Source organism: Ptychodera flava, chromosome 8 (genome assembly GCF_041260155.1).
Source record: "Ptychodera flava strain L36383 chromosome 8, AS_Pfla_20210202, whole genome shotgun sequence".
NCBI lineage: Eukaryota > Metazoa > Hemichordata > Enteropneusta > Ptychoderidae > Ptychodera > Ptychodera flava.
This window is the reverse complement of record NC_091935.1, coordinates 23,784,134-23,922,091: the sequence shown is the minus strand read 5'-3', so window position 1 is coordinate 23,922,091 and position 137,958 is coordinate 23,784,134. Positions and strand designations below refer to the sequence as shown.

General features: G+C 37.7%; 3 protein-coding genes across 3 annotated transcripts; all 3 read left to right on the top strand.

Moving 5' to 3' along the window:
- Positions 1 to 32,942: 32,942 nt before the first annotated feature.
- On the top strand, positions 32,943 to 34,010 carry LOC139138833 (uncharacterized). Its single transcript, XM_070707381.1, has 2 exons — positions 32,943 to 33,480; positions 33,678 to 34,010. The coding sequence occupies exons 1-2, from the start codon at positions 33,177 to 33,179 to the stop codon at positions 33,755 to 33,757; spliced, it is 384 nt and encodes a 127-aa protein (XP_070563482.1). The 5' UTR covers positions 32,943 to 33,176; the 3' UTR covers positions 33,758 to 34,010.
- A 10,191-nt stretch (positions 34,011 to 44,201) lies between these two features.
- LOC139138834 (atrial natriuretic peptide receptor 2-like) lies at positions 44,202 to 132,954 on the top strand. Its single transcript, XM_070707382.1, has 21 exons — positions 44,202 to 44,777; positions 44,947 to 45,049; positions 46,705 to 46,861; positions 52,892 to 53,009; positions 77,604 to 77,814; positions 116,776 to 116,927; positions 118,806 to 118,878; positions 119,361 to 119,499; positions 121,306 to 121,392; positions 121,524 to 121,667; positions 123,182 to 123,303; positions 124,047 to 124,193; positions 124,637 to 124,805; positions 125,439 to 125,652; positions 125,878 to 125,965; positions 126,462 to 126,601; positions 126,897 to 127,049; positions 127,374 to 127,472; positions 127,826 to 127,917; positions 128,394 to 128,631; positions 131,604 to 132,954. Exons 11-21 carry the CDS (start codon positions 123,284 to 123,286, stop codon positions 132,236 to 132,238), a joined length of 1,995 nt encoding a protein of 664 aa, XP_070563483.1. The 5' UTR covers positions 44,202 to 44,777; positions 44,947 to 45,049; positions 46,705 to 46,861; positions 52,892 to 53,009; positions 77,604 to 77,814; positions 116,776 to 116,927; positions 118,806 to 118,878; positions 119,361 to 119,499; positions 121,306 to 121,392; positions 121,524 to 121,667; positions 123,182 to 123,283; the 3' UTR covers positions 132,239 to 132,954.
- Positions 44,718 to 123,089, top strand: LOC139138029 (uncharacterized). Its single transcript, XM_070706250.1, has 10 exons — positions 44,718 to 44,777; positions 44,947 to 45,049; positions 46,705 to 46,847; positions 77,604 to 77,814; positions 116,776 to 116,927; positions 118,806 to 118,878; positions 119,361 to 119,499; positions 121,306 to 121,392; positions 121,524 to 121,667; positions 123,086 to 123,089. The coding sequence occupies exons 1-10, from the start codon at positions 44,718 to 44,720 to the stop codon at positions 123,087 to 123,089; spliced, it is 1,116 nt and encodes a 371-aa protein (XP_070562351.1).
- Positions 132,955 to 137,958: the final 5,004 nt, after the last annotated feature.

The window sequence follows — 137,958 nt, the reverse complement described above, 5'->3', positions numbered from 1 at the left end:
TAATTATCGTCTTTTTTTTGTATCGATGTCTAATGGGGTGGTCTATCCGAAGCAATTGTCTGTTTTTCAGGTTCTGTGCGGATGAATTCTCTCTATTGTTCATTATTTATCTATTTACCAACTCCTTCACTACGAGACCGTCTCTGCCGACCTCCTCTGTCTCGCTAACAATGCACAGACGTGGCAAACGCCCCTTGCTCTGGGTGATTGCCCGAATGCAATGCAAACATGATAGTTTACGTGAGTGAGGGAGACAAACCACGGTCCCTCCACAAACTATTCATAGCCTTGAAAAATAGGAATCTAATCTGTTTTGATAAAACTTGCAAATGGACCGATGTTGTGTACACACAGCCGGTCTGTGATTTTTGTCGTTTATTTTGGCGCCAATAAGTGCCCTATCGGGTAAAGTCCCTCTCCATCGCTGTGATAAGTCGCTTGTTGACGTAAGTAAACTACTCCAGAAAAGACTCTCATTCAATTGCTTTACAAAGAGCTTCCGTACAGGTTGAAACAGGGCCAGGACACACCACTCACAACCATTAACGTCAGAGAATCCTTTTAAAACCAGACCATCCGCCAGTCTATCTAATCGATATTTGATTATACCCAAATTAGGCGTAATTGGAACGTCTGGACACTGTTTTGCGTTCCTTAAAGTAAGACACTTTTGTTACGCATGCTCTACTTGGTCAAGAGGTCTTGGTGTTTTGTGTCAATGCTAATTGGTTTGTGTAACGAGTTACTTCCCATCTTTTTGGTGATTTCATTGGCCAGCTTAGCACATTTATGACACTCTTTCGAATGAAGTCGAGTTTTTGTGTCTCCTATAATGAAATTTTCATTTCGATACATTCAATACACGGGATGGCTTGTCACTGAAATTGGATTTTACTCGAATTGCCAGGCTCCAGTGACGGAACACGAGAACGAAACTCTCTTGTTTTGCCGTCTGAGAAAAGTGTACGATTTTCGCTTTGAAATCATCTTATCGCGACAGATGGAAACATTCTTGAAAAGCACGTTAACTTTGTGATTTCTGTTGAAAGTGTCGTCTGTGAAGACCTCAAAGTGGTCCCCGACTTCAAAGTGGTCCCCATCCTAAATGTCCGGTAAGATAGGGGGTTAAACTCAAGTCTGACGACACCTACCGCATAATGGACGCTTTTGTTGTCACACGGACGTTTCCGATGTAATATCAGCCGCTATTTTAGTATTTAATACTTAGAGTTGGGAAGAATGTACAAAATAAGGGCTGAGCACAGAATTAACAATGGGGAGGGCTAGTGTCTACATCAATCATGACTTATCTATAAAATGACTCATTTGAAATCATATCGATATTTGGAAGTCATTCTAATCGCTGCTCGTAAATACATAAACGGATATGAAATACAATTTGCAGCATTGCTGTGGCGTATCTATCGCACTTGCGGGTCAAATATTCATCGCAACAAGCCAGCCCATAGACATTTTTGGTAGTTTACTTCGACCGGTACTATAACACTGGTCAGTTCACGACCCATTGTCTACTTCTGCTAGCTACCTCAATAATATAAACATGTATTTTCAACCGTTTTCCCGTGAGCCGACGTCCACGAATTCTGTAACGTTTGCCCTCTCGCGTAATTGAATACTTTGGGTCTGTCAAAAGTTCAGAACCGAGCAGAAACAGTCGACGGCTCTTAAAAAAAGCTGAAATTATAGATGTTGCCACATTCAACATAATTAACGGAAGTAGGAGATGAGTCATAGATAGTCAGAGATAAAGTAGGTACATGTCATTTATTCAAAGACTAAGCTATTTCATTATTTGCGAGGTAAATAAAAAAACCGATTGGTGTCGTAGTAAACTACAGAAAAGGTCTATGGACAGATTAACAGCGGTTCTGAGGCGATATCCCTTGACACGAATGCAATCTATTGGCCTCAGCATTATGCTACGAATGCACAGATGTAAAATACACCAGAATAGGGCTCGAGACCAATATTTTAGGGGGATATTTTTCTTAATTTTTTTTTACAAAGATATCCAATACCTACCATAGAAAGTGACGCGATTGAGGTAATACATTACCTAAAAGAAGTTGAATACAGCAGGCGGAGCGTAAAATTATCCGAATTTTCATGGGACACCTTTGAAGTCAAGAGGACGCTTTTGAAGTCAAACTGATTTCTTTATTCTTTACTAAAGTTTGAAAAAACAGGAAGTATACTCTTGTCTTGTCCTGATACTTAACAGGTCGCATATTCAATTGTAAATCATTCTTTCTTTAACATAAACGATTGAATACAGGACAGAGAGCGTAAATCATCACAAGTCTTTGGGGACCACCTTGAGGTCAAAAAGACACTTTTGGAGTCAAACTGATTTTCTTTATTCAATACCAAAAGTTGGACAAAATCAAAGAAGTGTACTATAGTGTTATTAATACCTGATACTTCACAGGTCGCATGTTACATTTTCAAGTCAACACATTCTTCTTTAACATAAACGATGTTGAATACAGCAGAGAGACCGTAAAATCATCCCAAGTTTTCGGGGACCACTTTGAAGTCAAAAGGACACTTTTGGAGTCAAAAGGACACTTTTGGAGTCAACTGATTTTCTTTAAGCAATACTAAAGTTGACAAATATCCAAGGAAGTGTACTATAGTCCTATTAATAACTGATACTTCATAGGTCACATGTTACAATTTTCAAGTTAGAATATTGCTTCAATTACGCAAAAGAAGTTGAATAAAGCAGACACAGTGTACAATCATTCGATTTTCCCGGGGACCACTTTGAAGTCAAAAGGACACTTTTGGAGTCAAACTGATTTTCTTTATTCAATACTAAAAGTTGACAAAAATCCAAGGAAGTGTACTATAGTCCTATTAATAACTGATACTTCATAGGTCACATGTTACAATTTTCAAGTTAGAACATTGCTTCAATTACGTAAAAGAAGTTGAATAAAGCAGACACAGTGTACAATCATTCGATCTTCCCGGGGACCACTTTGAAGTCAAAAGGACACTTTTGGAGTCAAACTGATTTTCTTTATTCAATACTAAAAGTTGACAAAAATCCAAGGAAGTGTACTATAGTCCTACTTATAACTGATACTTCATAGGTCGCATGTTACAATTTTCAAGTTAGAACATTGCTTCAATTACGTAAAAGAAGTTGAATAAAGCAGACACAGTGTACAATCATTCGATTTTCCCGGGGACCACTTTGAAGTCAAAAGGACACTTTTGGAGTCAAACTGATTTTCTTTATTCAATACTAAAAGTTGACAAAAATCCAAGGAAGTGTACTATAGTCCTTCTTATAACTGATACTTCATAGGTCGCATGTTCCATTTTTCAAGTTAGAACATTGCTTCAATTACGTAAAAGAAGTTGAATAAAGCAGACACAGTGTACAATCATTCGATTTTCCCGGGGACCACTTTGAAGTCAAAAGGACACTTTTGGAGCCAAACTGATTTTCCTTATGCAATATTAAAAGTTGGACAAACAAAGGGAGTGTACTATAGTTTTATTAATACCTGATACCTCCTAGGTCGCATGTTACATTTTTCAAATCAACACATTCTGTCTTTAACTTAAACGATGTGGAATACAGCAGAGAGACCGTAAAATCATCCCAAGTTTTCGGGGACCACTTTGAAGTCAAAAGGACACTTTTGGAGTCAAACTGATTTTCTTTATTCAATACTAAAAGTTGACAAAAATCCAAGGAAGTGTACTATAGTCCTATTAATAACTGATACTTCATAGGTCACTTGTTACAATTTTCAAGTTAGAACATTGCTTCAATATTACGCAAAAGAAGTTGAATAAGCAGACAGAGTGTACAATCATTCGATTTTCCCGGGGACCACTTTGAAGTCAAAAGGACACTTTTGGAGTCAAACTGATTTTCTTATTCAATACTAAAAGTTGACAAAAATCCAAGGAAGTGTACTATAGGCCTATTATACCTGATACTTCACAGATGGCATGTTACATTTTTCAAGTCAACAATTTTTTAATTTTCCTTAAAAGGAGCTGAACATAGCAGATGGAGCATATAATCAAGTGTAATTTCCGTGGACACCTTTACGGACATTTTGGTGTCATATGTATTTTTTCAATACAATACCTAATGTGTGATAAATCAGTAGAAATGTAGAATAATCCTACAAGTAACTCTGTCTTATAAACTCAATCTCATACACACATACAAATGGACGTTGAGCATTATTTAGCCAAAAAAATCTTTATTTAACTGTACATAAATTTAACAGTAGAGTAAAGCACAAGAGCAGTTTTTCTCTATAAAGTAAAATAACTACTTTCAATAACCGGAAAAATGAGATAAAGGGCATCAATTTCACAAAAATAAAAGCACATTACCTAAAGGCCAATACAGTCCTGTTGTGCTATGTAGAGAATAGCTTTTGTGACACATATGTTTATGAAGATAGATACTTTGATAGCACATTTCAAAAAATGTCAAAAAAGCTGCATTACCACTAATACAAAATTGAAAATATTATTATAATTTGAACATCACAGTAAGATTATCCCTGAGAACAAATCAGCCAGTGGTTGAGATGAGTAGTGTTTAGAGAAAGAGATTTTTCGATCAATAATGGAAAACATAGCATCAATGACACTTGGCTCTCATTTGATTTGATGAGGCAGGCCACAGTGTGTATACTTAACTATGTTTACCCTTGGCAACATGCATACAAAGTTTCATAGCCATTGGAAGAGGGATTTCAGAGAAAATGATTTTTGACCAAATATGGGAAAAGTTGCGCAAAAATGCCTATATGAAAATATTCACCAAAAATTTGAAGACACTCAACTGAGGTTGCCTCTAGATACATTAAAAACAAATTTCAAACCAATCAAAACATTTACTTCAAAGAAAATTATTTTTTGACCAAAATATTGCCCTAAATTCAAAAAAAAACCAAAAAAACACAAAGATGAAAATTTCACCACAATTTAAGAAATCATATAGAAAACAACTCTAGAGTCAAGAGTATTAAGTTTCAAAGCAATCCAATACGAAATTTGAGAGAAAAACATTTTTTGACCAAAATTGGAAAAATTGCCCCAAAAATACAAAATTGCAGATTTCATCATATATTCAAGATATCATATTTAGTTCATCTGTAGGAACCTGTATACCAATACCAAATATCAAAGCTGTCAGATGGGCAGTTTTGATGAAATAAAGTTTTGACCAAAAATGACATAAAAAATTCCTTAAAAGTACAGATTTGCATATTTCATTACAATTTGAACAAATCTAAGTTGGGTTATCCCAAGGGACCTATATACAAAATAACAAAGCTGTCTGACCAGCGATTATGAAGAAGATTTTTTTACCAAAAACGCCTTTTTTGGCGCTAATTTGCATATTTTCAACAATATCAAAGAATACCGTCAAGAACAGTGTGCTCACATTCGGTTTGAATTGGTAAATTCAAGAAAAATTTAAACCAGAAAAACAAGAATGACAAAAGCAAATAAGGTCTGCAACTTAGGTACTGGAGGTCGTCTTTGGGAATATCATCTTCTATAGCAACGGGACAAGCAGATCCTACATACAGAAAGCAATGTCAACAAAAAAATTAGCCAGAGAAGCTTGACAAAAAGAAAAGGTGGGAGAGTGGGGAAAAAATAAAGAGTGGGAAAAAATGTACAAGGGATCTGGTAAAAAGTAATGCTACCTCATCAATCTTCTGGCCCCTACCCCCTCGCGAATATCAAATGTTCCACCCCTTACATAAAACCAGCTGACAGGAAATGTATTTACAACCTTGGGGTGTTTTAATTAATGCTATGGTGCTATCATTCAAATGTAAACAACACTTAAATCAGTTACAGATAGTGAAATGCCTTCCACTATGGGGGGAGGGGGGATTACAACATCTGGAATTATCCTGGATCCTAATTTCTCATCAGTTCTTATGTGTCTTACCATGCAAAAGTTGCAAAAAATTGGTTCGCAATGTAAATATTTACTTCAACTTTGTTTTCTGGATCAAATTTTACTACAAATTGATATTAAATATGACAAAATTATGTTCACAGCCTTTGAAACTCTCTCACAACATATCCTGGGTTGGTGTAGGTCATTTAAGGTCACAAACTGAGAAAATTACCTAAAATACAAAGATTTGGGGGTTTCCAACAATTTGAGCAGAAAATTTATCAAATAAAATCCCTCGGACTTTTGTACCAAATTAAAAAGCTATCAGACAAGTAATTTTGAGAACAAGTTGTCTGTCCAGGAGCTTTAAAAAGAAAATATTTTTTAAGATTTTTTGACCAAAAATGACGAAATTGCCCCAAAACAGTAATATTTCCAATTTTGTCGTAAGTTCAACAATTAGAAGGGTAACACCCTTGTAAACATCCAATCCAAATTTGAGAGCAATTGGGCTAGCGGTTTCTGAAAAGAAGAAATTTTACTTAAAATGAGAAAAATAACCAAAAAATTCAGCAAAAATACAAAATTCAAGATATCTTCACAATATTCATAAAACTGATTTTCATCAACCTGAGGAACCTGTATACCAAATATCAAAGCTATCAGATTTGTTGTTTTTGAATAAAAATTTTTTTGACCAAAAATTCGGAAAATTGCCCTAAAATTACAAATATGAAAATTTCAATTCAATTTGTATAAACTTGACTGAGGTCATCCTGAGGAACATGTATACCAACTTTCAAAATAATCAGATGAGTGGTTTCAGAAAATATACCGCAATTATACGGTGTCGCTCAAATTTGATCAGAATTGGTATATACCAGTATGGGTTACCAATGATCAACAATAAATGTTGTTTCTATCTGTTCAGTGGAGGAAAATTATACGTTGATGTTATGGCAATGATTTCTGCACAGTACAACCAGAAAAACAACAAGAAATATTTAAACCAGAAAAAACAAGAATGACAAAAGTAATTAAGGTCTAACTTTTGGTACCGGAAGTCAACTTTAGCAAAATGCATAGCAGAAACAAGCCCCTCTTAGTTTAGTATAAACTGTCTTCCCCCATCTACTGTCTATGGTTGCAGCTGGTCTGTTAATATGTAACAGTTCATAAACAATGACAGGAAATGAGTCAAGATCAGTGGAGTTTGCCTGTTTCTCACTGGCATGCCTCCTGCACATTTGCTGGATTTCACTTTTTCTTACCTCATTTGCACATTTTTGACACTGATGTGTTCATTTGAACAAATTCACATCTCAATCCCTGCATCTACCTGTACACCAAATACTGAGATGGTAGCTTTGGCGGTATGGGAGCCTTTGTGTGTGACGGACATACATCTGCACATACCCATGAATATACAGACATACAGACATGCAAGTCGGATGCAAATGAACTGATTCAGCTTATATGATAACCTCACATTGGTATACCAAATGTGAGCTAAAAATTAAAAGAAATATATTCTCAAATCATATTTTTCATCTACGCAACAAATAGCAAATCAGTAAATACTGCGGTTATCAAGATATTTGAGTGACTGGACGCCTCACAAACGGACATACATACATACTGACAACGGATGTCGGACAGATACCCATCCCAATAGCTTCAAAAGACTATCGTATAGTAGCTAAAAATGAAAATTTCACCACAATACTAACGAAAATCACCATAAACATCCTGCATACAGAGTTTCAACAAAATCTAGACTGCCGTTACAGAGTTTAAGCGTTTGCTGGATTTTCTCTGTTTTCTACCACATTTCTTTTTTTTTACCTCATCATCATATTTTGAAGACTGACACTTTCATTTGAACAAATTCACATGTCCATCCCCAGGTGCACCAGTACACCAAATACTACAATGGTAGTGCTGCGGTTTTTGAGTTTTCGATGTGCACGAAGATAGCATGCACACATACTAACATACATAAATGTAGACACCGCTGACCTACCATAAAAACTCTTTTTGGTATAATATACATGTAAACACCAAATGTGAGCTAAAAATTGTCCTGAAAATAGAAAATTGTGGATTTATCAAAATTTGAATATTTCACAATTTGATCATCCCTATGAACCTGTATAACAAATATCAGTGCTGTCAGACAAGGGGTTTTGGTGTAAAAAATTCTATTTTGTTTCAGCCAAACCTTAAAGCCCCATACAGCAGCAAATGTGTTGTAAACCAATCTCAAATTATCCTCAGTTTTTCTAGGGTTTTCTTCAAGTAAGACACATTAAAGACCAAAAAAGTGTACAACACTGTCGATAGCCTAAGAAGTAGCATTTAAATTCAAACTTTTAACATGATTTTAGATTTTCCGAGAATTTCAAAAAAACAAGTCATTGACAATGACATAGTCCCCACTTGTAATAGGAGTATTAGTCTTGATGGGGCAGGGAAATGTGGTCATTAAGAAGTATCACTGGAGTGTACATGTATATGTTCAGATCTATGGGCACATAGGTCTGTGTCATTGTTCCCAATTTGAAACAAGAGGCATGTCTAAGTTATGATTCTAAATCGGGAAAAAAGATCAGACCTCTAGCTGTATTGGCCAGCAAGAAATACATATGTGCATAATAAATGAGGTACAAGATGTGACATCTTAAGGTCTATTATCCTATCAAAATTGAAGCGTAAAGAACTTGTGTTACTGAGTTGTGCATATATATATGTATAATCAAGGTCAAAGGTCACCGAGGTCACATGACATTTTGTCAAAAAATAGTATTGCTAAGTTATCCCTATATACCAAAAATCAGACCTCTAGCTCTATTGGCTCGCTCAAAATTAGATATGCACATAATTAATGAGGTACAATGTGGCGTCATAAGGAGTCCTATCATACCATATATGAAAGGTTTAGCACTTGTGGTTACTGAGTTATGGACAAATATGTATATTTGACGTCAAAGGTCACCAAGGTCACGTGACATTTTGTCAAAGTGTCTGAGATATCTGCGTGAACGGATGGACTCACGGACGGATATGTCCCAATCTATAAGCCCCCTGGACTTTATCTGTGGGGACTAAAAACTGTGTCACTGCATCCATTTTGCAATATGAATACGATGAGAAACTAAATTTTTATTTTTCTTGGCCTTATACATGGGAGTCTATGGAGAGCTGCCTTATACATTGGAGTCTATAGAGGTGTAAACTAAAAAGTCCTCTAACACGGCCAAATTTGATCACATTGTGAAACAAATTAACGTGCATCTGTATGAGGTAGGGTACTATCCTTGTACCAAGTTTGAACAAAATCGCTCCAGGCGTCTCTGAGATATCTGAGTGAATGGACGGATGGACACACGCACGGACGGACGGACGCACAGACATGACCAAACCTATAAGTCCCCCCGGACGGTGTCCTTGGGGACTAATAATCATATGACAGGAAAATAAAAATTACAACAAATAGTTGGCATTCGTGTGTTGTGCATTAAGTAAATGACATCATGCTTGTTTCTGGTATGATCATATTGTGTATGTGCGGGGAAATACTGTTTTTTTTTACTTTTCTGTTGGTCGCCAATTTTTGAGTACGTCACCAGTTTTTAAAACGTGTAGGCATGGTCCAAATCAGCAAGCAGTGATAACTCTGATCTTTCCACATCATTTCCAAGAACTCTGTTATCTGGAGAGATTAAAATTGAAAAATTTATACCAGTAAGCAAATCAATCCAGTCATCATTATCAGAAGATAAAATGTATGCAAATTAAATATAATATCTTTTTGGTATTTATATACACACCAAATACGAGCTAAAAACCGACTCAAAGCAGGTCTGTTCATTATAAGCACATATGTAAAATTATGACTAGGGTAAGTATTGAAATGGAGACACAACAAAATACATAAATGAGTACACTATAGGTGTAACCGTAAAGACTCAAATTGTGTGCTGAACACACATGAGGCTGAGATTGGGGATTTGCTCAGCGGTTTTATCTATGGCTTCTGCGCTAGGTGACTGGTGCTATACGTTGTGAGTTCAAATCCGACTGAAACCACAATATATTACAAAAGTGTATGGACACAAATTCCATGAGCACAATCATATTGTATTCAGTTTAGATTGACAGCTTGAATTTACAGCTAGACATCAGTTAAGACTGATGACACAGTCCTTGACGTAAAAGAACTTTGTCATTCAAAGTCACTGAAATGTACGTTGTACCAATGATGTGAAATGACCTAAGTTACAATGAAAACAATGTCAAGGCATGTAGAGTACGAACTCAACACATGGAAACTAGACAATATGGCTGCCTCAAAGTGCTAAATTTGCTTTCCTGTGCGTGCATGATACAGCCTTGGGGCTTAGTGGGCCAGGGTCGGGTGTTGGAGTATATTTCTATTCTTTCAACTATCATCATAAATTCCTGACAAACTGTGTTTAAAACCCTTCCCCAAAATACCACGGACAGGTAAAAAAATATAAGTTGGCAAAGAGCAGTCGGGGGGGGGTCACTTCTATTACTTGCCAATATGTATATGCGCCGCCCAATGGGGTGGGTATTTCAGCAATTTGGTCCAAAATGGGGGGGGGTCAATTCCAATGTAAACCATGGTCTAAAATGGGGTTGCAGTTTGAGTGCCACAGAAGAACAAATTTCAACAGTCTGTTCCCATCTCGCTAGCAGGGTTCTGAGCTGCACTCAATAAGCATGGATATCTTTTCTGTGGCAGGTGGACCATTACAGAGACCCCCTGGCTTAAAGTAAATATTGACTTTGTTTTAAAACATTGTCACTGATTTGTCAGAACTCAACATATGGCAGATTTTTGCCCAATAGAAAATACCAAAACAAAGTGGCTCTACTGCTCCTAGTATTATTCAGGTCGACCATGGCCATATGAAGTAGTACTGCTTTACAGACAAACAGCGAGGTTTGTTGTGAATTGTAATTTAAAAAAAAAAAAAAAAACACTCAGACTGTAACTGCAGATAACTGATAATTTGCAGAAGCTGGACCAAAATTTGGTGAGAGTGAAAGGCATTTTCTTTCACAAAATTTGTTAGTATTTCCTCATGATTTTTCGGAATCATGGCTTGGCCAGCAACAAAATAGCTCTAAACGCAGTATAAGCTTACAGTGGTAGGCTTTGCCGGGGCAAATACTTGCTTTTTCCGTTTTAAAAATGTTGACGCTATGACTGTTGACCTGGGTCAAAGGTCATAAAGGTCTAAACTGGGGTCCTAAAACAACGAGATTTTAGGTCTTAAATGGGCCCAGGGTTTTATACTTGCGGCCGCACACCCCTACCACTTCTCTGAACAAGTACCCCCTCCCCCCGAGAGAGGTACAGCAGTTCTAGCTCTGCGTTATATAGCGCCGGAAACACACAGCATCGTACGCAGGGCCAGAAAAAAATTTCATTCATTGTGCGATGTTTGGGTCCAGACACTTCGCACCAAAACCAGTTCGCCCCACACAACTTCGTCCCAAAACCATTTCGCACCAAAACCACCTCGTCCCAAGTACTACCTCGTCCTACGCCACTTCGCCCCAAGTACCACCTCGTACTAAAACCACTTCGCCTAAAGTAAAGTACCGTCAACTCGTCCTAAAACAACGATGTCGCGACGTATCATAACGTTGTTTTTACCTGCAACTTGGAAACATGAATGCGTCAGGACATTTTGCCTTATTGTTGCATGAAACCATGGCATAACACACGCAAACTACTCAGTGCTACGACTCAGGTGCCGCGCGGAATTGCACGATGTCATATTCTCGAAATGTGTACAATTTCAAGATTTCAGTTCTGGGATGATAGAAAGGTGATGAAAACTTCAATGGTAGTGGTTGGTTATTTTCAGCTTTATCGGTTGGCGGTAAGTTTGGGCAAAATGGTGTGGGGCAACGTGACTTTCGGGGCGAAGTGGTTTTGGTACGAGGTTGTTTGGTGCGAAGTGGTTTTGGTGCGAAATGGCATGGGACGAGATGGTATGGTGCGAAGTGGTTTTGGTGCGAAGTGTCTGGGAACCCGATGTTTCTGTGTAAGTTCACAGTGTCATTTGATTTTGGACGAAGACAATCAGCACTCGCACACAGGCGTTCTGTTTACTGGATAGTTTGTATAAGTGTAGTTTATGTTACGTTCCGATGTTCTGTTCCGTAAAAGTCTACGGAACAGAACGTCGGAACCATGTTCGGAACGTAGCATAAAACAAACTACCCAGTAAATAGCTCTGCTGCATGGCCATGGCAGAGCTGTGTGTTAGCGGCGCGGCGTTATACGACCTCCCAACACATGTGGTGGGAGGCCGTATAACGCCGGTAACACACAGCCCTGCCATGCAGAGCTACCCAGTAAACAGAACGCCTGTATGCGAGCATGAAATATAACGTCGAGCAACAAGATTGAAATTAATGACTGTTTGAGCTGGTACTCACTCAGTAAACTGCTAGGCATATGGACATCCGCATATCCGTACAGTGATCGGTGGGTCGCGGTCGCTGGTCTCGTCCGTGCCGTGTGCAGCGCAATCGAATCTCCCATGATGCTAATATGAGACACCCTAACCAGGTCAAAAAATTGGACGCGCAGTTTGGGGTGATTTGGCATTGTAAAATGCATCGGAATTTTGAAAAAGTAATAAAAGTGAGCGCATATATCAAAAAGGACCAAAATAACAGATTAGTATTGGCAATGTTACAAAGTTTAACAACTTTATGCAAATATAGGAATGGAAAAATCCCTGGACTGCGTAAAATTTCAGTTCAATTACAACTACGGGGACCACTTTGAAGTCAGGGACCACTTAGAGGTCTTCACAGTTGTCAATGAATACCGAAATATGATTGAATACCTGTTAGGTACAGTGATGATGGTTTGGTTTATTTGTTTGTTTGTTTGTTTGTGGTTGTGTTTTGCAACTTCGGCAAACATCTTTCCATTTTTGCTGGTACAGAGAAGCGATATCTGGATGTATGACAAGTTCTTGTCTCGTAAATCATACAGCTTAAAACCGACAAATACATCTGCGGTTACATTTCTTAAAATATAATATCAAAATCGGCTTGCCGTAAATTATTTTTGGATTATTTTCTCCAGTTTTAGCATTAAATTAATTGTCCTGATAAAAATTTGTCCCCTTACTTTGATTGTAGCTTTGACTACGATATCATTATTCAAAAGGGTACAACTTATCATTAGCTCAATACATGTGAGACTTGTGGAACTGCAAATCCGGCCATGAATCAGAAAAAAGACTTGCATGACCCTTTCTCTGTGATAGTGTTTCGATTCTAGGGTTATTACGTCAGTGCCAGTCGTGCAAAACTACTAACAGTTGCAGTGGTTGTACTCTGTCTTTATTAGAGGGCGATGCAGTTTGTATGGTATGTTAACAGCATCCTAAGTGAGAGATACGGCCTCCGTTTTCCAGAAGCGTCGGTGTAAGGACTATATTTGGTGTTCAAAGATACGCAGTTACTACAATATCTCAGTTGTAAGATATATTTCGTGTAGTCATTAATCAATGCAAATGTATGATCGGGTTTGACACATCCGATTTACTTGTGGTTTTGCGTTTTCTTCTGATACTCGGTTTTGCGAATGGTCCTTCCTCAAACATCTGTGGGGTTTTTGACGTCACAGTGGTTTGCGATTCCTCAGGTCTTCATCATGTTGATGGGACAGAGGGGAACCGACTGTTCCCAGTAGCGGATGACGTCAGCTTCTGCCAGTGACGTCATCATGATCCGGCTCATTTTGTCGACCAACTGAAACAGTTGTCGGTCTGCTTTGACGATAACACTTCACTGCCGCTTCGGTTTCTCCGCAGATACCAACAAATGTTACGTATTTTTTTCAAGGAGGATTTTGGGAGGGTTGTTCAAGAAGTGAAAACAAGATCTTCGGAGCCAAAATTGTTGAAACAACAGCTTTTAATTTTTGGTGGAAAAAACATCAAACGTGTTCACAATTGAAAAAAACAATGGCAGGTCTCTTGTGGTGAACTGTGCATGCTCTACAATATTTGGAGGACGCAACAAATCCCACTCTCATTCTAACAACTTCCTCATCTAAACAGGCATGGTTTTAATAAACGCCGATAATGCAACATAAAAACGTAATGAATCACTTCATGAATTGATTTTAAGGTAGTTCGCGTCAGACTTTTCTCAGGTAAACTTTCAACCATGCTCTTTCAAAATCTTTTCAAAATTCTGGGGTACCCATACAAATTTAGACAAATTACCTGATACCTATACCGATATTTGAAATTCAAAATGGCCGCCATCCCTGCGTTAAATAAACTTTCCGGTTTTCACAATACTAAAGCTGGTGAAAAATTTTATGTACTCCATAAGCTTCAAAATGGGCCCCCACAAGTGGCAGGCCAAAATATATTGTAAAAGTCCCTGAGGCGCATTCAATCTGAAGTTTCCTTTGTTTTTCTCCTGTTTTTGTATTTTGACATCTTTTCTGCCGAACTTCGCTCTGTACAACCAGAAGGATTCGTTATGTGGTCTCAAGAATTTAAGGTGTCTTGGTGAATAATAGCTAATCAATATTGGGTGGTTTATGATAACGTTACAGGACAAACCTTGATGTCGGCTTTATCCCCAGGGATTCATGAGGGAATCTATGTCACCGAAATGTTGATGGTGAAAACCAATTTGAAATATTACGCTCTGATAGCAATATGTTTAGTTCGACAGCAATGAGTGGCATAGCTTGGCACAATATAAGAATGTGCCTTACTACATATACGGTGACAATTACATTTAAAACCAAACACGACTGAAGTTATGGTAGTCAACGTTTTACGCTAATGATATAATATCTTGCCTTGAAACCCCAACTTAGTGGTGAATTTCATCCTGTTAATTGCTTGATATACATTCAGAATATCTCTGTATATCTCCTGGTAGCTTACAAACATACCTCAATAAACAATTGTACTCAGAGTACATTACTGAGTATATAACTTATCTGCAAGTCATTGTACGATGATATGCTAATATGCCGTATAAACTGAATGTATATTTCAGATATTTGGGACTGCGCCTGATGATTTCATGTGAGCATATACTCACATCTGTACGGATTTAAAATGAACAGAGTTGAGTCAAAACTGTTGAAATTTTTTGGTCAATAGCATAGCACAGACCGTTGAGAAACACGTTTTTCTCGAGGGCCTGTGGTCATAACCGAAATTTGTTCGTTCACTGCGAGAGTATTTGTATTTCTAAACAACAAACCCAGACATTCCGGTTGTTTGTGCAGTCCCACTTATCAATTTTAAGTAATTTTGTAACATTTGAATTTGTTGGTAATGTATTTCATGCAGGTAACTAAATAAGACCAAAACGAAATAACGCTTGATACGTTTGTAAATCGAAAGAATTGCATCGCTCGTTGTTTTCTCGCTGATGTCAAGGTAACAATTCAGAGCATTCACCTTCGACGCCAGGCCACACAAAAGTTAATTGCATTCACACTCAACTGCGATCGGAAACCATGGAAGTGGTAGCATAGAGAATGTTCTTTTTAATAAAGTTGAAGACGTCGTTAAAAGTCAGAACAAATCAAAACACCTGAAATCGAGAAAATAATAATTAAAGTGAGGGACTGAATGGTCTTAAAACTATCCAACTTGACATGACGAGGAAGACTGACTTGTCAAGTATCGTTTATATATTAAAGGTATACTGTCACCTGTTCCAATTTTGCCACAGCTACTATGGAACGAGAAAATCTAACTAATCACAGATTTTAAGCGGGTGGCCGCTTCTCAAAAAACAGCGCCCTCATGTGGGCATTTTGAATACCAAGGAACGCCCCTTTGACCATATGTGGGCATAGCTAGTTACAGGTGACTGTATACCTTTAACGCTTCAATACAGTTTGTTTGGTTGGTATTTTCGTCTACTCGTATATTTAACGTATTCATAATCAAACGCTGAAATTCAGCGTACTATCAGCAGTAACGTATGATCGTGACATGTCTGTAATATGATGCGTTTTTCATTTTTTTTCTGTTCGTAAAATAAAGATCCATATTTTACTTTTAAAGTATGTCACCCCGCTAAGTTTTCAACTCGTCAACACAGCCAGTGTGTATGTGAGTTTAAGTTCACTATCGTTGACGGCTTGATTTTTCCGGTGAGATCTCATCTGTCAACAACAGCATCGCATACTGTGTATTGTACTCTGTGTTTGCAAGGCGTATACTGTGCATTTCAAGTTATTCTTTCCAAGCATGATCATTATGAAAATAATATCAACAGTTCGTCTCTGTAATATGTGATATGTAATTTTGGACTTTATTTTTTGATTATGTTTGAAGACTTTCCCACTCCGTTGAATATTTTTGATGTTGCTTCACGATCACGCGCATGCGTTTGTGTGTATAAAGATGATTTTGATTTGATATGAACAAACCTTCGTTAAAGGTATACAATCACCTGTAATCTAAATATGCCCATATATGGTCAAAAGGGCGTTCCTTGGTAGTTAAAATGCCCATGTGAGGGCGATGTTTTAAAAAAGCGGCCACCCGCTTAAAATCTGTGGTTGGTTAGATTTTCTCTTTCCATGGTAACTGTGGCAAAATTGGAACAGGTGACAGTATACCTTCAAGGTAGTACGCGCCAGGAAAGTGAAAGACTTAAACTTTTGCTCAAACTTTCTTTAAGGAATCTTTCATTCTTTCATCTTCCATCTTCCTTCATCTTCCATTCTTTTTCGAAATCAAGAGTAAAAATCGGGGTCACCGTGCAAATTTTGGCACTATAGAGAAACAAATAACCCATACAAGATTTACCGATATTTAAATTCAAAATGGCTGCCATCCCTATGCACGTGTTAACTCTGTGGAGAAAAGTAAAATTTTCGAATTTCGAAAAACTAAGCCAGTAAAAGTTTTCTTACACCAAGAGCTTTAAAATGAACCCCCACAAGTGGTAGATCAGAAAAGAATTGAAAATGTTGAGAGGCCGAATATCTGTTCCCCAGGCGCATGCTACCTTAAAAGAAACTTAAATGATTCTTATGAGTTGTTCCTGTACGTCTTTTTGAGAACAATTTTTGCAAAGTTTTCCTTATATGGTTGTGTCGTTTTAATCACTAACAACACGAACCAGAGTCTCGTTTATGTAACTCACATGTTTCCCGAGATTTTATACGTTTTTTCGATGTGTTTCCTTCTCAATGTTGAATAAAGCTACGGATATAAAAGCATTGTAACAATCACGCCTCATTGATTGCGTTTGACTTTCACTTCTTTGAGCTTTCGCCCTTCAAAACAACAAACAAAAATCGACTAAAAATAATATGCCCAAAAGATTGCTGAATTTTTGCTCAAGCTTGTCCTCACTGAATGCGCCCTCTTCATCGGGATGTGATGCCGCAAAAGGGTGTCACCAAATGTAGATATGGCGGAGATACAACGATGTGTTGTCCTTTATCATTGTTTATCGTTTTCTGTGAAAACTTGCTTAGGCGGAACCATCGAGGTAACTTCGTGACAATGTGGATTATACAGGCTAAAATTTTATGTTACATTGGTCAAAATTATCTGTGTGTTTGGTTTGTTTTTTTTTTCATTTTTCATGGTGCGAATAACCTGGATATGAATTATTTATCAAGCTTCATTAAAAATGTATTACACATACCACCATAGGCATAAAATTACACAAATTGGACAGGATTAAAAACGGTCGATTTAATTAGCTCGTTTGCATAAACAGGGGATTAAGGCACTTCGAAATGGACACCCGTTGTTTTGTCTCCTAAACTGTGACACAACGGAGTGGTACTAGTCCATTGACAAAAGAAGAGGTCATCGATTTCTGCGACTTCCCAACTTTGATACAAGTGTCTTTATAGCAAACAAGTAGCAATTTGAAGTTCAAAATTCATCTCGATCATAACTTTTGTGCCGTGCGTTTCGAAGATTCCTGCTCCTGGTTAAAACTGCAACTTGGTTATGCTTCAAAGAAGCGTCAAGTTGCTTTCTGAGTTGTACATAGATTGATTCAAGTCAACCCTTTGAGTGCTGTAATTTTTCCCACCAAAATTTTAGCGCAAAAGTTATAATTTTTTATGAATTTCTCTTTAATGTTTCTGATAATTCCGAACCAAATGGTCGTCATATTTTATCGGCTACAGTTTCTTATCAAAATTTTGGGAAAAATCTTTAAAAAAATGACTGAGGTCAAAAGGCGACAAAAATTGACTTTGGCGCTCAAAGGGTTAAAATATGTTGGGTATATTGTCTAGAGTAGGCGACCTTCACGTCTAAACCACTATATCCAGAATCTCAGCCTATGGCATAGGGGGTCGCAGGTTATACATTCAATTATTAATTAATGATAAATAACTTATATATACTAAACTGTCGTTTAACCGAAGATTGAAGTTCGTCAGTGTGTACTGTCTCTGTGTAGTATTTTAAAGAAAACAGTCCATATCTATTAATTACCCATCCTAGTTCACTCTATTTATTTATATTGATCACAAACGAGTAGGATTTGCGTCCTTACTGAACCACTCGCAAGGTAAATGGGCCGCTAACTCGTTCTTTATGACGATAATCCCCTACGATAATCCTCCTCGGTTGGATCAGTAGAAATCACCATAGACCCTAAAAAGGGTCTATGAGATAACTAATGGAGGGGATTAGAGTGAGCAATTAACAGATGTGAACATTTTCTTTCGAACACTTCACAGAGAGTGGGGGGAGTTATAATAGCCACACACTGACACTAGTTCAAAATTATGCCATAAAACGTTTCATATCATCTAACAATAATTTATCATAATTAATCAATTAATAATATCATTATCGCTTGCAAGTCCCTGTGGTCCACGGAGGGAATTTAATGATGAAACTGTCGACAAAAAGGTCAATAAACTTTGACCTTCTTCATGATATGTGCGATTTACAAGTCAACGTTCCAATAAATTATGCCCGAGTCAATTTTGTCTTTGTGACAGTCATCGAAAAATCTATAAATTTACACACTTGACTCATTGTAAGTCTTGGTTGTGGACCGCCATGCGTTGAACAGGGTTGCATGTGATTGTTACATTGTGTTACATCTAACATGACAAATTGCCTGTATGTGTTTACGTAAGTCAGAAGAAATGAAATACTTTCTCGAAACCAAGGCACATTTATAAACGATCATCTTCCGGTCTGCACAGCTTGGTTAGGTTGGCATTGTAACCCCCCTCCCCCTCCCTAAGTTGTTTCAGACATAGACCCTCAAGAAATTTTTCCGGGGGATCTATGTTTTGAGGGAGAGTCCCTGCCCAGATGAAAACACTCCTGGCTAGCGAAGATGCATGTAAACAGTTCCGATGCACTACATGCTGACGTGCAAGTCGTTTGATTCACAGAACAATTTTCAGTTCGTTAAGGTGGCCCTTGTGTAGTTCTTGTAGACTGGAAGCAGTGCCATTGTTGTCTGTGTCTGTTTTGTTTGTAAGCGTTGTGCCAGGTAACATGCTTTTTCCACCCCTCTCTTCGGAGCACCGATCGATACGGCTAACTTGTAACATAATGCGACATTCATAGGATGATGTCCAAAACAGGGCAGCTACTTTGACCACTTAAAAAGTTACCCACGAGATTAGCGCTCCAGTTATAAAAGGCAATCAAACAGGTGGTCGTTTCTGGTTGAAAATCGGCTCGTTTCCTTCGGAAAATATGGAAATCACCTGAAATTCTCGAGCAATGTGTTATAAGAGTCGCGATAAAACACAGCACTGTTATTGTGATCTACTGGACAGGCTTGAGAACAACAATCCCAGTTTAGATTTTGGGGGCGCTGTGCCGGAGAACCACTTCCAAGTTCCAACACGAATTTTCAAGTTGTCTGGCTACGTTGCGATGCCCCTAATTGCTTCGTAAGACATGTGTTTTCATTTAAAGTAGACGAACTGGGGTCATCTCGTGTTATTTTTTGAGAATGGCGCCAAGTTAATCTTCAATATAAATACTCTGTATTCAAAACCTTCGACCGAAATTTCTCCCTTTCTGCAAGTTTTTTCCCCCTGCTTCGCAGCGAGCTACATAGATACGGTACTCTCGAGACTTGTCAAATTTATGAGTGCCGACAGACAGCACCGACTTGAAACCCGTCTTTAGATGGATTACATTTCGTGTTATGTTCATAATTTACAACGACATAACAGCGGAGGTGTGAAATAGCCTGGTAACCTGCCCGTGCTACACCGATTGGTAGCTAAAGAATTCGATAACGATTGCGTTCATATGTCGGTATTTGAACCCGCTACTCTGCGAGTGAAAAGTTTTATTGCCAGCAGTTTTATAGTATGAGGAACCGTTTGCAGGTCTCGAACAACCGCAAATCACGCATAGGGGTGATATGATATTAACCTACAATAGGGACATCAGGTCACACCTTGATTGTTATGTTTGACCGAGATAACTGTTGTGTTTAGCGCGTCGGTGCGATACGGGAAACTAGTATTTGGTTTGGTTTGGCCGATTGCGTGTGCCTCGGTATTATTGACATAGCAGCTCCAAAATCAATAGAAATCGCGACCCCCTCGCGCTATTCACCGCGATGGTCCGTTTTGTAATAGAATCCACCAAACTGCTCTGAGCAGCGGAGGCTGAGGGACTATCTCTATCGCGCTACTGGATAAAGTACTATTACAACGTCTGTCGTCTGTTAGAGCCGAGGAGTGGCTGTGGAACGTTCCTTTTCCGACGTGTTCTGCGCTCTGTCTTGACGTGACTTGCCATATTGACAACGGTAAGCCAGCGACTGTTTATGCATTGGGAATTGTGATACATATATGAGAGACTCCGCCACTGAGTTTGGCAAAGAACGAGCAGGAACGACCCTGGTCATAATAAAGAGGCAGCTACAGCAACAATGGCATCGTCCAGACCAATACCAATCCCGGCATCGGGACAGCCTCTCAAACCCCTAACCCCAAGAAATTCTGGGAGTTACGGAAGTCCGCCTGGAAGAAGTATGCTGGAGGATCGTGCAAGTCCCAAAACTTCACCCAGAATTCGGCCTAGATTCAAGATGGACTTGGAGTCAGGCAAAAGGCGAGACTCATCGAAGCTGGTGCTCCCGGCGCTGTCGCCATTGACACCGAGAAAATCCAACCTCCTGACGGCTGTTCTTTCGCCAGAGATCGTTCGCAAAAAGGTGAGCTTCGCCAGAGCGAACAGTCCGAAGCTCCACCCTCGCCCTCGCCACTCGTTCCCACCGCCTAAACAGGGGCCGAAACCGGAGACGCCAGATGTCGAAGCGAATGGCGGTCCGGTTGATGAAGACGTGGACTTGCCTCAGCGTCACCCGCTACCGGCCACGTCGTCAGTGTTTCAACAAGCCCTTACTCTGCTCGAAGACCAATCCGAGGATGACTCGGACATGATATCGTCAGGCAATTCCCCTCTTCCCGGCGATTTGCACGTCCGACGGTCCTCGTTAATCGCCGCCATGACTGAACTGCAGTTGTCAGCGATAAGGAACAGAATCGAAGACCACGAGGAAGAAGATGAGGACGAGGAGAACGAAAAAAGTAATGGTTCAACTGGGGGATCATTCGGTTCTTCAGGTTCGCGGAGACAGAAATCCGGTTCACCGCAAGGTCAAGACAAGAAAGAACAGACAGATGGTCTGAAAAAGATGAGGATGCGTAAAATATCAGCTCCCTGCAAACTGCAACACGGCTCCCCAACGTCAGCCTGGAAACTGCCGGATGACTCGCACAGGGCATCGCCGAAGCCAAGCCCGCTGATGAAAAGGCGCACCGTCTCGGTAATAGCCCCTCCGAGACTAAGCGAGCTGGACACAAGCCGTCATGACGGTCGCCGATTCGGTCAACGGCTAGGGGATGTGACTAGTAACGGAGATCTGTCGAGCCATCAAATCCGTCCGTCGACGCCGTCGTCGTCGTCGTCTTCGGGGCTGACACCGACGTCGTCGCCAAGGGTATTGAGACGTCAAAGTACTCTTAAGGAAATGAACGCCGTCAGTAAGTACATCCAGCTGGCGTCGTCAGGGATCGGCGGCGTGCCGACCAAACACGATTACTACGACAACAGCCGCTTTCTCAGCCCGAGACAACTTCTTGCCCGTCGGGGTATCGCAGCCGACCAAGCCACCTGGCTGAATGACGGACTCGGCGACATCACCGAAGTCACGACGTTTGAGGAAATCAAAAAGTGTCGGTACATCCGCAGGCGGCGAGGGAGCACGCAGTACAATGAGATTTGAAAGGTCTGTGGAATTCTCCAATGATTTTTTTTTTCTATTCCACGAGTATTAAATGTAGGATTTATTCTATTTAAAGTGCTGCAAATTCCAGACATCACAAGTGCTGGGGACCTGGAGTCAAGTAGACTTGCTGTACACAAGCCCGGACCCTTCAAAAAGAAAATATACAGAAAATGGGAAACAGCGGCAAACAAAAGCGGGTGTCTCAAAGGAAGGATTCTTGTCAGATATGCACATGTGGATACAGGTGAAATTAGAGAGGACGGTAAACACGAGGTTGATGGAAGTCATCGACCAAGAAAAACAACATGAACGTGAGATAGACAAAGTACACGCCAGTTGATTTGAAAAAGAAAAATCAGTGCTCTTTGAGAGGTAAACTGAGTCAATATTTATTTCTTTTGCGAATGGCGTTTGTGGGAGTTGAGGATAACCCATAAAGTTGAAACATTCAACTGTGTTTGTTCTTCTCTTGAACCAAGAGTTACCTTAACATTTTACATTTTTTTTGCCAAATTTTACAACTTTTTTTGACCAAATGTGTGTGTTTGAAAAATCGAGTGTACTGGATTTAATATTTCAGGGTCATAAATCAAGTTTTAAGTGAAATATGTATGTTTATATTGTGTTTGAAATTCATTTTGTGTCGGACATTCGTGTGTACACTAACTTGTCGACGTGGTTTCTATGGACAGTACTCTTAACCTATCCACCCAGGCACTTGCTTTTCGAGTCAAGACATTCCGTCCAGAGCCCATTGCGCACGGTCTCCTTGGGTTCACACTCACTTGGTGATATTTCGCTGCCTGGCACGGTTTCTATGACAAAGCAAGCTCCATCGTCAAGCGGAAACTTGGTACGTGATGTGAAGTACGCTGTGCGTGACAGCAGAACACAGACTCTTAATCATGAATTGTACACCTGACCTGTGCCAACTAATCAGGAAATATGCAAGAGTTTTTTTTGTGTGTGTGCCTTTTTGTACTTTTTCTTTCCTATACTGTGGCACGTTCATGTTACATTGACGCGGTTCATTTTGCGTCTGCCGTGCTTGCATTGTCTTGTGCTTACCTCAGATAAACTCATTATAGTTGTCGTCATTACATAAGGCGTTTTCTGTCATCGTAGTTTTTTGTTATACACTCCTTTTCAACTTCCTTACGGTGTTCCGTACCATCACTCACTTTGCGTAATGGAGGTGTGCGGCTGAGCCGCCGAAGATATCATTTCGTGTTCCGTCTTTAGCTATTCGGGTATTTTTTTCTTGAGAATAAAAGTTGTTTCTTGGTTGCAAAAGATTACTTTAAAATGAAATTTCAACGTCTACTCTCGAATGTGCCTGATCTTATATAACTGTGCGCTCAGTGTAAGGTTAACATAAAAGAGCGAAATATTTCAGTGTTCCTAGTGTGAGTTTCACATCCTGCCCTAAATATGCCTGGAGGTTGTTGTCAGGACCACTTCCAGGATATTTCAACAATTACAGTACTTTTATTTAAAAAACGGTGTTATATCGCACACTGACGTCATACCAGTCCTTTTACGAAAATAAATATATCTACCTGTAGCGGACGTACACGAGGTGTGAACAGCCTCGTGCACAAAGCAACGGAAACGGCGCCGACGTTTTTGACGGTTCCGTGTATATCTTGGTGGATCGACTTACGACCGTTAGCAGTTTCACTCGTGTAATCGAACGCCGTTCCTGGTCAGAAGTGGTTCGTATTATTTCCATGCCTGCATATCGGATTGCAAGGTTCTGACCTCGTCTGCGACTCGGCTAGCTGCTTGTCCCCACAAGGTCCCCTCTCCTTCAGCTCTGGTTCTATTTCAATGTATGTATCTCGCATAAAGTCCCTTTGAAATGTGCACATTGAATGTATTGGTACAGGTATGTCGTGTAGCGGAGTCGACCAATATTTACATGTACTTGCCGATAGCAATGACATGCAACCCGAGCGATATACAAATCTGAACATGAACTCGAAACGTGGCGAAACAAACACTGCTGACTCAAGATGAAAGCCTGTGTTTTGATGCCTTTTCAAGTATTTTTTAGCTCTTTTTGTAAAATGTAGTTTACTGTTCAACTCCAAAAATCACGTCGGAACGCCCATAGTGAAGTTTGTTGACACAGGCTTTGTGTGTGATTTACCCAACGTTTTATTGACGACTTGAGTTTAGTCTGCGCTGTAAATGTAGTTCATTCACGAACAATAACATAACATATTGTACTGGATGTATTGTGTTGGCAAGGCTATCATTGTGTATTTCAAGTACGATATAAACTTCTTTTCTCTAACCATCATGATGAAATTAATATTATCAACGCATTTCGAACCTGTCGGAGATTTATTCTGAATAGAGAGTAACTTTTGATGATTTTTCCCACTGGTTTTGTTTTTTAATGTCGACTATATTTTCTTGTGCAACTCCCCAAAGTATGTTGACACACGTAGTATTCAGCTTGTCAACTCGCCCGTACATGAGTGAAGTACATTATTATCGTTGACGAGTAAATTCTGGCTGGGGCTGGAATTTAAACGTCAATAATAACAGTGCATTCTATAGACCTATAGATGATTTGTTGACAAGCTTAAATAGTACGTTTTCCAACATCCTTTGGGAAGAAGAACAAGAACTTGTGATTGAAACAGAACAAAAGAAGTGAAAAATAACAAAAAAGTTAATGCTACTGACACTAAACTCTCGATTCAGAATAAACCTCTGACAGTTTCGAAATGCGATGATAATATTTTCGTTATGCTTGCTTTCGAAAACAAGTATTATATACTGACCTTGGAGTACAGAGTATAAGCCTTGCCAACACAATAGACTGTCTACAATACGCGATGTTGTTGTTGACGAAGACTATAGTCAAGACTGAACTGACACTGTCAACAACAACTTTGGACAATGAACACAAACACGTTGTGTCGACGAACTTGGCATTGGACGTTTCCTCACGATTGAGGGAATATAGAACAAGAAACTTGCATTTTACAAACACAACCAAAATATTTGAGAATGCATCAAAAAGTTACAGTGATGTATCTTACAGCTTTGATAGTTGGTTTCGGTCGAGTCACATCACGTATCGAATGCACACATAACTGTACGAATCGCTGTTATTATGTGTATCCCCGGGAAATTTATCCGAATCGGAGTCAAACATTGCTGTACCTAACGATGTTTGCGATATTCCCTTTAACTTCTTTTCTTTATCTTCAAGTTTGACTGCAGGGCACTTTTGACTCGTCTGATTGTAATACCAAGATTTTAAACCACGCCCTCTTTGCTCACAGGGCAGTGTTCAGTGTTCTCAGCGTTGATAATAACGGATTTAGGTCAGGACCCCTTTTTACATTCGGGCGAGATAATAATACAAACATGTCAGTAACGGTCTGCTCCAGGCCTGGTTCCGTTCAGGCCAGACATCAGGGTGAACACTGTAATCGGAATCTTGAGTCTTGGTAACAGCAGACGACGGAAATGCCGGCAAGAAATCAGTGCATTAAGACGTGGGCCTCTTGACCTGTACAAAAGTATTGGACACGACAAACATTCTCTGGTTCTTAGAGGCTCCAATAAACCTCGATTCTAAAACACACTCTCAAACGCCCAAGCAAAGGCGACTCTGGACTGCGCCGAAAGCGCCAATTGCTATATATTGTTCGTGCCCATTATTCTTTGTCGTCGTTGTTGCTGCTGTGAAAAAAAACATGTTCAATACTTTCAAAGGAACGCAACTCCTTGGAGTGACTCTTAAAAAAGTATAGAAAATGGGTTAGTTGTCCAGTGCGTGGGAAGACAACACTCAAATGCCATTTTAGCCCTCTCTCTATAGGGAGAAATAACGTGCAAGTGGTGAAACAGATTTAAATATAGACAGACTTACACACAAAAACCATGTACATAGTTCACACACACAGACAGACTGACTGACACACAAAAACATGTTTACAGTCCCTGGCAATTTATTGGGGTTCACATGGTTTACTGTCGCTGCTCCCAGGGCAATCAATACACACCCCTTCACTTTCCGTTTGTATGGATAGCTTCCGTGCCATACACCCTCTGGAAATTTATGATGGAAGGTCGAGGTCTGACTACCTACTAGACTGTGCAACAACTTGACCGTACTGTGGACTTTATAACGTCTCTATCAGAAGTTTAGAATCCGAGTAGAAATGTACCCCCAGATTAGGCTCAGCTTCCGAAGGCCAAGGTGTTATTATTTTGTTTGAAATTTTCAGGCTCGGATTAACGGGAGTGGTTGAAAACATTGTTAATACTATTGTAAACCGTACAAAGATTGTGGTGGCATCGATTGGTATTTCGTTATTTTGATGCCAGTGTTTTGGCTTTTATTCCCATAGTCTGCTTCGCTTGTCGCGCCGATTACGAAGAAATCAGTTCGATGTAAGGAGTCATGACGTCACTCCTATCGTTCTACCCTGAAATGTCTAGAATCCATCATCAATCAAGTTTCTCCAGATTGAGGGATTTTTTTTCTGTTCGAGTTAAGTTGTGATGTTGATTGAAGGATGACTTGTAATCTAGTCGTGCGTTTCCGCTAGAATTGATTGTTAAGCCAGAACTCTTGTTCTTTGGGTGCTTTGCTTGAATAGTGACTGATCGATTCTTTTGTAAGCATCTTAAATGTTCATACCTTTTGGTGTCGCTTGCGATTATAAGTGTTTTGGAGAAGGTTGGTTTGGTTGGAGCATGGAGGTATACTTCCATGGTTGGAGGCAGCAGATAGGTATCTCCTTGGGTTATTGGCCTGCAAATTCTACACCACATGTTCGTAAGCATGTCGAGTAGACAATTCAGATTTTTGGCTTGTCTAGCTCATTCCGTTTTTTTCAACAAAGTCATACATGCGAAAGTACCGAACAATTATCTATAATTCATTTCTTACCTGAATGAGACGCTCGTCTCGCCATGTCTTTGTGCTTGTTCATTGTTTTAATTCATTCATACATTCATTCATTCATTCATTCAATTTGAGAAGTTTATTTTGTTGTACCTAAAGCCCCTCTAACTCTCGCAGTTATCCTATTGCAGACTGGGTATTTTTCTTCCGTGTGTAAACAAAATTTCCTCACTCTTTCAAGTAGAAGTATGTTGGAATGTCTATTGCTCGGCTTAGTCAACAGACTGTTACATGTGCCAGATTTTTATCGTTCGAAATTAAATTTCTCTCTCCGGATATGAATGCAGCTGTCAAAAATTACACTACATATCACAATACACAGGTTGTGTTGACAAGTCAAATACAAGGGTGTTTATACATGCTTCGTGGAGTGGAATGAGATACTGTTATTGGATAAACAAACTTAGACATCGAAATTATCGTCAAGTGATACTAGTTTTAGGCTTTCGTGCGTGGGACATCACATAAACCTATGCCATCGAGGTGCACGTACAGCGATTTGAATAGAGTATATGGCCCTTTTTGAAGTTCCCGGCCACAACAAAATAAGCTGACCGGCCTTCTCCGCTAATTAAAGTGGAATGCGCCTCGGAGACAGATATATGGACTCTATTTTTTTCCACTACATTTTTAGTTTACTGCTTGCGAGGGCTCATTTGAAAGCTCTTGGAGTAAGACAAAATTTTGATGTCTTAGTTTTAAAGAAATTTACATACAGTTAAGGCAGAGATGGCGACTCTTTGAAAAATTTTGAATTTCAAATATCGATTAAATGTTAGGTAATTTCTCCAGGACCAAACTTTGCACGGTAACCATTGACTTTTATTCTTGATTTGGTGAGACGATAGGCAGAAGAAGCGAGATTGAAAGTTACATTGATGAAAGTTGGAGCAAAAGTTTAAGTCTTTCACTTTCGAGGCGTGTACTACCTTAATGCCATTGAGGTTCCTTAGGTAGAACGCGCCTCGGGGACAGATATTCGGACTGTCAAACTTTTACAATTCTTTTCTGATATCATCACTTGTTGGGGTTCATTTTAAAGCTTTGGTGTAAGAAAACTTTCCATCGGCTTAGTTTTTCAAAATCCAAAAATTTTATTTTTCTCAAAAGAGTTAACACAGGGATGGCGGCCATTTTGATTTTTAAATATCGGTAAGTCTTGTATGGGTTATTTGTTTCTCTAGTTCCAAAATTTGCAGAGTGACCCCCAATTTTTATTCTTGATTTTGAAAGAGAATGGCTAAAATATTCCTTATGGAAAGTTTGAGCAAAAGTTTAAGTCTTTCACTTTCGAGGCGCATACTACCTGTAAACAAAGACATCCAGGAATACCTCGTTTAATATTAAGGTAGAGTGCGTCTTGTGGACAGGTTCATTTTCAACTCTAAATGTTTCACAAAATTTGAATGCTTTACATGCTGTCTGTGTGAACACATTTTTACTCTTGTCAAATAAATTCATTTTTTCTAATATAAAGAACTAAAAGTTGTACGGTGACTGCTGATGTTTATTCTAGACTTGATTTTGAAAGACAGCGGTTTGAAGTTTCTTAAAGAAAAGTTTCAGCAAAATTGAAAGTTGCTGCAAAGATTTAAATCTTTAGGTTTGGAGGCGTGCACTATGTTAACATCAAAGCAAACTGACTTTTGCAAGACCCCCTCATTGCAGAACAGTGTAAGTAAGACAATAATGTTCCTGCAGAAATAATATCATCACAGACACATGATATGAAGGCGAGAGGGAAAACAGCAGTCATCTGACCGTTCAGCCGGGAAGAAAGCGTCGTGTTTTCGGTGAGGAGGCAAGCGTGAATTCGGATAGCTTGAAACCATTGTTATCATAACCATACCCATGTCATTCCACACAAGGGAAAGTTTTAACTCTCTGCTGCCTTCTCGTACAAGCATGGTGCATTTTGAAACTGGAAGCTTCCACCGTATCATTTGTATAGTTACTTTTGAAATATCGTCGTGGAAGCTTGGTTTATATAAATATGTAGTAGTAGTGTAACTGTCATGTAGGGTTGTTTGTTGTTATTCCATACAATTTTAAGTAAAATTGCACAATAAGTAAGTTAAGGTTCCCGTGTCATGTCTGCATCTCATTAAAGCCCCAATAGCGGCGAACTTTATGCATTATTTTCAAGATTCTTTTTTCAAACCAAGTTGGTTGGTGTAAATGTGCTAACTAACGGACATGTATTGAAGTATCACTGCTCGCTGATTTGGACCATGCCTACACGTTTTAACACGTTAAATAATAAACGGGTGCTGCAATTGTAAAATGGCGCCCCACGGTAAAGTACAAAAAACGCAGTATTTCCTGCAAATACACATTGTGACCATACAAGAAACAAGCATGATGTCATTTACTTGAATGCACAACACAACGCTGGCCAACATTTTGTTGTTGTAATCTTTATTTTATCTGTCACATGATTAATAGTTAAAAGTGGCGGGAAATCTAAAATGATGTTAAACCGTTTGACTTTACATGCCACTTTCGACACTTATGACAGTGTTATACACTTTTTCAGTCTTTTATGGGTCTTATTCAAAGAAAACTCTCGGAAAACTGGGGATACTTTGAGATCGGTTTATTACAAATCTGTAGCTATTGGGGCTTTAAGGCTGCGCCCCCAATGGGAGCGCTATTTGGTATTCTCTCTCTCTCTCTCTCTCTCTCTCTCTCTCTCTCTCTCTCTCTCTCTCTCTCTCTCTCTCTCTCTCATTCTCTCATTCTCTCATTAGCTTTCACTAACGCCAGGTATTAAATCATAGAGATGTTGATGCAAAGCTACCACCGAGTGTTTGTTCCTCAGTGGTAAGCAAAAGTGTTTCCGCACAAGAAACGTCTTCCAGTTTAAATTCAAACAACTGAGCGTGTACATGTTTAACTTCAAGTATAAATGTCAACAATACACGTTTTGCCACTTAAGCAGTCAGATCAAAACTTTGCTTTCTGAAATTAACAGTCCTATACCAGTCTCTCTCTCTCTCTCTCTCTCTCTCTCTCTCTCTCTCTCTCTCTCTCTCTCTCTCTCTCTCTCTCTCTCTCTCTCTCTCTCTCTCTCTGTATACCTACACACATACATACACACACACATATAAATATATATATATATATTATATATACACCACACATATATATATATATATATATATATATATATATATATATATATATATATATATTATATATATATTCAAAAACTGGCCTCACTAAATTCCAATGTTCAAGAACACAGTTGATGAGGATGTCCCTCTTTTAACATCCGTTATCTGTTTCAAGAGCACTTAGATGAACAAAATCGTCGTTCAATTTCAAAATTAGACAGTAGGCCCCCCCCCCCAATAACTACTCCCAAACGAGGTGTTGCTGAGAAACGTATGTCTGTGTGTGTCAACAGTGCTTCAGACAGAGTGTCTTAATTACGGCGCTCTTCAGAACACGCGAAAAAGAATAAACACATTTCGCGTGCTCTTTGAATGTGAAAGTGCAGTTGAAATTTACACTGTTAGCGTGTTTGATAAACACATGACATTTAAACGTCAGAAATTTCAATTCCAAAGCTCCCGTGGAAATGTTTTTGTAATAATTTAAAGCTCGATCTACGATGTTAAGGGTCTGCATAAATACATTACTTATAAAATAAACAAGCGCATCAGTGGTTGAAGTAGATACCTCATTAGGCGGAGAACAGAACGTGGCAACTATTGAGTGTTTGCCCCTGGTGAAAAAAATCGATGGCGTCCTGTGTTTCTGGGCAAAAGTTTATCGGAACATTATATGGAATGGGAGGTAGTGGCGGGTCAGCGAATCGGGGTCTGTGAACTTGCATGCATGCATGCATGCATGCATGCAACGTATGCCGGAATGAATGAATGAGAGAGTGGGTGAAAGAACGAATGAAAAGATGTACGATGCCATGCAAACATTGAGCGTCTGTGAATATGGAGAGGAGATATGCTGAGTATTGCAGTTTAGGGTGGGGGGGACAGATGGGCATGTGCGTCTACAATCTGATTAAAGGGAGGCGGTCGTCGGGCGAACTCTGCTCAAAGGTGCCAGGGATCCCTACGACCGATGTCTATATGCTGTATCGAGGGTACATTTGCGATTGAGGAAAGTTGGAAACATGTTTGTTAACAATGAATATCGCAAAATATATTTTGCAGCTATGTTGAAGTGATGCATCTAGATATCATGCATGAAATGCATTGTTTGTAAACAAGAAAGTCGCACATGCGCAGTACCGACGACCGCCTCCCTTTAAAATCTGATGTGGAGATGCAGTAAGTCGTTGTATCGTATGGCTTCGCGCTCGCTGCGTGCACGTGTTTTTAGTGAGTGCCAACATTTTATTGTGGTGCAGTAGTTGCAATTACGCACCCGTCTTGTTTTCATGATGTTCTTTGTTATCGGTTTAAATCCCCATTTACAGTGCCGACGGACATGGGCCAATTTTATTTAGGCCGTTGCTACGCGTCCTTTTACCAAGTTCCGTCGTTGCTAAGCTAATTTGACGTGCGGCAAAGAGTAGCGTCCGACAACCCAGTCATGGCAGCCATGCTTTCACGATCGCTGTTAAACTTTGGATTAGTCGTGACTGATGCATTCCCTACTATTTTGTTCCGTTTGTGAAAATATAGTTCCTCGCTCCACTCCAAAAATTATTCAAAAATACCCCGTGGTCAGCTCGTAAACACAGCCAGACCCTGCATGTCTGAGTTTCCAATATCATTGTTGACATATGAATTTTAATCCGGAGTAAAATTTATTTGTCAAAATAACATTGCAGATATTACACAGTGGTTGTGATGACCAATAACTCCTTATTTCAAAATATGCATGAAGAACAATTAGAAATAAGTACTTGTTCGCTCAAATGCAAGCAATGAAATTATTATAAAAATTTGCAGCTAGCGTCCTTTTAGGATTCCAGTATTGTACGCTGACAATAGAAGGTGAATTGGCCTGATTCGCTTTACAAAAATATAAGCCTACGTAGAACGCATTAGAAAATACGGAATATTCCCCAAGATTGGACTCAGTCACAGTCGCTTGTGATTCGGTACACGGTCTCGTAACCTAGAAAAAGGGTGAAAATGATTCTTTGCCGTGTAATGAACCACAAGCGACTGTGAACTCACCATCAAATTGTAAAATTCGAGAACCGAATCATCGGTGATTTTTTTCAGGTACACCGTGAATTGTCTTTTTATTTAAGAGAAACTTATACAAAGTAATGACAAGGCCTCCACCTTGTCGATTTTCAAGGTTCCTCACATAATGTCAGGTCAGAGGATTGGATCTAGGATGACCGTATGTATGGGACTTGCATGGTTCATAAAAATAGTACCCTATCGCGGTTTCGTTCGATTTCCTCGTGTGGAATGAATGAACAAAGGCACGGTCATGGAAGTTGTGATTCTAAAAACAATAAGAGTGAGCGCTATTGGTCAGCAAAATCCTGGTACAGTGGAAGACTTAACCTGTAAGCTTAAGGGCTGGCATTTACGCTGTCACATTTTACTTCTGCAGTTTTGCTGTACTGTGTGTATTCTCAAGCACGGACACAAACAAGATGGCAGACGAGCGCGACGCGCAAATAGGATATCTCTCAGATTAGGGGTGAACCATTTGATTTCTGGGGGGGGGATGGAGGAAATGGGTGGGGCAACAAATTTTTTTTCCCCATGACTGTGACAGCAAATTTTTTTTTCTATTGTCAGTCCTGCATCAAATTATTTTTTCTGTATGCAGTGGCAAAGCAAATTTTTTCTTCTCGCTTGCCAATTTTTAATACAATATGCTATACATACACGTTATTGGTTCACAACCGGATGTTTTAATAACTTGTTGTGTTCATGGTTCTGCTATTAAAATTTTATGTACAACAAATAACTAGTAAAAAACCAGACTGACAAACTTGACCAGCTGTACTCAAGCTGTGTAGCAGACGTGGAAAAACTCAACAAGAAATCTGCGTCATACCAAGAAAGTATGGTTTTCTACCACTCTCTTCAAGCCAAGGTCAAGGCAGTTGTGCAAATGGTAAATGAGAAAATGGCCACCATATCAGCTGTGCATGAGAAATACAAAGAACTGTACGGAGCTAGCCAGCAGGCAGCAGCCAATAACAGGAGAGCTGCTAACGAAAAAAGAAAGAAGAAGAAAAGAGCTGCGATATCAGCATCACTCAATACCAATCCACATGTCAAGGCAAAGTGCCGAAGAGAGATGGCAAAGGACATCCACTCAACTGACATTGTCACTTTATTCAACAGACAAGAAAGGGGAGACAAAGGTAGTCATATCAGCAGATTATTTTGAGTGATGACTTTGTTTATGTTGGAGTAATATAAAAATGCATATAAAAATCACCAATATTAACGCTTTTGTCCCTTTCCAAAGTGAGAAACCTTTTAATCAAACACAAAACTACTGCAGACAATTTTTATAAAAATAACAATTTTCCTTTCTTTCAATTTTCCTTTCTTACAGGTGCTCAGCAGGTACCTGCATGTACCGAACCAAAAAGATATGGGATCTGCCTACTGTCATCCATGAAGCCACTGCCATAGTCTCCAGTAGAGTAATAGTAGCCTGGTTAAACCAGACGGCTGATCTGTTCCATCCACTGAACAGATCAGCCGTCTGGTTAAACCAGGCTGATAGTGACTAGTATAGAAGTGTAGTGATCATACAGTTGTGAAAGTCAGTACTATAGCTGTGTTTTATATAAAATCAGTACTGTCAACTTCTCAGGAAAGAAGTCATGTTTTACAAAAGTTGTGTTTGTATTTCATTATTTGTTATTGTATTTTCATTGCAAGGAAAGACATATATTTGAGAATAATATATTGCTTTTAAAAGTAGTTCATTGAATCGTGTCGTTTGTTTTAAATTTTCAGTAGATACAGATCACAGCAAGTCGAATGGTTCCCCTTTTAATACTGACTGTGTCAATGCTTTATTGCAACATATTTAAAACACTGTCATCACGATGAAACTTTGAACATTGTGTAGTATTGAAGTTTATTTATATGCCAGATTTTTTACATCAGGATTCACTCTAAAATATTGAAAATATTAGTGCCGCCGTAGGCGGCCGCCCTCCAGCGTTTTTTGAAAATCAGTCCCAAACTTTGGTGATTTTAGCACATGGCGACAAATTTTTTTTTCTCTCCTGTCTGTTGGAACAATTTTTTTTTTCTCAAGCCATTGTTGGATCAAATTTTTTTTTTCTGTCGTTCACCTGCCGACAAATTTTTTTTTCCCCAGATCCTCCATCCCCCCCAGAAATCAAATGGTTCTCCCCTTACAACGAATTAACGCCCTGATGTTTCCAAACGTTCGAGCTCAGCAAATATTTTGACGATGATATCTGACGTCGTTTGACAACAGACATTCTTTTGCCTACCTCTGCAGTCTTGATAACAATGGACAGATACTTGTCCACGATTCAGCGTCAACGAGTAAGAATGTAGGTCATGACCCTTGATCTATCACGCGTCACTGCGTAGATGTACTTGTCTTCAACCAGCACATCTTTGTTTACGCCATGTTGGAACCTCATAATATGCAAGCTCTCATTCTCGAATACAGGGGTCTTTTTGTGATGACTGAATTAAGGTAGAATGCGTCTGAGGGACAGATATTTGGACTCTCAAACGTTTACAATTCTTTTCTGATCCAAGACTACAACTTGTAGTCTTGTATATTAAAGCTCTTGGAGTAAGAAAAGTTTTAAAGTCGTGGTTTTTTTTGAAAAGTATATTTTCGCCGCAGCGTTAACACGGTATGGCGGATATTTTTAGTTTCAAATACCGGTAACCGTTGAGTTATTTGTTTCTCTTGTACTAAGCTTTGTACGGCGACCAGTGATTTTTATTCTTGATATGGTAAGAGAATGGTTTAAGTATCCTTTGAGAAAATTTGAGCGAAAGTTCTCTTTCGAGGTGCATACTACCTTAAAGAACTTTGGATTGGTTTAAAGTGCGTGTACCTTCATTGAATGACCTGCAATTTTATCAACAATACTAAAAATAACAATAATAAAGGCTTAATATTTGAGTTCTAATCACAAACAATTTTGGAAAATTGTGCTAATGATAATAGACTCCTTCTGATTTTCTTTTTCACCCTATTTTGAAATGCCATAAGATAAAATAATGGATGGAAGAAGATTCCAGCGTGGTATTGTTCACTTTACTCATTGCCTCATTTGGTAATGGGCAGTGGATACCTTGTCTTGTAATTGGACGTTTGCCAGTCAGTTGGATGATTTATTGAATAAAGAAAAATATTTGAAAGTTAGTTTATTACAAATACACGGGAAATGCAGGTGTCAAAACAACACGCAAAGAACAGAAAACGTATTATCGAGTACATATGTAAGCTTATAATGAGTACACAAGAGATTAAAACAGTAAAAAACAGAGTTGTCCGAAAATGAATCGAAATAAATCCTCGGGGAATAACAATTATTAAAGGGAAAGAAGCTTTAATTTTCGATAAAAATTATTTTGGAACGTTTTCTCATTCTTCTGTTACCCTTTGCAATAATTTTGTTTACAATTGAATTCTAGTCCAAACTAAAATTCACTTGTCAACAATAACATTTGACACTAAACACACAAAGGCTGCGTTGACAAGTTCAACCTTGGCGTTTCGATGTTATTTTCTGCAATAGAACACGAAACCCTATTCAGTCAGGACTCAGTCAGCGAGTCCTGTCCAGGTTGCACACACTGTCCCGAGCCTACCGTAATCAAAACCTCTGATATTACTTACTTGAATACATATCATATTACCAAACTCGACTTGACTGCACTTGACTTCAGTGTTATCGTATTCAGAAAAAACATCAATCATTGATGTCTCTCCTCCTAGATGACCTACGGGGTCAAAGTGACGCGACAAGACATTGTACTATAGCTCGGGCTCGGGGTGAACGTACGCGTTGTGGATTTTATTTGGGTTCCTTGAAATCTTTATGTGGTCGCTGTTTTCTTGTAACGACGGTGGAGAGGATGTAGAAATAATATATATCTAAAAGTGAAGAGATGAGACATCGACGACGAAGATGAAGATATTGATGATGATGATGATGATGATGATGATGATGATGATGATAATGATGATGATAGCTACGACGACGACAACGACGATATTGATCAACATCTTCATCATCATCATCATCATCATCGTCGTCGTCATCGTCATCGTCGTCGTCATCGTCGTCGCCGCCGCCACTACCACCACCTGAAGTAGTGGTGGTGGTGGTGATGATGATGAAGATGATGATGATGATTATGATGATGATGATAAGGAGGAGGATAGTCATTTCGGAGTGCTGATGATGATGATGATGATGATGATGATGATGATGATGATGATGATGATGATAATGGATTTCAAAACCAAATGTAACAGATGAGTGAGGAAGGTGGGCGCATTGTACCTATTGCTTATCGTGCCACTAACCTACGTCATGAATAATAATAAAGTGAGTAACTGATCACCTCAGAGCATTAGACGAATCGTTTTACGTAACGTCCTTGTCTATGTAAATATCTTACGTTTGTTGTCTTCACGTCTGTTTGGAAAGCTGTTCAATATCCGGATGTTTCCTATTTAGGTAGACCGACACTTCCATTTCGCTGAGAAACTACACTAAAGCTTGCCTTGCTCTTGACGATTTGACAAAACACTCTGGCCTCGAAAGAAAAACCAATATCCGCGCTTTTATCCCTGTAACTTACGAGTGAACGGATTAATATCGGTCAATTTTATGCCACCTGGCCGACAATAGCATGCAATCAATATAGACGATAAACGTTCAATCTATCGCGCGCCACCAATGGCAGCAGCGTGGTAAAATGTTGCTTTTGTTTTTAAAAATCGACTGCACGATGTGGAGTGTTTGAGGAATGCTGACTGTTACGATTGTGACATGATTCAATATATTCCTTTTTTGTATTTGCAACTGAAAATTAAAAAGAAAAATTGCTGTCCTTTGAATAATATTTATGGCACCCAATCTTGGTTATGAAATTTCCGGCGTATTCCTTTCCTCGGAAGACGTATGTCGACCCAGTTGGTAAATGGTGTTTACAACTCATTAACCAAGTGTCGGATCAGCCGACGAATCTATTGATATCAGATTGCAGCATGAGAGAGTGATTTTCCGGGTCAAAAATAGGATAACAGTGATGTAATTTGCGAAAACCAACGAGTCTTACACGAGATTATCACACATATGAAAAGAAAAGGGCGGACGGAGATCCCCGAGGAACGTCCGAAACAACAGGTGTCCACTCAGAAAAGGCATTCTTAACTCTCTTTAGCCAATTATGAAGGTAGGAATTGAACCATTTAAAAAAGTGCACTGAACACCAAAAGATGTCAACTTATAAAGTAGTAATTGATGAGTAATACTATCGAATGCTTTAGCAAAATAGGTGTACAAAGTAATCACATTGGAATTGTTTTTAAATTGCTAGGGGGAGATCTTTCATTAGAATAGATCAGTTCGTGATGTAAACCTCGGCACACGATACGGTCTTAATCGAAAACACTCGCATTTTGTGGGCATATCACTTATGAAAAGCTCATCATCGACTTTTCCGGCCGAATTCGATCAGTAGTAAAAGGTTCTATAGGTACAAGAAAGCAAAGCGAGAGAGTACCTCACTCCTATTCAACGTGTTTTTAATTGGAAGGACGTTGCCGCCTTATTAAGATTTCGCGGACTTAAACAGCCAATGTAAAATGGTGATTTTCTCCGCGTGACAACAGCATACGTACCCTCTTCCTTCGCAACTGTTACTGCCGGACTTATCCGATGGCGTCTGTCGTCAGAAAGGGAAAACCTCCGCACACGATCTGACACTGATATCATGGCGATCAACATTATCCGAGTTCTTGGTTGGTGCTAAGAAGGAACTGCATCTCATAGAAAAAAACCAACGATGTAGTCCCTTTACATGCCATAGCACTTTAAAATTATGAAAATTTCATTTACGAGATCTATATCATTTGAAAATAACAAGCAACCATTACATACTAAACTGAAAAATACATACACAGGCTTGAAGGATTGTGCCAAGACAGACCTATTTTGCACAAACAAAACTGAAGATGTACTCGTCTTGATCAAGCGTGTAGATGTAAGTGGCATTTGCGCTTGCATCTACACCGTCGCGATTCATAAAGATACCGGCCGCTTGAGGGCGTCCTTGGCGTAGAATCTTCGGTGTCAAAAATCATGATCTGAGCGGTCTGAGGTCTGATATTACATCAGGAATAGACTTCCGTGCTCCGTTTTGGTTTTACATGGAAGGTCACGGGGTCAATCGTTCAATGATACAACTAAAAATTCTCGAAAGTGCTGTATTACTCCAGAATAGTGAAATCAACGAAGGCCCACCCTGCTTCTGCGGGGATTTCTCATCCGCAACAGAACGTATACTTTCTGGACATTGTGATTGTTGAATTACAATAATGTACCATGAAATTTAAATTGTTTTGTCATACCCTTTATGGAGTGCGTGAAATAGAAGCCCGGTAGATTTAGATAGGATTGAATCAACATTTTCAACTTTGTGTGATTTAAAGGAAGTGCAGCTTGTCTTTCTGGATGAACGGATATTTGTTTAATGTGCAATATGAACGCCAAAGTTTCTTATTTTATGACTGAAAATTTTTGGTAAATATTGGTGATATGAGATACACCTTGTTTTTCTGTGTGCAGTAACATCACGACTGAGATACGTCCACGTGATTTCTATGAAACAAAAGCTAATGTTCGTCATTGTTATTCATTCATAGCTACGTTGACATAGAACTTTTTTGGTTTCAGTAATACATTCCACTGTTGTCAGTAATCTGCATTTTATTCAGTGAATGAACAATATACAGGCAAATTTAAGATTATCCAGGATAATGGTATGCTTCACTTTACAATATCGTTGGCATCCTGGAGGTCACTCTGAGTGTCTTTAGTATGTTATAATAAAATAGTACAATACAAGAATTGATATATTATTTTATCATCCTGAATTAAATCCTTTTTATTTGTGCGTGTGGCAGAAAGAGAGAGAGAGAGAGAGAGAGAGAGAGAGAGAGAGAGAGAGAGAGAGAGAGAGAGAGAGAGAGAGAGAGAGAGAGAGAGAGAGAGAGAGAGAGAGAGAGAGAGAGAGAGAGAGAGAGATCGCACCATGAGTGCGAATCAACATGGGCCGATTAATCGTATTTCACTGACCTGTTCTCAACGCCAATGAATGAACACCGTATTAGTAGTCGAGAACATCTTTTCAACATAATTTGACAGTTTGTTGAATGGTTCTGTAGATTAACTGACACCCTAGCAAATTTTTTTTTTTTTTTTTTTTTTTACATTCCAACAATTGAAGTCCTCGAACCAAAATAATTTACATAGTGGATAAAAGATGACGTTTGGTACATGGCTACAAGGAGTAATCATATTATACTTCACATTCAACTGACTTCGCTGCTTCTGATCTTTCACATTGATATGCCTTTACTCAACGTTCGAATTCCTGTAATATAAGTATTCTAATGCACCTTTTGCCCGTGTTTTACGCATTATCTTGGATGCAAGAGAGAGGGGTATCATATTGTCACTGATAGATAAATCTTTTATCAAAGTCTTTACACGTAAAATGATATTCATTTTCCTTCAACTTTGTCCCTGGTAGTACTGCTCCGTTGTGAAAACGTCAAGCACAAGTATTTGGTACATGTCACTGCTGATGGGAAAAAAGACTGCAAAACTGTATTTCCCCATATGCCAACAGCACTACGCTTGTGCGGGTCCATAAAGATGTAGCTTTCTCACTGTCCAACGAGTACCCTTTCACGGGCTGAAAAATACTTTGCGGCTCTTGAATTCATCTCAGAATAGTTCAAATAGAGTGACTAGTTCTTGAGATGTACGCCTTACATCAGCTGATGGGTCACATTGCAAGCTCAAGTGTGGTTACCGATACATCAAAACGATACTGAAGGTGCAGAAACTGTTAGCGCCGTCATACCGGAAGATGTAGAAACTTTTGTTTTCACCTTCATGCCTTCCGAACAGAAAATTGCTCGGGGATCACGATTGAATAAACAATAATTCTGTGATCTGTAGAATTGTGACGGAAAATGGGTTTGAGATTATTAGTATGATGTCTGAAACGTAAAGTCGCTATTTTAGCGTGTTTTTTTTATTTCAAGAAAAGGGAAATACTTGATCAACCACAAATGAATATGATGATAAAGCAGCCGCTTGCTCGTTAAAATACACGTAAGAGTGGATACCGACAACTTCTTTACATCTTCTGTCGTTAAGGTAATATGCACCTCGGGGACAGATATCGGACTCTCAAACATTTACGATATTCTTTCGGCCCACAACTTGTGGGGCTCATTTTGCAGCGTATGGAGTGAATGTTTTCACCGGCTTAATTTTATGAGATTCGGGAATTTTATTTTCCCTCGTGGAGATAACACAGGGAAGGCGCCCACATCTTCAAATATCGGTATATATTGGGTAATTTGTTTCTCCAGAACCAAAATTTGCATGGTACCCCCCCCCCCCATTTTTAGCTCACGTGTGTAAACACGTGGGCTAATGTCATAGCGATGTCTGTCTGTCTGTCTGTCCGTGTGTCTGTCTGTCTGTCTGTCTGTCTGTCTGTCTGTCTGTTTACACAATAACTCAAAAACGCCTGTGCCGATTCAAGTCAGATTTGGTACACAGGTACCATATGCTACTTGCAAGAACTGATTAGATTTTGGTTAGTGTGGCTTGCCTATTAATGAAGTTATGCAATATCGTCTTTTTCCGTACAATGGTTTCCCTATGGAGACGGTAATGACAGTGTAGACATATATCAAGAAATACTGCACAAAATTTCATGAAACTTTTCACAGATGACAATCTAAGAACATTATGATGATACTGTGAGTGTCATGTCAATTATCTTCTCATTTGCATATTTAATGAACTTTTGTTATTAGTGAGATAACTCTGAAATTCCTGCACCAAACTTGATGATACTTGCAACAAATATTGATCTGATATATATCTAATTATACTTAGAAACATTAGGCAGTGTCAAGTTAATAAATATCTCATTTGCATATTTTATGAAGGTTTGTAATTAGTCATATAACTCCGATATAACTTCACCAAATGTGATGAAATCTGCTGCAGATACTGATCCGACTGATATCTAACTGTATAGTATAAAGCATTTAGTAGTGTGAAATTAATTAAGGGTTGATTTGCATATTTAATGAACTTTGTAATTAGGTATATAATTCTGAAATTTCGGCACCAAAATTTTGTGAAACGTGCTACAGATATTGATTTGATAAATATTTAATTGTGCTATGAATCATTGAACAGTGTCAAGTTAATTTAGGGTTTATTTGCATATTTAATGAACTTTGTAATTAGTGACATTACTCTAAAATTACAGCATTAAATTAAATAAAACGTGCTACAAATGTTGATCTGATGGATATCTAATTGTCCCATAAAGCATTGAACAGCTCATTTGCATATTAAATAAAGTTTTGTAATGAGTGATTAAACTCTGAGAGTACTGTGCGAAGTTGAAAAAAACCTGCTACATATAGTGATAACATATATCTCATTGTTCTGTGAAGCGCACTACTATTAATGAACCTGTGGTAAAACACGTGAGCATATTCAGTTCATATCTGGTTATTCTTGATTTTGAAAGAGAATGGTTGGAAGTTTGACTTAGGAAAGTTTAAGCAAAAGTTTAAGTCTTTCATTTTCGAGACGCGAAATAAGTAGGCCGACAGGAGGTCTTGTCAGCCACTTTTGTCTGCATACCGATATCTCTGGATACCAAGCGACTTCAACATACATCACAAGGAGTCGGTTTTTCTCCTCTTTCACCCTTTAAGTCACTACCCCTATTTCTCTGTGTAGAGGTCCAAGCATGCCATAGGATATAATTTGGTCGGGCAAGTTTCTCTATCTATGGGGAAAACCATAGTTGTGAAAGGGTTAAAATATACGCCCCTGTTGTTTTTTGAGTGTCTTACTTTGCGAATTTGACACAAATACAGTCACTGTGTGGTATCCATTTCACATGGTTTTTATTTCATCTCTCTCTCTCTCTCTCTCTCTCTCTCTCTCTCTCTCTCTCCATGTCTCTCATTTGCCTTATCTCTCATTTGCCTTATGAATCATTTTCATTGTCAAAACGGCGCACAAAGAGCACCATCTTCCTGATACAAAACATGTTTGCATTATGACTTCATAAAACACGTATGTGCACGGGGTGTATCACCTTGTTGAATCACGGCATGCATTGATTGATTGATTGATTGATTTACTGATTGATTTATTTAGCACTTAAAAAATAACCATACAGTACAAACAAGAAAAAAGACAAAGACAGAAGTGCTGGGATAACACAGAAAAGTTAAAAACTTATTTCCACTGTGGTCCCACGAAAAATAAAATCACAAGCAAAACATGCAGCTCAGGTGCTTGGCAACGTCTTTGATTGTCGACATCTTCCGTTCGAGATGTGGCGGCCATTCTCATATCCGTCATGACGGTAGGCCATGGTGCAACCATCGGAAGGCCTTGTACTTCGACATCAACTGTGTTATTGGTAATTAGAAAAGATACTTTTTGAATGGCATCTGTTAATCGAACAGGCGCCAGAGGCGTCATTTTTGCGTGTACGGGATCACTTCATAAAGGCATCGCATCGTCTAAGGTGCGGTAACTATACCCTCCAAAAACCGAAAATCACTATACCGTTTGATACGGTGATAATTACCAAATTGATACGCAAAGTTCACGCAGATCTGTATTACCCTTATGGTGAAGTTTTGAAAGCACATTTGTAATTTTATGAACGGTGATTTGTGTAAGAGTTCATAACCATGGTTGACAGACAGCATTCGACTGCGTTGACTGTCAGCTGCAAGCACAAAAATCAACTTTTCTCTGTAGAACCCGGGAAAGAAATTAAAACAATAGCGGATGGGATCTCTGGGACATCTTTTAAACCTGTGGTGTTTAGTTTTTACATCAAATGGTGAAAACGGCGCAACTTACTGGAGTTTACAATGAAACATCCATTTTAATGGAAAGATTAAGAGAATTTCAGCATGCAGTTGTGTTGTGCTCAAATTACGACTCAGAATTTCCATCACAGTATGACTGAAATTTCGCTTCTCAGTACTGATATTTTGTTTACATTCTTGTGTATTGTTATTTTCGTCGGTAACTCTCCAAGTGCCGGCAGAACAAGACTACAACATTACACACGAATGGTTGTTGAATGCGACAAACACTTGTTGATTGGCACAAACACTGATAAGTGAATGATCAAGTATTTGTTCGAGGGATTCTAATCCAGGTGCTAAAACCACTCAAGGCCAATGTTTTTTTGTGTGTCAGTGCGTAACAATCTTACATGAATTTTTACAGGCATCCAGTATGCGAGAGTTATGGGGATCCCGTTTTCTTTCTCTGCAAATATGGCATGAATTGGCGCATAGGATCAAAATATGCAAATAAGGTTTCTCTCATGTGTTCATTACATGACTGTCATAAACTTTTTTAAAGCTTACTGGTATATGCCGTATCTCCACTTGGGCAAAACAGCAATTTTGTAGGATGGAAATTTTGGCTTAGTTCATTGTTACTTACAGTGGGAACCCATTCTGCTTAATTTTGCACAATTTCAATTGATTTTAACTGGCATCTCGTATCGTCAACAAGAACACGCGTTTCTGCATGACCATCGCGGATCCCGGCCGTTCACAGCTGCAATGCAGTGGTCCAAGGCCAACGTCCGCATTGTTCCGCCCTCAATGAACAGAAAGTAGCGAGCTTTTTTTGTGTATCAAGTGTATAAGTGGCAACGGCCGAGACAGCGTCTGATTCTATGATTGACCAATTAGAAAGGGGTAGTCTGTCACAATTACGTCGGCACTGACAATACGCACTCCGTCGCAAACAATATGTGGCCAGCAAAACGTCAGTGTGAACGGTTGTTATGCCGACGGTCACGTGACCGCGCCCGCCAATCAGTCAATCGCCGAGTAGTCCCAGTCGCAGAGTAACTTGAAAACGGTGCTTTGTTCATCACATTGTCAAGTGAAAGCCGGTAACCAACGTGTCGGACGCTCGCCGTCAATAATAACGCCTGGCCGGAATAATTACTATAACGGCGTTCCATGCAATAATTTTGCAGCGGGGAGCGCGAAGAATCCGGTTCCTCTGCTTACTCGACGCGTTTCCGATGGTCTGGTTTTGCAACGCTGGGAGACCCGTGGATTCTACGTTATCAAACTAGCAAACACCTTTATGCAGCCACATGGGATGCGGAAAATCTGTCGGTGTTGTTGAAAACACGGAAGAGGAAACCACTTAAAAGTTTGATTTTTGTGCGTTTAGATTATAGAGCGGCATAGAAGAACCATCTTCGGTTAAAAAAACGCTTTCAACGTTTGGCACTCTGAAGGACCACGATGCCGTCTCCATGCGGGACTTTCTTGCCGGACTTCGGCGTCGTTTTGCTGGTACTGTCGGTAAGTAAATAACCAGGGTAACGGCATGGGAAGATCAGGCAACGCTGTAAAGGAGGAGAGATCTGCCACTTAAGTTATCAGAGTGAGATTTTCATATTTAATCACAGTCCAACTCGTATCCGATGTAATTTTTTTACAGTGTAATGTTCAAGCGTTTCTTTGATTGCAGATGATTTACCCCATTGCGCATTCGTGGCACGACTTAGGAAATACACAGTACCACTGCTGGTCATTAGTAAACCCCAGCGAAGACAACATGGTCGACTGCCCAGGTAAGAAACTTCAAGGCTTGATGATTTGCTGGTTTTTTTGCTTTTGCTATGTGTCTTGCTTTGGTCAGACAGACTTGTCCGCCGTTTAGCTTCCCCAACGGCGTCGTCTGCGCTGAGTCCCCCTTTGTGTGTGATTGTTCAGGAAAACAAACTGCAGTGCCTTTCTTTTTGCACTCCGTTACGCTTGCAATCACGGAGATTTTCTGCGGGTTCTCAATTTATGTTTGTCGCACAAGCCGATCTTTTCTCTCGACAAAGAAAATTAATGCCTCAAGCGTTTGGTCGTCTCTGCAGTGAAAGGCGGGTGTTTTGTTTAGGCTCAGATCGGCAGGCTTCTTGCACCGGGCCCGTTTTTTTGTTGACACCCGGCGCGTTTCCGTTCAAACCTACTTCCTTCGAAACCCATTCACGCCTCTGTACAGGGACAACAAAAGATTTGCTAGAGAACTCTTGAAGAGCGTGCATGTTAAAAAAACCCAACCACAGTCCCTCCACTCACTGCTTCTGATGTGGAGAAGTCGGTTGAACGGTGGTGTATGGCCCGGCGTAATTCCGTGGCAAATTTGTTGCTTGTTATTGTTACAGCTTGTTACCAGTTCATTAAATGGGCGTTGAGAAACTTCTGATAACTCAACTACATAACAAGCAGCTTTTCAAGGGCCTAATAAAACGACCGTGCTTGAAGCCCTTATGAAATAACACACTCTTTAACATCAGTAATAAACGATCCGGTTTGTCAATGACACGGTCATGGCGACCGTCTACCACGGATGTTACAACGTCAACTTGAACCCGCGGTGTAATCGTTCACTCAGCGACAACCGTTGATATCCCCGTGTCAGACCCGTGCAAGTATATTTTACGATTTCTACGTGACTGCAGTGATGAGTGGTTTGTTTACAGTACCAGCGTGGTTCTACTGAACGCACAGCTGCGACACCGTAGCTCGATGTTTCGACTTTTGTTTAGGTTCGGGCCGACGGCAATGCGACTATCACTTATATAACATCGTGAAGGTACTCCTTGGTAGATACTTGCATGGAGGTACAAGCTTATGCCTTCATGGTTCAATTAAACGAAAAGACAATCACACAGACTTGGTAGCGGCTTTGGAATACCTGCATGGCTTTTAACTTGCATTTGAAGAGCAATGTCAATAGTACAGCACCCACTACCGATTTCTTGTCAACAATCCATTCCTGCCATACCCTCATGCTCACACCTTGCCCATTGCATGGATGTAAATTGTCATTGTCACTAAAAATGCATTATCGCGGCGTAAACAGGACGGTCTCTCCGATGAGCGCATCGTTGAGACGAAACCGACAGTGACTGGCGCACCTGTAGAGCACGTAACGCACGTCCCGTTACGAGTGTCAATGCTGTATCAAGGTTTGTCAACGCCAAGGTCTGCCGGCATAAACATAGACAAAAGGAACTCACGCTTCTGGTTTAAATAAACACAAGGACGATTAGATAAATAGGCGTGTTGCAATTAACGACGCATTTAACAACAAACATAAGGGCATTGGCACCTCTTACTATTGTTTGTTCATGTTCACAGTGTAATAGCCAGAATAGCCACGGCTCATCCGAAGATAGGAAGCTTCTAACAAATATGTTCCATTTTTTCACACTTCTCACCTGTCTTGCAGGTTTTTCAATGGAATGGTTGTCAGTGCCGGATGAGGTGATTAGCGAGGGAGGTTTCAACGTCACTTACCGCATAGCAGCGTCCGATGCTTTCTTCGACTGGGCCGTCAGGAACGACACGGAGTACGCCCAAGTTTACGGCAACGTATTCCACTTTAGGTAAATATGACGATTAAGAAATTTGTCTTTCTTTACATCTTCCTAACGTCTTCCGAAAGCAATACTCTTGAAGCATTGAGGTCTATGCTTAAAGCATAGACCGTCGAGAAAAACTAGAGGGTCTATGCTTAAAGAGACAAGTTCGCTAATTTTCGAACTTTTTTGTGATATCAAGAAAACATGCAATGGTTGCATAAAGTCACTCGCTGTACAAAATGACGACGGTACATAACTGCAAAAGTATAAAAAAATTACCACTTTGCTGAATGCAAACAGAAATTTCGTTTGTGACTTCTGGACAAAAATGATTTTTCCTATTAATCCGACATGCTTTCATAGGACAAATATACAATGCCACAATAAAATTGCTATCCTTAATTATTGCTCCGCCAACTGAACTTTGATTACAAAAGCTTGCATTAAGTGTAAACTTGATTTTTCAGTATAAAGTAAAATGCTTCACTGAATGTTTGATCTGTCTTGCTACAGTAGACTTGAGGTTTTGCGCTGTTGACCAGTATTGCAGCATGTTTCAACAAGTCAAACAACACATTTCGTATGGAACAAAATTCATGAAAATATGCTAAAAAACAGCAACTTTGTCAATTTTAAAAGCGACAACACGAGACAATTTCTCGGTAATGTATCCGTAGTACCCTTGGTGAAAGTTTCTTAAGCATCTGATCGATCGATCGATGCACTGATATTTTATGCAACCGCGGTACACAGCGCTATCCAAATTTACAAACCAACATGGATTGGTAGCGTATAATCTGATCAAAGAAATAAAGATGGATCTCGACTGGCACGTGATTTATTAATGTCCATTCCATCAAACATATTTATTCCGTCAGTGCCCACATTTATGTAATTCATTACTTATAGGATACAGATGTTGATCATAAGCTGATCAGATGATATGGTCATCCCATGCTGTCGCCATTTCTTCATAAATTACGACTGCGCAGATTTATTTTGTACCGATTAAAAGTCCTCAAAATGGAAATCAAATGTGTAACAAGGAGATAGTAGTTTAAGTCGTTCGCTCAGTCCGTTATTATCCAGAACGTCGAAACTCAAATACCAAGAAACGTCCGCCATCACAATCACGGCTTCACCGCTGTTTGTCCCTACTGTTGAGGACTAGACGAGAATCAATATCTCAAAAACGTTTACATTCGTTGGTTAAAACATAACATACAGATTACTTGACCAATGGTATGTTTTACACTTTGGAGCTAGAAACGGTGGGTATACAGTTACCTGTATATCATGGAGCGATATCGCCCCCCCCCCCCCCCTACAAACATAATCTCAGAAATATATGGCGCGTTGGTTTTGCCATGGATGTAGAAGGCCTTTCTATACATGGTATCATAGCACACTGTAAAAACGAAGATCTCTCGGTATTTTGGGGTTACGTTCTTGAATGCCGCAGGTAAAGTTCTTTACAAGTATCATATACAGTATATTTGTTTTCGAAGATTTCAAGATCTATGCAAACGCTCGCCGTGGGAAAGAATGGTGTATCACCTGTATCGTTTCTCATGGCTTGACAATTATATCGCGGTCCCTCTATATAGAGGGACCGTGATTATATGAATACTCCGAGGGGCATATGACCATCTACTCGGGGCAGGTACATTTTGGGCCAAGTAGGTGACATTTATAGTTACCTGTCCGATGGTATAGTAGGTGGTTTGCTGGGATCAGAGCTGAAGCGATGTACGCTATGTGATGTGTAATATATATATATATATATATATATATATATATATATATATATATATATATATATATATATATATATGATTGTTAGGGCAGATGGCATTTTGCTCGTACAAGAAATATCGTTACATGAAGTGCCCGGGTGTTTTGAAGTTATTTTCAAAGACTACAATGATAGACACAGTGACATATCGTAATAGCCAACAGGCATGTTCATAGGTAGACAATAGGTCGTGAAAGAAACCTTTGCAATAGGGGATGGCGAAGATAAGGAAAGCGTTTTCAGACCACATTCCGGCAGAGATGACCTGCACTTGGCAATGGTAGTCTCTATATTATCTATGCACAGTATTGTTCAAAAGAATAATCAGATGCATTAAAATCGGACGACCGCTTACGTAAATGGCCAACAAATTCTGCATATTGGACAGTGTTGGACATGGAACATCGAATCTGCATACGAATCGAGAAATGTATGATGCAGTAGATCAGATATGTCTGAAATATCAAATTTAATTATGTGGCACACATCTTGATTAGGTGTAAATATCAACGTTGTTGAAAAATTATGCCATCCGAAAAGTTGCAAAATTGCTGGTATGTATTGTGTACAAGTTTGTAAAAGTGGATAAGAAACCTCAGTCGACGAAAACCTCAAGTTTTCCCGCGAGAATAGAGTCAAACAGCTCGTTTTAAAGGTAGCACTTCACCGAGCGCCCCCCGAAATATACATAGTAGTTTACAAATTTCACTCAAACTTTCCTCAATGAAGCTTTGAACAAAACCCCTTTCATATACATGAATAAAACGCCGGGTTGAACGTGCAAAGTTTTGGATAAGAGAAACAAATTACGAAAGATTTTTTGGTATTTGAAAATTTAAAATGGGTTGCTGTCCCTGTTTTAACTTAATGGGAGAAGTTAAATTTTCAACAAACAAGCGCGTTCAAACTTTTATTTACTCCACTTGCTGCAGCAGGCAAGATAATAATAGAAAGACTTTCTGTGTTTGAAAATCTGTCCCTGAGGCGCATACTGTCACAGGAGTTACAACAATTGTTTGTCCTTCTCGCAGATAATCGGGTACTTATCCCCAATTAACGTCTGATACACGTGACAATTTCCGTGGGTAAACAGTAATAATTCCACCCTGGGGAAATGACATCTATCGCCAACGAAAAAAAATGTTCGTTTTTTCATCGTACAGAGTTTTCAAAAGCGGACTTTCCTTGTAGAGTTAGGGAAGTTTTCGCCTTCCATCAGAGACCAAAAGATTCGCCGAATTAGTTCAACATTATCTTAGAACACCCGTCGCGTGAATGAAAATTGCTGGTATTATCACTCGGAAAACAAAAAAGCAAGATGCCTAGTGTTACACATGCAAGCTTCAACTGAAGACTGACGAATCTCTGTCATGTGGATGTGGTGCACGGGGCATGAAAATCACTGGCACGCACTGTTTTAGGCAATCGAGTGGTTCATAATTAGGAGAAATCAGCGTTAATTAATGTATCGATCCATACTTCCAGCATGCAGTGCATAAGTGTCTTGCAACAATGTTCGTAATGAGCAATTTAATTTGCCCCGAGTGGCTTATACCAGTACTTCGAGTTCACTGTGATGACGTCAGCTCATGCTGCACACTTACAGGTGCCGTAGGATCAAGTGGGTTCTTCACTGAACCGTGTGTGTAGTAGCGAGCAGTGAACCGAATGTTTTACCCCTTGCCTCCTCAAACAACCATCAAATATTGGTCGCATACAATTTTATAGTGCTTGTGAACGTAATGTTGTGAACATAGTGGTAAAGATCATTGATAAGTCGTCAAAATTTCTCCACTCTTTCCGAGGGTCAATGGTTTTGCTAAGTTCTCTGTGTGTAATATACATGCCATAGAAATTCCAAATTGGAAAAAGGCTTCCGAAAATAAAGGGTCTATGGTGATTGGCCCTTGGGCATGTCTTCGTCACATTCGTCCTACAGGCACATCTGTACCATGTTAATTGCCCTATTGTGCAACCGCATCATGTGATTAATTTATGTTCATCGCCGATACGCAAAATTCAATCAAAGTTTCCCCGGTGTTTCAGACTTACACCTTTGACTCTTTTTTGTTCTATAATCTCTTTCACCAGTCTCAAAGCCATTCACTTGAGGTGATTTCTTTCTTAGCTGTTGAAATTTATGATGTAAGGTGCAGTTATCGGATCTATGCCAATGATATATATATATATATATATATATATATATATATATATATATATATATCTGTGTTTGTTCATAGAAATACCATTTCCATTTCTTCATGAGAAAATCAGAATGCTCGACGAACAACGTTGTGTCGGAGGAGTAAACTGGTAACATTCATGCGAGGTTTGTAGACAAGATGAATGCCATAAGAGTCGCGATCTGTCACGATAATTCAATTTTTTGTCGAGAAAACACGAAGTCTTCGTGCTGGTGTAGAGTCCAGAGCTCGAAAGTGAGCGGTAGCTCAAATGAGATCGATGTCGTGCGAGAGCAAACTTCTCTCACGGCGCGTTTTCAGCACTTTAAGGAAGCACGTAAAACTAATTTTACGACGTTTGTGACAACACGCACGCCACATTTTTCACCCGACGTACAGAGTTACTTGTATTGACAAACATCGTTGTTCGGATGTCGATAAAATGTTCGGGTAATGTTTAATTACGTTTGACCCTTTTTGACCGGTGCTTCAGTGAGGTATCGTCGAATGCTTTGATGCGTTTATGCGGTCATTTCATGATCTGTCCCCGGTAAACTCAGAAAGTCACTTCTCCATTCCTTAACATTTTATTACCAACAATATTCAATAGATCAGAACGAGACTCCCTTTGGTCCGTTCTCCGCGCAGCTTGACTTGTTTTGCGAAATCCTTAGTCTACAGCTTTCGCCCGTTGTCAGAAAGTTTCGACAGAACACACCTGGGAAGACGATTACATATTATATTCACACCACAGTCACCTGTGTTGGAGAATTCCGCTCTGAGCCTATGCGCCCCACAGACGTGTGTACATATGCCTAAGAAAAAGAGGCACATGTAGGCCCTACACACATCTATGGGGCGCTTATGTGCAGGTCGAAATTTTAGAATACAGGTGACTGTGTTCACACCTGGGGGAGGGGCTACCACGGGCGCTTGTGGGTTTGTTAGTCTGCCGGATTGATCGATTTTCTGCTCCATATATCGATCCCGTGCTCGAGTTGCCCGAGTATTTAGGTTGCAGTGGCGGGCAGATCGAGCACGGGATCGATAGATCGAGCAGAAAATCGATCGATCGATCTAGCAGACTACTAGGCCGAAACCCACGGGCGCCAGGCGCCTGTGGTTTTCACTCAGCTTCTTTCGACGGCACCATCACGAAACAAAGCTAGAGTGCGAGGTTTCGTGTTGTAGAATGCCGACATCGGCCGAGTTACTCCAGGTTGTTGGCTTATGTAGGCCTATATCTCTTCCGTGAATTGACGGAATAGGCCTATACTAAGTTGAAGTTGACAAAATGCATATTCTCACATTCCTGGCTACTGGGAGTGTGGGATCGACAGTGTGGGAAAAATATCCCCAACTCGTGTGAGAAATCTGATCCAAGGTCCTTCGGGTGTGAGATTCTATTAGTCCCGTATACCGTACAATATCATTCTACGGTGTAGGGCTGTGAGACTGTAGGCCCTACAGAGATCGTTACATAAGTCGGGTTACAAGCCCAGGACACCCCTGTATCGTCCGCGGCTTACCCTCTGGATATAAATAAACCTTTCTTCATTGTCAAAATACATGATAACAAATCACTAATGTTATGTGCTTGTTTTCTATAAAATGAAGTTCACTGGCAATCAGAATGCCTTATGCTAATACACTCGTCTATTGCTCGAAACTTTCAAGGCTAACGAGTGGTCACGTGACTGAAACTTCGGAAGGAGGCTGTTGCGCAGGGCCAGTGGTTGCACGCACATCTGCACGACATTGACCTGCTGACGGTTCCCTGGTTTGTGTACAATTACAAGACGGTGAACTTGTGGGACCTATATCTTTCTGCCTGCTGTGTCTTGACAAGCTAACTTCAACCGCTTATGACGATGATAGCGCTGAGAGGGGTTGAAAGACACTGGCACGAAAGCGCACGAAAAACCATCCCTGCGCTGTCGACGACGGCCGCCGTACACGCCATTGAAGTTCCTTGGTCTCCGATCGATTCCCGGTCCTTTGTAAACCATAGATTCCCCTGTACTGGATTTTTTCATGCTGAGTATTAACATTTAAAGACGTCTTGTTTTATTGCAGTGATGGTGCAACGGCGAAGGACTTTTGTGCAAATACTCAATGCCCCTCGGCCAAATCAGCAACAAGTGACAACTGCTGTTTGCATCACATCAACGTTCATTCATGTCCCCAAGACAGTGTAAGTACTCATTTTGTCAAATGTGTTCTCCTTTGTAACACGTCAGGGGGCAGCCAACAAGCCCTGGCCTTTTCAAGAAATTGTAACTAAAGGTGTTTTCAAGTGTGAATATTCCATCCAAAAGAAGTTTTGGGGCATGAATTTTGGAGGGGAAAATAAAAAGCCGTTTGCAACTGCCCTCCCCTCGCTGTGGGTTCCGCTTCCACCCACAATTTTAACCACTCCTCAACACAACCCACTACCAAAGCTCCCAGTGCCTCTCAACCCGCAACAAGAACTACCCAGTGCCCTCTTCGTACAACAAAAGTTCCCCTTTGCCCAAAACAGGATTTTGTTCCTCCAACTGAAGTGTGCTAAATAAAAATAATAATTTGCCCCTCCCACCGACTGACACAAAAGAAATGGCATCATACCTACCCACTGATAGAATAAAATAAATGCCCTCCCGCAAACAAACCACTCGTGAACACCTTTTCATACCAATGGGTTGTTTGGCTCCCACTGACATGTAAGTGGTTTACTTTTCTGCAGCTCAACCTACTGTAAACCTATGGATAGGTCAAATATATATGAATAACTTTCAGTATCTCACAGTCTCTGCCGGCAAACAGGTTTGGATAATCGATAGTCAACTGCATGTGTGAATGTTAAAATCTTGCAGTTTTCATGTGCTGCCTGTTATCTGGTTTTTGTGAGCGGCAGGGGTTTCATGGATGGCGGTGTTTCATAGATATCAACAGCACAATTCGCAAATTTAGACCATCAATGGAAACCTGTTTCTTTGACCACGTAAGCAAAATGAACCGCTTTCACACACAGCACGCTATTCAGGGAGGTTTCCAAGGTGTAACACACGTCATCCTTTTGTCGAGGTACAATTTTAACAAAACTTGTTGTGAGCAATTATCCGACAATCTGTTATCTGAAAAGAACAGCCACACCTTAAAGCCCGGGGCGAAATGGACCGGGATCCGGATTAATGCCAAGTTTGGGTGGGCGTCTTGGGGCATGGCTCTGCATAATGAGTCTGTTGGTAACGGTTGCTATCGTTCGCATTATCTGCGTAATCTGTTTGCTCTCAAATCACGCTCTGACTATAAGCTTAGGTACAGCCTTCGCAATACGCGAAAGAAAAAAGAAAGAAGGAAAAAACACAATTTCATAAAAACAGAAGCGTGCTGAGTTGATCTACTGAAGTTTTTGCCGAGTTGATTTACTGAAGTTTCGGGGTCACATATCCACATACGAAAATGGCGCCGTACGTAGTGGAAATAATCATCAAGAAAGTAATAAACATAAACATTAAATATAATCCGAAGCTGGCTATTTCGCATGTTGAAATCACGAATTACCGATCTGAACATTGACTGAGAAACACGGTCAGGAAAATGGTAGGAAATAGGTGAACGACGCGACGTCATGACCGATCGCTAAAATAAAAAAATAAGTTCACTACATCACGGAAGGATCGAGATTTCCATGAATCTCGCGTACCACGATATCTGTAAGCGATCGAGGTCGGCTGCTCGGTTGCTTTGATGGTGACCCCGGACATCTCATCACGAGTTATGTTTATTTTCGGAGCAATGGGATGAACCACGGACTGGGTTCACAGATATCTCCGTTATTGAAGAAATTAAAGTCCAACCTTTGTCGAAAGCTTACGATGTAGTGCCAACTCAATGAACCGATCTCGGACACACGTATCAATAGGCCTAAGCCTTTCAGAGAAGATCGATCGGGTGATGACGCTCACTTGCTCACCTTGAACTGACATTGACAAATACTGTTTTGATGTCTTTACAAGCTTTGTTTAATTCTCATAACAGAAGTCCAAACATTACTGGGGCAACCGGTAAGTCAAAACCTTACCAACCCTCCGAACACGACATGTCACATGAGAACACGTGTACATACGGCCGTTTTCAGCCCGGGTTTTCAGGGCTAGCATTTATATCAAAAGCGACTGTAGCGTACCGGTACTTTCGGCCGTAGATTTGTGGGTGTTTAAAAAAGTGGCTCTCTTTGACTGACTGACTGTAATTAAATTGATCATGGAGGCTACCGCCATGCTTTAGTATTTAGTTGTTTTCGATGTCATTGTAAACTATGGACTCTGCCTGCAGTTCTGTAAAATACGGTGTACGCACTTTTCGCAAGGATACATCGTACCGGTACTGACTCATCTCTTCCTAAGTCACGACCGAAAATGGCTCACTTTCGCGATGTCATTGCATCATAAACGCTTGTTAGTAAAATAGTTTATGACAACCACGAAGTTTTCATTCTGTGTGGACGCCAATATACATGTAACTCTAAGCGTACACATGGTTTGTTTACATCGTAATTATTCTCGTAGGCACAGCAAATGTTTGACCAGTTTACACCTCTGCGCGTCACTGAATGATTGACAATTGTTTGAAACGCGGAACGACTGTTCCCCGGGGGCAATTTCCTTTTTGTTACGAAAGCAATTTTTTCCCCTATATCGTCGTAATTTAAAAGGCTTTGTGAAACTTTGCGGATACCTGTATGGCCTACGTGTTTATGAAACAGTCTATGTTTATGGTATGCCAATAATGTTTGTTTGAGAATCGCTTCGGCTGATTTTCACGGAGCGGTCTACCTTGCTGTTGCCAGTTGTCACTCAAGCGCCATTATGAATTTTCGATGAGTTAGGGGTCTTTTATACCCCGCACCGGGGTTTAAGCAGTTTAGTTACTCTCCAGCACATATGCCACTAATCCTGCCATGATCAGGTACAAGGATCAGCTTTGCTGCCTGGCATTGTCCTGTGTGTTCATTTTAGTTCAGCACTCACACCCAAGCAGGAGTAACACAGCAAAGAAGCAAACAGCATCTAAGAATGTTTATCTGATATGGCATCCAACCACATTTCTATATCTAGATGTACCGTACAGAAGAGTGTATAGACTGCATACTATCCATCTCCAATGACACAAAATAAAAAATTTGATTTAGCTATTTGTCCTCTCCGAATGATCATCTAATGCATGAAACATGATGGAATGATATTCATTCATGGAAACTTAGTTGATGAGAATGTTTATCGATGAAAATCATGATGGAATGATTTGTTATCAGTGTTGGCATTTTCATTAAATTGTCTCAGAATTTACAATGTCTGTACGCAGTAACATTTGTGGTCAGTTTAAGATATCCTAGTTGTGTTTCCAAGTGCTGTCCACAGTATGGTTTCATGTAATATGGCCTGGTCACACGTTTGTTCATCATTAGGCTTGAAGGAAAATTGTTGATACTGGTCTGTGCTAAGAATAATGGGCTGTTACTTTGATATGGGGGAGGATGGCATAATAGAGTTGCAATTCAGAGCATGTCAGTGCCAGTGAATGGCAAAATTCAGCCAAGTGTCAAAGATGGATGGGGCAAAATTATTTTCTCCTGTCAACGTTGATGTCTCACAGAAATCTACATCATGTCACTTTTACCAGCATTGAAAGAACTGTCAATTTTGCTACTTTGCATATTTTGGAAGCAAGTTGATAGAGTGATTTTTAACATGTTCATAAAATTAAGAAATCAGGGGCTAATCTGATCTGACATATCAATAGATAAACGCTGACATTTAAATTTTTTGACAATCCTGACAAATGAACTGAAATTCTCTCATCATTTGCCCCAGGCCATTGAGCTCTGCTAGTTGATGAATACGATGATGGTCAGGTGACAATTAAATGGAATTTTGTTGTTGTCCGTTCAAAAGAAAGGTAGGCAGCTGTGAATAGAATATGACACCAGGGTGAGACACATAGCTTGAGGCCTGAACAAACGCTACAAACCGCACAATATGCAATGACGTACGCGTAATCTGATAACAAACTCTTCGTTTTTGATGTGATCGAAAAGTGGGGAAGTCTTTGATCTGATCAGTGAAAGAAGAAGAAGAAAAAGGTTAATTTGAATCGGTGAAGAAATGAGCATATAAAAATATAAATGCTGCGAAAAAGAAAACTTCAGAAAAAATTCAATTTGAGTCTGTTGAATGGCCATGAAAAGGATCTGAAGCGTAACTAACTGTACGTGTTATAGCATTAATTAGGAGGTTGAACTTCAGCAATACATCTGTAAATCGCTGATAAACCATCTTGAGAAAATAATTGGATATTAGATATTTCTAGCTAGTCTCTTGAAACAAGGAAGTGCATGAGGAAGTGTCCTTGCTTGTCGTTGAAAGAGATCTAAAGGTAATTTATTTTGCCTTCTACAGAATATTCATGTTATATTAAAAGCTTCTAAAATATAAGACCAAGTCGGCCGTCTTTAGAATTTAATCTTGAGAACATAGTAGTTTAATGAATATGTAGTCACAGTCTGTGTGACAGACCAGGATAGAGTAGTGAAGCTTTTTCATTAAATCTGGATTCAGATTCGCTTTTTGATGCGATAATGGTTATTTGCTGAGCTCTCAAGACATGTCATTCACTGTGAGGAAGATGATGACCCTCAGTGCCTGTACTTTGTCAATGTCATATATTGCATCAGTGTGGTATGACAGTGAAGGTTAAGTTGGGTACTCCGTACTAATACGGTGTTATGAAAACAGAAGTGTAACCAGCACCTATAAGTTGATAATACTTATTGAGATATTAATTCAACCATTTGTGAGATCATGCAAGGTATATTGAAAGATATTAAATGAATAAATGCTACATGATATTGAGTATTGCAATGTCAGGTGAAAAGTGTCTAGCTTGTTTGACAGTTAAAGTGTCTTCATAGTGTACAAGCTATTACTTTGTTTTCAACATGGCAACTGATTTTTAGCTCTTTCAGATTTTTCAGCTCAAAATGCAAGGTTAATTCACAGACTTGTTATCCAAACTTACACGTAGGGAATGATGCTTGTCGTCATTGACCGCCACAAAGGCATGATGTGTTCAGGTTTGAATTCCTTCATTTACAATCCTAAATGAACAACACTTCTCAAATGACTTAACTGAAACTTGTGAAATTGATCTGGAGAGATGTACACAAAGTGCATTACTGATAAATTGCTGCTTTATTTTCAAAAAAAAATTATTTTGATAATCATTTTGTCTTTGAGTGATATTTTGTGACACATTGCACAAGTGTTATTGATAGTGCACCCTCCAAATTTATCTGTAATTCATATTTGGAAGTTGTCTGTTGTTCCTCATGAGAATGACTGTGTATCCAGTCAGTATGAAATTTGTCCGTACTTCTGCTGTGATATGAAGCATGCTTAACTGTATCCCATTAAAGTCTGTACTAGCAGTTACTGTTGTTTCTGTTTGTGTATTGCAGTGAACTAAAAAACCCTAAGAATGTAATTTGTTGGTGAGCCTGTACTAGAAGGGAGATGTCTTACAATAGATTTGTTCAAAAAGAAAGGAATGATTGTGCCAGGGACTTCAATACAACTGATTATTATCTGCGCCCAGCTTTATGGAGGAATGGTGCTTGGTAGATTGCGCTTATAAATCATGTATTACATACAGCGACACTACTTTTAAAAACAACATTGCAGCGACTGTTATCGAGATCTACTAGGTGCTTATATCAGCAACCCCAGGTATATCAATTATGTGTTGAGCAATAGCAAGGAAAAAACATTCATTAGCTATGTGGTGTCCAGCTCTTTCAGATAACTAGTTTGATTTTTCATTCAGGACAAAGTTTCTTCATTGTTGGACAAGTAAAACAGAATTCATATTGTTTCCTTGAAAGTTTTGGAACTTTGCCATATTTCCCAGCTTTTCACAAGAACCCTGGTGTGTTTATTTGTCGTGACAAAGCTTGAATTAACCTTTGAGATGTTTAAAAAAGAAATGCGCCTTTCAATTTCCAGCAATTTTTTCAAAATGAGTAGTCTGGTTTTTATATCAACATAGAGTTCCCCGCAGCTTGGAAAAACACAGAGATTGCAATTTACATAACAACGCACGATTTGCTTACTCTATTGTTTTGAAACTACATTCTTTTGTATGGTTAGTAACATATAAGTAGATTGCCCTCCTCCAACCCCCCCCCCCCCAAAAAAAGAAAAAAACAACAACAAAAAAATCTGGGGTGGCCCATCCCTGAAATCCTGTTGAGGAAAGAGTTAAGCATGCAACAACAAAAACTGTGATAGATTTCAAACAACTATAGATGTGTTTGTTCTGTAATTATCGTATACAGCACTCATTCAGCAGGCAGGATATTTGTCCTGAAATCACTTTTAAGGTAGGATATACAGCTCTTGCAGTATCAGAAAATGAAAGTTTGTTAAAAGCTTTGCCTCACTGTAATTCCATAATTATAACTACCTGGCAGATTTTTGATAACGTCATCTATAAAATTAAAGAATATATATTTTGAATAGACGGGGTATTTCAGTGAAGAAGATAAGACTGGATAAATCCGCAAATAAACACTGTCTCTAATCTTAAAGGGGCAGTCCCCAATCCTTGGTTCTTGCAGGAATGGTTGCTGACATAGACTGTTTATGTCAGTCCTTTGTTTTTTGAAAGTTCAATCTATTTGCAGGAAAAAAAGGTGATAAAAAAGCTGCCCTTTTAAGCCTTGTGTTGCCAATTGACTTGCCTATCGTCATTCTTATTCAGTTTGTTTTGAACCACACAAATCATAATAGTTGTCAATGTATAATCAACTACATTCACCCAAAGTTTGAAATTTCAACAGGGAAAATAGGATTACAGTAGTCTAAGTCAACAAAAGTACCCTTGCAATAATTTGAGGACCAGGGACTGAGAATAGAGTCCTTGTTTGTTGAATTTTGTCCTTTGATTCTGTTCCAATTCCCTTTGAACTCCCTGCAGATAGATTGCTAAGATCTGTCCCTGCAGCTGTTCTTATAGGATTAAAGCTGTTATTAACCTTGAACACAGTTTACATATAGTGGTCTTTATTCCTCAACGTTAATTGATGTCCAACAATTGTTGAGTTCCTGCATTGTCAATACAAACTCACGATCACCTTGAGGCAGAGAAGAGACAAGAGGGATTGTGTGGCTGTTATATACTCACAATGGCTAGATAAGCTTTGAGAAACAGCGTAATTGCGACTGTGCACATGAGAAAACGTTTTCCAGTGTTGCGTCTATAAGTACCGTTATAATGTATACTTTGTGTATACAGAGGTGAAGGTGCATAAGTAGCTCACATTGATTTTACACTTATCATTGACATTTCAATTACAGCTCAAGTGTGTCTGTGGTGTTTCTTCTGTCACAGTTTACTGAGTCCAGGTCTGTGAATAAAAACTAATTTCGTGAATGTGTTTTTTAGTAGAGTAATCATGACTTCTTTTTCGGACAGCGATAGCAGAGTTCTCGCTATTTCAGCCTAACTCCTTGATTTCCAACCAGCAGTTGTCAAAGGCTATTCTAATGCCAGATTGCCTGCATGTGTTTTGATCATGTCTTTCCACAACTGTATACCTTTTGCCCTCAAATTAGAATGTTATTCATTAATCCTATACACACTCTAAAACTGTCAAGCAAGTTTTCAGGGACTTTCATGATTGGTATAGCAAGATTGATGCTCTGAACAGCTGACCAGGTAGATCGTTCTTCAATAATTGTCGAGGATTTATTGAACATATATTGCAACCACTGGACTCAATCCTTTAATACCGTTATACTGACACTGCATGTGCATTACGGTAGTAATTATGTCATCTGTCATAATCAATCTACTTGGAGACTTCAACATATGTCTTTTGACAGTAAGCTGGATATGCTAATTTCCCAATGATATCAGTTTGTGGAGTTTGTTTTGAGGCTGAGTGTCAGAATTGTCATACAAAATTCCTGTTTTTGTTATTTCCATGTAAGCAGTTGGCTCCACTTGAACTAAAAAAAAATTAACTTGAAATTAAAAAACTAGTTTCCTACAAGTTTTTGGCCTTAGAAGCTACTGGTATGTGCAGTAAAGTAGGGGCTGTGAGAAAGTTCAGATTGTCGGACCAATACAAAGACTTAACTCACTGAAAAAGGGAATATTTTTTACTGATGTGATCCTAGCCTTTCTTTGGTGCAGATAGTTGCTGAGACCAACAAGATGATTCAACGATAAGTACATTGTTGAGAACTCGGTTATTCATGTGGGCTTACCGATATTAGCTCTTTCTGTCCTACATAACATTAAAGAGAGTATGAAAAAAGCTGATGCGGCTAGTTTAGTTTGACGTATCTGAAGATTAGAAGCAAAACCTTTAATAAAATTATTTGTGTGCCACCCTTTAATTTTCCTCAAGCCTACCCTTTCACCAGGTGAAAAAAAAAACACAGAATTTAAACACAATATATACATACTCTAATTTTATTTTGGGGCAAGGTAAAGAAAATAAATGTTATTAATCTGTAATACCTTAAAAACTGAGTTTTTCACCATTGTGTGAAAACCTGGCTGCCCGTGGACAGCAATCAAAGAATTTTATGAAAGGCACCAAATCTTAGTAAAGCACTGACATAATCGTCAACAGGCTCAAGTCCAATGCCAACCCATTGCATATGTTGGTGAGCCACTTGAGCTCAAATTAAGCTCAAATTGTTGAGGGAAAGAGAGAGCTTTGCCAAAGAGGGTTTAAAAGAGAGCCTATTCACATCTGTAGATTGTGAAGTGGGTGAAATCTATACCGACACACATTATACAATTAGTATAAAATTAGCAAGGTCTATAGATCCTTGAATGTTGCAAGGTGGGAAAGCACAAAGCACAAAAAATTGTGTACATAATGTAAAGCCTGCGTTTTTTTGATCCAGTCTGGCAAGTGGCAGACTTATTCCATAGTAAAATCATTCATAGCTGTATATGAGATTGATCATATACAGATTCTGACAGTGTTATTGGTCTGTATGAATTTCTGAACTTATATACTCTTCAAAATTGCATATTGATTTGCAGTTTTGCTGGAAGTGAGGTTTCAACTGTTCATGGATTAAATCATTTTCGTGTGTGTAGAAAACACGGTTTTAATTTTTTTCTTTCACGAGCAGAGAGATTTTATCATATAGAAATCATTAAATTTAAATTTTCTTCTATTGCATTGGAAATCCTGAACATGATTGATACTGTAAATATATGCAGCTGTCTTCTCTTGAAATGGATTTTCAACATTTTTTTGTAGGCTTTCCTAAATACGTGCAATACATAATACCATGGTATCATCTGTCTGTTCTGTGCATGTTGAATTATCAACTACTTCGAGCAGACTACTCATGTAGGAGACAGTGTACATCCGAATGTGATGTGAAATGACATATCTGTGCTTGCATCTGAATTCACCCATATTCAATACCACAATGAAGATCTTTTCATAAATCTGACGTACGAGGCCAATTTTTCTGTGGCTGAACAATATCAGTGAGTGGGTGCATTTATTGGCCAATATATACGCTAACTGAACATGAAAATGATGTCGAAATTTTTTGTAGATCGTGCGTGTGTCATGTTGTGTCAAGTTCAGAAGCCGGTGTTTGGAGTACAAATGTCCTTTGTCTATTGGTGTTTTTTTGCATAAATGAATAAATGATAATTTATTTTTAAGCATGTTCTTGAAATTTAAATGGATTGTATTTGGAGGTTGTAGCAACCCTCTGAGTGGAACAGAATGGGACACTAAATGCGTAACCATCACTTGTGCTGCATATCAGTTTTGATAATTGTAGTCCAAAGGAGCCTTTCAAATACCGTAGCCACTTTTCACAATACACCTCAAAGGTTCTTATATTCTACATAGAGACTATTGTACATATGCCCGCCACTTTTTGCTATAGACTTCGTACAAATGAAGTAAATCCACCATTAGGATTGGCATATCCTGTCGGAATGGTTTCCCGGCTCTTTGTCAATATCCGTTCGCTTCAAAAGCGTAACTTGGGTTTCATTGCAGTTCCACTTATGTGGAAGTATGTGGTATTATTTGCAGAGCTACGTTGCACACTCTACTGTACAATGTATCAATCAGCAGTGGAAAGTCTACTCTGTGTACCATCATGAGCGCTTTCACATTGGGATGAGAAATCCCGGGAAAATCCGTTGGAATAGGACACTGAAGCTTAGTATGGATATCATGGAAAACAGAAATGAGTGTAGGATCCATTCCTTTATCTCAAAAATGTTTTATGTTTCAAAGGGAAATTCTTTGTGGCGTTTGCCGGATCACAGGTTCAAATTACTCCTTGAAGCGTGAGATGCATGATGTTTCATTTACAAGTATTTTTTGACTTTATCATGGTTGAAACTATTATAGATGAACAAAATCTGCAAACAAGAGTCGGTAAATTGTGTTCTGGGCAAGAAATATCTAAGGAAGGTACAACAACAGACCTGTTTGAATTTATCTGAAATTACTGATGGTACAAACTTACTGGTATAGTACTTCAACTCTGATCGTAATTCTGCTGTTATCGTAATTCTGCTGTTGATCAAGTGTAGTTTGATTTCACTGAAAATACTTTTTGGATTGTCAGTAATGTTATCGCATATAGAATAATTGCTGATCACGGTAAGCATGTTTTGCTTTCTCAAATGACAACCAAGGGAATCAATTGTTCTCATTAGGAACGTTTTTCTGATATGCCTGACCGATGCAAAAGGACAACAGCCTTTTGACTTGTCATTTACCCCGATATGGGGTACTAGCTTAAGATACTCTGGCATCTGTCAATAATGTCTCATGCACACAAGTGTTGCAATTATCTTATTCACGTGTGGTGGAATGCCTGTCCACACTGAAGACAGCAGTCAGAACACACAACTAATTGCATACAAGTGGGAAACAATTCGCTGACAGATTTTGTTCAGTGGAAGGGTGAGTGACGAGAAATCTATACGCTTATAAAAAAATTCACGATTTTTCTTTTAAATGCATCTCCTTTAGGAGTCTGTACTGTCTGCCTAAAAATTTCAACAGAAACCGACTGCCACTGTAAATTCCTTGAGCCCTGCTTCAGACGGATAGCTGTCACTGAGCTTTGGCAAAATGTCAAATGCAGTACAAATGTCAATGAAGTGTACGTCGCAATCCATTGACTTTGAAGTGGTTAGAAAATCTCTACGGTCTATTCAAGATGAGTGGTTTGATCATCATTGGAAATGTGTGCATCTCTTCGCTCAAGTAGAATTCCCCAATTCAAATTCTGGGTGTGTAAATATTATACTGTACCTACTTATGAACTTGAATTGTGCCCTTGTTCGTACCGAGCGCTGGTACCACACTGAAATATTTACCTGTGGATCTGTTTGCTGTTTGGCCACATCAACCTCAGCTTAACCCAGTTCTTTGCCAGAGAGTAAATTATAACAGAAATCATTGTAAAAGCAAATAATTAATGTGTACAGTCATTTTCCATTACGTATAATTTTATGACAAATTTTACTGCATGTAACTCTCTTAAATAATTTCAATAGGCGTCTATTCATGAGATTTGCTTGACTGAAAAGGGTACGTTAATTGTCATAATATTACTATAAAATTTTACTTCATGTTGCTCTGTAAAAATGATTTCCATGGGCATTTTATTCTTGTAATTTGCAAAACATAGCGGGGAACATCGATAGATTTGCCCACATGTAACTCCAAATAAGTTTGACCACAGACCTTAGAATGGTTTGAAAGGCTTTTCTTCATGTAATTTGCATAATATGGATACAGCACTGAAGGAGTATTATTGTAAATGTTGTCATTATTTACATAGTGTGTAGTGTAATCAATTTCTACGTTGTCATTATTTGAATTAATCAGGTGTTTATTGCAGTTGTCATTCCATCATTGGTCTAGGCTATATAATTTCATTTGTGATTAAAATTTTAGCACATATAAAAGAAAATGTTAATGTCCAATAAATTTCACCATTTTGTATGAATATTAAGTGTAGTCAGGATCCGCATCGCCAAGTTTCAATAAATATAACCCATTATGTCTGCATTCTGTAGAGAAAATAAATCGAAGTCATATCTATTCTACTTCCAAATGACTGCTTTCTCTTGTGAGTCTCTGTTGCCCAGTGGCCAAGAGAAGCACCATAAGTATGTCAATAGCAGAGCAATAAAATAATCCACACTGTGGAAGTGAGAATCAGGTCAGAACACAGCATCAATACTGCCAAGGCAGCAGACCTCAGATCAACTCCATTCTCTGAGCTTGCACATATTACTTTTTGAAGTATTTCATTTGACAATCGAAGAACTGTGAAAGATTCTGCTCAGCTAGCCTCTGGTAAGGGCAGGCCCATGATTTTAATACTGAACTGTGAAAGATACTGCTCTGCTAGCCTCTGGTAAGGGCAGGCCCATGATTTTAATACTGAACTGTGAAAGATACTGCTCTGCTAGCCTCTGGTAAGGGCAGGCCCATGATTTACTGAACTGTGAAAGATTCTGCTCTGCTAGCCTCTGGTAAGGGCAGGCCCATGATTTTAATACTGAACTGTGAAAGATTCTGCTCTGCTAGCCTCTGGTAAGGGCAGGCCCATGATTTTAATACTGAACTGTGAAAGATACTGCTCTGCTAGCCTCTGGTAAGGGCAGGCCCATGATTTACTGAACTGTGAAAGATTCTGCTCTGCTAGCCTCTGGTAAGGGCAGGCCCATGATTTTAAAACTGAACTGTGAAAGATACTGCTCTGCTAGCCTCTGGTAAGGGCAGGCCCATGATTTACTGAACTGTGAAAGATTCTGCTCTGCTAGCCTCTGGTAAGGGCAGGCCCATGATCTTAATACTGAACTGTGAAAGATTCTGCTCTGCTAGCGTCTGGTAAGGGCAGGCCCATGATTTACTGACTTGATTGCCAGTGCTTCCATGAGAGCTACAGGAAGTCTTTCTAAATGATAGCAGTGTTTGGATTTACTGAACTGTGAAAGATTCTGCTCTGCTAGCCTCTGGTAAGGGCAGGCCCATGATTTTAATACTGAACTGTGAAAGATTCTGCTCTGCTAGCCTCTGGTAAGGGCAGGCCCATGATTTTAATACTGAACTGTGAAAGATACTGCTCTGCTAGCCTCTGGTAAGGGCAGGCCCATGATTTACTGAACTGTGAAAGATTCTGCTCTGCTAGCCTCTGGTAAGGGCAGGCCCATGATCTTAATACTGAACTGTGAAAGATTCTGCTCTGCTAGCCTCTGGTAAGGGCAGGCCCATGATTTACTGACTTGATTGCCAGTGCTTCCATGAGAGCTACAGGAAGTCTTTCTAAATGATAGCAGTGTTTTGTGAATCAACAAGCTGTTTCTCTGTGCAAGTGAATTGGTCTGTGGAGTGTTGCCTAGGTCTGAACTTGCGCCAAGCACTCATCAGCGGTAATTAATGTACGTTTAATGATAATGATCGTTTGTCACAAGCAGTGATTGGTAAACATGTCTGTTTCTGTTCAGCAGATTGAAATAGGCATGTGTCAGTCTCTATCACATGACCACTAGCTGGTACATTGTTTCAGTTTGCAAATTTTATCATCATTAACTTTCTGCACACTTTAGTTCAACCCAAACTCCCCACCTTCATTCATAGCTGTCCTTCACATTGGATGTAATTGTATTCCAATAAGTGCCTATAAACTGTCAACAGACGGGGTGCATTCCAGGACACGGACAGTACCTAAAAAGAAGATAATAAAGGAAATTGGCAAAGTAACTTTTATCTTAGGGATATAATAGAAAAAAAGGTTCATGATATGTAGTTCAGCCCCAAGAAGCAGGCTTTTGTGTTGAAGATACAAGCACATTTAATGAAATGATAAATCAATTTTACCTTAAATATGTCAATTGCTCTACATTATTGTAAAGAGTATTGACCCAACGCTGCCTGCTCTTTGGTATGATGACTGCTAAATTGCTTTTGTAGTGTTGAGAGTAGGCTAGAAACATACATGAGGTGTAAAAAATCAGACAAAGTGTAGCCAATATAACAACAATGACAACCCCAACCAGCGTTACCTAGCGTCATATACGGTAGTATATCCACAGTTTTGCCTTTACAGTAGGAGCAGTCAGTCAGCAGTGCAGATTGTTCACACTTGACATATCACAGCCAGACTTTATTTCTTGTCAAGGACTCGGCCCCAAGAAAACAAACTAACAAAAGGCATGACAATTGATTGTATTGTCGTTTGTACAAAGACGGAGGCATTTTGTTCCATTAGAAGAATTGGACCATCTGATCCAGTTCAGTTGTCTTCAGAATCGCTTCAAGATTGCATTTTAACATTCAGAACGATACACAGCTCTGAGCAAGTGACGTTAGGGTATAGTACAGTAGCCTGTTAGCTTTCCACTGCAAAAGTCTAGTTTAGTCCTGTTGTTTCTGGTGCCATAGGGGTTTGCCGTGCATAGTTAGCTGTAGAGAGGCTTAATCTTTAGTTACCTGCAGTAGCAGAGTTTTGAGAGTGTATGTGTTTACTTGTGTTAAATATTTGAGATGAGAGACAGAGATTCAGCTGACTGTGTGTGTTTCCTGAAGGTTTCATTGTTTTTTCATCCTTGACTATATTTTGAAAGACCTTGACAGATACAACTCCACTGTCTACCACAGACATTTAATCCGTAAACCTTCTCAATGCTGACACACAGTGTCATAGCGAGCAGTTGAACATTCAGTGCTGGTGAAATGCCTGGCTGTCATAACTATACTGTCGTTGTGATAAACGATTTCTATTCACACTATAAAGAGCAAATCATGTGACATCTATCTACTTGATGAACAGAAGGGGAAGCACTTAGTGGGTTTTATTGAAGTTCAAACTCTACAAAGAGCAAGGAGAGCATAAATAGGTCCATTTTTGCTCCCTTAAAAACAGTACCAGTACACCAATATCTGTCTTCCCGCTCTGCTGACAATGCAATTCATGCCTCCAGCAGGTTTACTCAGTGAATATTTTTATGTCTTTAACTTCGCAGTTGGCATTGTTGGAAAGTATACACTGTGTGTACACTTTTATTAAATCCACACTCCTAACACGACTAATGTTTTTACCCCCAAGGCAATACTCTCAAAATATTTTTTTAAATTTATTCCCTTTGTAGGATGTGTAATCTTGACATTTACGCTGTAAGTGAATGAATCATTTTGATATTGACTTCACACGGTTAGTTCCCATCAATATTTTCACGATGTGCACAGCGAGACATGCTTTTTTTTGTTTGTTTCTGAGTAAATATCACGGTCATAAAAACACTGGAAATATTGATTTTAAATCAAAAAGCAAGAAAAGCTTTAAGTGGACTGTATGGCAGTCAACCAGGTATATGGATTTTATGATCACGTCTGTCAGCAAAAATAACTTTGCACTCTGTTCACGCGAGCTACATTATTTATGAGAGCATCGTTTTCCTGATGTCGTATTGAAATGACATATTGTGGTATACAGATGCTGGGACAGCTGATGCTTTGATTTATGAATTCTCTGAGTTGTGTGTGACTATGTCTGTCTCTCTCCTTTGTCACTATACGTAGTCTTTCAACTTTGTTGGGTAGCTTTCTAGGGGTGACCTTATTGAGATTTGTTCACTTGATGAAATTTTCTTTTGATTTCTAATGCCGCCATATGATTTTTATATAACAAATAAACAAATGATTTTATATAACATGTAAACAATGAATATTGCCGGATCAAACAATTTTCAATTAATTCATTAAAATGTTCAGGTCTAGCAGCAATAGCAACTTAGGCCAAAGTAATTAAATTCTTTGTTTTGCGTCCACTCTAAATGGGAAAAGGTACGCGTCTAAGCGGCTGAAAAACACACACAAGAAAATTAACACAATGTAATTTGATTGCAGCAAATACAAAATTGTAACAAAATTTTAGTTCAGAAAAGCTAAGCGGGTATGTCCTAAAATTTCCTATTCAAATACACTGTGTGTGTTTTTCATGAAAACCTTAAAAACCTAGGCGGGTAGGGACGCAAAACAAAGAATTTAATTACTTTGGCCTTATCCAATTTTACAGCATTTCATATTTTCATGTGAGAATTAAAGTGCACAAATGAGATTACAGATAATCTAAATACACGTTAATTAGAATTTTATTATTTGCAACTGCTGTTCCACATGTTGTTTTAAAAATAAAATCAGTGCGTGTTTTGCTGTGATAGTCCTCATGTTCACTGTTGTAAAGACACTGAAAATCCATTTCCCGAATATATCAGTTTTGCGTGATAATAGCTTTCTGATTTAGAAACAGATATTGAAAGAAATTGGACTTATCTTTTTAATGTGTTTCGTGTTTAAAACTGAACAAAAGTTTATTTTTCTATTTTACGTGTGTTAACACTTTTTTGAAAAAATAATGCCAGTATTACTAATAAAGTGGCTGACATTGTCAAGTTAAGGTCAAATGAAATCCCCGTGTTGTGACATTAAAGAGGACCTTGTGATAAGTTAGACCTAGTGTGTGGCACTTTTGCGTCAGTTACACTTCTGCTCAAATCAAATTGAATGTATTTCTTTTTCTTCCTCTGAGCGGAATTGAAAGAAGTCATTGAAAGTCGTAAAGACTCTATTCCTGTGTTGGAATAACCTGCTTCTCCCGTTTTGTAAACACAGCGGAAACTTTGACAGCTCTGACAGATCAGCTCAAATTGAGGATCTCTAACTGATGCAGAATAGATGTATTATTGGTTCAGCGCTGTTGCTAGGAGACGGCTCAAAGGGCGTTTCCTGTCTCCTTTCACTGCCTGTGTCATGATAGAAACCGCAGGAAGTTACCACAAGATGGATATCAAAGCTAGCCTGGAAATCAAAACAGTGAATTTAATTTATTCTGAAGGCTAATCTTGCTTCATTATTAAAAACAACTCTGCAACTCTGTCGTTTTCAGAGCTATTTGATTAAAAATACCCAGTGAGAACAAACTCATTTTGATCGTACATTGCATCCGAAGAATCTTTTGCCTACTCTGGGGCCTGCGACCTTAATGTAACAATTAAATTCTGTTTTAAGATTGTTGATGATCTATGCAATATTTTCTTTAATTCATGTGGCATTCGCCTGGCAACTGTGTTTGATTCATGTTCTCGTCACCTTTTAAGATAAAGATTCTTCATTCAGGTCAGTGAAGGTATAATTTGGAAGTATCGCATGACAAAAAACCTAAAAGTGAATGTTACTTTGAACATAACTAACATGATAGCTGCCTTGAAGCTAGGGATGGGGGAGAGAGGTTTTCAAAGTTTTTTTCAAAGTATAAAGGAAACTTAAGGTGGTTGGAAAGGCTATTTTTGCACCAATTCTTTTCTCAGAGTTAATGTCAAGTTTCAAGTGTTAGAATCAAGATATTTAGTTCAAATTTTCAGGATAACTCCCTTAGTTAATATTTTCTCCAAAGAATATAAAAATTGTATATTTGCAGCCATGATTTTGAAATATGACACCAGCAAATATTAAAATTTAATTTTTCATATTTTTTTTACATATTTGAATTTAATAATGATTGGATAGTATTAATATTACCAAATTAGTTATAAATATGTTGACACTATTTATTGTAAGATTTGTACGGCAGGATTTGTAAATAAAATTTGTTTTTATGATTTTACATGGGTTTATATATCAAAAAATTATTAAAAATTCTTTCAAATTTCAAAATGTGATTTTTCAAAATGTACTTCAAATACAGAAAAATTGTGCCGTACAAATCTTATCTGTAACCTTGTTAATAGGCTGTAAAAATTCCATGTCCATATCTCATTTCAAAGTTGGATTAAATTGGTATACAATTATGTAGGAAAACTGTTATTCTGTCAAAAATGTTGAAAACAAGCCATATTTGCACTCCCTTTTGAAGTCATAGAGCAGTTTTTTTTGGTTAATCTCACTTTTGACACCTCTTTGACACTCAAAGAATCTAAAAATGCATTTACAATAGCAGTCACTCACTCTGAATGCCAGCACCGCCTTGTCAAACTTTCCTGAAAAACAGCAAATAATGACTTTCCCTTTTCAAACATTTTATTAAAAGCTAGGGGACCTCTACCATAGTTAATACACTAAGGACTCCCCAACTTCTTCTTATTTGGTCAGTTTTTTAGAAGTTTAACAGGCTATAACTCTGCAATGCCTTTGTGCCCAAATGTCTAGTTTTTTTTATTCCACAGAGAATGTTGACTACTTTTATATTTTAATAGTTTTGTTGAAATTTATAACTGACGCTCTAGCCTTTCCAACCACTTTAATGGACCATCGCAATGTGTTGAAATATTGCACCAGTGTGATAAGAGTTTTCCATGGAATATGGCCATGCTGGTCTGTTATCCTTGGAATAGGAAAACTGACACCTCAGCCTATCACCCAGTTTAATGGTTGCAATAAGTCAAGTTTAAAAAGAGCGCGAGCATGCAACGAGTATGCAAGTAGTTTACAAAGTGCCAGCATGTGTTACAAGTAGTCTTCTTGTATACAATGTGACCAGAAGACTCAACTGCTGCTGTATCTAGAATAGTCAGTGTTTTAGAAAAGCTGAAAAGACGTTGATTTTGAATAACAAATGTCGTGTTTGCAACTTCTCTCATTGCAAAGCAGGTCTGCATGCTGTTGAGGGCACATAGTACACTAAGCCTTTTATACCCTGCACTGAATCTTTATAAAAGGGCTAACTAATTTCATCTGTGGCGAATTGTACATGTTACTGTAGTCGTCGACAAAGAAACTTTACAGTGAATCTATGATTGATTGTGTGAAAAAAAAGTGATTCATTGTACCTGGAGAGGCTCTCTTCCACATAAACAACTGACAAAAATAGCTATGCGCGAAAAATAATGTATGTAAAGACACTTTGCTTCCCTGTATGCTGTACAGTAAATGTTTGAACTGATCAGTGAGTGTGTGAATGTAATTGTGTTCCGTAGATACCGCTGTCAAATCAATGGCAAAGTTTGCCAGAGTGCCTTTTTATGCCCTGCCATGTTGCTATGACAACAAGCCTTCAGAATGCTTGGGTATTTGTACAACTCCAGAGGTATGACTCTCTCTGGAGAAGTTGTTCTTTTGACTTGGAGATTTGAAAAAGCAGGTCAAGTTAGGACACAAGCACAGATGTCCTTGAATACAGTTTATCTACATGCAGTCACAGACAAAGGTTTTACTGATTTTTACATTTGATAATCATCGTAATCAGTGCAAGCCAATTAATGTAATTTTAAAAAATGCTGAATGGCCAGTAGCTGTAACTCAAAACTGAGATGACTTTTTCTCCATTTTAATTGTGTTTGTCAATTGCAAGTTCTTGCTCTACCCAAGGCATTTTGAAACACCCACTATTTAGCATATAGACATGTAAAATGCCCTGTAACAGATACTGTTTAGATTTTAATTCTGGTCCGGACTTGAATTCACTTGTCAACGATGCAGTCTTAGTACAGGCTAGGTTGACAAGCTGAAAACTGTGTATTTCGACATGCTTTGAGAAGTAGAACAAGAAGCTGTACTTGACATTTAAAAACAAAATTAGTGAAAAAGTTTGCAAGAGCTTATACAGGTACTGGCTTTTTAACCATGAAGTATTTGAATAAGAATATTTAACTTTATCTTCATGATATAATATTTGTAATTTGAAATGAATATTGTCATTCCTTCAAAATCACAATGCATAAACTATTTTTGGTGTTATTTTATGTTGAAATGGTTTATTGTATTAGTTTAGTTTTGTGACTTGGAATGATTGCTTATTTTATATATAAAATTGGTGTTATCCAGCTTTACTTGATTAACAAGCACAACGAGATAAAAATGGTATTTTACATTTCGGAAATTTGTCTTCAGTGATATTAGAAATAATTTGATCAAAGTACTTGTATCATTGCTGTGAAAGTACCAGGAGGGCACAGTTCCGTTAGCCAGTGGTTTGATCCTTTTCTAGATGTCAAGAGATGGTGAATTTTTCTCCTTAATGCACTATTCATCTATGCACGATACGGTATCCTCATTTGTCACAAGACATTTCAACAGCTCAGGAATAAAATCACAGGCCTTACTTTCAATGAATCCCCTATCCATAAGTAAAGCTACATCATCTCAAATCATGCAGAACTTCTAGGTACCAGTATATCGATTTGCAAAACCAAGTTGCGTCATTAATGGAGTATCTCTGAAGCAAAAAATATGCACTCTCTGTTTGACATTTGACATTTGCCACGAACAAAAATTGAATAATTCCCAATAGACATTAAATGAAGCATGACAACTGATAAAATTTAATGGAACGTGAAATTTGACTTGTAACCACTCCAATTAAAGTTACATTTAGAACGTTAATTTTTTTGCAAGTTCAAATGCTCTCATTAGGATTAATTATCATTTTGACGGATATTAGTAATTAAGAGTTGTCAGTGAGCTTTTTAAAGATTTATTATATTTTTTTAATGACGTTTGTAAAATTTTCAAAGATGATGTGTGCAGAGGTGTATGGCACAGCTTATGTTTCAGCTGCAGTAGTTCAAATCATCCTAATTAAAAATGTCATGGTAACCAAGTTATATTCCATTCTGACCCATAGCTGTCATGTATCTTGTCAATCATGATGTATTTCAATTATTATAAAACAATTAGCTTATCTTGTACATATGATTCATTTCAATGAGATTGTGTCATATTTCATGACTGCCAGCTGAGCCCATTTTATTATGTTAATTGATTCTAATTAAAACTGCGATATCAGTTATGATTTTTGTTGTGAGTAATGAGCTATATCAAGTGTCTCTGAAAAGTCCACAAGTGATTTTGCAGTCCACTTCCTCTTTAAGCCTCAATTTCCAGTCCATGGTTCCAGGTATTCAAGTCTATCATTAAATCAATACTTTATTTCATGGAAATTTGTTCATTGGTAGTTCACTTGTCACTTATATTTCATTTGCCTTTTGCAAAGTCGTCCATGAGGGGTTTTTGAGGGATGGTCCACCTCTGTTTCAAATCTATCTGTACGTCAACAACAAAATGCTTGATATACGTTCAGTATATTGACGTATATTGATGTATGTGGAACACAAAATTAGTGGTATACGTAACATATATCTTTGTATGGAACATATACGTTGATATACGTAGCGTATATTTATGCAGAACAAGAGTACACGTAATGCAGATCTTTGCACACCAAGTGTATACTGTATTGTCCATTTTACAAGTATTTGACAAATGTACTAAGTCAGTATATGTTGTGTATATTGATGCATATCAAGCATTTTGCCCAGTGCTAGCTATTATACACGTCAAAAGGATTTATTTGCATGATATAAAGTATGCAAATTGTACATTTTATGTAAATTGGCCACCAGTCTGATTTACCAGGTTGTTGAGAACAAAAAGGAGTGGATCATAAGTAATTTTTGACAGTGTGAATCAGATAATCTTTATTTAAATCTTCAGTTTCAGTTGATAATGTGTGAATCATATTTAATCAAAGTGCCCGGTTTAAGGCTGTCTGTTTGTCATCGGACTTGAACTTTGTGATTTTGATGGATGTCACTGTAATATTAACAGTCAACAGAGTACAAAGTAAAGTAACTTTGCCCGAAGCAACTAATAATGCCCAGTTTTGAAGTTGTTGATTTTGTTAAGCTTGCAAAGGGCACAGAAATAACAACATATATCTAAAGAAAGCAAAATGTAATGAGCACTTTTGAAAAAGACAAAAGATTATTTATTTTACGTAAAAGTCACTGACAGTTGTCCTTTGTGATTTTGTGTGAGCAACAATAATTGTCTGATAAAAGGAAATTGAAGACCCTGATTGCTGTCATCGCTGCATTGTCTTGAAATGGACATTGTAGGGGGGCCAGGAAATGACAAGGGTATATATTTTGTCAGAGAGTAATTAAGAATGGGATAGTGCATCTATTTGACAGGGAGTTTATTAGATGACAGTCAGACAGGTTAGTTGATAGGTATTATTTCAATCAAACCATGGGAATTATCCTTTAGACTGATCACTTATTGTCTGTAGTGTCCGTCAGGCTAGGGTGGAACTTAAGATTTGTTCATTGGACTCACCATTTTTACATTGTCAATTTTTTTTCGTATTCTGAAAAATGTTACGTATTCGACGTCAAAGGCTTTCACATTGCAGCTTTTCATAGAGACTCAATCTTTGAGATTACCTGTACATTAACACATATGTATAATATACCGATACTGTAAGTTCCAGAGAATGGAAGTCACAACTATAGGTATTCATTGTTATAAGATGACTTACAAAACCATCGTTTAAAAAAATCAAGAGTATTCCACTCAAGTCCCTGACACTTTTTCGGGAAAATTCAGAGAGTTTCAATTTTTAAAGTCAACACCAGGTTTAGATCCACAGACATGTATAGGTATAAAGCAATTTCAACCTGTTCAATGCAGATTACATGTTAACAGGTCCACAATCGCCATTGATAGCTGTAGATTTGGGCAAAACCACGTCACACCTAAGGGATAAAGATAGTGAAACCTGTCTAAAGCGAACTCTGTCTAAACTGGAAACCTGTCTAAACTGGACCCCTTTCCCAGTCCCATTCCAATAGAAGGACATCTATAAACTGAACAACTCTCCAAACCGAACAATTTTCTTGGTCCCTGAACAGTTCAGTTAAGAGAGGTTTTACTGTCGTAACATTTCTTGTTTCTGTGCATTCTATCTTCATAGGCTCCCCAGCTCTCATGCCGGACATAATCGTTTTCCAGTCGATGTATGTTCACAAGTCTGGGACAATTGTAAAAGTCAGGGTGAATGTTTTGAAAGCTTTAAAAATCACAACGTCAAAGATTAAAACAGCTAGCAATTGCTGACTCAAAAACTTGCATACCTCTGTCAATGCCATAATACCTTATGGGCAGCAAAACTTGTAACCATGGCAACACTGTAACTATGACAACCAAAAGATCCTCAAAGATGGAGATAGACATGTTGATAATGAATCAGCATTGTGACATATTAGCTTTCCCAGTGTTGATTAAAGTGGTCTCTTTCAATAGATTTATCTTGCTGATCAAGTTTCTCCATAATAGAATTCACTCCTCAACGTTTGTTCAGGCACTCAATTCACAGGAAAGTTTTTGTGTAAATTATTAAGCATTGCCTTGGCAGCAACATTCATCTATGTTTTGCCAATGTATTTTGTTTTTAATAAGACATTTACATATTGGTAAATACTCCATGTTTCTTCTGCTTATTAGAAACTGTATGCTTGTTTCCTATAATATGTGTAAACTAGAGATTCTTGCACCGATGCACAAAACGACTCCAGATTGTGAACAGAACAAGTTGCCAGCAGTTATATGGCAAAAAAAAGAGCAAATGTCACTGAATTGTTCCTAATTTCACATATTGATGTCATTTTTTCCAATTCTAGTTGACAAACGTGATTTTTTCCTGATTTTGGTTTCATATTTGAGTAAGTCAGTAGCATAGAGAAAGTACCTGCCCCAGGCACAATAGTAAGAATACAATCGCGTATGTCTCTCACTACGATGTAGAATCGTTGCTCAACAAGTGTGGGCTAATCAAAATATGGTGTTGGTGTTACCCTTTGAGAGAAATTTCATGGGTTGATGGCAAATCTTTAGCTCTCTCTGACTTTGCCTTTGTGGTGTATGTGCCGCGGACGTATGGCAACGAGTTTGATGGATTTCACCCTCTGCCAAGTCTTAATGGATGCAATGCCGCAATGGATGTGAGTGTGTATGGAAATGATGTGCAAAGCCAGTGTGAATTACCGTCCACTAACATGACAGTATGTCTGATTGATTAGTTCAGGTGATAAAAAAATGTACTTTCAATAAACATGCATTTGCAATATGTATATGCACCCAGCACAGCAGGCAGCATGTATGGCAGAGCTGCAAACACTGTAATTTTTATAGAGTTCAACATAAATCAGATTTTTCTTTGACCGCCTCCGGATTAGAGTCACTTTACTTCATCAGACACTGGAATAATATTTCAAAGACCCTTTGTATGTAATTTCTGTCGTCACAATGTTGGTCAAGTCATCCAGGATGATGTATCATTTTGCTTCATCTAGTACTGAAAGTTGCATAACTTTTGATTTTTTTTTCAGTAATTTTGTTCTGTGTATCTGATCAACTGCAGTTCTTAAAGTTGGTCCACTACCTATGTACAGCATTTTGAAATACCCAGTATATGGTTTGTCTTTGCTGTGTGTCAGTGTGATCGAGACATGCATTAGTTATTTGTGACAAGCGAATTCAACTTTGGATCTGAGTTTGACTATTAACACTATCACTGCAGGACACCCATATACAGTCAGTGTTGACAAGCTGAGTACCGGGTATTTCAACATGCTGAGGAAAGTAGACCTGGAAACTATAGCTGACATGCCACAAAATGTGAAAAAAATTGTCATATACAATTACTGGGCCTTTCACAAGTCAAGCTCTTAATTGTGTCACATATAATTCTTGAAGGAAAACATTTCCCCCTCCCTCCTTCCATCAAGATATTGGTACCAACCTGTTGTCTGCAAAGGTGTAGTTTGACTTATGTATTGTGAAATAGGGGATAAACTCTGAATTCCTCTTATCAAAAATTTAGAAGCAATTATTTTTCATCGTAAGAGAATTATAGTATATTTTACTTTCTCAATTTGTTTACAGCTTGGTGGCAGTATCTGTGGTCCATGGGTTCCTCCTGACGGTGATATATTCACCCACACAGCCAGTCTTGTAAGTCCCTTGGATGATAAGCTGGATTGGGTTACGGAGGTGCGCCTCATCCCTGCTGGCACCACGTCAATCATCGCCCACATCCGGATTGGTAACCTACAAGCCGCCTTACACCATGTGGTGCAAGTTCTGCCCAAAACAGGTAAGATTTGGATTTGGTTACACTTTTTCTCCCAAAAATATGCTAAAAAAGTATGTAAGTAAGATGAGATGTGAAATCATGTGGAGGGATGGCCGATGGCGTTTATACCATCATATCTGGATTCTGGTTTGGAGTAGTTGCATAGCAACCAGACATCACTTTTACAAAGCCTAGGCAACAATGCATATTTCAAATCATTGAACATCTCCACCTCTAACCCATCCCAACCACAACCACCAGCACCATCAACTATCAACAAGCTGTCTACATGGGGGGAATGATAGGTCTATTCTTAAATGACCAAGCCTGGTACAGATAACTGCTATTTCCTCATTGCCATTGTGTACATATGAAGCTGTTATCCACAAAGAGTGAAATTATGGGTTGAGTAGTAATGTCCAAAATTTGTTGTTCAAGTTACATAAAAAAGAGATACAATACTGCATAATAGATTTGTCCAACATACTATATGCACTTGTAAATTACATATTTTTCTTTAGTCTGATTTTCACATATTACATGTTCCTTCCCAAAGCGCCAGTTTTTACTGTCATTTCTTTCTTTGAAATTTTGTAGAGTGAACCTTATATTGCAGTGTTGCCTTGTAGACAATATCAAAATTCATCAAAACGATTAATTGGTGAAAATTGGGGAAATCCAAACCCCCAAAAGCCAAACCATGGAAAGTGTCATGTACAGAAGTTGAGACACTAGCAAGGGATATGTACAGTGAATCATACACTTGACCTTTGTTCATTGCAAATGTCACCAGATGTTCATATCAGGAGATGGACTCTGAAGACATTTGTTCAGAAACCACCAATCAATAAATAAAATTGACGTGTATTTTCCCTTTGATAAATTGGCTGATAGTACACCCCCACCTCCAAGTTCATGTCCTTAAAAAATGAATATTTAGTTGCTCTAAAAGATATTACAGTCACCTGAATTCTAAATATGCCCATATATGGTCAAAGGGGTGTTCCTTGGTATTCAAAATGCCCATGTGAGGGCGCTGTTTAAAAAAGTGGCCACCCGCTTGAAATCTGTGATTGGTTAGATTTTCTCTTTCCATGGTAACTGTGGCAAAATTGGAACAGGTGACAGGCAGTATACCTTTAATCTCTGCATATTGCAGTTGTCCAGGTTCCCTTTGTGTTGATGTCTACGTGTCTCATTTACAGATGATTCTAATTGTCTAATGAAATTTGTCGGAAGGAGTTCGTTGATGTCACTATAGCAATTCAGACACACGACAGTTTTATTACAATGCATGCAACATTTTTATGAGTCAAAGCTTTAGGTTTTTGTCAGTTTTAACTAAAAACCAATTACGAAAGTAAATAAGAAAGATAAAAAAGTATGCTGTAAAACAGTGGTAATATATATTGCAATCAAGAGCGATACATTTTAATCAATTGTTAGGGTGAGATACAGCCTGACATGTGACAGTCACCCTACATTCTTTATTTAGATACATCATTTTTATTAGCTCCCATAGCCATATGTATATATGGCAATGGAAGCTATTCTTATAGGCTAGGGAAATGTCTGTATGTATGTATGTCTGTATGTCTGTATGTCTGTATGTCTGTCCGTCAACATCAAAAACTCCAAAACCGCTGTACATTTCATCTTGATATTTGGTGTGTACATGGATGATGGGCTGTAGATGAGATTTTGTTCAAATGAAGTTGTCATTGCCAAAAATATGCAAATTAAGTGAAAAAATGTAAAAACAGTCAAAATTGAAAAAAATCAATAACCACTGAGCAGATTACATGAAAAATTAGCATGTAAGTACTTTGGGCTGACATGAAATGATTGTGCAAATCTTGGGTCAGTATCTTGGACTTGCTATTTTTCATGAATTTTTATCACAACTGGAAGTTGTGATATAGAGGTGGTTTCAACCGGTGTTTGATGTCGTCCATTTCTGTAAACGACAAAAAGTCAAAAACTGCTGAACAGACTGCGTTGATATTTGATACCGATACATAGACTGGTTCCAAGGTTCCAATTCCGAAAAATGGAGCCAAACGGAGTGCCGGTTAGATAGTTTTGGGAAATTTCTAACCCCCCTTTTTATCTAATTGATTTTAGGGGTCTTTCATATATGTAGTTTTGGAATGTACACCAATCCTGCATTGTGGACTGTTTTATGAGTTGTTGAACAGAAATGAGGTTTTGATGAATGTTAGAAATATGCAGGATGGCTGATTCGAAGTATAAGAGATTTCTATGGTCTTTTGGGCATCAAAAGCATTAAAAAAAACATATTTCATAGTTTAGATTCTCACTTTTGAGATGACCCTAGGCATTTGTTAAGTAAACATCCTTGAGTCAATATACAGACTTTGACATTCCAGAGATTAAGTATCCACAACCTCACATGTTACAGTCTTTCACTACAATGGTATGGCCCAAACCCATTGTTATCAATGGAGAGTGTGGACCTGTCTACAGGAAATTGGGGTGAACAGGTTAGACAATGACGTTACAAGTTGTAGGTTAGTTATCAAGGTAGCACCAGCATAGAGTCCTGAGCATCTGTCCATGTGTTCTCACAGCAAATTACAGGGAAAAAAATTATTTGAGAAGTTTCTCTCCTTTAAATAGAAGTATATTACAATTTTAAACCTGTCATGGATAGATTGCTCTCAAATGATCTGAAACAGTTATTGCCCATTAGCAACAAATCTATAGCAAGATTTATGTAAAGTTCATGAACTTACACAAGGTATTAGACAAAAGATGACCATGACTTTGCTACTTTTCGACATTTATTTCCATCAGATTTCCCCAGCTTAGTGTATAATTTTGTAATCTTAATTACTGTCAACTTAGCTTTACTAACTTATTCATACCTCATTATTCTTACACTACTGTTATACCTTATAACCACAAAATTTCAAGAGATGCATATATGATTGTCACTTAACAAACAATTTACAAATATGTCTTCTGCTTTTTCTCCACATACATATACATGTCTCTTTTCTCATAAAAATGAGCTTAAAATCGCAATGTGAAAAATAGTCTTTCAGCTATATGTTGCTCATTGACTTCGTGGTCTGTCTAATTCACAGTGAGTGTGGTTGTTGATAAATGCCGATAATACTAGGGTCATAATGTCCAAGCGCCATTGGCGGTATTTTTAACATAATGACCATAGGTCACTATCACATCTGGAAGTTGTGATATAGGGTTAGCTTCAACCGGTGGTGGACAGTGTCCATTTTCCGTAAACGACAAAAAGTCAAAAACCGCTGAACAGACTGCATTGATATTTGGTAGAGATATTCAAAAACCGCTGGCTAATTCCAAGGTTCCGATTCCGAAAATGGAGCCAAACGGAGCAGCAGTTAGATAGTTTTGGGAAATTTCTAACCCCCCCTTTAACTAATTGATTTTAGGGGTCTTTCATATATGTAGTTTTGGAATGTACACCAATCCTGCATTGTGGACTATTTAATGAGTTGTGGAACAGAAATGAGGTTTTGATGAATGTTACAAATATGCAGGATGGCTGATTCAAAGTATCAGAGATTTTCATGCGCTTTTGGTAATAAAATTGATAAAAAACAACATATTTAATGTTTTAGATCTCTCACATTTGTGATGACCCTTAACATTACAGACTTGATGACATAACCCACTGCAGGACCTGTTTACTGGTGCATTGATTTAAAGACAAAGATCGTTTTATTTTGTAATAAGGACGTGTGATTTCGTAAAACATAGTCTATTAGCCTGGAAATGTGATTTTTGCGAATATTGCTTACCCCACTGACAAACAGTGTGGTTTGAAAATGGCTGGAATTCGCTACTTCGGGACTTTGTTTTCTGTGTGCATTTACTGACAAACTCCAAACCCGCAGCACCTACCCATTCAGTATTTCATGTACAGGTGTACCCAGAGATAGAGTAGTTTCACAATGTGCCAGTTGTGATCAAGTGCCATTGGCGCTATTTTTTTGTAATTTTTCCCATTTTTGGTCAAAAAATCTTCTTCTCTGAAACCACAAGTCCGATTGATTTAAAACTTAGTGCATAGGAGTGACCTTTCCCAAATTTGGGCAAATCGTGTTGAAATTTGCGTATTTTTAGTTTACACGTCCATAGACTCCCATGTATAAGGCGGATCTCCATAGACTCCCATGTATAAGGCCACGAAAAATAAAAATTTAGTTTCTCATATTGCAAAAAGGATGTAGTGACAATTTTTAGTCCCCGTGGATGAAGTCCAGTGGGCTTATAGATTGGGTCATGTCCGTCTGTTCGTCCATCCGTGAGTCCATCCGTTCATGCAGATATCTCGGATATTTTGACAAAATGTCACGTGACCTTAGTGACCTTTGACCTGAAATATACATATTTGTCCATTACTCAGTAACCACAAGTGCTACACCCTTCATATATGGTATGATGGGACACCTTATGACGCCACATATTGTACCTCATTAATTATGCACATATCTAATTTTGAGCGAGCCAATAGAGCTAGAGGTCTGATTTTGGTATATAGGGATAACTTAGCAAAACAATTTTTTTGACAAAATGTCACGTGACCTCGGTGACCTTTGACCTCAAATATACATATTTGTCTATAACTCAGTAACCACAAGTGCTACACCCTTCATGTATGGTATGATAGGACACCTTATGACGCCACATATTGTACCTCATTAATTATGTGCATATCTAATTTTGAGCGAGCCAATAGAGCTAGAGGTCTGATTTTTGGTATATAGGGATAACTTAGCAATACAATTTTTTGACAAAATGTCACGTGACCTCGGTGACCTTTGACCTCAAATATACATATTTGGCTATAACTCAGTAACCACAAGTGCTACACCCTTCATGTATGGTATGATGGGACACCTTATGACGCCACATATTGTACCTCATTAATTATGCACATATCTAATTTTGAGCGAGCCAATAGAGCTAGAGGTCTGATTTTTGGTATATAGGGATAACTTAGCAATACAATTTTTTTGACAAAATGTCAGGTGACCTCGGTGACCTTTGACCTCAAATATACATATTTGTCCATAACTCAGTAACCACAAGTGCTACACCCTTCATATTTGGTATGATGGGACACCTTTATGACACCACATACTGTACCTCAATAATTATGCACATATCTCATTCTGAGCAAGCCAATAGAGCTGGATGTCTGATTTTTGGTATATAGGGATAACTATAGGAGAGAAATTTTTTGACCAAATGTCATGTGACCTCGATGACCTTTTACCTAAAATATATGTTTATGTCAATAAATAAGTAACCACAAGTGCTATGTCCTTTGTATTTAGTAGGATGGGAGACCTTATGACAACACATGCTTTATGTCATTAATTATGTACACATCTAATTCTGGGCAAGCGAATAGAGCTAGAGATCTGATTTTTTGGCATATAGGGATTAATTAGCAATATAATTTTTTTTTTCAAAATTCATGTGACCTCGATGACCTTTGACCTTGATTATACATATATATGCATATCTCAGTAACCACAAGTTCTATACCCTCCAATTTTGATAGGGTATTAGACCTTAAGATGTCACATCTTGTACCTCATTTATAATGCGCATATGTATTTCTTGGCTGGCCAATACTGCTAGAGGTCTGATCTTTTTTCCCGATTTAGAACCATAACTTAGACATGCCTCATGTGTTTCAAATTGGGAACAACGACATAGACCTATGTTCCCATAGATCTCAACATATACACTCCAGTGATACTTCTTAATGACCACATTTTCCTGCCCCATCAAGACTAATACTCCTATTACAAGTGGGGACTATGTCATTGGAAATGACTTGTTGAGTTAATGGTTGTATCACAGTATTCGATTATCTAATTCTGTATTTTTTCCATTTTATATTCTGAATAAATACATTAAACATATTTCACTGTCTCCGGTACATTACATTTAAGTATTTTCACTTCATGCACTTTATCCCTTTCACACATGTTCAAATATCTGACCAGAGAACAAACACTAAATAGTCCAGGATGGGAGCTACAGTGTCATTGACGCTATTTTTTAGATTTCAGCTTTAGTTCAATGATTAATTCCTTCTTTTGGATACTCTAGAAGAAAAATTAAAAATAAAATCAGTAAATAATAAATTGAGAAGACTGATTTGAAAGCCTCAGAGAAATTACAGTGGCTTGCAGGCATTGATACACTGTGTGTTAATTATAGATGTGCTGTCCATGTACTTTGTTATTGTCTGCCAAACTGTGTTAGTCTCAGAGAAATTACTATGGCTTACAGGCATCACCATGTTGTTCATTAATTATAGATTATCCTGTATGCACTTTTTATTGTCTGCCAAACTGTATTCATGTCAGATCATGACACTGATTGTAGGGTGAAATGAAAAAATCAAGGGCCCTCTATAAAGAGTCTGTATAGAACACTTATTTTGCCAAGTGAACTTGAAGTTGAACTTTTGCAGTGTTGTTAGTATTCAGGAGAAATGCGCGTTTGATTGTATAGCCTCAGGCCGGTGTTGGTAAGGACGGGTCGTCAACAGGTGTGTTCCATGCAGTGCAGGATATGCTGTTTAATTGAGGTCCCTTGTCATTGTGCATGTTAACTCTCACGGAACGTCTTCCCCTCGAGGTGTTTTGTATCCAACAGGATGCGCACTCAGTCCAGGTACGACTTGACTTGCATATCCTGGTTGTGTACACACAATTGTTGGATAAAGTGCTCATCTGAAAAGCAGAACAAGCTGTGAAAGCATACTGAATCACAGTACTACCTATTCTGTGTGTGCGACGTGGAATTTTCAATGTATTGTCTTCATTGGGGACTAGTCCCAATACTTCAGCATTTTTCTTGTAGAGTGTTCTGTTTTTCATGAAATTTGAGTGTCAAAAGTTTGCCTTGGATGTATATGGTCTTGTCAAATATATAAATATCAAAATTGTATAGTCACAAACCAAAGAAAAAGACAGAAAAACAGAAAGGATTGAGAAACAGGCAGGAGACAAATAAAATATTTAAACTGGTGTGAGACCTGTATTATATCGCAGATCAGTGATTGAACTAAAACAACATTGTTGATTATTAGTAAAAAAATTCAAATATGACAATAATTTGTGAGCAACCATTAGCCATTAGGGGAGGAACCATGTCAATTCGTTGGTTCTTCAATTACAATGTGATCACATATTCCCAGACATCTCCAAGAACTTTTAATTACAAATGCAATATACCGTAAGTAACACTGTGATTAAATTGTCCAAATTAAAGTCCAGTTAGCTGCAAGGGTATATCAGGATAATAATACCACACAAATTCTAGATTTGAATAATAAATGGCCGTGGTTTATTTTGGTTGTTTGTTTTCACCTTCCGTATTATCTGTCAGCTAATTAGCTAATTGTGATGTTAATCATGATGACATTTAGGTAATGCTTATTTTATCGTGTGGGCATATAGTGGTTTAATTGTCTTGATTACTTTACTATAAGCAGTTAATCTGTTTTATGCTGGCCATGGTGATTGGAAGAGTCTAAGGAGGTTGCAATGAGTATCCTCTCTCTTTATACCCTACCCCTCCCGTTTCTCTGTACTGAAGTCCGTCTCTGTCATAGTAGATACCACCTGGCTTATACCAAACTTCGGCAGTAAAGGTGTACTGACCAGTATTCACCCTACCGTACAATTTTGAGTGCATGAATCGGATTGAGCGGTCAGACTTGAACACCGAAAGCGAGGATGATCAGACCAATTTCGTTTTCAGTTGAACATTTCTTTTCAAAAAAACGGAAGAAAAAATCCCCCATGCAGTTTGTTTGAAGATAGTGGGATACCTTGATAGCCGCAGGTAAAATGGGGCTTCCCATTCACATGGAGGGCAGAGAAGATTTAAAAAACATGTCAAGGCTCTTGTCTCTCATATTTGTATTTTGTTTTCACAATAACTGACCCCATTTACCATGGGTAATATTCTTCACACTAAGGTTTGCCCTGTAAAATGCAAAATAGGCCTTTAAAAATCACAAAATGAACAGACGGGAGTTTGTTAAGCCACCGAAGAAAAGAGCTAGGCATATTTTCACAGATAAAGTATGTCACCATGGTAGGTGAAAGACAGTTGAAAATTGAGGGCTGTAGATTCTCAGACTGTAGGAATGGCACTGTAGAACAATGCCTCCCTAAGAAGTTATAGCAAGCTTTAGTTTGTGGTTACAAGTTCTGCTGTCGATGTAAAATGACAGAAAATTGTCGAAAAATGACTTTTTAATGAGTCTTTCTGAATGTCTGTTATGGGAAACTTAGCCAGAATGTGCCAACATTTCCAATAAAGCGCCAAAGAAGTTGCAAATTATTGGTGATGTCAAAAGCAAGTGAAAAAATCATGACAGGATTTTTAGTGGTGTCATGTACTTATCCACTTGACCAATTACCAACTGAAGACCTTTTTTCAGCCTCAGCCTTGTATTTCTCTGACTGTTCCACAGTAGACGTAAAGACCTGCTTGTTTTGAAGAGATGGCCCTACCAGGTGAAAACTTTGTTGGTCATGGTCTGTTTAGATGATAGCCACTGTTGCCCATGGCAACAGTGGTGACCTTTGACACAGGCAAGCACACATAGGCTGGACGGGTCTGGCGTCAAAACATGAAAGAGTAACCTGCTCAGACCGTTACATCAATAAACTATTCCATGTCAATGGTCCAAAATATAATGCAAATTTTTAATGTGTAAAAGTCTCCATATAGTTTTGCAGTTGTTCACTGACAATATGGGTGTCCTATCATGCTAGTAATGGCATATATGGAACTCATCAGCCATCAAAATGTGAAAATTATCAAACACAGAAATGTCATTTTGTCTTTTGATTTAATCTTTATCCACTCACGTACATGTAGTCTTGCCATGATATATATTTGCAACAGTTCAGCAAATGTGAATACATAGTTCACGATGTATTAAAGAAACATTAGCCTTGGACTTCAGATGATGACGATCTGTATAAGCATCTTACACTTGAAACTGCACTCGCACACAAGGAATTTAATTTGAAAGTTTCAATTAGGCAGAAAGAGACACTTTCCAATAAATAAATGAGCCTATTTTGCCCTTTTTGTCGTACAGCACCACTGACGACCACTTGTATCAAAGGAAGGTAAAGAAACTGGTGCGGAGTTTGGATGTATATCATGGAACAAATAATTACCAGACAGTTATATGTTTTGACATAAATTGCCGACGCATTATAGCCTTCTATGCTGTGTGTGATCACTTTTCTTATTCTCTGTGCCCATTCGCTGCTTTTCCTTCAAACGTACCTCTATTGCCGGGCACGAATTGTGTTTTTCTTCAACCCATAGTCTCGGAGCACAATTTACAAACAAAAGACACTCTCTGTGCCTTTATTGTAGAGATCAAAGGCACTCCCTGGTTGCAGGATTTCAAATGAAATAACTGAATATTTCCTAACAAAAACAGGGAATCAAACAGTATTGTCTGTCTCTCACTCTGTATTCCCTCAAAGGACAGAGAATTTTTTCCCCCAGTGCGGTGTCCTTAAGGTACTGAGGTGCATCCCACAAACTGGTTACAAAAGCCTTCAATTGAGTATTTTCTATGACATAGATTTTGACAGAAGAGAATTGTGACCCGTTTTTAAGTGAATCGACAGTTTTGCTTTTGTGCGCTGCACACTTTGAGGATTAATTATTTGCCCCATCGAGGTCTTGATGAAAGTGTGTTTATTGGTAGAAACTAAAATGTGCTGCATGAGTTTCAAAGTTATAGATTTCAGCACAGGATGTGATAAACTAGTTTTTACACTTTTTATTGAAGGAAGGGTCTTTCTGGTATAGCGTATCTGTTAGTCATACTTTCAAAATTATATGTTCAAGCGTAGGCAGTCTTGCTTCTACCATCCATGGTTCAAAGAATGGCTCTTGAAGTACATTTACGATGCAGAATGCAATGGTATCACATCACTAACTGATAAGATGCAAATTGTCTCAGCAATCAGCCATATTTATTTAAAGCAATGTTTGGTGTACATCCCAAGTGGGTGTTACATGCGTGTTTAGCAATTACGTTGGTCAGAAATACCTCACTCTGCTAACTCCGATCAAAGTGGAATTGTACATAGCAATTTACCCACAGTTTGCTCAAGAAACAGACCATTGAAAGAGACAATTGGCATTGTAATCAATTATGTCTAGAGCCAAAATTTCCCTGTCCCCAGTTTAAGGTATAACATGACTAGGGAACAGATATTCGGACTCTCAAACTGTTACGATTTTTTTTCTGATCTATCGCTTGTGGGGGGGGGGTTCATTTTCAAGCTCTTAGTGTAAGAAAACTTTTAAACGGCTTAGTGTGTTGGAAAATTGAAAATTTTATTTTGCTCCATCGAGTTAACACAGGAATGGCAGCCATTTTGAATTTCAAATGTCGGTAAATCTTGGGTTATTTGTTTCTCTTGTACCAAAATTTCCATGGTTACCCCCAATTTTTATTCTTTATTTTGAAAGAGAATGGTTGAAAGATTCTTTAAAGAAAGTTTCAGCAAAAGTTTAAGACTTTCACATTCGAAGCGCATATTACCTTAAGGTTATAGTAGACACAACGTCCCAACATAAAACTTTCAGAAGTAGGCGTACCATATGTGAAGGTAAATACTAACTACAAAACTTCCTTTAATAAATCCAACTTTTATAAGCATGCTAAATTTTTACGATGGAATCAATTTGTGAGACCTTAGTCCTTTTTCGTCGTGGTAAAGAAAGTGTTACAATATATGGAAAAGGGCATGTCGGCACTTCCCACAAACGATGGACCTGAGATGAGATGGATGAGATAGATGTTTATCATGCAGCCTGGGGCAAATTCCCCAGGTACTAATTAGCCAGCTAATAGCCCATTTCATGTTTGAAATTGAAAACTTGACTGAAAGATAACAAAGTCATGTGATTGCTTTAGTCAAGGTTGCCAGTTCCCAAGATGATGACATATACTATGACATTGTACGTCCTTCTATTAAACTTCAGTGAACAGTAAAAAGGCAAATTGATGGTCACATTCAACAGCTGCCAATTTTAACCCTTTCACCACCATGGTTCCACCCAAACCCATTGTTATCAATGGTGATCTTGGACCTGTATACAGGGAACTGGGGGTGAAAGGGTTAAGGGCTTCATGTGATGACACTGATAAGTCTTTCAACTATATGTCTATTAAAGTTCACATGCACTTAGGAGTCCTGTAACAGCTGTTTGAGACCAGTGTTTGAGTATACAATAGATATTTAGAGCATGCATTGCAAAAATCCAAAATGTCAAAAATGTTCTTTTTGATCCTTTCAGCATGAAACTACAGACTTTTCCATGACTGGGAGGTAACTGCGTGTACTATAGGAAAATTTATTGTCATTTGTCCTGGATGTTGTTTAAATCATAGTGTGGGATATGTCGCTTTGCTGTAGATCATACTAATAAAAAATCAAGTTTTATTTGATTTAGTCTTTTTCTATTTCAAGAGTGAAACTTGAATTGTATTTATGTCAGCTTTCGTTTGCGTAAGATCCTTTATAAATACTCCCTGTGGGAACATTATTGATAAAACAATTATTAAGAATGGATGACTCAGATTTGTAAGATGATAACCTTTCCAGATGATAGTAGCTGTCCTATGAACCATATGTATGGCATCTATCTAACTCCAATACATCATGTACCAGGCTATCCTGTTCTAAATTAGTGACAACAGCTCTCAGGTTACAGTGTATAAAGAATTGGCCAAATGGTAGAAATCAAGACATCATCTAGGATCCGAGACTGGAGGACAGTAGGCCCACACTTAAAATTGTGTATTATCACCGTGATCCTAGGGAGTCAAATTGGGTCGTGAAGCGAAGGGCTCCCCAGGAAAGTTGATTGTTTTTGTCCAGCATTTTTCAAGTGTATTCCTGAGTTTACCGTGACAGTCGGAAAAACTAGTCAGTGATTGTCGGTATTGGATGTACTGTATTGTCTTGATTCATAAATCAAGTAAAAGTGATTCAAAAATATGTCGAAGGAAGAAGTCACTCAGTAAAGGTTCTTAGGAAATAGATTAATTTGCCACAGTAAACTAGTTTAGACAGTTCCCACCCATGTTTTCCGCTGCAGATGTCTAAAATTGATTCAGAGGTATGCCCACCCCATATCGCAATTAATCCTAATTTAGTTGACTGATGTGTGCCAGATGACATTGTTGGCCCTTGTACATCCTTGGTGGTTGGTTTGACCCCCGTTGTCCTCTATTGTGTAACTGGACCTGTACAATGGAAAATTAGGGGTAGTAGGGTCAAATACCTTATTACATCTAAAAGAAAATATAGAGGCTGGTGTGGGAGACTTGAGATGGGGCTAACAATCAACAGTGGATAGGTTGTTTTACGATGCAAATTTTCCATAATTGCGTTTGGGCTCTTCATGATATTTTGCTTTTTGTCGCTCTGTTGTGTCTTCTTATATTGAAAAAAGCCCGGAACTATATCCTTTCATTATTTTATTAAAGGTTTTTTTAAAGGACATGAAATAATGTTTAAAAACGGTTGATATTAAATTTGGCTCCTTTGGAAGCAACTTTGTAAAAGTTTGTCTATTCCACTCTCTTGACAAACCATCTTGACTTGGAATTTGTGAATCAAATTTGAGCGGAAATCCTTGTGTATAATTCAAAGATGAATCTGTACAGGAACTGTAAAGTTGAGAAGGGCGCATTGACGCCAATTTTCTTCAGTGTATTGTTGAAATTTGATCCCATGAGAAAAATGTGAACAATCACTGTAATCTGTACAAGCAGCTGGTGGAACTGCCAAGATCATGAGTTATGGTTTCACTATAAAAAGAAATGAAATGTGTTGAACTGTGCCCAGTTCATGCACATATCATCTGTTCCACACTAATTCTGCAGGATATATGTACTGCAGTGTTGCAATTCAAATTAAAATGTCATCCGATGTACTTTAAACCTTATTACTGTGTCAGTTTTGTTTTGCACAATTAATATTTAAGGGGAAAAATAAGTGAATTTAATCAGAAAAGATCTTATTTTAAATTGTCAACCCACATGAACGTAACAAGCCAATTTATTATTGCTGTACATTCCGAGATTTGACACAGATATTGATGAATGCACCCTTGTCGGTATAAATTTTGATATTTGGTGTTGTGTGGTGCTGGTGACCAAATAAGCTGTCAGCTTATGCAATGCCATTTGGCTGTGCATAGCGTTGAATGGTCGTTTACTTTTCCAGGCTATAATCCAACATACATTGATTTCCTATCTAGTATTTTATAGAATCAATACAGTGTATTCCTTTTCCACTAGTCAGCCTGACAAAGTACAAAATACTTTTAAATCCTTCATTTAATGAAGAGCCTTCCTATTGATGATGCATTTGTTTATTGATAAGACTTGCTGTCTCTAAGCAAATATAGCTTTTCGTTGACATAGGTTTCTAATTTCTTTTTCGGTGGAAACAAAAATGATTTTCTAGGAAATTAAATAACATACACAGTTGAGTCAGCACATTTCATTTGGTATTTTAATTGTTATTTTGTTTTCAATTAATGTAATCTTTATTTTTCCTGCTTTTATTTTTGATGGTACATAGTCATTATACAATATTTCGTCATGTGTTTAATAACTGTGTACAGAGCTTGGCAGATGAATACTCAACAGTTGGTAAAAAAATTTTTTTACTGTGTATGCCTACTCGAAACATCTCCATGTTTTTCTCATTTTCTTTTTAAATTTTTTGATCGATTTTTACCCTGAAAGGGTTCTTTAAATTACAGCACTTTTTAAATAAACAGTTGTATCAATGAGAGTGCAACAATTGAATTATCCGAGCTGTCATACACCTCGATAATACAAGACTGTTTTAATTGTGTTATCGATGAGTGTGCTGTATTGTGATAGTTGCCGTCATTTTATTCTATTTGTAAGGATATTGAATTTCTCATTTCTGTATGCCGTGTTGATTCAAGCTGTCCGTTTCTATTTGCACATGCCGGGAAAGTCTGGTTTTTCCGTTTGCTCTGTACGTGTGTGTAATAATAAACGAGGAATAATTAAAATATAAACAACAAAGCCTGTCTGCATGTCCGTTTCAGACAAAATAGAGATTTATTCATTGGTATTTACTGTGTGAGCTAACTGGAAAAAACCCATGGCATTAAAATCAGATCAATAGACAAGCAATGGTATTAACATAATTTATGTCATTTTGTCATTTGATTTTCTACATAAGGTGTATATAAATAATTTGCGTATGCACTGTTTTATAGTTTCAGTAACGTTCTTGAAATTTTGAAATTCGTACCCATATATTCATCTGGATGTGTGTAACACTGAAAGATATTGCATTTTTAGTACTCCTGTGGATGCATTTCATTTTGTGTAATTCTCAATACATTTTACAAGAAATATCAGTTGCTTTTAAAAATGTTTTTTTTTGGGGTAAATAAATAGTTGGCTTGCAATAGCTTGATATGCTGATATTGTAAAAGAGGGCTCCAAACACTTGCATCAAGAAATCAAGACTGCTAGAGGACATCTCTTTGAGATAAAATTCAATAAGCTTGTCAGGCCATGGGTAATCCCTTATTTGTTGTCTAGAATGTGTTGTCCAAACAACAGCGCTTCCAAAGCAAAATATCCCATGCTTGTATACCCATCGTGTGCATTGTATGGATTTCGTGTTTGTTGAAAGTGCAGACTGCTTGCCCATAAAGTGGTGAAACACAAAGATTGTCTCCTGCTCATGGAATTCCAAAGAGTTTACAGATAGAACCTTTGTTTATTGCTGCCATTGCCATAAAAAAAACACATACTGTTTTGTAAAGGTTTTTACTCTTAAATATGGAAGCATTGGTCACCCTGGTTGAAAAAAAGACTTAAACAGTAAATTTAGTTGGTTTTGAAGAGTACATTGTCACAGTTTAGTTCATCATTCACTACATCGTGCTGATTTTATAGAGTTCAAGTGATTTAATTAAAAAAGAAATTTAGTCGTGTTGAGTTTGTCCATGCTTAGCAGATGATTTTACTCTGGTGAATTCTTACATGTAGACAGGTATTCAGAAAAGTATGTTGTGCTGATACTGGAAACACATTTTGCGTCCAAAGGCTATAATCCGTCATGTCCAGATCTTTTCTTACTAAAATTTCTGCAGAGCTTTGCAAAATTTGTTTGTATATAAAGGATCCTACTTTGTTACAGCTAATTTACTTTGATGTTAGTCACACCAGAATTCCAATGCCCATGTTACTTATAATTTTGATAATATAAATGTTTTCTTGAAAAATTAACGCATTAGTTTTTTACAGGCTTAATTCTAGTCATGTGAAGGGGCATTTGGTTCTGAGGGTCTTCTCTACATCATGTCACATGAGAGATATTTAATTGGTTTCTGAGTTCACATCAGGTCCTGTGAGGGATATTGGTTTCAGAGGGCCTACTTTACATCAAGTCACCTGAGGGTTATTGGTATCCAAGGGTATAATATATATATATGGTCATACTGTGAGGGATATTGGTCTCTGAGGGTCTACTTTGTGAATGATATTGGTTTTTGAGGGTCTACTTCACATCAGGTTCTGTGAGGGATACCAGGTATCTGAGGGTCTACTTAATATATCAGGTCACATGAGGTGTGTTAGTTTCCGAGGGTCTACTCCACATTGCCGATACTTCCAATATCACAAAGGCAAGATTGCTTAGAACAAGTAGCTGTGACATGCTGTGAGAAAGTGATTCAGTATTGTCCAAACATCAAGTATTCTTGCCGTCAGAGTGGAGTTACTTGTGACTTCTGCACACTGCTGAATATTTATTTCATTTGCCATGCTTGGTCATGAAAACTCAAATGTCACTTATCTTGAGATTCAATCAAATATTTCTTGAGTACGGTTGGCAAGCCTGTTTCGTTTGTGCAATAAAAAAATTGAGCTTTCAGTTATCAGGATAGTCTCACTTCAAATTTCTCATGTATACAATATGAATTGAGATTTATAAGCGTTGAGAGAATGTAAGTTCTAACTTTGGTGAATGCAAAGCCATGATTTCATTAAGATAGTATGTGCCATGAAAATGAAAGAATAAACTTTTGCTCAAAATTTCCGCAAGGAATCTTTTAAGCATTCTCTTTCAGAATCAAGAATAATAATTGGGGGTCACCATGCAAACTTTGGTACTACAGAAACAAATAACCCTAGATTTACCGATATTTATGAGATTCAAAATGGCTGCCATCTCTGTGTTAACTCTATGGAGAAAAATGAAATTTTCGATTTTCGAAAAACTGAGATGGTGAAAAAATTTTCTTACACCAGGGACTTAAAAATGAGCCCCCACAAGTACATGTAGTACATCAGAAAAGAATTGTAAAAGTTTGAGAGTCATCACACAGAAAATGTCAAAGGACTTACTCATAAGAGGACATACTAAAGTTGACTTTTTTCAATATTCACTGTCAATTGAAAACAACTCTTCAGCATGGTAATTAAGTCACCACTCATATATGTACACTTGCATTTTTTGGTAAATTACATTCAGCTAGCACACATTCAAATAATGGCTGCTACATACATTTTAGGCTATTGTGTGAAAAGTTATAGTGGATTGTGAGCATGGTGGATTACATTTATACACTCCCCAATAGGTGATAAAACCATAAAGATACAATAGACCCGGAGTAATCCCGTCAAATTGCCAATCTTATGGGGCAATACGACCTTCATACCACTCACCATCATATGTTGAAGTCGATTTGTTTTCAACATGACTTGACTTGTAGGTATGTGTTCAGTGCACAAGACCTTGCCCCAGGTTATAGTCTACAGTAAAAGAGAAAGGATAAAATGTATTGGGCAAGGAAATAACAAAAGTTGCAATTCTGTAGTTCAACTAGAAAGAATGTGTTTCTGTTACAAGAACAAAAAAACCAGGTAGTTATCGTTAATTACTCCCTCCCGGAATTGCCTGAAACAGGTCTACCATAACCATGAATAACAATGTGTGTTGACTAGTTTTATGATGGTGTTTTAACTGAGTTGATTCCGTTACTGAGTATGTCTGGTCCTGTAATATGCTTTTCACAGTGTGTCTGGTGCAGGTAGGAAGTTTTGACTTCAAAGAACAATAGGACTGAAGAAGTCCAAGAACAATGACATCGGAGTACAGGCTGTATTGGAGCAGATTTGTGTGTGTGAAGTACGTGACACTTGTGAACTTGGCTGGCTTAATGTCAGTTTGTCATGGTCAAGGCTGTTTACCAACAAATAATAAAGTGCATTTAGCTTTAGGGGCTAGTCTGCTGGAGATGTATCTATACTAAGTATCAAATATAGTTATTTTCAAGTAAAACATGTATTTTCTGATAGAACATGGGCTGTTTTGTAAAATATCTTTTTTTGCAGAACAGCCATTATAGTGCTGTCAGTGGTATAGATACACATAGTACTTGTCAAGGATGGCAAAGATCACAGCTTGTAAATCACACATCTCTCAGTAACTCATTAGAACACCTGGAAACCATATAATTTGCAAGGTGTCATCAGTCAGAGATGAAATCGTTCAACTTTGAGGATAGCCTAGCTCTGCATTCGGTGCAATTACCAACAGATTATTGGAAACCTTTGTAATGGATGCTGTAATTCCAGTTTTCAGAGAGTGATAATCTCTTGACCGGGCATTCATTAATCTTTGTTCTTGACAGAAAAAAGAATGAAGCGTAATGTCACTGCTTTTTCAGGAAAAGTTGCTTCAATGTCAGGGGTGTGTCACGATCATCTCTGGTTTCTGCCAACTTGTTCTCTTCTTCCTTTTTCTTCAAAACCAACTTTGCGCAGATTTTGTCACCCTTTGAACCCCATTTCACGGAATATTGATTTTGATTTCCCAAGTTACTCACCTGCTCTCTTTGAATGTCTATTTTGTCAGTAGGATGTGAGAGTAAATCCCTTATTACTAACTTTTCCAATCTGAAGAAGTGATTATACACATGTTGAACAACAAGCCATAGATTAGGAAATTGAAAGAAAACCTAGCTCAATAAATCCCACAAGTAGTCGGCGTGCCGACATAAAACTAAACTTTAAAACCACTGAAACGAAAATTATGGGTATACGACTTCAGGACGGGCTGCAGCATTTGTAAAGGTAATGGTGGTTTCACAACCATGTGATTTTGTATACAAGGAGATTACACTTTTGAAGAATTACCCATTTAATGCTTGCTGATGGGCAAACAATTTGCAAACATACCATCTCTGAAGTATCTTTAAAATTCCTTTAGCATGAATGCAGAGGAAGGAAGATGAGATTCTCCTTTGAAAAAGAAAAACAGGCTTTTTGTTTTGGTTTCATGATGAAATGGACTACTCAAAAATCATGTTGAAATAGAGTTCTTCATATAAGAATATGGGTATAAAGTATATCATTACAGCAGACTATTTTCAATTACGAGGGACACTCTCTGGTATTTTGAATTATTTTCTTTAGAGTTAGCCAGCAGCCTACAATGAGTATAACCAGACTTAAATACGTGTCAGACTGGTAAAAAATTGTTTGTGAAAGGTACTCTTGTTTTCCTTATTTTAACGGCCGCATTTCTTTGTCCAATGTGAATGCCAGTTTTCTATGCTGGACGTCCATTCATCGTAGCCTACATTGTTACACCCAGGAACGTCTGCAGTTCCACTTTTTGTATGCAACTTATCCTTCCCTATGAGTTAGTCTATACGGCCATTGTTGTACACTGTGAAATGGTATAATAGGACATCTTGAACAGAGGAAATTTACTGCACTTCCATTCTCATTCCTGTCTTTAACCAGTAAATAAAAGATCGTTCTCAAATCTTGTAAAGAAAACTAATAATTTAAAGCTGTGTGGTGCCCCACCGCATCAACTCTTCTCTATATTAAATGTTCTCATGTAGGTTGAGTGATTTTTTCAAAAAAAAAAGAAACTTTCTGAATCAGTGACTTTTTACAGATGGTAGTTCTTTTCTTGTGCGAATCTCAAAGAACATCTGAATAGAAAAAAATGGAATGAAAACCACTAAAATTGGATTGAAATCAAGTGTAATACCTTTTCAAATTAATTCTAGAGTAAACATCAGAAAGCAGAATTGAATTTTAAAAAACCAAAAATTGGAGCCATTTTATCTTTGAAAATGTCAGCAAAATGATGCAGGCTTTGTCAGTTTGCTTTTTGATAAACACGAACTGGAAAAACTTCTTAGATATATGTGATAAATGGAAATGTGAAAAAAATCACAACAACAAAAAAGGTATTTTGTCGACGACTCTTATCAGAGGTGAGAGGGCATTGTAAAGTCTCAACAACAGCTTTTGTTAAAGTCTTTCTTCACAAAACATGGCTTGATTTTCTATTCAAGATTCCCACTGAGCAGCGGCCCGTCTTACTGTGCCAGAACTGGGCAGTGTTAAATGAAGGATGAACACACCTGGGTTACGTGTGCTTTTTAACAAATCACCCGGCCTTCTTCTGGTCTGGTATTCACCCAGCCCTGTGTATAGACACCACATATTGTGAGAGGTCTCGGTATTGATGCCGCTGTTAGGGTGTCACGGACAATAAATGAATGAAAGAATCTATACTCACAATAGACGCTTACCTTTTGTCTGCACAGATATCAGATCCTAGTTTTTTTAGCCAGCAAAACAGGGTGACGCACCGTAACAATTCAGCCATTATGTGCCAAACACAGACCGTATATTAATCGTTTAACTGTCAAAAAATCTAGATCAATGACTAATTTTATTCACTTCCAAGTCCATTTGAGCAAAAGTTGTCTCATAAGAAAGTAACATATTTGTTTATATGTACAGTTTTGTTCCAAAAGTATGGTAATCATGCTCAGTACAAGTTTTTGCTTTATGTAGAACACTCATAATAACTGTACAAAGCTGTTTTGATGACGTCTTTCTTTATTTGAATTTGGTTGAGTTTTTCACGACATTCATTCATTCCCCAGGCAACTACTTCAAAAAAAAAAAGTAGATCTTATAAAAGCAAACCTGGAAATGATGGGTACTTGTTGTCATGGCAATGAACACAAGAGTGTAGTTTTATTTCAAAAGGAGGTCATTGTTGTCAGAGCAGTGATTGCTATTTTCTGTTACTCACAGTATCTCTGATGGTCCATAGGTATATAGTGCAGATTTTTCCAATCGAGACATGTAGCAGATTGTGTTGGAAGGGACAGTAGAGCTGTAACTTTTGATAATTTGTTTTACTGTTTTTGTTTGAAATGTCAACCACCGTTTGTTATTGCACTCCACAGAGCATGTCGGGACACAGTACTCAGCTTGTCAACTAAGCCTGCTGTACAAGTGTAGACTGCATCATTATTGTGGACAGGTGCATACAGGTCCGGATTAGAATTCAAATGTAAACAATAACAGTGCACATTACACATATACATGTACATGCTGTGGTGACAAGCTAAATAGCGGATGTGATATGCTTTTAGGAAAGAATCCAACTGGCACGCAAAACATAAGTGGTGGAAAAAAATAATCCTCAAAAGTTACAGTTGCCGGCCCTTCAATGTTAAAACCTGTTGTGTACGGTATTTTCCCAATTTGCCGGTCTAAACATCACTACTATTCACCCCACCCCCACCACATCCCCAAACACACACAAACACACAAAGTTTTCCAGCAAGATAGGGAAGATAATACACAAGCAATCACAGAATACCTATCTCCACACTGATAGGTTTATTTAACAACGACTCTACAGGGACATAGCATTTCAAAAATTCAAAGAAGATTGCTCATTAATATTTACCAGAGCCTTGTTCTGACGTCATCATAGAAAAATACTGCGGCAATTATAAACACTCATGTCTAGATAATGATCCAATTAAAACCCTGTATGATTCTCCGAGCTGACTCTCAGCTATCATTAGCTGAAGTGAAGAGTGATACATGTACATCTGTAGTATAGATTTCATTCCCACAGTAATCAAAATACATGTACTAGATATACTCATCAGTGTGGAAGTTATCTGTCTACCCTTGTCCTGCCAAGTTTATAGGTCACCACCCTGTCAAGGTGGTGAAGACCAATGACGCATGACACATCCCATGTATTAGATTTTTAACAGAAAAATGAACACTTAAAGGCCCCTGAAAACGGAGATGTAGAAAACTTGATTTTTTACAGACAAAAGCTGATATTATACCAAGCCAAGTGGGCGAGAAAAACATATGGTTTTGACTCAATACAGCTCTTTTACTGACTTTGCAGTTTGGGAAATGATACGCACTGCGTGGCAGGATTAGGGTTAATTGAAACACCAATAAGAATTGTCAGCACTTTGTTCTCAAGTGACATATTTATGGTGACGTCTAAACCACAGATAATCTATCCTCTACAGATCTTGGTATAATCCCAGAGTTTGTAAATACAAGGTTAGACCGCCAAACACACAAGGTGAAAGGATGAATAAGTTTCATGCATATAAAATGTGTCTGCTGCATCTTCAACGTGTTTATCATCTGACATACTGGAATGGCAACATAAAATAATCCCAAAGTGGATGAATAATTCCAATGTGGTTAAAAGATTATGTTAGATGAAAAACTCCGCAGCAGCCGATCAAATATGTTTGGTTTTCCATCACCTCTGTTCTCTTAATAAGAAACAGTTTCTTTGTTGACTCCAAAAAGTTCTGTTGAAATACATATTGTTAAACTTTTCAACACAGCTCCTGTGTCTGCAACATTCAGTGTTTTTGATCAAACTGATTTTTAGTCCAGGCAGGAATTCATCATTTACAATGCATATTATAGACAAAATGCTGTGTTCACAAGATTTATTCATGTAGTATTTCAACATATTTTAGGAGAAGGTAAAAGAAAATGTACCAATGTTTTCCAGAAAAAATTGTGAAAATTTGTCAAAAGGTATGTGTAGCATTAAGTCCTGTGAAGGGATGATTTGCTGTGTAACTGTGATGATGAATTGACAATAGACATACTGATGAGAGCTGAGCTTTGAAAGATTTGTCATTCTGTATGAAAGCTCTACAAGTCAACCGGTCTGTACCAAGTGTCGTATGATTTGAGACCCAACTTGATTAGCCACATCCGAGTGGCATGCCCAGGCTAGGGCTTCCTTTGACATTTCATCACAGTGGGCATGCAGTAATTGAGTCCAACACAAAGTGGTTAACATCAATACAGCTGACTGCCAATTCACTCTACCATTCTCACTGACTGTCACTCCGGTAATGCACTACCACAGTGGCATGAAAATCAGTTTGCTCTTCAGAGACTACTAGTTTTGTTTTCTTTTGGTATTTTCTAAATTCCTTCATTGCCATTATTTTTATTCAAGACAAGTTAAATCTTTTTTGTATTTGGATTGAAACCAAGGCTTTAAGAAAAACACATTTTTCATCTTTAAATAAATCCACCACCTTCCTCATGTATGGTGCTAATCCGTTGTGTTCACTGATAAAAACAAAAACATTGCATTGATAAGTGGCTTGTAAAAGTTGAAAAAATTTCACAAGTGTATTTTGATAAGACTGTTTATTCACTGAAGTGGAAATTGAAATTGTGGAATTCACCATTGCAAACAAGCGTACATTGCTTTGCCTGTAATTTTGAATATGAGATTTGGTTACCAAGATTAAACATAGCTGCTGCAGACGAAAGATCAGACAGATGTATATTGGATGCAGTTTAAGTCACAGTAATCCATTTGTAATACTCCTTTTTTAATATCAACTTTGAATTCTATGTGTGTAGTTATTAATAACATGAAATTTTGGGTCTGCGGGATTCACCAATAATCATACACCATCCTCCCGTGATTGTGTAGACATTTCACAGTTTTCATCAATCCTCCAATAATTCTGACGCTGTCTTCTCTGACGCGGAGATAAATTATTCACTGCTCTCTGCAATGCCTTGTTCTTTGAGAAATTGCTGTTCCGAAATTGAGTAGATGTTTCAGGGCAGAATGGGATCTGTAAGTTTCATACTCATGAAATTTACATTTAAGTTGGTTACCATGACAACAACTCAATAGAGAGATGAATAGGAAATGAGGTGATACATTTGTATTTATCTTGTCTTGATATGGAAAGGATAACTTGCTTGAAGCAAGTTATTTAAAACATGTCTGTTACGCTAGCATGATTTTTTGTGAATTTAGCTATTAATATCTGTCAATCCTCTTGCAGCTAATTTAAGGTGGTTGGAAAGGCTATTTTTGCACCAATGCTTTTCTCAGAGTTAATGTCAAGTTTCAAGTGTTAGAATCAAGATATTTAGTTCAAATTTTCAGGATAACTCCCTTAGTTAATATTTTCTCCAAAGTATATAAAATTGTATATTTGCAGCTATGATTTTGAAATATGACACCAGTAAATATTAAAATTTAATTTTTCATATTTTTTTTACATATTTGAATTTAATAATAATTGGATAGTATTAATATTACCATATTAGTTATAAATATGTTGACACTATTTATTGTAAGATTTGTACGGCAGGATTTGTAAATAAAATTTGTTTTTATGATTTTACATGGGTTTATATATCAAAAAATTATTAAAAATTCTTTCAAATTTCAAAATGTGATTTTTCAAAAAGTACTTCAAATACAGGAAAATTGTGCCGTACAAATCTTATCTGTAACTTTGTTAATAGGCTGTAAAAATTCCATGTCCATATCTCATTTCAAAGTTGGATTAAATTGGTATACAATTATGTAGGAAAACTGTTATTCTGTCAAAAATGTTGAAAACAAGCCATATTTGCACCCCTCTTTTGAAGTCATAGAGCAGTTTTTTTGGTTAATCTCACTTTTGACACCTCTTTGACACTTAAAGATCTAAAAATGCATTTACAATAGCAGTCACTCACTCTGAATGCCAGCATCGCCTTGTCAAACTTTCCTGAAAAACAGCAATTAATGACTTTCCCTTTTCAAACATTTTATTAAAAGCTAGGGGACCTCTACCACAGTTAATACACTAAGGACTCCCCAACTTCTTCTTATTTGGTCAGTTTTTCAGAAGTTTTAACAGGCTATAACTCTGCAATGCCTTTGTGCCCAAATTTTTTTTTTATCCCACAGAGAATGTTGACTACTTTTATATTTTAATAGTTTTGTTGAAATTTATAACTGACGCTCTAGCCTTTCCAACCACCTTAAACTTTTGCTGATATTTACCATGTTCAGGAAATCTTTTAAGCTAATTAAAAAGCTGCTGATTGCAATGAAAATGCACAAAAAAGTATGCAGCTTATTCAAAGTGTTTTAGTCTGTGTTTGTACTTAGATAAAACATTGTGAATTTTACCCGTGACAGAGATATCTTTCTTTAACCCTTTTCCTGCCAGACAGTATCACTTCCCCGTCAGCCAAGTCAGTAAAAAGCGGTATTGAGCCAAAACATGACTTATTTTCACCCACTTGGCTTGGTCTGTTATAGCATCTTTACTGCATAAAAATCAAGTTTACAGTATTTATGTATTCAATGGCCATCAAATGTTCAATATTATGTTAAAATACACCATATGGAATATGTTGTATTTCAGTAATTTTTACCATCTTGACCTGATGGTGAAATGTGAACTTGGCAGGAAAAGTGTTAAACATTGCACAATGTACCGTATTTCTATGAAAGTATCAACTGTTCACCAAGTCATAGAGGTAAGATTTCAGTGCACGTGATGTAGTAACACCGACCGATTTAGTACAAGGGACACTTCAAATTTGACAAAAATGTTTTCAAAAGCCAAGTTAAAGATTTTTTCTCCAATGTCAGGGGTACAATCATGTTCCATAAAGTTAAATATTTTCACTTCAAACAAATATCTCAAAAAATCTTTCCCCGAATTACATTTTTATACTCACATCCATTAAAGCCTGTGAGTATATGCCATTCTAAACAGGCCATGCTGACTGACCCACAGTTATGCTGGTAAGCAAGATAAGGAAACCTAGGTTATCAGGCTAATTGCAGAAACATGGGAAGTGTTTTAGAAGTTAAGCCAAAGTAATTTTTCTGTTTTAACCACAGAACAATGAACCCCATCCATCTAAGGTTTAAACTCAATTGTAGAAAATGGGTCCATTATCACTGCATTTGGGATGGCTATAAACTTTATGGCGCCTCTTAAATAAGGAATTTTATTTTGCCATTCATGTTAATCATTACAATTTAGTCAAAGTCAATGGTAATTGATTAAATTTATCAGCAGTCTAATGTATTTATGTTGTGTCCTGCATCTGACAACGAAAAGCAGTTTTCTCAATTTATAGTGATTGAAATATGTTCTGTTTTCAAATTTTGATCAATACTGAACTATACCGGTAGCATTCGATGCCAATGTACAAACAGGTTTCACACCATCACTGGGTGAACTGGCAGAGCAATTAATCCTTTAAGCGCCAGAGTCAATTTTTGTCCCCTTTATAAATATACCCCAGTCAGTATTTTTTCAGATTTTTGCCAAAATTTTGATAAATATGTGTAGCCAGTGTAATGTGATGTCCATTTGGTCCAAAATTATCAAAAAAAATTACAGAAAAATTCATAAAAATTGGTAAAATGTTGCACGTAAATTTTGGTGGGAAAAATTACAGCACTCAAAGGGTTAATGTTAAAGAGACTTGACACCTAAGTTCAAATAATGAATTCATGATGTAGGGGTTCAGACTTTTCTGTCAATACAATTAGAATTGGACTTCTGGGAGGTTGGCAGCCCTCACTGGCATGGGGAGGGTGTGTTGCAAAAAACAGGGACTGTCCAAAGTATGTAGCTATATCATTTACATAGAGAACTGAGTTACTTAGTAAATCACAATTGAATGACAGACTACTTCAGCTAAAATTTGATTTTTCAACAATTACGTGACGATTTCAAACTACAAGAAAAACTCAGTCCATCACCCGTAATTAGAGTAATTATTTCACAAAGCCAAACTCTCAAGTGACCACATTAATTGTCCAGGATATTGCTATTTATTGATGTACGGTATCCATTAAAATTGTTACGTTTGGTATTACTCCTCAATTAGCAAATTAACTCACATGTCAATTAACTAATTAACACTCATGGCATAAACAACTTGCATCAGGGGAACACTGTCTTGTTCTGGATTTTTGCATATGAAATGCTTGGTTAGTGTTTCCTGGCAATTCATGCTCTGTTTGTAAAAGACAATTGTTTTGCCATTCGTCAATCATGTCAAATCCCCATAAAATGCTCAACTTGTGGTAAAAGCCAGGATAGTGTGTGCAAAATCCTGCTGTGTGTCCAACTGATTTCAATCTGAACTAGTATCAATTTGTCAATTATAATATTACACATTTGTAATATTACAATATGTCGATGGTAATATTACACATTGTATACAAGGCTCTTTGTTTGCTAAGCTTTTAATGTAATTGTAATGACAGAAGAACACGAAAATGTAAATTCTAGCTGTCATGAAGGTAATAAAAATACCGTAAGGTTAGCAATTGTTGCGTCGCTGCGTTTAACAAGAGACCAGTTTCCGTTCTAGTATATCACCAACAAGCTGTCAGATGTACTTTATCCATTGTGGATTATTGGAAGGTCAAAGTTCGAGGAAACTGCGGACAGTGGACAATTGGCAAAGACAGATGTATATACTAAGAAAATGCCAAATCAGTGAAAAAATCAATAAACCCGAAAACTTTGAATGACTCCTGTTTTGTAACATTGACATTGTTGTTTTCCAGAGTACTTTAAGCTGTTCATATATTCTATCAAAGGATTTTTGAATTGTAATGTTTTGTTTTCACTACGATGCTTGCACTTTCCTTGAAATTTGAAGATTTTTGTATGCAACATTAGATTATTTTATAAAAAAATGCTTAGTTAGAGCCTTGTCAAAAATAATAAAATATATAAAGATGGCAAGAATCAACTTAAAAGATCAAAATTTTTGAAGAATGAAATGTTTCTCCTTTGAAAAGGCACATAAGCCTCATGATTTCAGATTTAGTATGAGTAACGTGATTGATCATCAAATTATAACAATTTGAGAGTCAAAATATCCTTCCCTTAAAAGTGCAATTCTACCGTAATGGCCAGAAATACACAGTAGACGAGTACATTGGTCAGAATAATTTATTTTCTCTGTGGGTTATGTTGATATTCAGTTACACAAGGCTCTCATCACCAAACACCTTGAATTGTTCCCTGTCTGCCATTACTTGAGATTTGCTATAACATTTTCGGCAGGGAACTCTTTACATTTCAAATTTTGTGAAAATGAGATATGCTCTACAGGTCCACCGTGAATAATGTCTTGAATTCCACTTCGTAGACCATCCAGTTCATGATTGCAATTACCGTAAATACCATATTACATGCATTAAAGAGATGTTTTACGTAGGTAAGAACGATATTGATAGTGTCTTCTGACAAATATACATACTTTTTTCCTTCCAATGGCCTGTAACTACTTTTCAAAATTGTGCTACATGTCATGATTACCCTTAAAAGCTGTGTTTGTGATTTCGTCACAGCCTGGGTTACCGACTAATGCAAAAAAATAATACCGACAAATAAAATGTCAACATGGATGCAGAGGTTACTGTTTAAGCATACCTCTTTCACTAGGATTTAAATGTCACTATATTTCCGCTGACAGATGAAATCCGCTTTAATTAAATATCAGTGAAACTGTTAAACGGCGATAGATTTTGTTGTTTTACTGGCAAATTAGGGAATTGAAAATGTCACTGAACATCAATATTGTGAAATTAAATCCCAGTGAAATTAATGATTTCACAGTACATTGGGTAAAAATCAAGCCAACAACATGAAAAGAAAATTATCTTTTCCAATTAAACATTTGCCCTGAAGCCTGCAGTCCACAGTCTGTGCATAGCAAATTGTTTATTAATTTCAGCTGATTTTTACCGACAGATTCCCTGACTTCCGATAACCTATTGGGCAATTATCCCTTGATAAAGAGCTGTTTTTATTTCACTCACTAAGAATGTCTCCAGGAAAAAAATATCAAATTATCTCTTAGAGCAAAGACGTTTAGTCGGCCAATTAGCTTGCAATGGTTAAGTAAAATACATCGGCATTTGTAAAGGGGTTTACTAACAGTTAAATGTAGTCTGCTGGGGATTATAACAAGAAGGGGATAAAAGTCAGGTTGGAAAGACTGCCAGCTTCATGTTATGTGGTTATTTTCAGCATATAGATCAATATAAATAGGGAAAAGGTAAACTGCCAGTTGTATAAAATGTATATCTTGTTCAGGAGAGCATAGTTGAAAATTGCAGACTCAGCGCCTTGTAATGTATAATTCTCAAAAGATACGGCACCACCATGCAGACAAGTGTTTCTATTATTGTATTCTCTCGTGTTGGAGAGGAGAACTGATCGGAAAGTGGTTGTACTAAGAGTAACATGAGTCTCAGAAGATAATGTAACACCACTACGCAGAAAAGTGTTCCAATCATTGTGTTCTCACATGAAAGCGAAAAGAACTGATTGGAAAATGGTTATACTATGATGGCAGTGTCAACTTTTAGCAAGCTACATTAACAGGGATTCCCCAAACTGATTTCAATGTATATGTAGCTCATAGTGGTCATTATTAGGTCTTCTCATGTTTAACCCCTTTGAGTGCTGTAATTTTTTCCCACCAAAATTTTGGTGCAACATTTTACCAATTTTTATGAATTTTTCAACAATTTTTTTGATAATTTTGGACCAAATGTACATATAAATATTTCGTCGTCTAAAACTTTCTATCAAAATTTTTGCCAAAAACAAACAAAATTTTTACAGGGGTATTTTTTATGAAGGTGATGACAATTGACTTTGGTGCTCAAAGGGTTAATGTGCCAACAAAACTGAAAACAATGAAATCATATGAGACCAGCAAAAACACTGAACAGGTAAAGTATTAAGAAATGGTAGAGCAAATGATAGAAAGATGACATTACATTAGAACCTATGGGCCAATGGTGTGACAGTGTATTTACTTGTTGAGCAAAGTAACCTGCAACATAGATTGTTACTATGATTGTGTAATTTTTTTACCCTTTTTTTGCTCACGTGTTCACACACGTGAGCATATGGTTTAGCCATGTCTGTCTGTGTGTCTGTGTGTGGGTCCGTGTGTCCGTGTGTCTGTATCCCCATTATCTCAAAAACGGCTGAACGTATTTCAGTCAAATTCAGTAGACATCTTCAGAATTCAAATGGCTAGAACTGAAAAGGTTTTGGTGGGCGTGGCTTGCATATTAATGAAGTTATCACAGTTTTAATTTTTGTGATACATGGTAGTCTATGGGAAGCATGATGACCATGGTTTCTGGACATCTCGACCCCTAACCAACTCGACCCCAGTTAACTCGACCCGCTACCAACCTAACCCTGGTTAGACCTTATAGCCTTGCTCCTTCATGCCAAATATCAAAGTCACAGGTCTTGCCAATTTTGAAGATTTTTAAAGTATTATTTTTCTGATTTTTCTATGACCTTTGACCTCCCCTATACCTATGCAGCTAAGCTATGGCAATGGCTTATTCTGGCGTATGTTAAAGTCCAAGACAGCCAGCTTCTATTGGACAATGGCCAGTAGGGGACCAAATTGCTCTCCACAATTTTGGGGATTCCACTTGACCTTTGACCTTGGCATCTTCCTGCAACTCATTTATTATGTGCATTTCTAATTCTGAGCTAGCCAATAGAGCTAGAGGTCTGATTTTTGGTATATAGGGACAACTTAGCAATACAAATTTTTTGACAAAATGTCATGTGATCTCGATGACCTTTGACCTTAAATATGAGTATATGTCCATAACTCAGTAACCACAAGTGCTACACCCTTCATATTTGGTATGATGGGAGACCTTATGACATCACATCCTGTACCTCATTAATTATGCACATATCTAATTCTGAGCTAGCCAATAGAGCTAGAGGTCTGATTTTTGGTATATAGGAATAACTTAGCAATACCATTTTTTTGACAAAATGTCATGTGACCCCGATGACCTTTGACCTCAAATATATATATATGGCCATAACTAAGGATCCACAAGTGCTACACCCTTCATATTTGGTATGATGGGAGACCTTATGACATCACATCCTGTACCTAATTAATTATGCACATATCTAATTCTGAGCCAGCCAATAGAGCTAGAGGTCTGATTTTTGGTATATAGGGATAACTTAGCAATACAATTTTTTTGACAAAATGTCATGTGACCTTGATGACCTTTGACCTCAAATATGCATATATGGCCATAACTAAGTAACCACAAGTGCTACACCCTTCATATTTGGTATGATGGGAGACCTTATGACATCACATACTGTACCTCATTGATTATGCGCATATCTAATTCTGAGCCAGCCAATAGAGCTAGAGGTCTGATTTTTGGTATATAGGGATAACTTAGCAATACAATTTTTTTGACAAAATGTCATGTGACCCTGATGACCTTTGACCTCAAATATACATATATGGCCATAACTAAGTAACCCCAAGTGCTACACCCTTCATATTTGGTATGATGGGAGACCTTATGACATCACATCCTGTACCTAATTAATTATGCGCATATCTAATTCTGAGCCAACCAATAGAGCTAGAGGTCTGATTTTTGGTATATAGGGATAACTTAGCAACACAATTTAACTTGATTTTAGTCATTGAAACTTGCTATATACATCAAAGATACTGTGATATAACATTATTGAAAGTCAAAAGACATTTTTACTGCAGCCAATTCCTAATTTGCATATTAAATGAATTTTCATACTTACGGATATTCATCTGAATTGACTCGATCAAAATTGATGTAACTTGCTATGTACATTTCAGACACTGTAATACAATATTATTGAAAGTCATTAAGCATTTTCTCTTCAGCCAATTCCTAATTTGCATGTTTAATGAACTTTCCTAATTAGAGATATATATCTGAATTGACTTGACCAAAGTTGACAAAACTTGTTACATATATTGCAGATACCATGATACAACATTATTGACAATCATTAAGCATTTTTACTTAAGTCAATTCCTAATTTACATATTTAATGAACTTTGCTTATTAGGGCAATCTGATTAAAATCAGATGTAGAGTACTCACTAGTAGTGAGAGGCGACAGCGAGAGAATACCGAGTACGCATAAGAAGACGTCGCCGTACTCTACATCTGATTTTAATCAGATTGCTTATTAGGGATATATACTGGGATTTACTAGATCAAAGTTGGCAAAACATGACAACATTGATGATTATATACCTGGTTAAAACAATATCGAAAGTCATTTCACATTTTCATGTCAGCTAATTTACAATTTGCATATCTAATGAGCTTTCACAGCTCGGCATATATGGCTTGAAGGACTTGGCCAATGGTAATTACACTTGCTATATAAAATTGTGATACAATGACAGCAGTCAAAGAACTTTAATATTTTTATTTCAGCTAATTACATATTTGTATACTTCATGACCTTTGAGAATTAATCGGCGATGATTATTGTTCATTATGTTGATCATAATACTTTCAATGAAGTTGCAAACATGTGGCAAAGGTTCAAATTTACACATAACTGTATGAAACACGTGAGCATTTTCAGTTCATATCTGGTCTGATACTTGTTAAGGTAGAACACACCTCGGAGATAGTTATTCGGACTCTCAAACTTTTTCAATTCTTTTCTGATCCACCACTTGTTGAGGTTCATTTTAAAGCTCTTGGTATAAGAAAACTTTTCACCAGCTTACTTTTTTAGAAAATCGAAAATTTTATTTTTTCTCCATAGAGTTAACCACATGGATGGCGGCCATTTTAAATTTCAAATATCAGTAAAATTTTGAATAATTTGTTTCTCCAGTACCAAAATTTGCATGGTGACCCCCGATTTCGATAGAGAATATTCCTTGAGGAAAGTTTCAGCAAAAGTTTAAGTCTTTCACTTTCAAGGTGCATACTGCCTTAATGTCTCTCCTGAAATAGTGACATTGTAAAACTGACAAATTCAAGTTTATAACAACTGCCTATAGTAAGTGTAATTTGTGATCCTTGACTATGAGCATCCATGTTGAGGATATTGATGAGTTTTAAACAGATGATCTATTGAATCAAAGTTAAATTGTGGAAGGGTAGTTCATCACACGTTCCACTAAATCCTTATATAAATGCAAACTGTGTAACCCATTGGAAGAAAAAAGGGTTGAGGTTTATATGTGAATTGTTTAGGATACTCGTATCAAATTGTGTGGTCAACAGGTGTAAACAAATGTTTGTTTGCAGCTTAGTATGGGGAGCAAATAAGCATTTATACACCTGTTGACTGCTGACCTGTCTGGCTTTCTGACCCATCAAATTTTAAACCTCTCCTAAAAAACATGGAGTACTTCACAAGAATGGATGGGTGGTACATCTCCCTTTACAACAGGTATATGGTCATAATCACAATACAGGTTGATAACCTGCAGCCTGACATTGCTTTCACGTCCTCAAGGACCACTTTGTAACACATCAAGTGAAGCAAATAGTTGAGTCATAATAGCCAGTCTAGTGTATCTTTTTAAAATCTGTCCTGGGGCTAGGTAGTCTGCGAGGAGGACGTGATGCCAGACACGTTGCCTTAACAATTGGTTTCTTGCTCTATAGCTTAGGGCACTGGAGTAATCTGCAACAATAGGTGCCTCAACCTAAAGCTTACATGCTGTTCACCTTCCATTGTTGTACGGTAGAGCCCACCGCCCTCTTTGGTGCATGCTTCAATGTCATCTTCAACTTTCAAAATATTTTTGTCATGCTGCGCACTCAGAGGAAATAGGAAGTTTCCTTCCATTCTGGTCATTCACCTTCCGTATTATCCATTGAGAAATCATTCCAACAGATCAAGTAAATGCCGGAACTCTTCGCCTAATTACAGAATAATTCTTTGATCTGTTCACCAAAAAAAAATAACATATGGTCATTGACATGCTCTACTGTATTCAAAGGTAAAGCAATTCTTATCCCCTTCACGAATTAAACTTGAAAATTCTATGAATCACAGAACGGTGAACATGAGTGTACAGCGTTATTTGTAGAGCAATATTGATACCATACTAGTGCCAGTCACACCAGGTTTCGATATGGATCTCAAGAGCAGGTGGTTATGTTGTACTTTTAAATTAATCGTTTAAGACTGAGACTTTGAAATCGTTCAAGAGTTTGCTTTCTTTCTCAGAATTTCATTAAGTGGCTGTTAAATTTCAAAATAAATTGAGCTTAGAAAGGCTATCGATGTAAAGTAATGAAGTGGTAAATATACTTGGAGACTTTACGGCAGTCTTCTGTCGATTTTACAAAAGTCTGAAGCAGCATACTGCATAGTGTGGGCATTGAAAAAGGAATGAATTGTTTTTAGAAATCTAACACGTACATCACTTGTTACAGTGGTATGCAAACAGTTGCTTTATAATACAGGTTTCTACATACAGGATCTTATGGTATGGCTATAGACACACATCGAGTGAAAATATAGCCAGCAAATTTTTTTTCAAATTTTCGATGTGTGATGATACCCAAACTGCTTCGTAGATACTACCATCACAATTCATCATTCAATTTGGAAACAATTCTAACTTAATTACAGCTGGCTAGATTGTATTTGTACAACTTGGCTGGCTGTCAGTTTAGAATTTCAATTACTTTCATTCTGCACAAAGAATGGGTAGGGTAACTCATCGATGTTGCAAGGTTGATGTACTTTATGGCAATCATGTGATTTTTCTCCTGTAGAGCCTAAATTTCATCACATGGCATTCTTTACATTCATGACCATGAAGTAATTCATTGTAACATTTGCCAGATCCTCGTATTGTTATTGTAAATATTCACCCATGTCGTGATAAAAGTATGAATAGCGATTGTATATTTGTGACAGGTACTTCGGAAAAAACCATTTGATGCTCAATCACAAGTCTCCCGTAAAACATGAAGTTGTTTCCGATTTGAAAATGGCTTCCATCATCACGCCACTTCAATTCCACTTCAGCAGTTCAGTGGGGCACATTACGTATTTGTACCGTATTATCCATGGCTAATGATTGCTGATGGATTGTAATTTTCAAAAGTCATCAAGTTGCTTGCTCATGCAGGAGAGGCGCTTTCCACTTGTAATTGCCATTGGCAAAATGATCTAAACTTTCACCTCTGTGTTGACGTAACAATAGTTTAGATATAGTGGCATTGTTATGTATGTGCCAATAGTGGCATTGAAAGTATGTGCCTTAAGGTAGTATGCGCCTCGAAACTGAAAGACCTAAACTTTTGCTCAAACTTTCCTCAATGAAACTTTTGACCATTCTCTTACCAAAGCAAGAATAAAAATCAGTGGTCACCATGCAATCTTTAGTACTAGAGAGACAAATTACCTAAGATTCCCCGATAGTTGAAAATTTAAAATGGCCGCCATCCCTGTGTTAACTCTATGGGGAAAAATAAAATCTTCGATTTTTGAAAAAGTGAGACGGTGAAAGTTTTTACTTCTTTAAGAGCTTTAAAATGAACCCCCACAAGTGGTATATCAGTAAAGAATTGTAAAAGTTTGAGAGTCCGAATATCTGTCCCCGAGGCGCGTTCTACCTTAAAGACACTGGATACAACTTAAATACTAAAACACTGGCCATTTAATCAGTTTCCTGGTGTCTAAACTTGTAAAAAATCTCTGAAATTAAATTATCTTGAATAAATTTTATGCTTTTGCCGTGCCTCTAATTTGACTGTTTTTTTGTAGAATTTTTGTATGTTTTGACTCGTAGGGACAATTATAGACAAAGTAATCTATTGAGGGAGTCTCTATGGTACCTGTGAATTTAATAGGTATGCGTGTGGACCTGTGATTGAATGGTTCCTGGGAGAACCCTGCAATACAGCTTTATTTCATCACTGTCAACATTCATAAAAGTCGGTTGACCCAGGATAGCTCAATGTTGACATCCTGTTCCCATGGCAATTTTCCCAATTTGTCATGCATACAGTCAGCACAAGTCTGGTCAAAGTATTGCCAACAGTGTGGAAAAAAAATGACGGTCTCCACTGCATAAGTAAGATCAGAAGAACGTAACAATTAACGGAGGTAGCTCAGACATCAAAAGCACAAATTTACAAAAAAAACATATTCTTGATCGAGAGCCTGACAGTGTTCAGAGCATGCATTTGGCTGTTGTTATAGATTATCTGTAGATCTTTCATTTGCCCACGGGGAGGCACAGATAGTCTGGTCAGCACGCCATCGTCTGTTCAAGCAGTCCCATGGTGTATCTGGTAATCAAATCTATTCAACAAAACCCCCACGGTTTGTTCAGCGATTCTCAGTCTTTTCAGTCGGACAAAACACTTTTCCACCAGTCACATTGTAGTGAATTTGAATAACATGTTTTTGGTGGGTGCATATAGGCATTCAGAATTGAAATGAAAATCCTAAAGGTCTTTTCAGTTTATGAAAAGCAATGTTGGCTAGCTACAAATTGTTGACTGAGCTACCTTTCATGGCTGTTGTTGGATTGACGCTTCACCTGAAAAGACAATGATTAAATCAAAGTATTGACACATTTTCACCTAGGAAACGTTACGTGTATATGTGCATGTGAGCTTCAAACCACAAGATGACATTTGAATTTCAACGTGATGGGATCATCAGATGTAGGGCACACCAGTTCATACACTTTTCATTGTCAAGGCTACTCTCTTTTAAATTATTGATATTTGGGTTCAGCCATGTTGTAAATACCAGTACTACAACTTTATCTATATCTTTGCATATATGCTTCATTTACAAAACTTTCTGGATATCGATTCAGCCCATTTAATTAAGAATTAACACTGCTGACAAGTGGTAAACCGCTGGCCATGATATGCAGGTTACAATGCTAGCAGTGAAATGTCATCATGTCCATCTGATATGAACTTTGACCTCACAATTACTTATGCGTTTCACCCAGGCTTCATATGCATGAATGCAGTCTGTTTGTGGTTCTTTTACTCATCAGAGTTGATGTTTTATCTTACATTTGGCTGACAAAAAAGATACAAAAGTCCACTAGGAAACCTAGTATACCTTTTTTTTTTGTGCTTTCTACAAAACGGATGTGATTTTCATTTCCCCACATCACATCTGTGTTATCATTAGTTGTCATGGTAATGCTGCATCAATCCTTTATCCCAGAGATGTGGTAGATATGTTTGAAAGTCGTTCTGACAAAACCCAGTAACATGTTGCCGATATATCAACTGCTTTGTAGGTCACTTCAGGACTTCTAAAGTATGTCAGTAAATTTGAAACTGGAAAACACAAACCAAAAAAACAACAGCTGTACACCAGTCATAGTAAAAGATCATAATCAACACATCACAGCAATAAAGTTAGATAATTTGCATATGAATTGAAATATTCATACGTTTAATATGTAGGAGGAACCCGTGACGTAGTCTGTGTGGTTAAAATTGAATATTCAAGACTCATGGATGAGTTTGCTGTTAGAATGAAGCATAATTCTGATCGTAATAGGGTAATAGGATGAAAGCATGTCATTTTGCAAATTTTGATCAGATATTCTGACGCCAAAAAAATCCACAAAAACGTTAAAGGATACAACCTGCTGTATTCATGAGTGGAAAACCTAATTATCTCCTAATTACAAGATAATTGTTTGGCTTGCTCAGTAAAGCGTACTTCATTAGTGAGTTGAAGCATATAGACCCGAGAGCGAGAGTCTATGCTTGAAGATAGCCAGCAGAATTAGTATACCGTATCACAAGGCTTTAAAACATTTCATCACCCCTACTCCGCTGCCAGATAAATAAAACTGAAATCTGTATTCAAGATTGATCCAGGACTTCTACTGAGCTTGTGAATCTCAAAATAACCTGCCCTATAGTATACATCTGATGTACTTTTCTAAATTGGAAACACATAACTTGATTTATATAGTCTTGTCTACCAATTAGAGCTGATGAGATACTGCCTGCACATTCTATTATCATATGGGGTACTGACTCACGGTCAGTGCCGTCTTTCTATTACTGGTAATGTGCGTGACTTGTTTGCCCATTCAGTTGTAGGAAAACATGAAAGTGAACTTGAAAAAGGACTTTCAGCTCAAAATAAAACCTACAAATCAACTGAGCCTGTTCTGAAAAATCGTATAAATTTCGCATTTCTTTTGGATAAACGCCGCCTCTCTGATGCTGTGAAAACAACAAACAGCGGTGAAAAACTGCCAGCTTGTCTTAATTGTCTGATTGCATACTACCCTGATTTGAAACAAACCAGATCAGTGGTCATCAAGTTGACCAACGGACTTAATCAAGTTTTACAGTCTGCAGGACACAGATCTAGGTCACTTCAATGTTCTTTAAACATTTCTTGCAGTTCAAGTGCCAAGCTGTCCATGGCTGTTTAAAAATGTCAAGACAGTTTTTGAATTCACAGCGGTCTGGGTTAATGTCCAGGAATGAAAGGATTTGATATTTTAGGAATGAAACATGAGTTATGAGGGTCAAAGGTTAAAGTAGCCAACGATTAGTATTCAGTTCTGTCATATGTAAGTGATAATATTCATTTGGCTAAATAGGTTGATCTTTTTTTTTCTTTCTATTTTTGGCTCATCTATTTCACATGTGGTTGGTAATATCCAAAACATATACTGGTATACTGTGTCACAGGTATATGCAAAGAAATGCCTTTTTTTTGACAAATGAAATAAAATGTATCATAGAATAGTTGTTTTAGTCTGTTTTATAACAATTTTCTCAATGAAAGAAGATTGGGTATGTGTTACAACTTTGTCAAAGTAATTTTCTCTGAAAACGTTCGCTGTAAGATAACTGTGAGCTCTTTACTGGGAGATGCTTAGGTCACATACCAAAAGATAGCTTGAATATCGGCAGAGCCAACCACATGCAGACATTTATCACATATCGTAAGGACGTGGGTGCTTCATAAATTATACCTCAAACACTGCTAAATTAGAGTAGTTTAATCTTAACTTAATCTGTGAAATCTGAATTTAAGTAAAGATATTTTGTGTTAGAGAGAGAGAGAGAGAGAGAGAGAGAGAGAGGGAGCCCGTGAACATCTCTCTGAAATCTCACTTGTCATGTTATCTTTAACTGTACAAACAATTTGGCTAATCTGTAAATAACAGGTGCAAGCAGTCAACATTTTTCCCATTGAAATAGTACACATATCAAAACACTGAAATTTCATCAACATTTCTGTATGCTAACTAACAATTTCAAACATTTAGTCAATTGCATTCACTTCAACTGTAAAGGGTTATCGAGCAGTACGCGCCACGTACAGTGAGCTAATTTCCACAATTGTCAACACGAATAGTGATGGGTAGGCATCAGTCATCAGAATAATGCAGTGGAGGGCGGTTATTAATTTAGCTTTATTAGATAACATTGTTATGATTACTAAAAATACGTTCCCTCTTTTAGATTTTGCCAGAGTTACAAAAGGAAAATAAGGAATTAGCAGGGTTAAATTTATTACAGGGATGAGTGGAAATGTATAAAAGACTGGGAGAGGACATTTTCATTTATAAACTGATGTCTGTTAAAGCCATTCCGTATCCATGAAATGGGTCACTCAGATAGGGATGGGTATATGGTATATTGATATGAATGGAAGTCCATCTTCTGGTTTCCTTTCAGTGAATTTACACATTAATACTTTCTTTCCGTTTGTCATTTGGCGTGTATTTACATTGACAAACATATTCTTTCTTTCAATTTGATGGACTTACAATTGTCATCTATACTATCCTTCCTTTTGGTGGATTAAGCATTGACGTTATTCTATACTTTTCCCTCCTGCTTTTCACAGTGTGCGGAAATGACAAATGTGAGAGTGATCGAGGAGAAGATTGCGAGGTTTGTCCAAAGGACTGCGGTTCCTGTCCGCTGAAACCTGCAGAAATTGCTGGTATTGCCATGGCCTGTATTCTCGTAATCTTTGTTTTTATTGCTGTGATTTTGGTGAGTATAATCGCTCTGTTACATCTATGCTCATTCTTGACTCTAGAGGGAGCTGTTTTGCTGGCGAAATTCTTTCCTTCATTAACAGTACACAGGTTAAGCCTTAATCTCACTCCATATTAAATAAGCTCTACATCTCAAGTTTGAATGGATGGCATTCATCACATTTCTCCTGTTTCTCTTGAAATGCTGTTATATTTTCAACTCAATTTTTTTCAAACAAATTTAAAAATAAACAGTCTGTGATGTACTAGAAACACTTCACTTTTTTCTGTTTGTGAAATTTTTGAACATGAACATCAATACCTACCAGTACTTTCTAACATTTTCCACATCTCTGAATTCTGTTTTTTTTCAATTGATCTTTCTAAAATAATGATATTTGTACTAACAGTTAATTTATTTCATAATTCTCTTTTTCCTTTTTGCTAACATAAACCTAATCACGTGTGTCATTCACTTTATCATACATCTCCTTCATAAGGGTCACCACATGGTAAGAACATGTGAACAAATCATGTTCACCATACTTCCTGCACACTTACACCTTCACCTTCAATTGACCCCTGGTGAGGGCACTCATCCTGGTACTTATGGGGTCATCACCATAGCAACAATAACAGAAAACCATGGTAGTTGGAGATTTCAGTGTTACATTTATATTTGCACAATTCCTTTCGGCATGTAGTTTAACTTTATTAACCCTTTAAGTGCTGTATATTTTCCCACCAAAATTTTAGTGCAACGTTTTACCAATTTTTATGAACTTTTCCTTTATTTTTCTAATAATTTTGGACCAAATGAGCACAATATTTCATCAGCTACAGTTTTTTTTTCAAAATTTTGGTAAAAACCTGACAAAAATTTACTGAGGTATATTTTATAGGGGCAACAAAAATTGACTTTAGCGCTCAAAGGGTTAAAATGAATGGTATAGTCGAACTTTGAATCTCAGAAGTGGTGACGAAACTGTCAAAGGGCCTTCCTGTTGTTTTAAACTCTGGTTTTACCCTAACCTTGGGAATTTGGGTAAGATTATTATTGACCTTCAACCCTATAATTATGTCTGACAAATTCAGGAAACTTTCGTTACCTAGGCAGGGGTTACAGCAGTAACATTCTCTTCACATCATCACCTCACTGATAAATTCATATCTAAAAGCACCAACTTCACTGCCAGCAATCTCACTATAGTTTCATCTCTGCTGTTATCACTGTGAATGCACTGGATGAAATGCCGTCAGAGTCCGTGTTTCTGTGTTCTGTGGAAGCTTTCAGTATACCTTGTGTTCACATGCACTATTCAACACATAAAGTATTGTACATTCATTTTATACCAGGAACATTGCCATGTCTTGTAATACATAGTGCATGTACCTGGAGACAAGATAGTACAGTTTCGAAAAAATGCTCTTGTCTTAAATAATACCGGTGACTATAGAATATTACTTTTTCTGCATTTTCTGCGTCATTGTAAGTTTCTTTGATCAGTGGCGTCCAAAACACACCAAAAGTCAGCATCATTTCAATCAGAGCAGTCAATGGATATGCAGAAAAATAGCCGTAACATACGTCAAAGAGTTATTCCACCAGATTCTTAAATGAAAAACTCTGCAAAAAAAAGAATTCAACAGAAGAATGTAAGGTCTGCGGAAGGGAAATGGCAATCGTTTTTATTTTGTAATGTTGCTCAGTACTGAGTCGCTGGTCATTAGTCAACACCATGTCACATGACTGCTTGTATGCGAGAAAGCAGGACAGTGCATTGGTTTCCATGTCGCAATATATGTAACATTGTATCTAAATTATTAAAGTTTGTGTCTGTCGTTTTGTTTCTGATTATCTGACATCCTGTTTTCCATTGTCATCTCCCTCTAGTATTTCTACATCAAACAACAGAAGATGCTATGGGATGAGAGTTGGATCATTGTCTACGATGATATTCAACCTGGTGAGTGACAAATCATGATGTCTACCATCCTATCTTTTCTGGTAGAACTTTGAAATATGCCCAAGAGTTGGAAATACCTGGTGTGTGACATTAGAGACACAACAATACACTAAAAAAAAAGGTTTCTATTTCAATGAATGTGCTCATATTATCGAGTTATATGTGCACTGTCACAATATCTGTTTAATTTGAAGGGTTTTATTGTGGACAGAGCTTGAACACATAGGATGATAACAGTATTGCTCTGCGTACCTGATAAAATAAATCAAAATGCTCCTCATTTATAATGAGACAAATAAAACACAGATTGCCGTCATATTATTCAAAAAACATAGTTTATGTGACAAATTCTGACAAATAAAAGAAACTGCTATAAAGCATGTCTGATAGCGCATGTCCCTTGAAATTGTCCAATAGTGGGATGACTTCTCTTCTATGCCATGGAAACTCACCAGATTTGGTTTTTTTCATCGTCTCCGCAGACACTGGAATTCGAGGATTCATGGGCAGTGTCATCAGTGTACAGAAGAGTGTTGACAAGATGACAGAAACTGGCAGCAGTGGAGCCGGTATGGCAATGGCAGCTCAACAGAAACAAATCTTTACCCAGACCGGAATCTAGTAAGTTCATCTGTTCTAGATCTGGTTGAAATTTGATCGCAATATTTGACATTTTGATAATCTGATAATCCACTCAATTAAGGTAGTTTGCGCCTGAAAAATGAAAAGACTTGAACTTTTGCTCAAATTTTCCCCTAGCAAACTTTCAACCATTCTCTTTCAAAATCAAGAATGAAAATCAGTGGTCACTTTGCAAATTTTGATACTTGAAAAACTTAAACATTTACTGATATTTGAAATTCAAAATGGCCGCCATCCTTTTGTTATCTCTGTGGGGGAAATAGAAATTCCTGATTTTCACAAAACTGAGCCAGTTTAAACTTCACGTACTCCAAGAGCTTCCAAATAAGCCTCAACAAGTGGTAGACCAAAAAAGAATTTTAGTCTGAATATCTGTCCCATAGGCACATTCTACCTTAGTCTATGTTAGCTGAAGAATTTGAAGAGGAAAGAGGCAATAGTAGAAACTTCCAAGTTTGTCCACAAAATTGTTTAAGGTAGAAAGATGTAGTTCATCCATGGATATTTTATAAATGATTGAACAAATTCTCCATGCCACTGAGCTTTTAACTGATCTCAGTGTTTGAACAACACTTGCACAAATTTTTTTGGCATATCTGTACATTCAGCTCACATATCTGAATTGAAAAGCCAAACCCTTGTCATTGTGTCAGTGACACGATTCTCGAAATGCTTCCCAGGAATTAAGACTAAGTATGTTAGATCTATGGTTATGTTTGTACCAGGCAGTCAACTTTTTGTTTTCTCACATTCATTCATTCACTGAGCAATCCATGCAGACACTGCTGAAGTGTTTGCACAGATTGTATCGATGTCACTACAGTCAGCAAAAGTTTGCCATTAATCATCCATAATTTGATTCGTAGATGACATCTGTGGTCATCATCTGCCCAACTTTTATTTCACTTTCTCTTTAGCGCCAGTGATCAATGCCTTCATCGTCTCGTAAATCACGTGCATGATTTCCGACTGGCTGAAAATTGTTGTTTTCTTTTTAATTGAAAGAGTCATTCAAAAAGGATGAATTACACTGTGGACTTTTCACTTCCTTCTCAAACTGTAATGCAATCACCAGCATTCCGGGATTTATGTGTGGATATCACTATCAAGCTTTTTATGGATCTATAAAAATGTCAAAGGGTGAATAATCATGGAAAAATTATTGAGCTTCAAAAAGGACTGGTATTCCAAGTCAGTGCTTTTATCTCTTCAGTTCTGCAACATTAAATAGAATCGGAAACAACTCTGAAATGTTTTGCTTTCCTTTTGATTGCCTTGGCATATGTTGGGACTTCAGGTTAAGCTTAGGTTTTTCACACGCTTCAAAATATGTACTGGGGCACACAGGTAAAATCAACCAGCATTTTCAATCTGTTATGAAACATTGAACAGTACTGATATACGTGGAAAACAACCACAACGTAATTTTCCTTATTACTGGTAATTACATTTGATAAGACTTATATTGACATAAAAATATCTTGCAATTTTGTTGCAACATTTAAACAACAGCTGGTTCATGAAGAGATCTTTTCACTTCATTCATTGCCGAAGCTTTCCACTGCTCTGCTTGGCAGCAAAAGTACAGTAAACCTCAGCTACCGTCATCAGCAAAGTCTCTGTAATAGGTCAGCCATGCTAGCTTTGGAATTCTGACCCATGCTTCAAGTATGTTATCCATCAAATGCACAACTGACATGTACAATGGAGGATGATCACAGCACAAAATTCAACAAAAATAAATCAGTATTGTAATCATTTTAAAATTTCCTTTTTCCCCCACAGCAAAGGGCAGACCATTGCTATCAAGAAAGTCCAAAAGATGGCGTTCTCTCTCACCAAATCCATCCGCAAAGAAGTCAAGCAAGTCAGGTATGTGTGAAATGTTTGTAAAAGTTTGAGAGTCTGAATATCTGTCCCCAAGGTACATTTTACATTGATAATGATGATTACTTAAAATCACGTACAAGTGATGATGTTTGTCATGTCCTTCCTCCTACCAGGGATCTGAGCCATCCTAATCTTTGCAAGTTCATCGGCGGTTGCATCGAAATGCCAGACATCTACATCTGTACTGAGTATTGCCCCAAGGGAAGCCTCAACGACGTCTTGCTGAATGATGATATTCCACTCAACTGGGGATTCAGGTGAGTTGAAGGCGACTTGACTAGTTTCAGCCTAGGAAAGCAAATCACTAAATTTCTATCCTAAATTACATATAAAGAGATATTTACTGTGCAAATATTATACGAGCCCTGAATATGTAACAAACATTGATGAAATGTAGTTTTATCATGCTGTCTTTTGTAAGGCATTGCAACTTGGCTGTGAATTTATTGGCTAAAATGACATCACATTTCTTCTCTAATACCTGGAAAATATCCAGCAAAAGTTCAGTGCATAGGATATGCCCACCAATGAGTAGAATGGTGCCCGTACTATAGATTCACGAACATTGCGGTACAGGCTTCATAAATCTACTTCTCTGACTGGGATGTAAATCTTTACACGCACAGACAGACAAGATCGACATAAATCAAACTCCTACATCACTTTGATCTGGTAGATGGTGAACTATGTTGACAAAAACACAGCAAAACAAAATTCCTTTCAAATACTTCTGAAAATTTATTCCGCATGTGTTCTGTACATGATGAGTGTATTCTGTTAAGACGATGGAGTGCATCTTGTAGATATTTCTTATCGCGAAGATCCTGTGGTCTTCTGTAAAAATTTACAAGTGTGAAAAAATAATCATGCCAACATGTAGGGTAATGGAAATTGGAAAAAACTGCAGCGATGATTTTAGTTCATTGAACAGAAACAGTCAGATTTGAGGTTTGAGTGGAATGTCTTATATTTAGTAGTGCACTGAATCAGCTAACAAGAAAAATGCTGTTCCCAACATGTACAGTGTCCTACATAAATAAAGACAGATCACAAATTCCGATGGTTAATGAGCTGATCACTGGCCCACCAAGTGTAAGACATGCACTGCAGTGACATTATAAATATTTCAGGAAGGCAACAAGAATCAAAGTTTTGTTTTACGAACCAATTTGAAGAATTTGAGTAAAGATCATATGCAGTCTTTCTATTTGTCTGCAGTTAAGTTATTTCTTTTATATTTATCAAATGTGTACTGAAACATTTTAACCCTTTGAGCGCTAACATCAATTTTTGTCTCTTTCATAAAATAGAAACCAAGTCAAATGTTTTTCATATTTCTATCAAAATTTTGATAGAAAACTGAAGGCAATGTGATGTCCATTTGGTCCAAAATTATCGAAAAATTTGCAGAAAGATCCATGAAAATTGGTAAGATTTTGGTTTAAAATTTTGGTGGGAAAAATTACAGTTTAAATGAAAATTTATGGTTGTACCATTGTATTATTGACAGTCATCTGTTCATTATAGGCTAAATTTCTGAGCTATCTATTATTGTTTGTTATTTCAAGAACTGTCACAGCTTTGTAAAATTTGATAGTAACTTGGAACTTTCAGAAAAAAATCACTTCTTTTCTCATTGTCATGTGGTCTATTTGTGTCTTTTATCCACACCCAGCTAGAATTGAATACACACAATCTGTAATGGCCATAAAGAAAACAAAACAACTGATAGCAAATATCAACAATAATTTCTTGTGCAATCTCTCTTCAGGTTTTCATTTTGTGCAGACATATCACGTGCCATGGCATACCTGCACCACCACAAACTAGCACACGGCCATCTCAAGTCAAACAACTGTATCATAGACGACAGATGGGTCGTCAAAGTGTCAGGTGAGGACAGTGACCTTTCGTATGCTCTTAGAAAGTCCTTGAATGTCAAAAGCCTCCCAGCAAATTTATTTATCCAACTACAATATTAAAAAATGACAAAATGATGAGTAGTGATATTGAAAAAATGAGTATATAAAAATTATATGTTGTGAAAATAATATCTGGAAAATGGTAGTTTGGACCTCAAAATGTCTATGAAAATTCATTGAATTTTATGTGACTTTGAGTTTATGGACCCCGTACATGTAACTATGATAATTCTATCAGGGCTTCGGGTCACCGATATAACTACTCACTCAAAGGCTATGTGAAAACGTGTAGAAACTCCAGGTATAAAGTAAGGGTAATCGTAAAGAAAAATCTCAGTGATCTTGTATTCTGTTTCTTGCCACCTTGTACCACCAAAAATTTGGCCCACCATGTTATTTATTTTGTTGTTGTGGGTATTTCAACTGTGGTATGTACACTGTGTAAAATAACACATTCCACAACTGTGAATTTTATCAACAAACCCTAAAGCATTCACAAGATTTACAGAGCCTCACAGTACCGTACATGTTCATGCTGTAGGGCCAGACGTACACACAGGTTGTCAGTTGACGTAGGCCCCTCCGGAGGGAATTCAGTGAAATATCTAAAGATATACGGAATGAATTCAATTTTCATTACCTCACAGTATACATGTTCATGTTGTAGAGTCAGGGGTCACAGGGCATGACCATTTGTGACCTTTTACCTCACAGATTATGGTTAAAGAAATACAGAATGGAAGAGGCTGATGATGATGAGTATGAAGAGACATACCAGAAACAAATGGTAAAGGTGTATCTGCCACCGGAGGCGCTGCAAGATGGAAATGCCATCTATCAGCCAACAACAGATATATATAGGTCAGTGAATGAAAATTAAGAAAATAAATAAAAGTCAACTTCAATTGAACTCTCTTATTTTGTCAAATGAGCACTTTGATGAAACGATAAAATCAAAACGTAATGATCTTGTATATATATGACAGGCATTTGAGAATGTGTGTGCTTTCTAAACATTCCCTGTGCTTACAAACTTTCAGTCACGATCACCAACAGTGACCTTTCAACTTTGCTATGTTTATGTCTACAAAGCAGGAAAAAAAGAGCAGATATTTTATCTATGATCAATCAGATAATGTGTTTGTGCAGACTAACTTTACAGATACCACTGAGAAAGGGCGCCACCATTATACATAACAGGAAGGATGTCATTAAATTGCAGAGTGTTCAGTGATGCATCTTCATTTCAGGGAGGCTACGTGATATTCCTAAATCATGATTTGATCTTTTTTTGAAACTCATAGTTTTGCCATCATATTGGTGGAAGTAGCTGCAAGGAATGAACCCTGTTCGTCGGATGACTTGGATCTGATGGACGGCACATGGCGTCCGGAGCTACCGGACTTTACAGATACAGGCAGTGGTAGTGGTAATAATGAGGAACTATGCCCATGTCCAAAGGAATATCTAGAGGTTGGTCGATTAGTTTCAACTTTGTATGAATACCAGAATGCTGGAAAGTATTAATGACAAACAGTCATGAAAGTGTCCATTGCTTCATATATGAAAAGAAATGATATGTGTTATACATTTAATTATGTATTTATTTGTTTTCATATAATAAGTTTACAGCATGTTATATTCCGTATTGTTTAAAACTACAGTACTATTTCTTGTCTGACCAAGAATTCTTTGTGAAAATAATCGATTTCATTCAACGTGAAGAGTTTTAATCTTTTGGTGCTCACAAAACTCTTTTACTCAAAAATTTCAGTTTTTTTTGTGCAGATTTTACAAAGGATCATGTATCCTGATTTTATGAATTTTGATTGTCTTGTAAAAGCAAATTTTTTGTTGAGCGTAATTGAGGCCCAGAAACATGTTGAAAACATTTGTCCAGAGCACTGTTCAAACTGCCTCAAGAGGGCGCCATTCAGCAGTGCTTGCCAAGAAAAAATTGGTCACTCATTCTCACAATTCTGAAATTTTGAAACTAAAATGCAGCTCCATCAATCATTGATGAATATTTTCATCACCGGGAAGATCTTGTCATTGTTTTGAAAAACAATTTTCATGGTGCTTTTGATTTTTGTTCCTCCATTATAGTTGATTAAAAAGTGCTGGGATAGTGATCCGTACAACCGGCCGTCATTCTCCAGCATCAAGCAAACGCTGCATCGCATCAATCCAAACAAATCCAGCCCAGTTGACATGATGATGCAGCTGATGGAGAAGTACTCCAAACATCTAGAAGTGCTGGTAGCTGAAAGAACCCAGGATCTGGTCTTGGAGAAACAGAAAACAGACAGACTCCTTTACAGTAAGTTTTGAAAGTAATTTTTACTATGAAAGTGATAAAACTTGAATGTAACAGTGAAACATCTGGACGGATCTAGTTAGTCAAGGTATAACAGTTTCCTTTTCTGTATGTTGAATTGATCAAGATACTATCAGACATCTTTGTGTTGAGCAGTCATTGTAAATGTTCATACTATGTAGAAATATGCTTGTATCTGTAGACTAACAAAGTGTTTGCTTCACACAGGCATGCTTCCAAAGCCAGTGGCCGATGAACTCAGACAGGGGAAAAGTGCAACAGCGGAGACATTCAATGAATGCACCATATTTTTCAGGTAAGCATCTTGAAGTTGAAGCAGGGTTGGGCAATGTGTCAATGTCCCCTAAAGTTGTGGAATATTTCATCGGTCGAAGAGGAATCTCACAACCACTGGTCCAAGTTAAATATTATTGTTCTGAACCTTGGACCACCACTGATTTGGTCATTGCAAATTAAACTTTACAGTTTAAATGCACCAGAGATAGCAAAATCTTAGAAATTTTTAAATACCACTGAAAGGAAAACATTCTCCTCTTCACATGAATGTGTACTGTAAATTTTTGAATTATCAACAAAGTGTGTTTTTTCGCTGATTTTTGCACTGGGAGTGTCAGCCCCTCTTTTGACAAACCTATTTTAACCCTTTGAACCCTGACCCTAGAGACCCAGCCTTGACATCACATAGAGACCAACCCCCGAACATACCATTCAAGGTCTGAAGGAAAACAAAAAATTTCTTTCGATGGAGTGAAACACTGTTTTACAATGACTTTTTGGTTTGTCTTTTCCAGTGATATTGTAGGTTTTACCTCAATATCTGGAGCCAGCACACCGTATGAAGTGGTTGCCTTACTCAATAAACTCTATGTAACCTTTGATTCTATCATCGATAGCTATGATGTATACAAAGTTGAAACCATTGGAGATGCATGTAAGTATGTGATGTAAAAATATCACCAAAATTAAATCTACAGTACCTGTACAACTTTGTCCCATTGAGAATATGAATTTTTACAGCTACATCTGGGTCTCAAAAACTTAAAAAGGCATATTCCAAATGAGATTCAACAGAAAGCAAACAGTTTCGGTGGATTTAAAATTCAATGGAGAACAGAGGTTTGCCAAGTGTAAATTATCTAGGTACACACATAGTGTATTTAAATTGTATGTCATTCTGTATTTTTCTAATTGGTATTTTTATAATTGTTGTGTATTTTTCCTGGAAGATATGTGTGTCTCCGGTGTGCCCAATAGAAACGGACACATGCATGCCCATGAGGTTGCCAGCATGGCCCTGGACTTGGTCAAAGTCTGTGAAACTTTTGTCATTCCGCATAAACCTGACACCAACCTGAAGATCAGGGCAGGCATTCACTCAGGTCAGTCTGCTTGTCTTTTTTTGCCTGCAATTTTGCTTTTTGCTGATGTTGTGTTTCCATTTCCTTTACATAGACCTGACAAAGAAATTCAGATATATACACTGACAGTATATACGTACCTCTTCATTACACATGTGTCTTTCATTACAACCTGCTGAAATACAAAGCTGTATTTCATATCACTGGTCTTTTCTAATTTATAACACTTGTCTACGGTTATACCAATTTTGTTTACGTATCACACTGATGGCCATTTTCGTACACCACTCAAACCAACCATTGATTGCCTCGAGTATATCATTTTCCACATTCACCCAAACACAGGATCAGTTGTGGCTGGTGTGGTTGGTCTGAAGATGCCCAGGTACTGTCTATTTGGTGACACAGTCAACACAGCATCCAGAATGGAGTCTACTGGGGAAGGTAAAGATCCATCTCTTTAAATCTGTCGCAAAACAACACAGTTTTCCTTTTCTGGACAAATTATTGTTCATTTTAATACCAATGTTACTCAAAATACAAACTATTCTGTCAAGGTATGTTTTGAAATGTGTACTGTCCATCTGTCATAGTTAAGTTCGTGCCTCGAAGTGAAGTCGTATAGTGCAAAACTCATTTTTACTTTTTCACAAAATTTAAGAACTTACAATAAAGTTTTCAAAGCCTTAGAATTATTAGTCCAGTACAGAAAAAACCCCAGCTTGTTACAATTTCACAGTGGAAACTGTGCATGAATTTTGAATAAACTTGTTTGAAATTTGTGTTTGGAATTGCAGCCCTGAAAATCCAGGCAAGCGAAGCCTGTGTGACGTATCTGAAGAGAATGGGTTGTTTCAAGGTGGCCTGTAGAGGTGAAATGCCAATCAAGGTTTGTATATAGTTGCTGCTTTCAAGCTGTTCATGTGGAATTTTATGGTCATCTTCCAGGAGAGGCTCCCCAACCACCACCACCATAACATGTATGCAATATATTTGCAATAGTCATAAGCTAAAGATAATACTTTTAACCAGTTCATCCCCAATTCCCTGTAAACAGGTCCACACTCCCCATTGACAGCAATGGGTTTGGGCCAAACCATGGTGGTGAAAAGGTGAAAGCATCTGAAATATTTTGAGATCAGAAATGTTGCTTCAGTATAATGGATACACACATCTTATGATAACTTTAAGTTCTGACAGTTCACAATTTTTTTTTAAGAGCAGATGATTTCTTCTCAACAATCCCTCTTTGGAAAATACATTAATATACTGATCAGCATTGTTTTTCTGTTCTTTCATTTCCTTTCCAATTTTTTCCTTCCAAGAGAACAAACCTTTATGCATATCAATTTTTAATTGCCCCAGGGTAAAGGTATCATGAGAACATGGTGGGTTGTGGACAGAGACAAGAACATCACACCCCAGCTGTCCAATGGGGACATAAAAGCTGACGCCAATCAAATTACTAGCAACGAGCCAGCCAATCGCAAGCTCCTACCAGACGTCAATCAGATCGTGATGGACGACAAGGACAACAAAGAGAAGAAGCTGTCATTAGACGAAAGAAGTGACGACCTCAGCTGTAGGAAGATCTCATTACCAGGTTGGTACCAAAGTCAGTCTTTGTCCCTCCATCTCTCCACCCCTCTGACAGTGTGATGCCTTTCCTTTCCTGTACCATCATGAAAAAAGTCAGGATTTAAATTCCAACTCATGCTGAATTTACCAACCATATCACTGCTGTCTTCATGCAGTGTTGACCGCCAGTTTGACAACTGATAATACGTCAGATCTAAATGCTCAGAGTTAAACCCACCAATCAGTTTATTTTTTAGAAAGCTTTCCCCATGTGCCAGCATTTTATCCCCTTTAGTGTACTCTGAATTCAGCTTAAGCAGTGAACATTCTGTGGTGGCATAATTGCAAAAATATACCAAGGATATCCCTAAAATGTTACATCTCCAACATTTTGCAAAATCATTCATTTAACGTACTTCATCTTCTAGCTATAAACTGGTAAATCAATGGCTGAAGGTGCTGTCATTTTAAAATGTACCCCTAAAATCTTTTCAAATGTATCTTTTCTAATTTAATCCTTTTCCCGCCAGACAGTATTATTCCCTATTTCGCCATTGGCCAAGTCAGTAAAAAGCGGCATTGAGCCAAACCAAACACATATTCACCCACTCAACTGTATAACAGCTTTAGTCTGTAAAATAATTGTTTACAGTGGGTATGTTTTCAGGGGCCTTCAAATATTCAATTCTTAGTTAAAATGCAAGCTGTGGGACATTTTGTAATTCAATAGTTTCAACAAACTTGACCTGATGGTGAAATATGAACTTGGCAGGATAACGGTTTACAAATAAATTACCTTAACTAATGTCATTATGTTTATTAATCGGAAGTTGTCACTGTCAAGTGTGATAAAATATACAAGGAAGTGCTTTTTTTTTCTGTCTAACCAGCAAGAGAGCTCAAATGGTTTAACATTTGTGGTTGTAAATGTTAACTCTATCATTAAAGTGTACTGACACCTAGATTATGCTAACCTTTAATAAGAGGGCTGTATCATGGGTTTGTTGGTGAACTGGACAAAACTTGCCAAAATTTTTGATTTTCAAAGAATGGAATGCATTCCAGCTGCATGCTTTGAGTTTATGCATGTTTATATGCTATGACCAGTACTGCGTATTCAACTGTATGCTATTTTCCCCTGATTTACTCACAAATGCTGGAGCGACTGGTGATAACGCTGTAGTGTAAGTAATTGCCTGTGGTGATCAGAGTTCTCAACCTTGCACATGTGTACATGTGATCAAGTTTATATTATTGGTCCTGACATTATACCACAATTCATCTGCTTTTGGATGTGTGAAAAGTGCCTGGTTCATTGGCATGCACTATTTTGTCATGCGAAGGTCAATGTGTATATACTTGATCTGTCCATGCATTCTCGTAGCATGTCGTAGCATGACACAAGTGTGTACGGTGAGAACTCCAAATCATGACACAGGTTACATCCAGTGCCTTTGCTATGTTTGATGATACTCTACTCTAATGCATGCTGCCTGGTGTTTTAAAGATTGAACTACTCTCCCATCTACTTTCCGTACATCATGCTTTGTTCGCTTCTTTTTATTCAGTGGTTATGAAGCATTTTGTCACATTTCAGTCTTTCAGTAAAACCTGCATACATCTGATAAATAAGTTTCTGTAAGGTACATCGGGTAAAGTAATTGTAGATAGCAAAGGTGCAATTAGGAGCAGTCATTTGAAAACTCAGCCAGAGGGACTTAAAGGCGGAGCCTCCCTTATAAAAGGACACAAAAAGCTCTGACAGCGTTCAATGTGTAAGTGGACACCAAACAGGCAACACGCGGGCACATGCTCCAGAAAATGCCACTTTTTAGTTTTCCCCAGCTGCAAAAACGCAGACAGACTGCCAAGCAGTCAGCGTGAAGTTGCTGCCAATTGAACTCTGTGCGTTTATATTCAAAGTCTAATGTGACTGGAAGACAATTTTTTAGGAAATTCGAGCATTTGTGGTGGGGAATCAATGACCGTTGGTGATTTGAACCGACCGTCAATCAAACGCTTGTATAAACTCTGTTTGCAGGATTAGCAAAATGTGACAAAAGGTTGAGATCAGTTTGTGTATTAATGTTATAGAAATCAAACTTCGTACTAGCCAAGTGTTTGACTGGGAGGAGAACTCCACATATGCGAGAACCTGGGATTGAAAAATCTTCAATGAAATGCAACATATGGGACGTGTTATATGCCTCACTGCCAACTTGACTCAGTAGTTACAGATAAACTTGGCAGATGAACTTATTTTTTCTCTATTTAGTTTCTTGTTCTACTCCTCAAAATGTTGCAACACCTACAATGTAGCTTGTAGATACAGTGCCTGTACGTGTGAAATGCACTATTGTTGTTTACATATGAATTTTAATCCGGACCAGAAGTCAATTTTCAACAATAAGAATGTAGTTTTTAACATGTGCATGCTTTAAAACAATCAGAATACCGTTTATCTCAACAAACTTTGGGGTCGGAGTAGAACAAGAAAGTACAATTCACATACAAAACAAAAAGGGAAAAATAATCATCAAAAGTGACAGCTACTGTTCCTTAAACGCAGCAGCCAAGATGGTTCCTGGAATATGTCGTAGCGGGGTGTTTTTGCGGTAAATTTTTACCAGTGTCAATGATTATTGAGTATGGACTTCAAATGAAACGTTCTTCATCAAAGAAAAAAGGACGTTTTATGTCATTTTAGTACAGAACATCAAGAAGTACTATGACTAACTTAATCTCTTTCTCTATCTTTTTGATTAAACTGACTTTTTTAACATCAATCTGTCATGTCTACTGTGCTTCTGTGTTAAAAATATGTCTTTGTATCGTCAGATTTCATCAACTCACAGTTTTGGTTGTAAATTTCAACTTCATGAAGTGCATCTTATATTTTGGCAATGCATTGATTTCAATAAAATGTGTGGCTGGATCTTGTGTGTGAGTAGTATCCATGATCACTTGGCTGACTGGTTGTGTTTTTCTGTTCTCCAGGATCAATGGAGGAGAAGGAAATTAACGAAGGCTCCGAGAAGAATCTCTTTCATGTGGGTCTTCAAGAGGAAGCAAGCAACAGTAGCCAACAGGATAATGAAACTAGAAAACACTGTGATCAGATGCCCCCACTAGACAATGGAGGACTCAACATACCGCTTGATAACGATGCCAGGATAACAGTTGTCAATAACTTTCGAGCGCCGTCTTCACCGACAGATAATACGTCAGGCGCTGGCATTGTGACCACCACCGCGGCGACTTCACTGGGTGGTGTGGCGTTGACCCCGGTGGAGTCGGCACAGGACGTGGTCATTCCCATGGACGAATTGCAGATGATGACGGAGGCGGCCAAGGAGGCAGGGAACAGAAAAGAACACAAAAAACACAAGAAGAAGAAGAAGCACAAGAAGAAGAAAGCTGAAGAAAAGGAGAAGGAAGCAGAACAGAATAAGCTGAGTGGAGGAGACGCCCCTGCAGGGACGGCGGCAACCAATGGCAACCCAGCAGACAATGGGACTCATTTAAATGACAATCAGAATGATGTTGCCTTACACACAGTCACTACAGATAACTTTGGAAGCTCCGAACCTCTCCTTGTTAAAAACGTTGAGACTGGCGAAAGCACTACATGATGCTGACAACTTCATGAGTTACAAAATGACATCCACATACCATTGTATGTCGGTATGCATTACCTTTCTGGTCCAAAATAGAGTACATTCATTAATTAATTAATATCCCGTCCTTCTCTAATTGATTGTCAGATTTCCTGTAAGGTGATTTTAGTAAAATCACCACACACCGGGGCTGCTGTCGTTTGTAAGTGTAATAAAGTCCCATTTTAGTTGGTTTTCAAAATCAGAATGCTGATAATGTATATTTTCCTTTTTTGTGTAAAGGTAATTCCATGAGTGTTTTATCACAGTTTATATGACTCAAGTTCAAGCTTATCGTCCATATTTTGTTATCCAACAAAGATTTTTGAGGATTCCGAGTCCATTGAATTCAGGCTTGATACGAGTTTTACAACTGGTTATCTTTTTCGAAATTCACCAGTTTTAAGTGGCTTTGTTGAGAAAGCAAAGAGAAATCTGACCAGTTTATACAGCAATACCCATTTTTGCCCTGTCCACAATTCACCCTCTTGCACAATGATTTATTTATCCGACACAAGACAACCAACTTTGGTGTCAAAAACACCATGTTGGCCTGGTGATCTTTGACCTTCTTGGTAGACCAATCAGGAGAGACAAAAAAAAACGCACTTTCTATAGAAGTTTTCTCTGTTATACCGGTAGTTTACGTTTTGGTTTGGGTACAACCAAAAATAGTTGGTTTCAGTAGCACAATGCTCTTTATTTTCAGAATCGTTTTTTCAAGTCAAGTAGATGTTTTGGATGTTTTTTCAAAGTGGATGTTATTTCTTGCCAATTCAGACCATCGATGATACAATTGATGTGTTTATGACAGTAAGTCTGATGAGTGTTGCCATGACAATCTGCATGACACTGTGGTATGTTGCCATGACAATCAGCCAATTTTGTATTTTGCTTTTGTTAGTGTAGTGGCCATTGCAACTCTAAATATTTTGAACTGCCTGATTTGGCAAATTGTTCAAAGCTGTCAGACATATGACACTGTTATCAGCAAGCTTATATTTACAATTTTTTTTTCTGAATCAATGAAGAGATCTTATATCAATTTGGCAAATTTTTAGTTCAGTTTAATGAACAAATAGTTTGTCCCTATGCTGTTATCTTGCCCCCTGCTGTAGATTGGTGTATTTAAGGTATTTATAGCACCCTAAATATGAAAAACTTATACTTTTTGCTCGAACTTTTCTAAAGCAAATTTTCAACCATTCTCTTTCAAATAAAGAATAAAAATCGGGGGTCACTGTGCAATTTTTGTAGTAGAGAAACTCATTACCCAATATTTACCGATATTTGAAATTCAAAATCGCCGCCATCCCTGCGATATCCCCTCAACGATGCATGTGAGTACCCTCCTCCACCCAGTAACCCTTCAGCATGGCATATGGGTATCCTCTGCCTAGGGACACCACAGCATGGCAGTCTACCCCTTCCTCATCAATGAGTATGGAATCAGACACCCATTGTGCCCAGTGACAGTGAAATCTCCTATAGAACCATAACACAGCCGTTCAGTTGCCCATGCTATCCTGTCTCTGTGCACTTGAACACAGTAGGCGTTTACCTTCCCTTGTCAGCTATGACATCATCATGAACTTGTCTTCTCCATGCCTGTTGAACTCTGTTCATCATGGTGCACCAATCTGCTGTCTTCCTGATCCACTAGTGTGACTGCCTAGCAGTCAGTTACTTATACCTGATTATTCTAATCACATTGTTTTAGTATGTTTAGTTCTTTATTTAGAGATGAGTCACTCAAGATCCTGACTGTGATTCTCAAACATAGTAAGGGGCGCATTGTTGCCACTTGTCTTTGAATAATTAACAGCTTGATTACAAAGAATACCTTTGCTCTTGAACTTCACCAGTTTCTGCTTTTGTATGTAGAATAGATACAAACAGTGTAGCTAATATTGACAGGGGCGTGAAGGAATCGTCATTTACAAATTTAAAATTATGTCTATTTTTCAAAATCCAGACTTTTTATCTTCCGTTATAATACATTTTTGACAGTTGTGTTGTAATTTCCACTGTAGAGGTAAGAAATGAAGAAACCTTTCTCCATGACATCTTTGTTGAACATTATTCTCCTAAAGACAAAATTGTAAAATGGCTATCACAAAATACCAATGTATTGAAGATTCGTGATGGATAGTATTTTAGTCATAAGCCAAGTTGATGTTGTCATGGATTGTGGAAACAATACTTCATCTCTCCAGTTCTCATGTACATTCAGCCGGGTTTTAATCGTGAAGAAGTCAAATACCTACTTGAAAATTTATATTTCTTGATTTGGTTCTTTTTTTCGGCATTATGTTAGATTTTTGACAATTTTGTATGAGACAGTGATGTTTGTTATGTGTGTTGAAGATTTGTTATTGTGATTAAGATGTGAAGAGTCCCACAGGATGAAACACGGGATCTCACTGTATTTGCATATTTGCTTGGTAGATTACTTTTGCTACCATTCAGGTTAGCACAATTGTGTATCAAGAAGTGGCAATAAACTAGTCTGACCAAACTGCTTTTCAAAAATGATTATATTTGTCTTTGGCTTTTTGACATTTCACTTTATTGCGTACACTAATTTTAATTTATACACCCATTTTGTAAACCATCAATCTATTCTGTGTGTTAAATTTATTGATTTTTCATTTCTGTATCAGTTTGCCGTGGTATCTAAACCATATGATGTAAATCCATCGGGCAGCTGGTACCATACCACCGAATCATAGTCCATCAAGAAATTCACATTATGTCTTCCATTCTCTGCATTAGTATAATTCTATTTTACCTTTACCGTTGAACCTGTTCACATTACTCAACATTGGTGTCTCTATTTTATCTGATCAATCTCCAGATTCTTGGTATTAAATTTTTCAGTTTGGTCACCATCTTGTGTGCCTTCAATTTCCTACTTGCATTCTACCATACTACAAGACATGTACACAACTTTGTTGGATTGATCACCTGATTTCTACTACGACCTGTCTTTTGGTAGTTTTTAACAAGTAAAACAGAATACAGACAAGCTCTGTCTATAGCACCTCAGGGTTAATGAAGTGAAACGAAGGGTTTGGATATGTTTTAAAGCACCTGTCATATTTCTACCCTGTGATTAAGACCTTGCGTCAAGAGAATTTGTAAACACATCTTTTATGATTTATGATTGAATAGCGCCCAATGGATGGCTTGCTGCAACCAGTGTAAAAATTCAGTTTGGAAAATTTGACAGATAATTGTCTTTTACTAGGATTATAATCTATTTTATACTCCAATTTTCAATTTTGTAGATCAATTCTGTTTGTGCCATATGTTCTTAAAGTACAACTCCCTGTCAAACATGACGTATATGATAATTGCATACGACACTTATTTTGTGTTTGAAATGTAAATTTTTTTTTCCTCACATAGTTTCTTTTCAATTTATTTGTGAATTTAGATCATACTGACATAGTACAAGCTGATGAATATTTTAATTTCCCAAAACACACCTGTATTTATTGTATACTGGCCATGCTACAAGCATAGCTTACAAATATAAAGCTTAGCCTATAAATAGATGCATAGTAATATTCATAGCTGCATTAGAATTTCAAATTGTGTGCCATTAGCATAGACATAGTTAGATACTTTGTTGCAAAAATTATGATATGCAAATTGACACATTTGAATATCAATGGGCAGGTCACTATGATTTGCTGTTCTAATCTGTGATGTCACCGCTTGTAGTTTATCAAGTAGGATAGAGAAAATGATTATGTATCACGTTACGTGATTGAAATCAAGGTGCAAGAAATGTTAAGGATAATATCGCTTTCAGACTAGGGTTAGACTTTTGCAATGATGTAAATGCTCATCGTATTTATTCCATATTCATGCATATCATTTCAGTTCATAGAATAGAAGGTAGATTTTGCCAGTCAATACATCCAACAAACGAAAGGGGTGATTTAGTTTTGTCGTATGAACCCTGTTTATGGACACAACCAGAAAATGCACAGGACAAATTCTTCAAAAAAACACAGAGTTGACTAGTCACTTTTACTTTTGCATATTTATAGACTTTATACTGTACAGGAAAAGTCAGAGAAAAATTTTTGTCTGCACTGTATGTAATTTTACACTTTATTTACAGAATAAAGACATTTGTAAGAATTATTTAATAAATGGTTAAGTTAAAAAGTGATTTTTGATTCCAGCATTCTTTTGATCAAATTATGTCACCATCATAGCTGAAATGTACAGATGCGTACTGTATACATACTCCACAGTACTGTAAATTTCCCATAATTCATTGCGATTTGTATCCTCAGAGATTCCCCAGAGAAGTCTTTCAGGTCTCCCATGTGTAGACAAATTCAAATTCAAACGTACTTTTAAGAACACCATTCTTCTCAATTCTCATTTCAAATGATTTGGAAAATTATGCAAGACTGAGAGAGGAGATAGCATTTTTGTAAAATTTTCCACTGATTGTGTCTTCAGCCATACAGAATAATGTGATGGAAAGTAGGGAGACCAGTTGCACCTGTTTTTTGAAACAAAAGGATATTGAATTTTTCCAATGGAAATGACAAAAGAAATTTGCATTTTTAGTTTTCTCAGAGAATGACCCCTTCAGTTCGTCATAACTTGCTGCCTAAAAAGTATGGCATTTGTAGTACCTACAGAACATGACTTCCATGGTTGTTTAATGGTTATTTTGAAACTTTTGTTGAAATTTCTAAACGTACTTTTACTGGATATTATTTAACAATTATTCTGATGCTGAACATTAGTGCTTACATGCAGAACTGAAAAAGTTTTTAGAAAAGTAACCTTCATGGATACAAATCAAAGAGAATTGTGGGTAATTTATTGTGCTGTGTACTCTGTCCATTGTAGAATAATCAATGAACAATTCTGAAAACAAATTGGGAGTTAGTGTGTTCTAGAGGTTTCACATGATTGACGTTGTCCATGTCCTTTCCAAACCATGGGAAATGTCTCATTTCTATACAGGAACTGTCTAGCATGCTCCTTCGTAAATATTTTGACCAAGATCTACTAATTAATATGCAAATCGCACGGCTCATAGATGAACACAGTCCAGTCCAATGACATAGCTCATGCAAATTACAAATTTTATCAACAGTTTTCAGTTTCTATGTTGACGCAATAGTGAAAGTACCTACAATGTCCTGTTTCTACATGTAGGGTTTTTCCTTAAAGATGCTATAGGTAATATCATGCCTACAAGACATTGGATAATTAATTATCCTGAGCTGATATTTGTATCAAATTTTCAAATTCATTGCCATTTCCATGACAGTAAGTTTTTCCAAATCACAAATTATATTTCTCCCACACTTCACAAATTTAGCAGGGTGAAAGAGAATTATTATTGAAATTACAACTAATTTCATCCAAAATACAAAACGTTAGTAGAATCTGAATTTTACTTTGTAAATGTGTACTCCAACTTTCATGACATTTGGCACAGCAATTTGATTCTGAGACAGATTTTAGCAAAAATGTTAGCAGGGAGAGAGAAAGAAAGTAGTTTTTGATGAGTCCTCCAGTCTGTAATGAACTAATAAACCCTAGTTTTTTAGACGGCAACGTAAGACAAAGTAACATCCTTATCAAACATTGGTGGCGCTGTTAATTGCCACAAAAAGAAGGATAAAGTTTGCACAGGAAATATTTAATAAGAC

Coding starts and splice junctions, on each gene's coding strand:
- LOC139138029 (XM_070706250.1), top strand. CDS start 44,718: ATGCCGTCTCCATGCGGGACTTTCTTGCCGGACTTCGGCGTCGTTTTG. Junction 45,050..46,704: donor CAACATGGTCGACTGCCCAG/GTAAGAAACTTC, acceptor CCTGTCTTGCAG/GTTTTTCAATGGAATGGTTG. Junction 116,928..118,805: donor TTTTTATTGCTGTGATTTTG/GTGAGTATAATC, acceptor ATCTCCCTCTAG/TATTTCTACATCAAACAACA.
- LOC139138833 (XM_070707381.1), top strand. CDS start 33,177: ATGGTTTTCTACCACTCTCTTCAAGCCAAGGTCAAGGCAGTTGTGCAA. Junction 33,481..33,677: donor ACAAGAAAGGGGAGACAAAG/GTAGTCATATCA, acceptor CCTTTCTTACAG/GTGCTCAGCAGGTACCTGCA.
- LOC139138834 (XM_070707382.1), top strand. CDS start 123,284: ATGGGTCGTCAAAGTGTCAG. Junction 126,602..126,896: donor TGAAACCATTGGAGATGCAT/GTAAGTATGTGA, acceptor TTTTCCTGGAAG/ATATGTGTGTCTCCGGTGTG. Junction 127,050..127,373: donor CAGGGCAGGCATTCACTCAG/GTCAGTCTGCTT, acceptor ACCCAAACACAG/GATCAGTTGTGGCTGGTGTG.